General features: G+C 38.8%; 1 protein-coding gene across 3 annotated transcripts; it reads left to right on the forward strand.

The window, feature by feature from the left end:
• Positions 1–286: 286 nt before the first annotated feature.
• LOC139739851 (uncharacterized) lies at positions 287–80,055 on the forward strand. 3 transcript variants are annotated; one of them, XM_071650449.1, is made up of 19 exons: positions 287–390; positions 26,712–26,877; positions 35,734–35,930; positions 44,804–45,087; positions 46,091–46,238; positions 49,426–49,745; positions 50,877–50,924; positions 52,896–52,970; positions 57,449–57,516; positions 62,918–62,996; positions 64,562–64,758; positions 65,250–65,324; positions 68,550–68,630; positions 70,039–70,148; positions 72,813–72,856; positions 74,789–74,949; positions 75,374–75,480; positions 76,390–76,510; positions 77,691–80,055. In XM_071650449.1, exons 2-19 carry the CDS (start codon positions 26,719–26,721, stop codon positions 77,760–77,762), a joined length of 2,346 nt encoding a protein of 781 aa, XP_071506550.1. In that variant the 5' UTR covers positions 287–390; positions 26,712–26,718; the 3' UTR covers positions 77,763–80,055. The 3 variants fall into 3 exon arrangements, with proteins under 3 accessions (XP_071506550.1, XP_071506551.1, XP_071506552.1); XM_071650450.1 differs by lacking the exon at positions 52,896–52,970; XM_071650451.1 differs by lacking the exons at positions 287–390; positions 26,712–26,877 and adding an exon at positions 27,461–28,498.
• Positions 80,056–144,179: the final 64,124 nt, after the last annotated feature.

Below are 144,179 nucleotides of genomic sequence, written 5' to 3' on the forward strand. Positions count from 1 at the left end.
TAAGCTCTCTCTCTCTCTCTCTCAAAAAAAAAAACAACAACAACAAAACAACAACCAAAAAACATGTCCCCGAAAGAAGCGAAAGGAAATGATACGAAGAAAAACATTCGTCTTTGATGACTTTCAACAGTTACTTCATGATACAGGAATGGAATTCTTTTGATGACTAATGATTCTGACCAATGACTTGGGCATTCGAACGTATCGGACATATCGACACGAGAATACGATCGACAGAGCTAGCTATATCTGCAGATAGCGCGCATGCGCGGAGGCTTTTCCCAGTTGTAAACTAGAGCAACCGTCATGGATTTCAAATTTGTTCATTCGGGATTTGTCCGGTTCGTGTATTTCAGCGTGTTTTCGTCTCAATTTTATTTCACAAACGAGGTAAGCTATATGCTTCAAAATAGTGTCCTCTTACAAGTGTAATCTTGTGTGTAGAATTATGTAGTGATATTTGACATAGGCGGTGACGTGTTGGTGGTGCAGTGCAGGAAAAATTAATGAGATGTGCACTGGTGACTGTGCAACGATGTCCCATTCTAATCTACGCCATAGGGAATACATGGTAGCGTACTGACGACGCACTGTCCGTGCTTCGCTGCCGCTTTGCCACGCCACCGTAGCCGGTCCGCACCCATCGAGCGGTCGGTCTTCGTGTGCTCGATAGTGGCACACAAGTGTTCGCTTCCGCTGTACAATTATTGTCAATGGAAATAGAGCGAACGTATTTTTGCGAGCTTCTGTTCTAATATTTTATGTTTCAAAGAAATTGATGAATTTCATATTCTCAAATTCTTACGTGGAGAGTCAGACGTTGGCAGAGAAGGGTGTAGATTCTACCCTAGATGCCTTGTTGCTTGTGTGAAGAAGGACGGGGACAACTTTCCTTATTCATTCCACATCCAAGGCCACACACACACACAAATTCCCTCTAACGTTTGTTACACTGCACTGCACTGTGGTCTGTGCTGTGTAAGGACAAGTTTTTTTGTTTTGTTTTTTTAATTTGGAGATTTGAGATGGAAATTTGGAGATTTGGAGACTATGAAAACGTTACTTAATCTTGAAATCTATGTAGAAACAAAGGCCCTATTACTGAATTAAATGTTTACATCAGTATCATTGTTTGATGGTTGCTACTTGTTTTCATGTCTGTTAGTGTGATTTAAAACTGAATAGTGATGCAAACAGAATTAACACGTTCAGTTTTTTTGTCATTTATCATGATCATGTGAACTTGAAGTTGCACAAGATCAAGAAGAGAGATCTGTTGTACTAAAAAACAATCAATCAATCAAACAAACAAACGTTTTTGGGACTAGGGGGTCAACGTCTTTTAACTAGTCTGTAAACAAGTTAGGCCTAGTGACAGTAGTGTAAAAATGTTCTTCAGTTGCTAAACTTATTTTCATTGTGGATCATTGTTTACACACCACTAATGACAATGGTAGGCTGTGCATAGACAGAAAAAGCCGTTTTATCATTTAAAAAATTTTATGACTTTCCTCCGTATAAGGCCCAAGGGAACTCGTGGAGCCAGATGCCTCTGCAAAACGTAGACTACCGGTATGCTTGACCGAAAGATCGATCTGTATCTGGTCGTCAGGGATATGTGTTCCGCAGAGACTGCGTCTGGCTTCACGGAATCCCCTTTTACGGAGGAGAGCTGATAAAGTGAAAAGAAATAAAAGACTTGTACGGACAGACAGATTTTCCTGTCTTGAACCAATCTTTTGATCAAGGCAGTGTACCACTAGGCTCTGCCTGGGCCCCTAGTATAAAAGTATACTAAAATATGTACCGGTACCACCTTGAATTGACTAGACCCACGGACCTATATTAACCCTTTGAGGACGGGCTGATTTTTCTACAACACGCGTTTTCCACGAACACTCGCCCAAGTTTAATACTCGGGACTCGTCCTCAACGGGTTACTGTATACGCCATATATTTCGCGAGTCTAAATTTTCGTGAATCAGGACTTCCTGACAATTTCGCGAGTGGTTACATTCGCGATCGTGGAGGCCTGTATTGAACGGAGAAGTGTACACGCGTACGTCACATTCACATCGCGATCAGAGTCAATATTTTTGCGTGTCTTTAATTTCGCAAATAGCACCTGACTCGCGAAATTCGCGAAAATAAAAACCTCGCGAAATATTCGGCGTATACAGTAATCTGAAAATTTTCCTGCATGTGTGGCCTCTAGTATGAGATACACATGTCAGGTACGCATGAATTGATGCATGATTACGCTTCCTGCAAATTGAGCTGAGTCATTCAGTAGGAGACTACAGGGCTGTTAAGATGACACCATGGTGACAGCATGTCTTTGCCATGTTGACAGCATGTCTTTGCCATGGTAACATTTACTATTTCATCATCATCATACAGGTAGACTAGTACCTACAAGTCAATGTGTAGAAAAAGAGATGACAAGTTTGGCATAGCGCATTGTCTAGTATTCTAGTGCATTCCAGTTCCTAAAAGTCTATTCTACATAGTAATACTTGTTCAATGCACATACAGCTGTACTACTGTCTGTGCAATAAGTTGCAGACTCATTTGGAATTTTGTCTGTCCAATCAGAATTTAATAGGCTTTGCTGTGAAACCATGCTGATTGTCTGTATAATTTTTATGACTTTAAATACTCGCACGAGTCATAGATTACAAGAAGTTTAACGGTATCTTATTCCAGTTTTTACAGTACTCAGTCACTAGGTATTTACGACATTTTCCCACTTTTCAATGCATACAGATCTTCCTATACAAAGCATGGGAAAGGACAGAGATCGATACATTTGTGTGTACACACACATTCCCCCCCCCCCCCCCAGGGAATTGATATAAGCACATACACACATAAAAGGCTTACCCCAGCCAATGACTACGGAGGGAATGGAAATCACTAAATACAGCATAAGAATTTCAAGCTCTGTACTCTTTACAGCACCTTTGAAAGAGTACTAATATCGTAATCACACTCTACAAGGAAAAATATATTCTATTTTTTTTTTTTCCACAGGCCTACAAAGGATTCATACTTTGATATAAGCTGATTGGCTTGAAAATGTATAAGGAATGGTGATTATTTTCAGATTTCCAATCCAGTTCCATTATTGCAAAAGCAGTTAAAGAAAGAATGTTATAGATTTTTGTGGTTTCTTGATATAAATTGTGTTTCTTGTGTTCTTCCTTTCAAGCATCACTTTTGGATATCTTTCTCTCTTTCTCTCATTTGTTGACACAAGACTCAAAGTCATATTACCAATTTCAAGTAAGTTGGAAAAGTGTGCAATTTGTCCTTTGCTTCTCAGCTCTCTAGCTAGTGTGCAGTGCATGTGTACGTGTGTTGGTTAGGATATTTCCTTTAGTAATCAACAACAGTTTTGTGTGTGAAGTGCACTGTAGCTGCTGTAGTTGCATCATCAATCCACCTTACAAAGTGCACCATAGTTTGTGGACAACGATGTGTAGTACGTGCACAAATAGCACAGTGATGAACAATGTGGTCTTGAGCTTCTGATCGGCCAGCGAGGAAGTGCCGCTGATAGCCGCAGTTATAGGGTAATATCCTGTCCTAAGAGAAGCAGGTGAGGATTATGGGAACAAACCTGACTTAAGCCCATGATGGGGAGCTGGGATTTTCGGCGTGCAGGAATTTCATGCCATTGGTTGCTTTCCTTACTATGATTGCTACAGGAAAGGAGGGGAAAAAAATTATTGCTTAATTCAGTCTACCCCCTGCCAAGTGTCCGAGAGCTGTTTATCCGTGTCGTGATAAGTTACGCAGCGAGTCTTCGTTGTACATGTTGAGGATGTGAGTCAGAAGATGTGATCGAATTATTGGCGTGGCGAGCACTGAAAACAGACTCCTCTGCGGTGAATCAGTGGTCGAGACAGATCCGTGAAATGGATGGCAGATGTTCCATTGTCACAGGGGTTCAGAAGGTGGTGTTCCTTCAGTTGCAAGAGGGTTGCAGAAACGTAGTTGACGACTCACTCTTGGCAAGACATTACCCCAAACATGGAACATTGTTGAACAATTCCTGAATCATTAAACACGGCTCTTCGCCATTTTACTTTTTGAAACTTGTTGTTTTGCGACGTAAATGCGGACAGAAAGTGGAACTTTGACGTATTTCTTAAAATATTCTTGTGAAAGCAGTTTTCACTATTTTGTTTTCAAGCAAAAGGCATGACTATAAAAATATTTCACAAGAAATATTTCCCAAGATAATACTGACATATTGCCAAGCATACTGTAAAAGTTGAAATTTTCGCGGTGTTGAAATTTTTTGCGCATTTCGCGCAACCAGAAGCTAGCGCGAAAATAAAAGCACACGAATATTTTTGCGTGCCATATGTACCAGTAGCTGATGTCTTGATTCCGCGGAATTAAAAACACGCGAAACTCTTCTTACCTGGCCAAGCGCGAAAATATCCACTTTTACAGTACAATACCTACAGTAGGTCTTGTAAAACAAATGTAGAGATAAACTATACCCGGACTAGAGTCAGTGCTGAGCAATTTCCATGTGCTGTAGTACACTGACACACTGTATTCTAATCTGCTAGCCGTCTCTCCAACAGGACGTGGATATATCGACTTATCAGACTCCATCCTAAACTTTTGCTTGAATATATGCCGGAAATTCCTGCAAAGACCAATATGTGGTATTGTACATTTGTATGTTTGGTCAGTTACTGCATAGGAAATGAGTTGCAGTCTGTGTCAGGCTGTGTGTTGTGGGTTGAGCACTGATTCCATGGATCCGGTATACCGGAATTGTTCTCGAGAACGTACATTCATTCAGTTTTGAGCCGATTTCCTTCCTATTGCGATTTCCCTGTCAGTGTCAAGCTGTATTTTTTAAGTGACCCCAGTTATACACAATGTTTCGGTATTCTGTGTTGGCTGGGCAGAAAATGGAGATGGGGGTGGGGGGATGACTTCTCAGCATGTAAGAAATGAACAGCATTTTAGCATAGTCAACCTTGCCTGAGTTGAATCTATTTGGACTGAAGAAATAGCTTTGACTTGGAGAAAATTTGTCTTCTGAGGGGTTTAAGTCAATAGAATATAAAGAGGAAAGGACAAGAAAAGATTTGTGACATAGCCAATTATTTGACGTATGCGAGGTCGACAAGCAAAATTGACTGTATTACGACTGATGAATCAGTCGTTGTGGTCATGATTTTTTTTTTTTTCTGCAGTTACAGGAAGAGGCTGTCGTTTAATTAAACGTTTGTTCCCCTCCCCCCCCCCAATTGTGGTGTCTCCCACAGTACCATCCCTCTTTATTTGACCTCTTTGGGTGCCTTGTCATTGTAGATCACTTTCTGCCGCAGAACATGAATGAGTTCTCTTCTGACTGACAAATTGCCCTACATGAACATAAATAAGCACTAAATTGAGCAGTGTTTTAGTAGTAGCCATGATATAAAAATCATGGCCGTACATATACTCAAGCAGGATTCGAACCTATGACCTCCTGATCACCGGACAGGCGTCATCTCCACTAGACCACCGAGCTTTCGCCCGACAGCAAGTGTTGGGTCTATATAGCATGCAGCGGGTACTGTGTAATCATTCAAAATCGTGAAAAAATTGAGATTTTTTCATGAATTTGAATAATTACGGATAAGGATAAGGATAAGAACCAACACTAGCTGTCGGGTGAAAGCTTAGTGGTCTAGTGGAGATGACGCCTGTGCGGTGATCAGGAGGTCGTAGGTTCAAATCCTGCTTGTGTGTACGCCCATGATTTTTTATCATGGCTACTACTAAAACACTGAATTCACTGCTTATTTACGTCGATGTGGGGCAATTTGTCGATCTGTTGCAATGAAAACATTTCGACGAAAGAATTTCTTGAATTTGAATGAATGAGTTCTGATTGCATTCAAAGGCCTGGTAGCATGGGGATATGCCACAAAGTTGGAAGACTGGCCCGGCTCGGATATTTTTGAGAATCCCTGAATAGTATCGTAATACCGGTATGCTTCTGTCATAATTGGCATCCATCTGTTGTACACACCCATCAAAGTTTCACTTTTGGATTGTAATAATTTAGTTTTGTTATACAGTGCACTCCTGTTACAACGAACACGGTTATAACGAAATTTCGTTATTACGAAGTAAATCTTCTGGTCCCAAAATTATCACCATTAAAGTCTATGGTACAAAATTCGCTTATAACGAACACGGTTATAGCGGAATTATGTTATAACGAAGTCTTTTCCTAGCGCCACATACAAAGAAAAACAAAAGAAATGTGTTCTGTTATAACGAAATGCGAATTGCTTTCGAAAGTACGTAGCGGAATAAGCATTTATAGCGTCTCTGCATGGGTGAACGCTTCACACCACTCTGTGTTCGCTCCTTGTGTCACGCACAGTTTCTGAGGGGAACTTGCGTTTATTATTGTAAAACAGTTATCCCATCACATTTCACATAGCTTTCCAGTGTATGATGAGTATTCAGCGAACATGAGATGATATCTGTAAGTGGTTCCTTGTTTTCGTAATACATGTATATTGTATTTGTTCGGTTATAACAAAATTTCGTTATAACGAAAGAAAACTGCCAGTCCCGAGCATTTCGTTATAACGGGAGTGCACTGTATCAAAATTAGTACATTTGATTCATCCCTTGTCTATACTTCTCAAAAGTGGGGAGATTGTGCTCTGTTCTGTTAAAATTTTCTAATGGGGAGAGTTACGTGTACCTTGTCTATCAGGGAGTGGTGGAGATGTTTGCCAATTGCTACAACTTACTGGTATCTGTGCTTTGATATCTGGAGTGAATGGTGATATATCAGTCAAACATTTGTCTCATCTTTTAAATCAGAAAGATTTATGGGTGGCAATGAAATTACTCAGCAGATTCCAGAAGAACCGACAGATTGATAGCTCATTTTTCTTCCAGCGAATCCAACCCGATATGCCAGAACTGAGACTGTTGTAACCCTAGTCTCAGGTTAAGGCTCTGTGAGCCTTAATAAGTGTCTCTTGAGGGGAGTTCTGCAAGTATTTCACAATGAAACTGAAATCTACAACATCGTGCACAAGCGCAGACATTCCTGGCATAGCTGGGATGCCTGTTGGATGGGATGGGGGCTGCTTGTGACAATGGCACAGCCGCACGTTCGTCTGCATTTGCTTGCAGTGCCAGCGGCACCATGTCGGAACAAATGTCTCCTATTAGACGACATGGACCGGCACAGGGGTTCATTACACGTAGTCCTGGCGTGAATGTCATGTGTAGGAAAAGAACATTGGGGTCACGCGAAGTCATGTGGCCTGTGCCCAACATGAACAGAGATGGATATGAGTGAAGCCTTTTACCATCTGAACTCCATTGACGATGATGTGCAGTAAATCATGTGACAGGAAATGCATTGCCCATGTTTCCTATACCAATACTATGGCACAGTAGCTCCTGTGTACCGTACTGACTGCGCATGGACTTGAATGCAGTTTACATTGTACTTAGTACTGAAACTGCAGGTGGAGATTAAGTGCATCAGGTCATACACGTTGAGCAAGTCATTCAAGTTGTGTGCAAGCCAATGCAGACAGCAATCGGGCTAAGCTGATAATGCCTATAACTTTTAGTAATGGGATGTGTCTTCTGCATGCTTCCCAAGTTCATCTTTATGTAAAGTGTTTGATTCTGTATGCTTTAGAAGAAGAAAAAGAGAGAGAGAAATATTGCTGCAGTAAGGATTCTGTGACTCTGGTCATCACCAGCCACGGCTATAATAGCCCATCATGCATGTCGTTTTACGTCTTCCTTGTGACACCAATAGGGTCCATAACAGGAAGTTGTCCACAATGAGGTCATAGTATGATAACTGTGCAAACGGAATAATTAGAGTAGAGTAGAGTAGGACCTTGCTGTGATTTTATGAGATTCAGTGAACTTCAGACCATTATAGATCTACACACTGTATATCAAATATTTGGGAATATTCTGAGGTGGGTAAAAAGGAGCAAAAAAGAAATAAATGAAAAAAAAAATCAGTACAACTTTGACCCCTACAGAGTTATTGATATCAAGTACAACATGTATTACAGACAGGCTACATTCAAATGATTTGAGAAGCCAAAAAAAAAAAAAAAAAATTAGTAAGTGTACAATATAAAAAAAAAAAAAAAAAAAAATCAGCACTTCAACCAAATCAAATTGCGTAATTAAACCAAGGTGACACCCGGTGATATATTGAAAATACGTCGGCATCCCTTTGGAATGTTTTATTTCTTTTATGAGTAATATCGCTGTGGATTGATGCTGTTTGCGAAACCAGGATGTTATTAAACCCCCCTAAATGGTAGACATTGCATGGTAATTTCCCCTTCACAACACACAACTGAGCCATCGCTCTAGAGTCCTACATGAAATTTGCCTGTACAGTACATGTAGTTTGTAGGTTTGGCATTCTCAATAGCCAGTGATCCACCTGGCTATAGCCAGTTGCCAAAATTTTCTGCACGAATTTGAAAACAACAAGCGACAATGTTGTGTCACTGTTGTGGTATCTATTAAACCGCAGCACATAGTGCATGCCTGTGGACTTTTAATCTGGATAGCTTCAGAAGTACAGCTAGTTTGTTGTGTTGTCAAATTTGTAAAGGTTTCTCACCGTACTCACTATTTATCAATACCGGTACACATTTGAATCACATGACATACCTGTAGTTTCCAGGTTGACATGCGTAGGACAGTTTAAAATGCTCAGATCAAATGATTGTTGGTTCATGCAGGTACAGTTGTGTATACATACATTGTATGAACATCAAGTAATGCTTGAGAGGGAAAATTTTATTCTGTAATAGATCTATATATGTGTCAAGATAGTCAGTAATCAAGTAATATGTTTCTTCTGTTGCAACATACAAAGTGTACTGTATCAGTAGCTTTTGAAATCATTGTTCAAATGGCATATTTATGCAGTCAGAGTTTTGAGAATTTTTATAGTAGCAGTCTCTTGAGTGTAGGGATAGAATGTTGAGTGCAGCACTGAATAGCAAGCAGCATTGTCTACAGCATGTATGTGCTGAACGATGTCAGATGAGGAAAGCATTACAAAGTTTAATAGCTGAATGGCCTTTAGCATTAAACTAATGAAAGAGTGACTAATACGTTTGCCGCATTTGAAGGTTGCGACAATGTCGCCTACAGTACCATCTCATATTGTGTGCCCCATGTTTCCTTTGATGGGTTCCTGATTGAAACGCCCGACAAATTTCATACATTCACAGGCCTAGATAGTTCTTTTATACAGGGCTGTGTGTTTACCTGCATTGCTTGTGTATTTATTGCCTGGGGTTGCAGTGTGGAGAGAAGTTGACAGTGTCTTGAGGGGAAGATGGGTAATAATGTAAATTAGTCTGTATGGGGCTTCGGAGAAGATGCTGTGTTCATGGGCCATTGAGGGTTGAAAGCGAGCATTGCAAAGGATGTTGAGCTTTCATTCTCAAGACTGTAAATTGCACGCAGACTACCGGTAAAACATACCGTGATGTACGTTGTACCATGATCATGCTGTGCGCATAATCATCTTGTTCGTAATATTGTCTGGAGCAGACCCAATCCAGAGCTTGAAAAAAGAAGAAGAAGAAGAAAGAAATGAATGAATGTATGTTCAACTCTCAAATGCACATTAATTTCACTTTCCCCATAAGAAGATTTGGTTGTCCTTAGCAAGGCAGCATCGTAGTCTTTAGCACCCTGCATAGTCAAGTGCAAAACTTCTCAGCTATTATTGAATATTAGTGCTTAACATTATAATGGAATATGTAGACTTTTCTTGAGCATTATATTGTTGACATGTCCCACACACTGTACCAATGTATGAATGATGTCCAGATCTTGTCATTCATGATTATTGGGGTAGAACTGGCTGACAGGTCTTTGGGGTGGGGGGGTGGGGGGGTGGGGGGGGGGGGGGGGAGGTATCCCTGCGCACAAACACTTTTACATGTATATATTTCTTATCTTGTCGTGAAACAAGTCATTTGATTCCTGAGATTGATGGTTTTCATCTACATGTAGATGTAGGATCAAAGCAATGAGGACTCCAAGATCATTTCCTCCGCCCACTCCCAATGTATAATGATGTGGAATGATGGATTGCAGTGTCGTTGATGCCAGAGTGCATGTCAGAGAGTGAGAGGGCTGAGCAAGCAGAATAGCATGGATGTAACCATCGAAGAATCACAGATTGTGTGTTAGGAGTGCCAAGTTAAACACAGGGATGGCAGGTGCCCCCCTCCCCACCCACCCACCCCCCCCCCCCCATGCCGCTCTTGTGTCCATGAAAGGGATTATATCATGTTAAATGTCAAACATCAAGCGTGCATTTGTCAATGGGAGTAGTATGTTGAAGCAGAGGGTGGTAGTTTCTTTGAATGGCCAAATGACTAGTTTTCAGCACAGTTCCCACTTACGTAGTCTCAATGTGTATTTTATAGGAAATGATAACAGCAGAAGGTGGATTAATCTGTTGGGGGTACCAAACTTTCCTTTTATTGTGAAAGTACAACCTGTGTGGTGCATATTTGTAGATTATGATTTTCATGTTTGTAACTTCAAGGAGGATCATATATTTTATAATAAAAGTGTAAATATGGGAAAGTTAAAGTCAGACTAATTACACACATTGTAGATGACTGATCATTTCAAGACCTAAAAAGAAAGTTTGCATTTTACTACAATAGTGATGTAAACAGAGATATCCTTTCTTCTCTGTTTATGGCATATTTTGTTGTAAAATGCAAACTTTCTTGAAGTGTTAGGCCTATTGATAAATCATCTAATTAGTCTGACTTTAACTTTTCCATAATCTATTGCCTCGAGCAATCCAAAATTAGTATCAAACAATGGAATCCAAGGCAATAAAAAGTAGATGAAGTGAAAATATTGTGGCCTGATTAGGAAACCATAAATTTTATTGTGCCACGTGTATGTAAATAAACAAAATTCTTGTTCTCATTGTCATTCACACTGTAAAATTCCAAGTATGCACAATTACAGACTATACATGTATATAGTGTAACCACACATTCACCATTGCATAACAAATTAACTGTAAGTCATGCGTGGCTACATTGATTCAGAACAAATAAGAGCTGCCACTTTTTTTCTTTCATTCTTTTGGAGCAGTAGCCGAAGAATTTGGTTTTACATTTAGCTTAGCCAAAATTTGGAAAGTGGAGACTTAAGTCACTTGATTTGGCAAAAGTCCCTTAATATGCAAGATGAAAAACATATCTAGAGTCTGAATATCGGATGGACTTTGTCCCCCCCCCAAAAAAAAAAAAACCAAAACAAAACAAAACAAAACAAAACAAAAATCAAGTAGAGAGCTTGTGCTTATCAAAATTTAACATTTCCTTATTTATTTATTTTTTTTTTGTATAAGCTCTCTAAATCTTCCATAATATGGCAATGTCAAGATCCCCTCAATGGGGAAAAAATGGATAATGTATCTCAACAATATGGTATGTTCCAAAGATCAATTGAGTGGATCTTGTATCCTGGTGGTTAAAGGGATGGTATAGTTATGGTTGTGGTGGGGCATCAGATTTTTAGCTCTTTTTTTTTGTTGTTGATAGATTATGAAAAAGCACTTACGACGAAACAGCATACAATTCTGAGAGAAATTCAAAGTTATCCAATGAAAATCAGTTTTGAATGGCCGAGATATAAAAAAACACAGTGGTCCCAATAAAAGTTAAGCCCCAACTTTGATTATAATTTGTTTTTTTTTGTTTTTTTTTTTTGGGGGGGGGGTATCTCAGCCATTTCAGAACCGATTTTTATCAAACAAGCTTGAGTTCCTCTCCGAATTATATGCTCTTTTACATTTGATATTCAAAGTGGTTTCTCATCATCTCACAAAAAGTTAAAATCTGGAGCCCTGTCTCAACCAAAACTATACCATCCCTATAATGCAAGATGAGAATGGTTGGTATTGGTGTAAAATGACTCTGTTAGACAAGGCTGCGGTATGTATGCCATCTCATCTCGTCTCCAGTGCATCCGCTTCCTTTTATGGAAGAAACTAAACTTGGTGGTGAAGACAGGAGATGGGGGGGGGGGGGATGGAACTGATGCTACACACTCTGTCTGAGGGAACTGCACTGTTGGAGTATGGAGATGATGACCTCAATTTCTCCCTCGTAATGTAGCATACTGCGCTAAGAAACTTGTGTAAACTCATGGGGGAAACAACAACGACAGCAAATTAGAACATCTTAACACCACTGCTACTAACCCTTCATCTGCTTTTCCAATGCAATGGACGATTAAAAAATCAAAGTTGGGGATGTAGTTTAAACGGAATTGTTTTGGCAGCTGACCCCCTGCTTGATGACCGCTTGCTCATAGGGGAGAGAGAGGGGGAGAGGCCTGACCCAGGCCCCAATATTGATGACACATCCACAGCACTCACAGAAAGTGATCTCTGTTTACAGGATGATACAACAGTGGGAGTCTATTCAATCTGTGAGCTGCGACATATGCCGGGGATAGTAGTCTTTCTAACAGCAGTTTTGAGGAATTAAGTTTGTAAGATGTAGATGTTACGATTGGGTAATGGATGACATGTAAGCTTAGTTTATACAGGAGTTTAAAAATCTGTGCTACTGTACCTTGTCCATGAACTGTGGATTAAAGGGACTGTTCTTGATGTGCAGTCTCTTAAAGATTTATGGAAAAGAGATATGTTTCTTTTTCAAATACTGTAAAAGAGGAAATTTTTTGCAGAATTGAAATTTTTGTGCAACCCGAAGCTAGTGTAAAAATAAAAGCATGCAACCATATGTTCCAGTAGTTGATGTCTTCATTCCACAGAATTTTAAAAACAAGCCGGCCAAGTGCGAAAAATGAGTCCTGTGTTAATATCCACTTTTACATTGATTGATTGATCAATAGACTTCTCCTTGCAGTTCACTTAATTTAAAATGACCTTGTACAGTGTACATGGAATAAATCCCTCCTCCCCCCTCCAAAAGAAAGAAATACCACAGCCACCCCCCCCCCCCCCCCCCCCCATGAGACCATAGCCATATGCACCCCAGGAAACAAGCAACTATTAATATAGAACTGTATGTTGTCTTGAAGAATTTAAGACCCCGTTTACAGTGCGGGGCTGGCCGAGCCGCGGCCGAGCCACGGCCAAGTCCTGCAATTTTGTCCGTTTACACTGCTGGGCTCGGCTGCGCTTTTAATTCAAACCTTTCGATATTTTTGTCGTAGTGGCGCTCTGCTTGTAAACAAACGCAATTTGGTATAGTCTGGTTTTCAGACCCTTTGCCAACTGGATTCCGTGGCGACAAAGTCGCCGTTGGGGCAAAGGCCTTTGCCGAAAGAAAAATCCTTTGCAGGACAAAACCACCTTGAACTATACTAGTTTTCGACGTTGAGGGGGTTAATATCCTGAATAGCAAAATAGGACTGGCAGAGGGTTTGGAAGCCAGACTAAAATTGGCCGAGCTCGGCTGCGGCTAGGCCGTGGCCGAGACCACCTCCAGAGTGTGGCCAAATGCGAGGCCAATTTTGGCCCCGCATTTGGCCTTTTGCGCGTTTACACTGAAATGAAGGCGGGCTCGGCCGCGGCCGAGCCTTGCACTGTAAACGGGGTCTAAGGCCCATTCTTATGTCTTCCCTTGAGATCAACACGAGTGTATTTCAAAACCACACTCAAAACGTCATTAAACTCACGTCACATTGCATCTCTCAGGTATCCAGCCCGAAAGTAAAGACTAGAATGTCTCCAAGTCCTCTCCCAAACAGGATAAAGAGACATCTGCCGTCTTGCTAATAATACTCGTATCATCACAAGGGGAGACTGAGTCTTGACAAGACCAGAATTCTCCTCGGACCCTTTTATCAGCCATCAATGTCAGCGTATCTTGTCACAGAATCTTGTCACGGCAAATTCCTTCCTTGTTTCTCTCATTCAAAGAGATTTTTCTCCTCCCCACCACTAGAGGGCGGACTCCACAATGGTGTCAGTGATTTCATGGGGGCTGCCATTGTACACACTTAGTAATGGCGGACTTTGCGTACTAAATAACATTTCTACAGCGCGTATTACTCAAACTTCTGAACTTTTACGCGAGTACGCCCTTCCTGATTTGGCTGCTCCTCGGTTGCTCGTTTGCTAGCGTGTTAGCACGAGGGGTGAGCCCACCGCCTCGTTGTCATCCCGTGCTCCCCGTGCGCTCACAAAACAATAGTACAGGGCGTATGAAGACTCTGCACTCTAGCAGTCACTGGGGAAAATCTCTTTGCTCTCATTACTGCTCACAACATGAAACCAAACCAACCCCACCTTGCTCTTCTTACTCATGGTATTACTCACAATTGGCATCTTGAGGTAAGAATGATGTTTTAAAGTTCAGGATGAGGATGCTATTCTTTAACTTTGACATTAGATACAATTTAAAAAAAAAAATCTTTTGTGTAACAGAGAATTGTGGCAGAGTTCTTGTGGTCGCTTTACTTTCTTTTTCTGTGCCTTCAGGAGATTTGAGGATATTTTCATTACTGTACAAGGAAATTTACATCCAATAGTAACTCAGAGTTTTATACACTTGACAACCAGACTTGATGAGAAAGCTGGTGAAAGTGGCCTAAGGTTTGCCCAACATAGCAACATTTAACTTGTACAATCTAAACCCCAGGTGTTGAAATGTATTTATCAGGAATTATGTTGATTGAGTTACCTTATTCTCCATAAATTTGAAAACATTCACGAATAGATAAGTTAATTTATGAGTACCATTTGGTGGATTAATTTGATTGTAAGTCACCTACATGTATCTATTTCTGGAGATCCTCAGCTTACTCAATAAGCATATAATTCAAAGGATTTACCCTGTAAGTGTGCACCTGGATCTGCCTAGCTTATAGCAAATAAAGAATTGCACCTTCCCATTCAAGTATGAATGAAATTTCCCCAAGTTTAATGACAATCAGTAACTCCCCAGGGGGTAGCTTGTTCAGTGAACCAACTCAACCTCAAAGTGAGCCAATGGCTGTAAGATTGTAATTTTGAACTCAATCTGCTACAAATGTGTTCTGTTTGTACAAGACTAGCATCTCAGTGTTTGGCCTATTGTTCGATATAGATACAATTGTAGTTGAATTTGGCATTCATGTTTACTGTGCACTGTATTGTTGAAACTATTTTTGTAAATTTGTGTGTGTGTGTCTTTCTTGAAGGCACCACACTGGTCAATAATGTAGAATTGTCATGCTAATTCATTGTTAGATACAATTCCTGGACACTTACATGTATATCAACAACATGAATTATGTGTCACAACACTTTAAAATACTAACTATTTTGTTGTTTCATATCTTGTAAAGTGAAACATATTTATGGGGTCTGTGCAACCGATCAGCAGATATGAATGGTTCAGTCATAGTAAATTTATGAACTGCTGCGTGGAATGTCAGTTGTTTTCCTCTCTGACCTTTTGAGTGTGTGTGTGTGTGTATTTGGGTATGTGTACAGTGTTGTATGTGTGTAAGAAAAAAAGAAAGACAAGAGAATCGGGCTGCATCACCGGTCATAAATATTTCCGTGGTTCTTTCATAGAGAGGTAAGACTGATTCATCAGGGCAAGTAAGGGTTGAGTAATTGAAATGATGCGAGACTGCATGGGGAGAGAAGCCGCCCCAACTTATGACAGGGTCATTCAAACGCAAGCTTCATCTCTGTGATTTGGCGCTCCGGAGATGATAGCCCTGGGGCCTTGAGTTCTGTTTCTATGATCAATGTCTCTTCCACCCCCCCCCCCCCCACCCCCCCTCCCCAACTTGTCCTGACCTCCTGTACATTTACTCCCTCTCATTGACTCAGTTTTATCATGGAGGTCTTTCTTTGTACCTCCATGGTTTTATCATGGAGCTACTAGTAGCTCCATGGTTTTATTAAGAGCTATTATAGTTCTTTGGTTTTATTGAGCGCATCGACTCGGTTCTATTAACCTTTTGTGTGCTGTGAGTGGTGATTAGCACAGAAAACCCCATACCATAGCTTTGCATATACACTGTCTAAAGTCCCTGGTTCAGAAAGGGTTGAGGGCATTTCTCTATTCCAGGCTATCCTTCCATGAAGTGGCTCTTTTGTCCCAAAAATGCTGAAGTTCACATCATACACTGTAATTCAGAGAGTGAGTTAAAGTGTTGTCCATTCTGTATTTTCTCCCGTTTTTTGATAATTCCCTATACCGGTCACCAGATGTAAGGGGACCTACAATGTAGTGTGTTGTCTATTTTGGTTCGGCAGATTTCTTGTTGTGTTTTCTGTATGGGACATTTGCTTTGGTATAATTGTTTTGCATAGAAAAGTGTTCAGACTTCGTCATCAAGGCCTTAAAAAAAAATGGATCCATAAATTTAAATGATCTCACTGTAATATTCACGTTTTATCAAAACCAGCAGTCAACTGGTCAGAAAGAAATAGTTTACCTCATGTTATGGTGTGTGTGTGTGTGAAACATTAGAGTACTAGTAAATCATACTTCTGCAGAAGTGTCTGACATAACATTGTAACAGGAGAAAATAAAGGACTTCTTGAATGAGGATGAGGTCAGAGGTTACCTCAGAATGCTGTTTGGTTTTCTTCAAATCTGAACACATTCCCTTTCAGTCATGAATGAGACAAAATACAGCCGTACAAATTGCATTTCATCACAGCACTATTTCTAGTCAACAGTGTTTTTATTTCCCCGCGGTGGACTTTCTTACTTGCCCGGAGCAACCTGGCACTGTCTCATACTGTGCAGTTCTGCATATATTTCATTTTCCCGTTTATCCGTGATTCTCATCGCTGGCAAGCTGATCCTACTTCTGCTGGCGGATTATATTTCTCGCAGCTGAAAATTGAACTGCGCTTGTGTCTGACTCAGGATCTCCCCCCAATTTTGCAATGAGGATATCATGCCCAATGGCAAATATGCTCGCGCAAATATTCTTTGCTCTTCCATCGGGGACGGGATGCCATGCTGTTGAGTTTGTCTAGTGCACGGCATAGGTGGCCAAGCATTTTTCCGTGGTGCCATGCTGAGCGAGGCGTTAGGTGTTGGGGGAATTCATGCACGTCTGTCGGAATTTCACCCGCTGTTGAGTGCGTTGGAGCGTCTGAGCGGAATGCTGATGAAGTTTTGGTGGTAGAGCTATTATGGCGTGCATTGTTTTCCCCCATCATGCAGGAGGAATGGGAGGATCTATATTAGTAATATGATGATTACACTGTGAGGTAATGGCTTGCTGTAATCAGTGTCATCTGGTGCCTTGAAGCCGGTGCATATTGGATAGGACTTGCACAGAGTGATGAGAGATTCCTGTTGATATTGAGTACCAACTCCATGCCAGAACTGCAAATGCTGTACCATGCAAATGCTGTACCATGCAATGCAGTGCGATGATGTGTTCATTGGAATCTTACTGTATAGATTGAGTAGGAGAGTACAAAGATGATTAATACTGGGGTTTACCAAACTACTGTATTACAATTACATGACGATTTCTCTATACAGAAATGCGTATATACAGTGTATGTAGCAGAATGGTACAGTTGTAGGTGGGCAGAATAAATCACTAATGTGTATACTAGCAATCAATGCCCATTTAGTAATATTAAATCCAGCCCCTCCCTCCCCCCTTTATAGGTCAATCTATGTATTTTCATTTTTTCCCTTTGGCATGGCTCTACAGAATATGTACTTATTTCTATAAAAGGAAAATAGCATACATGTATGATATCAAAATAGCTAGGTCGATGACTTTTAGGGGCACAGTTTTATAATAACAAAGCTGTTGGCAGTTTGTAAACAATGGCAAACTTTCTGCACAAGCCTATTGACAGTTAAAAAAAAGTACAATTGTGTGTGCAATGTCTTAATCCATGCAGAAATACATAACACCAGAGTAATAATTGTTTACATTATAAAGCAACATTTGTATGTAATGGGCTATCCTTTGATTTGCACATATACAATTTTACGTCACACAAAAGGAGCCCTATGACATTCAATATTAAAAAAGGCACAACTGTCATTGTATAATGTCAGCATTGATAACAGTTTTGATGGATTGACCCATACTCAGTAACTATGACATAAAGTTTAATGTCATGTGATTAAACATATGTCAATATTTGTGTGTCATTCCATCATCTCCATCACCCTCCCCAATGTGTATGAAGCACAAAGCAAACCTAGCTCTGCCCCAGCCAGCAGCTCGCTGTATTAAAATCCACATGATTTAGGAAGGAGAAGGGCAGATTAGGGATGGGGAGGGGAGGGGGCAGGGGAGAGGAAGAATAGGAGGGGGATAAGAGAGGTGGTTCATGATGGGGAGGGGGACATGGATAGTCAGGCCTGATTTAGAAAGGATTTACATGCCCAGTTTGGAGCATTCCTAGTAGGATACTATGATCCAGGGATGGGCAATCAAATTAGACCCAAGTGCACGACTGTAATCACGGTGACAGCAGCTATGCAAGGCAGAATGTCATTGTTTATGATCTGGTAGAAACAAAAAAGGTAAATATTTTAGTGAGAACAAAAATTGAAAGTGATTGCATCTGCCATTGCGGCTCAAGTTTCATTATCTGGATTAGACGAAAGCCAGAATATAGCTTTGGGAATGTATTGATACCATAAAAGTGGCAAATTTGTTTGTTTTTCTTTCTTGTTTTTCATCTTAAAGAGAACATTATCTAGCACAGGTATCAAAGTAACGTCCAAACCACCAAATAGCTCCAAATGCAATTTGAAGACTTTGTCAGTTTGATTTCATTATGTACAATGTGTGCTGTAACAGGGTTTTACTTAAAACTGTGAAATTTGTATCAAGTCATTTTGATTGCTCATTGTACGCTGCATGAATCTCTTCAGATAGAATTCTATGTGCAGACAATTTGCTTTTCCAGCAGTGCATGCAGTAATGTTAATATTATTTTTTTCACATTTTTGCTATGACTCATCGGACTTCAGTGAGCCATGTGAGATGCCTTTCGACATTGGATACAATCAATGGTTGCCATGGTAACACTCGATTACATACCAGCCATTACCGTGTGTGCTAAGTATAATGTATGTTGCACAGCATTTGTGCCATTGAGAATGGTAGCGTGGTTTTTTAACAGCTCTCAACAACCATTCAACCATCACCTATGTACAGTACGTGTATGTGATGCAGGAATAGCCCTTTCTCTGTCATTTCGTGGATTGAATTATTCTTTCTTCATGTATGCTCAAAAATTTGTTATGTAATCATAGTATGCTGTTTACAAAGCAGCTGCAATTTCAGAGCAAATGATTTTTGTTTTTCTGAATAGCTATTATGCGAAAAGTCCCATAATGACTGAAAATTCAACTGTTTGTTATGGTTGATAAGGCCTATCTGGTGCCCTGGTAGTTGTATTACTCATTAATTGTCCCCGCCGAACGAGTTCGAGCAGGGGACTATGAAACGGGCTCCGTACGTGTGTGTGTCCGTGCGTCCGTCCGTCCGTCCGTCCGTCCGTCCGTGCGTCCGTGTGTGCGTCCGTGTGTGATCAGAATGTTCAATTTGCTACTTCTCTGTCATTTATGAGCCAATTTTGATTCTGTTTGCTTTATATGATAGCACTACATGGGAGCTTTAAAACTTGTACACAGAATTTCAGTTGTGACCTTTGACCTTGACCTTTGACCTATATTGTGCATTTTGCTACAAAATGCTACTCCTTCGCCATTTCTAACCCGATTTCGATTCCGTTTGCTTTAAGTGATGGCACTAGGTGAGGGCTTCAAAACTTCTACACAGAATTTCGACCTTTGACTTCTTTGACCTTTGACCTTGATTTTTGACCTATATTGTACATTTTGCTACAAAATGCTACTCCTTCGCCATTTCTAACCCGATTTCGATTCCGTTTGCTTTAAGTGATGGCACTAGGTGAGGGCTTCAAAACTTCTACACAGAATTTTGACCTTTGACTTCTTTGACCTTTGACCTTGATTTTTAACCTATATTGTACATTTTGCTACAAAATGCTACTCCTTCGCCATTTCTAACCCGATTTCGATTCCGTTTGCTTTATATGATGGCACTAGTTGAGGGCTTCAAAACTTCTACACAGAATTTTGACCTTTGACTTCTTTGACCTTTGACCTTGATTTTTGACCTATATTGTGCATTTTGCTACAAAATGCTACTCCTTCGCCATTTCTAACCCGATTTCGATTCCGTTTGCTTTATGTGATGGCACTAGGTGAGGGCTTCAAAACTGCTACACAGAATTTTGACCTTTGACTTCTTTGACCTTTGACCTTGATTTTTGACCTATATTGTACATTTTGCTACAAAATGCTACTCCTTCGCCATTTCTAACCCGATTTCGATTCCGTTTGCTTTATGTGATGGCACTAGGTGAGGGCTTCAAAACGTCTACACAGAATTTTGACCTTTGACTTCTTTGACCTTTGACCTTGATTTTTGACCTATATTGTACATTTTGCTACAAAATGCTACTCCTTCGCCATTTCTAACCCGATTTCGATTCCGTTTGCTTTATATGATGGCACTAGTTGAGGGCTTCAAAACTTCTACACAGAATTTTGACCTTTGACTTCTTTGACCTTTGACCTTGATTTTTTACCTATATTGTGCATTTTGCTACAAAATGCTACTCCTTCGCCATTTCTAACCCGATTTCGATTCCGTTTGCTTTATGTGATGGCACTAGGTGAGGGCTTCAAAACTGCTACACAGAATTTTGACCTTTGACTTCTTTGACCTTTGACCTTGATTTTTGACCTATATTGTACATTTTGCTACAAAATGCTACTCCTTCGCCATTTCTAACCCGATTTCGATTCTGTTTGCTTTATGTGATGGCACTAGGTGAGGGCTTCAAAACTTCTACACAGAATTTTGACCTTTGACTTCTTTGACCTTTGACCTTGATTTTTGACCTATATTGTACATTTTGCTACAAAATGCTACTCCTTCGCCATTTCTAACCCGATTTCGATTCCGTTTGCTTTATGTGATGGCACTAGGTGAGGGCTTCAAAACTTCTACACAGAATTTTGACCTTTGACTTCTTTGACCTTTGACCTTGATTTTTGACCTGTATTGTACATTTTGCTACAAAATGCTACTCCTTCGCCATTTCTAACCCGATTTCGATTCCGTTTGCTTTATATGATGGCACTAGTTGAGGGCTTCAAAACTTCTACACAGAATTTTGACCTTTGACTTCTTTGACCTTTGACCTTGATTTTTGACCTATATTGTGCATTTTGCTACAAAATGCTACTCCTTCGCCATTTCTAACCCGATTTCGATTCCGTTTGCTTTATGTGATAGCACTAGGTGAGGGCTTCAAAACTTCTACACAGAATTTTGACCTTTGTCTTCTTTGACCTTTGACCTTGATTTTTGACCTATATTGTACATTGGCTACAAAATGCTACTCCTTCGCCATTTCTAACCCAATTTTGATTCCATTTGCTTTATGTGATGGCACTAGGTGAGGGCTTCAAAACTTCTACACAGAATTTTGACCTTTGACTTCTTTGACCTTTGACCTTGATTTTTTACCTATATTGCACATTTTGTTACAAAATGCTACTTCCGGCGGGGACATATATTACGCACGGCGTAATTTCTACTTTTCCTTGTTTTTATTATTAAAAAAAATGATAATGCTTTCAGTTCTTAGCTATTTTGCAGTGACTTTGGTATCATATGAATCAATTTAAACTGTATTATGTTTTGAATTGAAGGTCACACCAAGCATGTGAGTTTTATGGTTACACATAAAAAAAAAAAAAAATGACCCCAGCCTATAGTGATGCAAACTGCCAACACGGGCTTGTGCAAAAGTATTACTATCCCTGCTTTATCAGAAGCTTTATCAGAAGGAGTGTATTGCATTTTATATTAATCCATTTCCTGGCTAGATATCCTCCACAAGTGTGTAAAATCACTCTTACCCACAGGATGTAAAGTTGTGCAATGCCTGTTTTCTAAAGACATTGAATCCTGTGATATAAAGCCTAAAGGTTCCCTTCATCAGCTGTATGTGAATTTATGCACAGCACTGAATGGAAATGCAAACTTTTGGGCTCAAACTCTTAATGGACTCTAGTGATTTTGAGTGCTCTCGAGTACGAAAGCACCCATGCCGCCACAGGGCTTACCGCAGTGGGAGGTTAACGAAGCATGCATGTTCCCGTACTTGGGTGTTGTGATGAATGGATACATACACAACAAATCTAATATTCGAGCAGCTCCTCGCAATCCGTCAGTAGGAAATATCGGCGGCAGCTGCTGACATGGGGATTAATGTCGCATTTGCCCTGATTAATTGTCAAGTGTGGCGAGATCGATCGGGAAAGGTTGGTGCTGAAAACGAGCCGATAGCAACGTAGCAGAAATGCCGTCTGATGGAGTAATCTATAAACATAAACATACATTGTGTATACATGTACATTGTATGTGCTTTTCATCTACCTGACGTATACCAAATTACTAAAATTTGTACCAAATTTGTACCATGATTACTCTTGTGTTCAGAACTTGTTGACTGTGATTGTACCAGATATGTCTTTTTTTTTAAGGTATTTCCCCCAGTGGGTAACAGTAATTTTTTCTTTTATTTCAAAGACAACTGAATGACAATAGTTATTTCATGTTACAATATAGAAAGGTAGCCTTCCTTCAACTTTGCAGTAAATCTGAGTATGATTGGAAGGGAATATAGGGAAGCACTTTGTGATAGTTTGATAATGTAGGTATACTGGCCAGTTATGTCAATAATTACATGGATGGAAGGATATTTTACATAAATGGCAAACTATTACTATTTAACATATAAAGAGGGAACATTGATTTGATTTTGTATGCTGTGAAGACATCCCATCATTTTCTTTAGATAGATTATGACAAAAGAAGAAAGTATAAGAAATTGCATATTGCCAAGTCTTTAGCTAAAACCAACTTCAGGGATCTCAAAATAGCTGCCAGCATCAAGCGGCCTTGATTGTTGCATGCATAAAACACATGTTTACATTTTGTCCATGAAAAAGATGATGAAATCATGAGTGAAATATCAAATTTCAAAAGGGAAAAATCACAATTTGTTGAAGATATGCATGTAGAAAAACATTATCTATGGTGCACTTCCACGAAACTGCACAACATTTAGTATCAACATTTCATGCACTGAACAAAAGAGGGCTCTTTCACCAGTGGCACCATGGTCATGTTACCAGAGACGAATGTTTGTAGATGGTCATAAATCGCAGCACAAGTTGACTTAAGGACACAATACAAGTTCAAGTGGACGCGATTGTCTTCTCACATTTGTTTGTTTTTATCATTTGCTTACACCTATGCTAATCTGATTGCTTTGTCAAGTTGTTTTGCTGAAATTGAACTCTTTACATGCCAGCCATATTGCTGCTCTACGGGATCTGTATATGGTCCAGTGAAGGATTGTGGTTTTGGTCCTGTATTTTAGGTACTGTACATTGTAAATGATAAAGAATTGTGAAACAGTTTTGTAAATGTGTGTTTGTTTGTTTTTTCATGAATACTGTACAGTGAATTGAATGTGCTGCTGTGAAGTATGATGAAATCCAAAGTCCAGTGTACAACCAGGCACTGGGATAAGAGTCTTGGATGACCCCATCGCAATGATCACACTGATGGTGTAGCAAATCAACTGACATTGGACAGACATTTTGATGATATTTTTGCAAGCGTGCTATCTCATAAAAAAACCAGCAGTGTTGGCTCTAACCATGGAGGTACAAAGAAAGACCTCCATGCTCTAACTATCATACAATTGTAGTGCAGGCTATGGCTGGACGTGGCCATATTCAAACTTTGGACATGAGGTGTGCTTTAGAACACATTAGCATTCCAGTACCACCTTTTTAAAAGTATAGCAGCCTACTGAATCCTCGCCACTCTTGGATTGTGGTACACCGTATGACAAAAAGATCAAGATGGTGTCTACCGAAAAGGTGTATTTTATGCAGATCAGGGGCCCGTTTCTTAAACTTGTTATCAGTGACAAGTGCCACATTTCTATGACAAATTTTCTCTCAGCCAATCAGATGCAAGGATTTCAGTAGCTTGTCACAGCAACCGAACAAGTGGAGAAATTTTACAGTTGGTTGGGGCTAGATTCTTGTTACTTTATAGGTGCCTTGATGGGGGGACTACAGTTGATTTACTGTCTTTTGACAAAGGTTGCATACCACAAGATGGAAGATGAAAGGAATGAAAGAGAGTTAGCCCGAAGGTGCTCATTATCATCTTGGGATGGCGCCTGACGCAGGGAAGTGAACAGATAGTGTGTAATGGTAGGAAGCTTTTACATGCAAGGCTGTCTATAGGGCAAGGGGGTGGGTGGATGGGGGAGGGGTTAAAAGAGGACATCATTGTTATGGTAGAATATATGACCTGCATTTGACATTTTGCTGTTCAGTGCAAATGATTTGACCTCAGCAACAGTGATAAACAACCCATTATCCAGTTGAATGTGCTCACTCTATAAAGGTGTATTTTGTGAACTGTTAAATTGAGTAGCATTCCAATATGCTTTTCAAGGAAAATACAAATTGATCTTAGCTGTAATTTAAGCTTTTGGCATACATTGTAGTCTCTTAAAAATACATTTCACTCTTTATTCTGTCTTACACTTTTAGTTGAAAAAACAAAGAAACTTATTTTTTAAATAGTGTAGTCTACATGCAGACTGTCAATGTATGTGGAGTGCTTTAGTGAATTATCCATTTGACATACTCAAACATTTACATAAGGTTAAACTTCTTCCCCTCTAATACTTTTTTGGTGATGCGAGGATGAAATATGAAATGAAATGGAGTCACATTTATGTACAAGACCAACTGATATTACATTTTATCACATTTTAAAAAATCTTTATTACAAAATCTTTTATGAAATAAGTGGTTGATGTAGAACTGCTACAGGCTAAGAACAATGGTTAGGTATTTGCAGATGTTATTGATGCCTTATGGTGCGTTTACACCAAGCACGGTACTACAGGCAACAGGCCGGGTGTTTGCTTTGGTACGCCAAAAGGAACCATGTCTGGTTCTGTTAAAAAAGAATCAGTAATTTGGTACAAAATCACCCAAAATGTTATTTTTATGTCAAAATCAAGAGCAACAAAATCAACAGTAGAAGATTAATTTTGTAAGAAAATTATTAGCGGGGAAGTGATATTGTAACAGAACCAGATACTGTAAAAGTGGAAATTTTCGCGGTGTTGAAATTTTCGCGCATTTTGCGCAACCTGAAACTAGCGCGAAAATGACAGCACGCGAATATTTTTGCTTGCCGTATGTTCCAGTAGTTGATGTCTTGATTGCGCGTAATTAAAAACACTCAAAACTCTTCTTACCCTGCCGAGCGTGAAAAATTAGTCGCGCGAAAATAACCACTTTTACATTATGGTTCCTTTTGGCGCACCGTAGCAAAAACCCCGCTCCGTGACCCACGCCGGATTTGGTGTAAATGCAGCTTAACTCAGTTCTCTGAAAGTTTCACTTGAAGACCAAGCCAACATTCCTGAGTCAGACAACTTGTCAACGCCTGTCCATGAGTTGACAGCGATGTTGACTCAAGAGTCGCTGGTTGCTTCGTATTGTGATGCATTGGATGGCACTGCAGTTGAAAGGCCATAGAAATCTCTGTATTGTTGATCTCTAAATGCAACCACCGTCCATTGGCAATGAGGAAGGTTTTCCTTTTCAAAAGACTCAGTACTAACGAGTTCTATTGTGAATTGAGAAAAATATTATTGCATGAGAGCAAAGACCTTGGAACATGTGGAGACCCTCCATATACACATTTTGTGTTGGCAGGTATACAAAATATCCGTTCATTCATACAAACTGTACATGTACATGTTAGCCAGAATCAGATACAAGTGTGCGCTGTGTACATACAGCTGTAGATATTTTTGTCAGCACATACCTGGAGATGAAGCTTGTAAACTGTGTTTGGGGATGTAGTGTAAATGATAACCTTTCAAATAGGCCTACATTATAGGTCACCAAACTACAGGTCAGCATGCACTGATGTTTTCAAGCATGCTATCAGTAAAATGTTTGCAAGATAAAGAGTGAATGCAATAGATGTACTCCTGTACATTGTAGATGTCACTCTATGAATTTCACATGAGATAGCTTACAACTGTACGTTGTACAGTGTATGTCTTGTGAATGTCTCCAGCATGTAGTTTATGAGTACTTATTCTATTTTGATTTTTTGAGAATGGAAATAAAGTTGCATTATCGTTCCTTCCATATTATTTCTATTGAAAAGAAATGACCCTTTATCTGCAGATGTACAATTGTACATACTGTAAAACAAAGAATGTTCACGTGCACTTTAATTTTGCGAATTTCCCGAGAGCCAAGATTTGTGAAATTAAAAAGCGCACATAGGTTATTGTCTACACTGTATGCATTGAATGCCATTGGCAATTTGCAAAAATTTCATGCGGGGGAAAAGGCCGTCGGCTCCAATTCGCGAAAATTTCATGCCGCAAAAATATCTTGTTTTACAGTACTCTCTGATTTTCTATATAATTATCATTCTTTCAATCTGTAATTTTGTGTATCTCTCTGTTTTTGTCCACCCAGCTGAACAATGAGTGGGTGCCCGTTCTCACCAGTCTGTGATAAGGAGAATCAAGCCAGCCTCCAGGGTGATCCGTTCACATCACCTTCCAGCCAGCCTCATTCCATTCTCAAGCCCTTGAACATCATCAACATTCTCACCCCAGCACCCGTCAATAAGAGTTTGAAGGTAGGATAAACAACTCTTAAAGCCACTCCCAACCATCTTTTGACTCAATACGTTAGATTTCATAGCACTCTCCCGTCTTTGAATCTCTTATTAAAGTACCTCCGGGCTTTATAGTCCCAGTCTTTGCTTGAATCTTATTCTTCCCACACACTTCTCTGGTCTTGCAAATCATTGTTGTGTAACAGCTACTTTACCTTTAGTTCCATGATTTATCACATGTTAACTCTTCAGTCGTCATGTCAACTTTTTCACCGTGAACTAAATAGAAACGAAGCATTTGTTATCACAAACAACAATTTCAGTACTTCCTGTGTTTGATACATACATTTTGTACTCACTCAGCTTTGCTTTCTCTCAATTCAACAGAGTCAACTCACAAGGCCAATCATATGATTCACTAGCTACAGTTTTGTTCCCTTGAATGTATACTCTCTTTATATTGCTATTCTTTTTTTCCTCAAAGATATATTGCCTGTTCTTTCTCCATTGGTCCGTCACCTTCGTGTTGTGAGTCTCTATCTTGCTTGGTTGTCGTGTTATAGCGTAGACAGCGTTGCTAGCACCCGCTACTCCTATGTCCGTAATGGGTGACACAAACTCTCACATGAGCGACTTGTCATCCGACGGCAGTATTTCCTCATCGTCCCAGCAGTACTCTAGGAGTTTCACCCCCGTGCAGCGGCTGCCCTACACCACTGAAGTCAGTATTGATTTCAATCACTTGAGCAGCTCCACACAGGCACGGGACGGCATAGCTCGCAAGCCTGCCCAGAGATCAAATTCTATGCCTGCCATTCGCAGTGAAAGCCAGCGGCCTCGTGCACACACCAGCACTGGTGGTGTAGACAGGGACTCGGTGATGCGCTCATCCTCCCCGCTGGGCAACCCCAACGGCTCCAGGACTCTTGACCAGTGTAATCGGGGGGAAAGCGCCCGAAAGTCGGCCACGCGCGAGCGGGGACACCACCGCGGCAGCTCACGGCGCAGGTTGATGAGTGCGAATCCGGACCTGGACATGGGGAGCGCGCAGTCGGACAACCCCAGCGTGGGGGACAGCAGTGGCAACACCAGTGCCATCATGACTCCCGTGCGGGACTTTGCTCCGGGACCAAATGTTGGGCAGCTTCCCGTGGCAGACCAGAATGCCGCGGCAGATGAGATAGGGACAGTGGATTTGGATCCAGGCATATCAGACGACGAACTAATGGCGCGTTTGAGGCAGCAAGATGTGAAGAAAGTCTTGGAAGCTCTCGGGGTACCGGACGACTCCATAGCGGATGACTATAAGGATGTATCATCAGGAAGCGACTCTCTCTTCACCGATGCAGAACTCAGCCATCTGGACAACGACAACGAGCTTCGGTCCATTGAGGACGAACTAGGGGCCGAACTGGACGATGACATCCGCAATGAGGACACATTACCCTTAGACAATATCCCGCCATGCTCAGGGACCAACTTGGTCAACGGGCTTGACAATGACTTCTCAGAAGGCGTATCACCCGCCCCACGGGAGACTCTGCGGTCGCCCAGCCACAGTTCGAGCGACTCGGCCGTTGGCATGACATCGGAGAGCCTGGTCAGTGCCTCGCCGCCCAGCGTCGACTCGCCTCTGGGGCAGGTAGTGTTGGTTGTGTGTGCATGGGACTGACTTTTCTTGCCGTGTGCCGTTCACTGAGCATGTGGTGGAGAGTCTTTGAACTTGCCAACTGACTGCATGGGTCCGTTCAGAGTCTCCTCTGTCCCTTTTCACCGAGCCAACCTTCCCCACCCCTTTACCTTGATGCCGATGGCTTCTTATCATCACGCACTGAAAAGAGAGAACGAACTAGCATGATACCCGGCGAAACATCTCTGTAGACCTGATCGTAGTGCAGCCACCATTTCAACGCCTGATTCTTTCTTGCATCGTTGTTACGTTTCACACCACATCATGTATGCCTCATATTGTGCATTTAACTCTCTTTTTTTTCTTTTTTTTTTCTTTTTTTGTAGTGAACGTTTATTATTCTAGCTCAGAGATTAACAAACTGTTGTTCATGTCACTTGAATTACTTAACCCCACTGAATGACTATCATTAACGTGTGTAGACATTGCTCTTTTACACTTACTACTAATTGGGTACTCTGTATTTTGTTTGTATTGTATTATAATGTTGTGTATACATGCAGTCGAGTTCACAGCATACCCAGATGCACAGAGAAGATATTCGGTAATTTCATCCATCACTTGAAATATTCCAGCAAACAGTCCACACAATTTTGCATTTTCAGTAATAAATAACATACAACAAGGCTGCACACTGGCACTGGTCCGACGGTCCCTGACCAGTAAAAATCACTGTCAGACTAGTCAGGTTTTTTTTTTTGTCAGGAATTTACAAGTAAAAAATGGAGTAAAACACTGCCTCTAAGAAATTTGTTTTTTCATCTTCAATGCTGCTTGTAACCAGCAATCAAATTCATTTATGTTTTCACAATCCTTTGTGAACAAGAAGAAGCATCTCTTGCACATGTTGGAAAAATGCCAGTTTGGCGGAAGTTTCCATGTTCTTAAAACAAAATATGATCGTAAACATTACTGGTTCACCTTCTTTATGTTTAAAAGCAATTGAATGATTTGATTTCTACATTCAGTACCAGCATTTTTCACATACACAACATCTGTTCATAACACCATTCTCCAATTACAAGGTAAATATAGCATAATCCTTGAGATTCAGATCATACTGAATTCTAAAAAGCTGCTTTTTTGTTTGTCTTTTGTTTGTCAACTGATAAAAATAAGGACTTCTGTTTCATAGTAAACCCTGCTGTGTATTGTGGCAGCAAGCTGGTAGGTTGCATCCAGTGAGTGGGGGCTAGGAGAAACACATCATATGTTTACGTTATTTGCTCTTCATACACGTATAGATTATTTCTCTGTCAGTACTGCTTCTGTAACATGGGCGATTGCCTGTCTCACAACTCCAGTCAGCTAGACGCGGTAAGAGCAACACCTCACATCATTATCTTACCTTGCTGTATTGCATGTTGCCACAACATATTAAATGATACACATGCCAGAGAGTCACCTTTTCGTTTTGTCACCATTATACCAAACTTTGACAGATCATTTTCATTTTGTATTTATCTATCTTCAAGTACAAAAGTAGATAGTCATCTTCATTCAGATAAGGTGCGATTTTACTCTCATCGATAGTAGTAATTTGATGTAGAGTTGTTTGAGTTATCACTTCAAAATACCTGTGCGTAATATGATTAGAGATTATGGAACATTATATTTTAAGATGGAATGCATCTTGGATTGAGATGCACAAAATTCTGGCCATAAGTTATCAAACTTTAGATGAAGCTTACTCAGCAGTTTATGAGAAACTGATGTACTTCAGATTAAAAGCTTGAGACACTTTTCCGTTATTGACTGCAAAGTAAGGACAAACCTGTGCAATTCAGTTCTATTGGATCGGAATGACACAGGCTGTGATACAGCATGCGCAGTGCTGTAGACATTTTCATCTTCTCCTTTTGAAGTTCTAATAGTGTCGATGATACATCTTTTTTAAAGGCAGTGAACATGATTTCTTCTTTCAGAATTAAAATAATTCCCCTAAGGGGAAAAAAAATAAATATTTTGCTTCTGCTTTCTGCTTGTGATTAAGAAAAATTCTTCTCCATTTGTTTTCATTTATTTATTTGTTTTTTTTTACTATTCAGTCTTATTATGCTGCCATTTTTGTTAGAGAAATCACTTTTGTTGATGGTGCAGGTAACAAGGATGCCAAATTTTTGTTGTAGAATTATTATATATTCAACATGATAACAATAACTGTATCTGAGGCTACAGTGTGTGCCAGTAGGTTGGAATTTGCCCTTTTGATCTACATTAGACTGCCACATGGTACTGTAAAACGAGAGATGTTCGCGTGCATTTTAATTTCGCGAATTTTGCGAGCGCGAAGATTCGCGAAATTAAAATGCACGCGAAAGTTCTTTTCTACACTATATGCACTGAATACCAGTTCCAGTTCGCGAAAATTTCATGCCACTAAAAAGGCCGTTGGCTCCAATTCGCGAAAAATTCATGCCACGAATATATCATGTTTTACAGTACTTCATTTGTAGTACTTAAATTATAGTACGGTACTGTAAAACACGATATTTTCGCGGAATGAAATTTTCGTGAATTGGAGCTGACAGCCTTTTTCGCGGCATGAAATTTTTGCGAGTTGCTTTTAACATTCAGTGCGTATAGTGTAGACAAGAACTTTCACAACTTTGCATTTTATTTTCGCAAATCTTGGCTCTCACGAAATATGCAAAATTAAAATGCACGCGAACAATCCTAGTTTTACAGTATATACAAGAGTTACAAGGTACAGATTAATTGGTAAAATTTGTTTTCAATATATTTCTCTGCCAGAGGTGAAATATTGAAAACTTTATATATCAAAGTGCATAGTTTAAGTCAAAGTCAAGCATTCATTTAAATTTGTGTCATACAGCGTATGTTCTGTAGATTTTGAATGAAATACACTCAACTGACCTTCACAAATCATTGAACTGGTTGTCGAAGTGGTGATTGAACTTATTGCACTAGAACCAGTGCTCATTGTGGGAAAACATCAATGGAATACACAGAGCTACTACAATGCCATTGACGATTATCCAGAGTTTACATGTATGCATATATGCTACATGTACTTGTGTACATGTATACCCAATTGTATTGTCAGCTTGTAGCAGTGGTAAATAAAACACAAGTACTAGACATTAGACATTTTTTGCAGCCAAGCAACCGAAAGTTACGCTTCATCCTCTGCTAGTCTGAAAATAATTAACCACATTTCGGGGAAAGGTCTTGTCCAATAATCTACAAGCAGTAATGATAGTCACTGTAAGTGTTATACAAGATTATTTTGGGAGTCCAGCGGTTGCTTAATTTTGTTGGGGGAAGAATTTTTTTTTTTCAAAAAAAAAATGATCTAAATACCCTGCAACAAATGGCACTTTGGATTATTGGGGGCTCTTGTCTTGTGGACACTCTTCATTACACGTATGAAACTCTATCTGGAGGAAACGTAGTGTGGTGTCCAAGAAAGCACAGAGCACAGATATTGTACTGTATGTGTGCAATAAATAATTTATGAAATATTAATCTGCACATCAAATGAATGTACAACTATTGGCCTATAGAGTGCTTGGGAAACTTGTTAAATGCAACGAAGTCAATAGATGTCAAACTGTATTCAGGGAGTTTGTAACGTGTAGTGCCAGGGAATCCAGCACTTGTGCCGAGTGAGTTGTGCGTGCCGCGGCTTGACATTTCGCCATTATTTTGTCTCCACTGGAAGGATGATACATCCATGTATACATGTGTAGGTGTAGCACAAACAAGAACACACACACATACATACACACACACACACACACACACACACACACACATACACACACACATCTGTCTACCGCCCTCGGGGAGACAGACAGGCGTTTATTTGTCATGCCCGGAGGTCCAATTCAAGGGGAAGTTGGGGTGGGAGGGATGGGTAAGGTGGGGGCTGGGGGGGGGGGGGGGGGGGTGAGGGGGATGGGATAGTGAAGGACTCCCTGTCCAAAGCAATCTATCGCCTTGTCAAGAACTGTTTGACAGCTGGGATACACACACACTATGAAGAGACAAGTCACCATCAAACTGTGTAGAATAGTGCCTCGATGTGTGTAACTTAGTTGATAAACTACGTACTGTATGTATGCATGCTGCAGCATCCAAATTTGTTTATCAGGATTTGTCTCACCAAAATATCTAACTGCGACATCAAAATTTTGACACAGATCAATGGTTTTTGACACATAAAATATCTACATTCTCATTATGAACATCGAATGTTGTCAACCTCATATACTAAAACTTTCAGCTTTCGTAGAGTATTGCGTTTATGCCCAAGATTACGCTCAGTTGCCCCGTGGGTAAAGATATCAATAAGTACCCTTGGCTCGAATGGAATATCTCATGGATGTCTACTCAGAATGAGCAGTTTTTGGCTGCCCAAATATAGGGTCATACATTTATACACGGTGCAATATTTTAGACATTGTTACGTTGTATCTATTGTATCTCTGTTTCATTTTAAAGCACAGAAGAGCAGCTGACGTAGATGTTAATTCTGTTTTGTTTTCTTTTGTCATTGCATTTATGATGTTTGTGTATGCTTCAATGTATAGAGAAGCTACTAACAAATCCTTAATAACTTCATTGATTCTCAGTTTGACAGGAAACATGCAAGCAATGCATTCTTCACCTGCATCATTTCTACCTGTAGCTCACCCTCATTACTCTTAATCAACTTTTGTTTAATGCATACTAATGAGTTGATTTTTCATTGCAGCATTAGGTTTTTCTACTAATCCCAGATTTCAAGCACTCACAGTTATTCAAGTTTATTAATGGTGATAATTCAGTGGATCCACAACTTGCCAGTGTCTTGCCAGCCACAAGCCACAAGAAACCAAATTATGTCCTTTTTGAGGTTGAATTATCTGGATGCAAACTATTTATAATCCACTAAATGTTTGGTCACAGAAATTCATTTTACCGTACATGTATATTCAGTCCATTAGTGAAGTCCATGATTGTAGTGCTCTCAGTAACCTGGCCACTAGTTTTGAGAAATTATTCCTGTTACCCACTTCTATTTTGTTTCTTTTAAAATTTTCAAATTGTTTTCTCATCTACACTTGTACATGTACGGTGTATACACGGTGTATTCTTTGATGTCACTTTTTGTGTTCTTATTGACCATACACTGTGATACTGACATGCGCAAAATGCAATGTACGACTACCATGGGTATTACATGCACCTCTTTACTGTATGGATTTTCATGATACACCTTGATATTACAAGTGTGTCAAAATGAAGCAGAGTACAGCCACTCCTGCTTGCAGTATGTAGACCCAAGTTGTGAATCCAACCAAATTTTACCACTTATGTACCTGTAGGTTGATGATGCAATAATGCAATGGTGCAATCTTATGTATGCAAATTGGCGAGTAAAAGTTTCTTAGGAGATTAGATAAGCAGAGTTGGAGGTTATTTCCCGCTTTCCTATTACTTCTTGCATTATGCATGATTTGCAAAATAAAAAGGAATGTATAAAACATTTCTTCCCATGACATTGAGCATAATATGAATGGGAAAGGACTTCATATTTTGATTGTGCAATCTGTGTTATTTTAGCCGATTGTATGATTTGTGCACAAAGTTTATCTCCATTGACAATATGACTCCGTTGTCCCTGTTTTCCTTTTGAAAAAGTTAAATATGTTCAATGAGCCAAGAAGCAGAACAACCCTGATCAGACTTTTCTGTCTGTGCACGAAGAGTTCGAAAGCAGCGCTTCATTTGACTTCCAAGCACGTTTTAAGTCGTCATATGGCAATTTACAATCTAATAGGCCTACTATTAGAAGTGTTCGCATTATCAATTGTTCTTACACAATGAAGTCTTTTTTATTTGCAAAAAAAAAAATGTGTAATTTCTACAATTTTATTCCATCATTCCATCAGGTGTTGATATCTTTTTAGGCTATGATTGAGATGCCATGCTGGAGAAACACATTGTATAAGTTGTACACAGATCATTAATGTTGCTAGATGCTTTAGACAGCTTCCAAATTTGAATTACTTTTCTCCTTTTCTATCTGAACTATCACCAAGTGGATGGTGCACTTTCGTTCTTAAGGCATTTCAGTAGCTCTAGAAATGCACTGCCTTTAAACTTTGCATATATTTTGTGTCAAATAGTATTCACTTAGTAAATCAATTAGTGCAACAATAGCCCCCTTTAAGTACTGAGTACTTCTCACTGCATAGGCCCTATTTTGTACATACATTGTATAATAGAAATGAAACATACATGTACATGTAGCAAGTCTATAGTGTGCAATACATCACACAGTAATATCACAGATGGCATGTCTAATCAAATTCTATGAGCATATAAAATATATGCATGATAATAACATACCTGTTGATGAACATACAATTTACAGTTCAGAAAAAGAGAAAGGAAAAAACTACAACAATACTGCAATTCCAATTGTTTGGTGAGGGGGTGTGTGAGGGTCTTTAAGCAGCTGCAGTCGACTTCAATTTGTCGGCGAGAGTTGCCAAAATTCTCTCCCAGTTTTCCAACTTGCCGATCACCTCCATACATTGGGAGTAGAACATTAACGGCGCATGTGTCATAAACTAGGCAGTGGCTGTCGGTAGGCAACATTGTGCTACCCTGGTGAGTCACGTTCGACACATGTTCCCATTACCATGTGTTAATGCTCAAGTAAACAGGGGAGAGGGTTGCGTGTGCTTTCCCGTCCAAACACTCTTCGAGAAGCGAGAGGATCCATACCTACCTAGGCGATTTTTCAGTGATTTATACGCAATTTCCTCCAGTCGCATGTATTTCTTGGATGGTCTTTACCACACAAGCAGAGGAAAGATGAGCTGTTTTCTAGACTATGTTATCTCCACTCCGGTTAGACTTTTTTTTTGTCTTTGTCCTTTACTTTTTTTATGGTCTTCAAATAAGTTGTATCTGAAGGACATATGAACTTTTTCTACAGTAATATCTATTCTCATTGTCAATGTCTATATGATGAGTTTTGTTTGCTTTGCATTTTTTTTTTTGCTGACCAGATGATAAAAGATTTGAGACTCCATACTTGAATTTGCCTATCTTTTGCCAGCTTTCGGTAACAAGGGCATAGGAAACGCATTATCACATGCTGATGTTCGGGAGTATGCATTGTTTGTCTTTTGACCAGTTGTTTGTGATTGTTTGTCTGTGCGTAAAAGGTAACCTTCCAGACGCCGGCCCGGGCAGCGCACCTGCAACCGCACACGGGCGACTCTCCCTACAGCGCCGTGCGGGAGCTGGACGAGAAGGAGCGCTGGGTGGAGCGCGCCACCATCGTCACCAAACAAGACCATGAGGAGTATGTGACCATCGCTGCCGACATCATCAACGAGATCATTTCCAGTCTGCCGATCGGGTATGTGATCAATTACTGCAGGTGGGAGTGTCATGATGCGGTGGTGTGTGCACTGGACAGTTAGTACTACCAGTAGGTTACAGGTTCAATCCCATTAGCAGTGCTAGTAGTGCCCGTATATGGGGAGGCATTCATCAGCATTGCTGCATCACGTTTTCATGGCATCCATAGTTCCTGGTACTTCATGGAATATTACATTCCGCTAGTCCTCCCACCTTGTGTCAGCCTAATAAAGTAAAGAGAGAATGTTGCCTAGAAAAAGAAGATGCTGCACAAAGTGTATATGGTCTTGTTTCAGATCAATGGTGTAACTGATGGACAAAATGGCTAAAATTTAGAATTGCTTTTCATGCTTTGAAATGTTGCTGGACATTTCACTTAGGGTTGGTATTTAATGGGAAAAAATGTTTCAGAGCTCCCATATCAATGAAAAGGAAATTACGGGGAGGCATAGTGAAGCATGGGGCTAATTTTAAGAAAAATTAACTTTTCCATTTTTTTGACAAAGAAGCATAGAAATGTCCAACTTCTCTTTCCATCATTATCAATATTTCATGCTTCCGATATACACTCCAAATTTTAGTCAACATTTTTTGATAAGGAGATGTAATTTTTTCATATTTGAGGAGGAAAACTCAAAATATGGCATTTTTTACAAAATGACTGTTTCTTTTTTTAATTTCTTTATTAAAAATGAGAGAAAATGAATCACTAATGGTGTATATAAAACATGCTTAGGAAGTAACACAATGATATAGGTATCACCAGATTTCGGTCATTTTAACTTGTGGTGATATTTTTCTGACTCAGGTGTTTCGGACGTGACTGTTAACAAAAGGCTATTGTTTTGGACGTGACACAGTAGTTAACATACAATTTAACTCATTTTAAGGTGAATAACAAAATCAATTTCATTAGAATTCAAATCTTAATGGTGGCCAAGCCACAATGTATGCATAATTACTCTGTTAAAATGCATTTAACATATTAATAGTATACATGCAGGACATTCGTTTCGGACGTGACGCACAATGTTTACACAAATTTGTGTCTCTAATGTTTGATACAAAGCCTGTCACAAAGCCTTAACTATTGTCTTGGCAAAGCAACGCACTGTATCCCTTAAGCTTGCCTGCCACATTAAAGTGGTGAGGAAAAGCAAATTTATTACCAAATGTCCTATTAACTTGTTGGAAAAAGCTGTAATAGCCAATTCATGCAAAGTACTGTATTTAGTTATCAAGAAACCTGCCATTACACAAGTCGGATACAGGCAATATTGAGATACAGAAGGATTTAGTGATTCATGTCACCTACACACATTTGAAAAAGGTCAGTTTTACAAGTCAGGAATAATGATTGAAGACCACTATAAAGCTTTATAGATCAGTAAAATCCATAATGTTGTTTCGGACGTGACTCTTAAAAGTTTACATGACACAGAGTGAAATAAAGAGCTTGTAGATGCATACATACATGTGCATTCTATGCTGCCAAAAACTCAATCAACCCAGATTGTTTAGTACAAGTTTTCAAGAGTCATGAAGAATACAGGATGTTCAGATGGTTTTATATCCTAGTGAGTGACCTGTGCTTTGTACATAACAACCAAGTCATGGCATCACTAGGATTTATAATCTCATATTTATGATTTCTTACACAAATATTCAAGAATCAGTGCATAAATGATATATGCATTTGATAAATAGCAACAACATTCTCCTGGTGAATTCAAACATATCCTTCAATTGAAGTAGCGCTCACTTGTCTGCTGAAATATGTTACTAGCTAGATAGATTACTACAGTAGTTACCTTTAGAACATCTGTCCAGTTAACTCCTGCACATGCAAACATGCTCAATTGTTTCTGTGCATTTACATGTATGCATATTCAAAGTGAGGAATGCTGTTATTTGTATTTTTGATACCTGTGACAAAGATCGAATCATGGCCTCGAAATTTTGTAGAACTGTACTGGAATCAATTGGTCCTGCACTGTACCATAAGTAACAAGTAAAAAAAAAAATGTTATTTGTAATAAAATGCTAAATATCCTGACTACCATGGTATTTGTGACTGTAGGAACACAAGTTAAATAATGTTATGCATACACATATATATGCCATCAAGATTAAATATATCTAAAGGGTACTTTAGCAGGCAAGATCATATTTACATCCCCTTATACCACTTTTAGTTGCCAGTTTGTTTGTTTGTTTTTTGTACATGTGTCTATATAATCATTAAATTCAAGTTTCGTTTTACATTTTCATTTATTTAAATTTATCTATTTACAAGTGCATTGCTTGTTCAAATATATTGCACTACCCTGTCTGTCTATGATGCAATGCCCTTTACTGTATACAAAATATGTTGGGACATCTTATGTACATGTATCTAGCTCACTTGGGGATGTACAAGTACAGTTCTTACAATGTGTATACATGTCCTTTAAACATTCATTTTTATCAGCTATTCTAACGCTAAATCAGCTTCTGGTTGGGAGTGGATGGTATATGATGTGATTTCAAGTTTACATCTCTTTAATTCAATTTGGAGTTTGATTGTTCTCAAAATATATTACAGTATATGTCCATATGCACAACCTGTAAAACTTGACTTGTCATATTTTGGTAGAGCAGATTGAGATGCACGAAAGAATGACCCTTATAGAATTGAGAAGGGGAGTTGTAAAAGTATCTTACTGCTCATAGCCCTCTCCCAGTTATTAGTACTCACACTCTAGTTTCATACATCTTTAATAATATCCCAGTTCAACTGCGCAGTGCACTAAGGTGGAACTTCATGGGGGGGGGGGGGGGGGGGGATAGTTGACTAAGGGTAACTTGCCTGGATAGTTACATTTCCAGATCAAGTGATTATTCCTTACAAAAATGTTTATTAATGGGGTGCAGTTTATCTGAAATCAGGATTGACCCTACTCATACACTGTACAAGTAGGGAGAGAAGTCTGACATTTTGATTTTCACAGTATTCTCAGTACTACAGTTTGTGTGTTTACAGAAGTTGATGTAACAAATATCAATGAATTATTAATGAAACTGATTCAATATTCACTGCACTTTAGCATGACACTAATTTAATAACATACAGTGTACATGCACTGCTGCAGCATGCTTATGAGTCGCTGTGCAATATATTGTACAGAAATATAACATGTGAATGTCCAATCAGAACATTATGCAATATCCATGTCCATACATGAATCTAATATTCTTGACAAATAAAGGTGAAAAAGAAAGAAAAATAAGTAATGGTAAGTTAATTTTTTTCCAAATAGTTTGCCATGCATTGGTATTTCAATGAAACTGACTTAAAACACAAATGGATGTGAGCAAAATTGTATAGAATTCACGTAAAAAGTAATGTTAACACTAATGTGTCACGTCCGAAACAGTGTTTACTATAATACAAACATCTGTTGCTTTTCAAACTACCAAGAATTTGAATAAACTGCAGAGAGACTATGTAAGAGATATCAAATATGAGTTACATACTGAAGATATTACACATATTTTGAAACCCTACTCCCCATTTTCCCTCTGTGGATGAGAAAATGAAAGACACTCAGTTATCCCAATCCTAGGTTAAAATTAGGCATACTTGTGTCTCTGGGCAAGTAGGTGCCATTAAATAATGTTAGTTGTAGTTCATTCTACATCTTGTACCGTGTAAATGATAATGATACAAGAAGAATGAGTGAACAAATGTATATTGCTGTGTCTGGTCCATTTGTCTAGAGATAAAATAGGTTGTTAAAACGTCACGTCCGAAACACCCTTTGTTTACATTACTCCAAAATGTACAAATGAACCTGAGCTGACATAATTCATGCATACATTTAACCAGTGTGTTGTTATGAAAGTCAGACAAGCAACTATTTACCTGGTAAGTCTGTTAGTGGAGAACCTGACTTGAAAGTTATCATGTGTATGTTTCGGATGTGACATGGTGTTTCGGACGCGACATGTGTTAACGGAAAACATAAAATTCCCAGAAAATTTTTATTAAAAAACGAATACTTTTCTAATATTCACAGACTCTTATGAGAGTAGCAGTGGTGATTTAGAAATTGTGAAAACTGCTTAGTTATGTTTTTTTGTATTGATTATCTCAATTTGAAATTTGTTTCGGACGTGACAAAAAGTTAACGGAAAATTGTTAACAAAAATGTATTTTTGAATGTTTTCTATTCAAGCATGGGTGATGCCTTCATACTGCTATATGTAAATCTACACATCATTGGCCATGCCTTGAATAATGATTTGATGCTCTCTTTTTGAATAACTTATTCCAAGCACTAATTCTCCTAGACCCTAATTTGTTAACGGAAAATGTCACGTCCGAAACACCCCTTTAAAGGTAGTGTCACATACACATATGAGATGTTGTAGTGTTCCAATGGTGATAGGTATTTAGTATGACTCCTCTTCTTCTACAACAGCAATAATAAGATTTGAATTTTGGAAAGCTTCATAGCATAATATTGATTACCCTAAAACCTTGTAAAATTTGTCCCTGAAGAATGGCACTCTTGGACCACGTATGCCTCCCTGGCAAGGAGATGAATTGACCACATAAGTTTGTTATGCTACGGGAGGTAGCACTTTTAGTGCCCTTTCAAACCACCAAAGGAAAAGGGAACACGACTTTGTACTTATTTTTTAGAGTTCATAAAGTAGTCATTTTCAAAGTTACACCATTGATCTGAAACAAGACCATATGTCTTTGCCAATTTGCTTAGAATTAAAAGGCACCACTAGACAAGGACTTTGTTTTTGGTACATGTATACAATGTATCACTGAACTATTGTAATACCAGGTCCATTAAAAGGGACAACTTTTACGTGTGTAATCTGTGGCCGGGTTGACGCTCTGACACTGCATCACTTCTTGGAATACATTGTAGGTAAAGCGATATATGGCTGGCCCCTGCATATGCCCAGTGGCAATCACCTTGGTGCATACATACACTGTAGGGCCGATGCTTTACTATTATCGAAACAGTGGACCCAATAATTCATAAACAGTAAGCATTGAATATATGCGTACCTTTAAAACACATAACCAGACAAGTCATAAAAAAATTGTTACACTCCATCAATCCCATGTTTGTTATTTATCATTTGTTGTATTTGTCTTCACACAAATCACAGCCATGCTGTAGATATTTCAGTGGCATGCATTTTTGAGACAAAAAGAAAAAAATACATCAGATAAACAAAAGTTTCAGTTGGCCTAGAGGTCTCCTTTAAGTGACTTTCTGGAACCACATACAAACCAAAGCCTTCCTCAACCTAGACTGTGGTAATGACTTACACGTGTCTCACAGTGAATGTATTGGGAGAAAGACTACATGCAGAGATGCTGTCAGTCAGAAACACACAGCAGCAGCATTGGAAAAATGTGTGCAGACCCAATTTTGTGTGTTACCACCCAATTTTGTGTGTTACCGTGGTAACTCCATGTGTCATGGAAGTGAAGGGAAGAATTCTGTCATATTGCTCTAATTAACCCACTCTATGCCAATGAATCAAATATGCACAAATTTCACAGACACACACCTATGGACATTCAATTCTGGTACACAGAAGGTTAAGGGATAGTGAAGGTAGCCAGTGTCTATACTGTAAAAGTGGATATTTTCGCGTGACTAATTTTTTTGCGCTCGGCCGGGTAAGAAGAGATTTGCGGGTTTTTGATTCAGCGGAATCAAGACATCAACCACTGGAACATATAGCATCCAAAAATATTTGTGTGCTTTTATTTTCACGCTAGTATCTGGTTGCGCGAGATGCGCGACAATTTCAACACAGCGAAAATCTCCACTTTTACAGTAGGCCTACCCCTTTATCATTTTCAGAACATGTATCAGCAAGTAAAAAACCGAATGTTACGTCCAATATTCCATCAAATATTTACCAGCACAATTATTCTACATGTATTTCTTTATCATTTCGTTCCTGTCTTCTTCCTGCTGTGAAGGTTAAAGGGATCTTATAGTATTGGTTGAGACCTAATTTCAGGTTTCTAACATTTTTTGTTGAGATAATGAGAAACCTCTTATGAAATATGAAAGAGCGTGTAATTCTATGAGGAATTCAACGTTTATTTGATGAAAATTGGTTTTGAAATGGCTGAGATATCCAAAAAAGGGCGATTCTAATAAAGTGTGGGACCCACACTTCATTATGATCGCTTTGTTTTACTTTGTTTTTGGATGTTTCAGTCATTCCAAACCCGATTTCCATCAAATAAACTTTGAATTCCTCTTAAAATGGTATGCTCTGTACTATATCATAAGTGTTTTCTTGGTATTTCGCAAAAAGTTAGAAGCCCAATTCTCATCTCCACCAATACTGTACCATCCCTTTAAACTTCTGGTTGTTTATGCCAAGTAGAGTAGTATAAAACAATCTGCCATTGGGATAAGAACATGGTCAGAGGAAATCATTCATTGATGATGTTGTTTGTCGGTTATCATTCGTTTTCTTCCTGTGACCCTGTCTTTCTGCAAGCATCAAAGGTCGTTTGGTACTCAGAGAACTCACCTGCCTGTTTGGCTGGGTTTGCTGACCTTACCACACCAGTTGAAAGAAGTCACTCTCTCCCACAGTCCAATGTCTACTCTCTTAGTAGGACTTAAGACTTCTATCTCAGTTTCAATGTATCATTTGAGTGTGGCCCACAGTTTTCAAACTCATAACTTGTAACTCGTAAGGGAAACTTTGCTCCTCCCCCCCCCCCCCCCCGAAAATAAAAACAAAAACAAAAACAAAACAACTAAACTTAATTGAGATTAGGTAGTGCAAGCAGTGAGCATTGGACATTTGAAAGTGTTAGCACCATTAGTCAAGTAGTGACAGGAATGTGATCATATTAATACCAGCGAATTAGTCAATATTACTTCAAAATAAATTTCTAAGGCATTTACATAGTTTCCAATGCTTCTTTAACCATGATATTATGGAGTTTACTTGTAGTATGAGAGCCTCAATGAGAGACAGTACAACAATTGTTTCAGTTGGATTTTTTTTTTTCATGGTGGTATTATGGAATAGTGATAGGTGAGTTTGTTTTGTAAATGACTGAATTAAAGGGATGGTACAGTATTGGTGGGGATGAAAATTGGACTTTAACATTTTTGTGAGATACCAAGAAAACACATGATATAATACAGAGCATACCATTTTAAGAGAAATTCAAAGTTTATTTGATGAAAATCAGGTTTGGAATGACTGAAACATCAAAAAAACAAAGTAAAACAAAGCGATCGTAATAAAGTGTGGGTCCCACACTCTATTAGAATTGCTCTTTTTTGGATAACTCAGTCATTTCAAAACCAATTTTCATTAAATAAACGTTGAATTCCTCATAGAATTACATGCTCTTCCATATTTCATAAGAGGTTTCTCATTATCTCACAAAAAGAAACCTGAAATAAGGTCTCAACCAAAACTGTACGATCCTTTAAGCATGACTTTGGTATCATTGTCTGTCTTGAACTTCAGTGTAAGCTATTTGCATATCAGATAAATCTTTAAAGGGATTGTACAGTTTTGGTTGAGACCTAATTTCAGGTTTCTAACACTTTTTGGTGAGATAATGAGAAACCTCTTATGAAATATGAAAGAGCATGTAATTCTATGAGGAATTCAATGTTTATTTGATGAAAATTGGTTTTGAAATGGCTGAGATATCCAAAAAAGAGTGATTCTAATAAAGTGTGGGACCCACAGTTTATTATGATCGCTTTGTTTTACTTTGTTTTTGGATGTTTCAGTCATTCCAAACCGGATTTTCATCAAATAAACTTTGAATTCCACTTAAAATAGTATGCTCTGTAATATATCATAAGTGTTTTCTTGATATCTCACAAAAAGTTAAAAGCCCAATTCTCATCTCCACCAATACTGTATCATCCCTTTAATAGTAAATCTTATTTTGAGTGGTTAAAGAATGATGAACATCATCCCCTCTTCTTCACACCTCATGTAGCTTTTTACAAGAGACAGGCCTACATCATACAATATACAGTTCCTCATATTAAAGGACAAGTTCACCTTCATAAACATAAGGATTGAGAGAATGTAGCATTATTAGTAGAACACATCAGTGAAAGTTTGAGGAAAATTGGACAATCGATGCAAAAGTTATGAATTTTTAAAATTTTTGTGTTGGAACCGCTGGATGAGGAGACTACTACAGCTTGTGAGTCATATGCGTACAACAGTATAAAGAAAATGTAAAGAAAATTCAACATATTTTCACTTTTTTCGCATAATAAAAGAGCACTTGACTTGACTCTTTCTAAAGGCAGGGGGAATAATATTACCCATAACATTCGTCGGTAACGAGTCGAGGGAATGTGTACTTTTTGCAAAAGATGAAATTTTGTGAAATTCTCTTTATATTTTCCTTATATTGTTGTACGCATGTGACATCTAAGTTATTCACACACTGCAGTAGTCTTCTCATCCAGCGGTTACTGAACAAAAACTTCAAAAATTCATAACTTTTGAACGGATTGTCCAATTTTCCTCAAACTTTCAATGATGTGTTCTACTAATATTGCTACATTCTCTCAATCCTTATGTTTATGAAGGTGAACTTGTCCTTTAAGGTTCACATCATTTCGTAGTCACAACTTTATTCTTGTGACTGCAAGTTTTCTAAAGCTACAAAAGTCTAGAGATTAATCATGTGATTATAATGCTGCAAGGGAAATGAGTTGGAATCTCTTTTCTGAGTGTATAATATAGAGCACATAGAAACGATGTGTGTCTGGTGCAGTAGACTAATTCTGTGTCTTTTTTATCTTTATTTTTTTCATTTCCTGTCTTTTCCAAAAGCGGTAATACTACTTCTGCTGAATCGTGTTCACCAAACCCTCTCAAAGTGGAGGGTATTCTCGAAGTTCCCAAGGAGTTCGCCGACCCGGTGCCCGCGCAGGGCCTTGGCCAGGGGTCAGATAGGGACCAAACCTCCGCCCCTACCCCCGAGGGCGGGGACTCGCCGCAGCCCCCCGTCGCCATGGACGACAGCGTGTCGCCCTCGCCTCCGCCACCGGAGCCAGTCCGCAAGAACATCTACGAGCTTAGCGACGAGGACATGGCAAACATGAATCCATTTCAATGTGAGCATTAACTATGTCATTGCGTATGAGATTGTAGAGCCTTCATAAGACGACAGAGAAGAGAATAGCTTGTTTACGCTGTATTACAATTTAAAGGCACAGTTTAAGGGTAAAACATAGTTTCCAAATGCATGCAGAAACTGCCAATTTTTGCTCTAGAATAGACACATGAGCATAAGAATTTGTGTGAAATAATGCTATGAGAACATAATTTCAATTGGGTAACAACAGAAATGCAAAATATCAGCCAAAAAGTTACGCCGGAAGTATTGCAGTCTCAGAACATGTCATATCGTGGATTGCTATGTAATTTTTACGACATGATGGTACATAGAGTTATGGTTTGGACATGGTACAGGAATTTGTAATAATTGTGCAGCAAAGTTTCCAGTTTAAAATAATGTAATTTGTCACATGAAATGAAATGAAATGTAAATTAAGCAATAATGCTATTAAATGTAAGTATCTCCTTGTTTGATTTGGAGAGGACATCTTTTGAATTGGTACTGCATGTTTGACCATTTGGATTTGCTTAGTTATCATTCACTTTGATGTCAAGATTTGAAGTGGGGTGAGGTAAACAGGTATTAATGTTTTAGGCCATGGTGAATACACAGAAATAGAGTTCTCCAAAGTACTGCATTTTTTTTATGCCAATCATTTCTTGATAAGACCAGGGATTTCACTGAATGCTTTTTGAGCATGTGATGCATATTATAAAACATGATATATTCGCGGCATGAAAATTTCGCGAATTGGAGCCGACGGCCTTTCTCCCAGCATGAAATTTTCGCGAATTGTCACTGGCATCCAATGTAAATTGTGTAGGCGAGAACTTTCACGTGCATTTCAATTTCGTGAATGTTGGCGCTCGCAAAATTTGTGAAATTGAAATGCACGCGAACATTCCTCGTTTTACAGTACTCAAGATGCATAGCTACACTTCCTAGGAGGCAAATACCTTTATGTGTCTTTATTTTCCTTGTTCCCCGTCCCATTACAGCAAAGAAGGGCATGCAGAACTCCCCACCCATCAGGAGGAGGTCGCCAGCACGAACCAATCAGAACGAGAACAGAGACGACTTCAACTACGAGGAAATCAAGGACCCGTTCGGCACCTCCGCCAAGATGGCCAACTCCCCCAAGGCAAAGTGAGTCTCTGCTTCCAAAACACCAGTATGTGCAGCAGTGTGCGTTATAGAATGGGTAGCGAGAATCCTGCTATCTCATATTGGTCGAGAGCTATGTGTTGATGTTTTACTGGCCGCATGCTGAGTAACAGTGGTAAACATATCATCGCGCACTTGTAGCAAGGGTACGTGCTCTTGTAGCAAGGATTTGTACCCTAAGCAAGCGTTTGCGCTCTTAGTGTGAGACGCCTACTGACTAAAAATCATGCATCCAGTAAGTACTGGATGCATGGTTTTGAAGCACTGGATGCATGATTTTGGGGCTCTCGTCTATGGCAAGCCAAACGGAAATGCATCCAGTAAGTTTGCCATTGGGTAACATGACAGAAAAAATGGATTTTTGGCAAGAAAATTACCCACTCTATAACACAGATGATGCACATATCTTTTCGTGCGTCAGTCAGTGTATGCAGTAACTATACAGGGATGCCAGTTTTCCGGCAATAGCCAGAATTCTGGCTTTTTCATATTTTGGTGTCCAATTTCCGGCTTCGTGATATTTCCGTCTGTGTGGGAAAGCCGGAAAACACGAGAAAGAAAGAAAGAAAGAAAAACGAAAAAATATGATCATCTAAACTTATGGGACATTCACTTTCACGATTTCCGTAGTATGTTTGGCATATACTTGGGCATGAGAATATCACAAAATGACTGTCATGCAAAACTAGCGCGATGTTGCTGCTGCTAGCCGGGACTTGCAACACGTGCGATGATAGCGATCAAACAGTGTGTGGTGTTTCGATGCGATGTACTATGTGCGGTTGTGGCCGCGGTGCATGAATCATACTGCGCTCTCGCTATAGCTACAGCGCTGAGACGGTGTGGTGAGTCGATTGAGTCAGCTGAACGAAGCAAAACTACGGTTTTACGGCACTAGGACTTTTTTATTTTTGTTACAAATTCCTTTTTTTTTCTAGAATACGACCACATTATTGTCTGGAAAGCGTTTTATATCAGCACGTGCGATCGCGATCGAACAACGTGTGGTGTTTCTAGGCGATGTACGTACTATATGTGCGGTGCATGGATCATGCTGCGCTCTCGCTATAGCTACAGCGCTGAGAGAGTATGGTGAGTTGATCGAGTCAGCTGAACGAAGCAAAACTACAGAGTTTACGGCACTAGGACTTCTTTATTTTTGCTATAAATTCGTTTCTCTGGATTAGATTTGAGGGAAGAAGAGCCCTCAGAAATGCTCAGATTGCACCAGAGAGCATCTAAGAACCCCAGAGCTTCCAGGGCCCTTGAGCGTGCCCTGGATCCCGGCCGAAGGGACTTCGCGCTCGTGATGTGCGCTTTGCGCACATCAATTTCGTTCACAAAAAAAATTTCTGGCCCAAGAGCAATTTGCCACTGGCATCCCTGAACTATAGAATTTAGCCTAAATCCAGTTGTCTTCGCCTCGTGGTTTATGCATTCCATAGTTACCTCATGCACACAATTCCAACTGATGCACTCAGACCTGTGCGTCATTTGTATACTGTCTCTGAACTGTGATGGGTCTTTGTGCATGAGCTAGTGGTGTTTGTGTGGTCCTTCAAGTGCTCCAGTTAATGTGCCTTGAGATCAGGCATGATATTCTGCAGAGTTAAAGGCAGCCGATCGTCATCCCTAATGGTACATAAACTCCGAACGACCGAAGTTTGTGCATGCAATTGCGCAATACCAGACTCGGTGCTATATCCATGTGCTGCCACGGAGACACGTGTGTGTATGTGCGTGTGTGTGTGTACGCATCATACACAAACATTGTGACCGCGAGCTGCGGTGATTGGAGGAGAGAGGCCAGAAGACGCGTGGCTGTTTTGGCCTCTCTTCATGTGCATGGCCATGGGCACTGAGAGTGTGTGTCCATTCGGAAGCTCTCGTGGCTCGCTCGGACAGCCATTTTGGGTCAGGAGATTTGTAGCACAGAACTCTTGTAGTCTGGAGTGTTGTTTGCTGATCCATTGAGCCTGCGCTATTCTCATTCAGGGTCACTACATTTGATACAGAATGGGGGAGGCAGCGTGTTGCGTTCGTCTCCGTGCCGCACAAATCACTCGCCACGATTGAGTGCCTTTAAATCCAATTTCAAACTTGTTTTCTCTCCAGTCTATACCCATTTTGCTTTTTCCATGTATCAAAATCACCTGAAAATGTGGATTTCCCATTTTTTTCAACACATCTCAATATCATCCCTGCTTGAGATCCTGATAAAGTCACCATGTTCAAACTGGTTTTGTTTTCTGGCTGATGCATTGATCTCAAAATGTAGGCCGGGGTACTGTTTGGGGATTGCCAACAAATATGCCTCAATTCCTGTGAATTTGTGGGAAAAAAAAGAAAATAGGCTTCCTTTGAACTGATACACAGATTTATATTTTTGTGATACAGATACAATATTGCTTTTTTTCATAAGGACATTTTTATATCTTGTTTAAGGAGTACTTAACTAACACTGAATAGGTAAAATTCGATTGAATTTGGAAAGAAACCCTGCCCCCCCCCCATAAAAAAAAGAAAAAGAGAGAGAGAGAGAGAGAGGAAATGATCATCTCAACTGCTAATCTTCTTGCTTGGGCAGAAGGTTATGTTGAATTAATTGAATATGTTTTTTTATGTCTCTATACAAATATAATGTCTCTACACAAATATAAAGCATATATCTGATGTTGGGAATTTTGATTGTCTGTAGAGATGCATGTAACACACTGGTAGCTTCATGATATGTCGTGAAGATCTCCTACATTTTCATTGCAACTGTTACAGGGGAACCTCCTAACAAGGACCCCAAAACCTTGGCAATTACCTTGTATCAGATTTCTCACTATATCAGGGTACAAAACAGAGAAATATAATGACTTTGGACCTGCAAAATCAACTTTTTATAAGAGGGTTTTGTTCTATATCCAGAGCTCCCAACCATTCTAAATTTGGAGGAAAGAATCTGAATTTTGGCAATTCCCAACTCAGGTATTTCAGTAGGATTTTCCTATTTTCCTTGATGATTTTACCACACACTCCTATGGAAACTTTCTTTCTTTCCTACTTTTGAGCCAAATCACCCCTATTTTTAGTTTTAAAGGTTAGCAGGTCTGTATATCCAACATCCATATGATGAGGTTCCACTTTATATTCATTGTCTTTGCTCTCTCCGGTGTCACAGATCACGCTCGCCGAGGAAGCGGTCTCCCAAGAAGGCCACACCCACCAAGAAGCCGGCCGAGGATACGGCCCCGGCAGAAGAGAAGTTGGACGGAGAGAAACTGAACGGAGAGATCTCCCTTCCGTCTCCCGAGGACGTGGTGCTGCGGCCGGAGACGAACGGAGCCCACGAGGATGGGGAGGGCCCCAAGGAGGATGAGGGAGGTGTGCATTTGCTGTCGACGGGAGATGGAGACAGCGGCGTCGCCAGCGCCGAAGAGAGGCAGCCGGACGACGTCCTCGCCGTCAACGGAGAACCCACCCAAGCCTTTGATGCTCAAGGTATACAGTCCACCTCTCACTTCCCTTCTATGCTGAACCCCCCATTCATCACCTCCTGGAAGTTTGACCTGCCCCAACCATATCATGATGTTCTGTTTCAAATGAAAGAGAATTTTACAAACATATCTTTCACTTACAACATGAACAAAATTAATGGTATGTGGTATTGCTTGCTTGCTTGAGTTGATATAAAAAAAAAAAAATCACATACGTTCTTTTCTTTCAATTATACTATTTGCATGAAGTCTCATTTTGTACAATTTATGGAGATGACTGGTATGGGAACAGAATAGACTGTTTAGATTGTTATCTTTGCAAGTGCAAAAATGTGTTTGTGAAATCCTCTTTCATTTCATACAGAACATTATTCTTGTTCTTCAGGTAATGGAGATTTGATGTCCATTCGCTTCATGTTGCTATACTGTAAAAGTGGTTATTTTCGCGCGACTAATTTTTTGCACTTGGCCGGGTAAGAGGAGTTTCGCGTGTTTTTATTTCCGCGGAATCAAGACACCAAGTACAGGTACATATGGCAAGCAAAAACATTCGCACGCTTTTATTTTCGCGCTAGTGTCTGGACACCGCGAAAATTTCCACTTGTACAGTATTCAGTTCACTCTCTGCATTTGATCATTCTGCATGCTTTCTGTGATATTTTGAGTACCAGTTATATGGTTAAATGAGAGCAATGGTACTGGAGCAGCACTCTGTGTAACTGTAAACTTACTTTTAGATGTTCACTGTTTCATAGAGCTAATGCTCAGCAATAGCCCAAGATTCAAGATTCATCACAGATGTCTTTGTATAGAAAAAAAGTAGCTTATTAATTTAATTGCATGAGTGACTGTCATTATAACAAGGTCCTCAGGACTGGCACATTTCATCATACCCAAACACATGAAGTTTTTAAAGATATATACACGGAGATGATAATTTTGGACCTGAATCTTCACTTTTTGTAAATAAATTTCATTATAACTGTGTGCGCTTTCATTAGAGCACACTGTATCTGATTAGAGGTTTCAGTTATAATAGATTTAAACATTGATTACTGCTTGCAAATATATGACGTATATTCAGAGTGCACATTAAAAATTTTACTTCTCTCATCCTCATCCTCTCATCTTACAGGAGGTGTTCCCGCCGTCATTGATGATGATGAGTTCACACCAGGTGAAGGTGAGTTTCTTGCAACTGATTCTTTTTCATTGTGCATGACAGTGCCACTAGGGGGCGCTTGTGTGGTTCCTCATCATTGACAATGTTGACATGGTTTGCTCTGTGTGTGTTCTTGCAAGTAAACCTGGAGAAGGTTATGGGACTGCCAATGTTTGATGAAGTGTTTATTTTTAGTTGGTTGATATTGGGTTATTTGATTTGGTAAACTGAGCAGTATTTACTCACGATGTAAAGAAGTGAAATTCGGTGTTGCATTGTTCCTGAAAGGTATGTCATCTTGTGTGTGACTGATACTCACAATCCATTTTGGTTTAACGAGATGGAATTCAAGAGCATTCTGCCCCATTCTACCCTACATCATAACAAGTTATGATAGGGTTGTCCTGCATTCAAGGAAAAGTTGGTCATAAAATGGGACAATTTTTTTTTCGGTCATTATTTTGAGTGGAAAAATATAGAGGAATCTATATTAGAATTTTGTTCCAGAATGTCTTCCGTCATGGATTTGTCATGACAGAATGTCTATTCCATTGGTATTTTGTCATTCTTTTCATGTGTGACTACATTCTCTATCTCTCGTGTTACTTAATTGAAAAGAAATCACAGAACTTTTATTTGATTTCCTTCAATATTAATGACCATTCTTTGACTGAAAAAAGGAAGAAAAGTGGTAAATAAACTTTTGATGTTAAACCATCCCCAAAATCAAGCATTTCATGCTGTCTACCTGTGGAAATATGCTTTATATGTAGACCTAGTAATCTATTCAAAGATGACTAAAGATTCTTTAGTTCTTAAAAACAGATAATACTGTTTGCTGGCTTTTTTTTTTTCAGCTGTATTCCTGTTACCTATTAAATCAACACAAATTCATTTTGTGTGTGAATTGCTATTCACACCTGCACAGATTTAAAGACTTATTACACAGAGGGTAAAGTTTCTCTGCATAAAAGATCAATCTGAAAGATTCGGTCAAGCCCGCTCCTGTTATGTAGGCCTTTTTACAAAGCATGACATTGATCGCTCTCACAGTAGACATTGCAGTGCAATGGAACAGTATTGCAAGACTGTAAATCATGCAGCCTGGTATGAGGCGAGACACATTTTAAGTCCTGTCTGTACTAAGTCATTTCCCAAGTGGATTTCTCACTAAACCTTAAGGATTTTGTAGGCTGATCTGTTGATCCCATGAGAACCATTGTCTCAGTTACAGGAAAGTCTATTGTGCTTGAAATAAGAACAAAAAAGATAAGGTATTGCGTTGCATTCTCATTCACACTTACTTCATCCACACTGATCCATCTTAAGTACGTAAGATTCATGATTCCATTGTTTTTTCTCCACATTTTTCTTTCTCCTTATCATGCTTCTGCGATCACTAACTCTTCCCTTCCTTTCATCTCTACCACAAACAATGTGTTAAATTGTGTCTTTAACTGCATGGATTATTTCTCCATCCTTTTTCACTTTTCTGCGTTTGACCTTTCCTACCTTTGACCTTTCACCCATGTCCATATTGATTGTCCACATAATCTATTGCTTGTGATGTTCTGTGGTAACCATTTGTGTTGTACATCCTTTTTTTCCTCCTATTTTTTCTAAACTATTGTTCCATTCTTTGCTCTCCATTTTCTTCACTGTCTTCCCATACATTTTTGAAATATTCGCATTGTTACCTCCTTGATCAATGTAATGACTGATGCTACACGCAACAACACCATCTACACACATCCATTATCATCCCAAATATCTATTAACCGTTATGACACAATCACTGTGAATCAATCAACGTTGATCCTAAAACTATGCTTGTGCAAACTCCCCCCATCATCACTGTTTGACTCCTCCTCCCTACCCTGTTCCAACCCGTGATCCGTGACTTTATGTTTCACCCATTGTATTTTTTATTTCCAACACCCTTTTAACACCTTACGTGTTTACCCCCAAAAACATACCGCCTCCGCTGCATAGAAATGGGCGGTAGCCACGGCGGTCTCACACGAGACATAAGCTTTGAGGAAATGGAATTCCGCTTGGCCGAAGAAGGTACGAAGGAGCTATCGTTGTTTGAAAATCGTGATACAAGCATAATTTGTGATGCTGTTATACCATTCAAGATTTTTCCGTGTAATTCTCGGTCACAATTTGCTGTGTAATCTCCTGCACGGATGTCCACATAGCATGTTGCCATGGAAACTTGACGTTGAGCGGAATGACTCACTGTGCTCTGTGTAAATCACAGCACTCAACTTCACTCATTACTTTTTGTTTTTGTCTGCTGTGAGTTTGAGAAGAAACTGTAACCTATAATTCAGCCCAGCTCTCCTGTATAGCAAAAGATCTTGAATAAATGTAGACTTTTCTTGATATCTTTTTTCCAAATATCAGTTAGTTTGTGGATCCTTTTGCTGACTGTCTGTAAAAGTGCAGGTTTTGCATGAAATTGATGCCTGTTAGTGAGGACATGAATGAACCTCAATAAGTATGTAAAAAAGTAGATCATGTGCAGATTTTGCTGTTGGTTCCATTTAGGTTGATGTGCATGGCTTTATAATGGCTCCCAAGTCCTGTATAAGCCTTATACATGTACTTTGCATGAATGATATTTTCTGAATTGGAACTTGAAAAACGAATTCTATGAATGGTTGAATTTGTGATGGAGAACTGAATTTGCGATGGTGAACGGAATGAGAAATCAGGATTACCTCTGTTCAAGAGAAAACTTGGCAATTTCAACATCGTATGGAGATAATATTGCATTTCTATTTTGTGAGCCAAATCAGTTACTTTCAGGAATATCAGCCAAGATCTGAATTTCACCAAAAAAAAAAAAAGGAAACACCCCAGTATATGGCATGTGCAGCTAATGGAATGAAAGTTTATTTCCCACCTTGTCCTGATTAACTGGGGTCTACTGTATTGCATAATTTGCAAACCTAATTGGAGCTTTCCCCATTGCCTGCTATGAAATCCTCAATTGATATGATTTTTAATGTGGTAGGATCGGGATTTCACTTTTCATTTCTCCTTTACCCTTCCTAAATGATTGTTTGTTATGCCGTAAAAGCCGTTAATCAGGAATACAGAAGGTTCCTCGAAGTTCCAAATATGAGGGTGATGTTTGCACGTCGAGGTATCACCATATCTTCATTCCTGCATGCGTTGAAATGTCTGTTGGTGTCCATTAAATAACACTCTCTTACACAAATCCCCCACAGTGCTTTTGTTACTCTTGTGACCTACATGTATTGCATGAAAGAAACCAGTCGTCAACTCTGTTATAGTCATTTACAATGTTTGTATGTATTAATGCCAGTAGAGCGTTCACCTATTGGTCTTAGGGGGATTACATACTAGGTAGATAGTTAGTTTTGTAAATCATCCGGATTTGCTTGGAATTATCTGAATTTGAGTACCAAACTAGTATGTTTGAGATTTGCTTCAATTGCATGCTCAATTGTCATTTGTAAAGTTGAATGAATTCAATAATATTGGATTTCTCAATGTTTTGAAGGGACTGTACAGTACTGGTTGAGGTAGGAACTCATGTTTTGAACATTCCTAAGTGAAATAATGAAAAGCCTCTTATGAAATATGAAAGAGCATGTAATTTTAAGAAGGATTTAACGTTTATTTGATGAAAATTGGTTTTCAAATGGCTGAGTTATCCAAAAAAGTGCTAATAATAAAAGGCGACATGCCACAACTTTATTAGGATCTCTTTGTTTCACCTTGTTTTTTGATATCTCAGCCATTTCAAAACCGATTTTTATCAAATAAACTTTTGATACCCCTTAGAACTGCATGCTCTTTGACATCTCATAGAGTGGTTTCTGAATATCTCGCCAAACGTTAAAAGCTAAATCTTGACCTCGACCGGAACTGTACACACCCTTTAAGTAAACAGTCAGTTACTTTAGAAAGAATTTATTTTCTGGGTAAACAGACGAAAAAGCCAAACTTGTGTTAAGTGTCTGGATATGTCTGCCATATAAGCCTTTCGTTCTGTGTGTTGTTAACAGCCCATTATCTTCCCAAGATGTTTTCTCAAATGAGGGTCTTTTATGCTGAAAAGAAGTTAAATTGGTATGATAATGGTCTTTGTTAGTTTGCCATGCCCATTGACATGGAACAGAGTGTTGAAAATCAGTTTTCCTTGGATTTCATGAAATACTGGGAGTAAAAATCCTATTCGCCTATATATCAATCTTTACCAAATTGACCTGTTTAACATAAAATTAGTAGGAATGGGTTATATCTTTCGCATTACATCTTAGTCTTCATACAACATGGCAGTGATAACTTTATGGAATAGGGGTCACAGATGCCAAATTATCATACAAAATGTTTTATAATATTGTATGCAAACCTATGAGAGTTGCATTTTAATGCTGTGTTCTGAGAGCGTGCACTCGCGTACACATACTAACTCCACTGACATTTGTATTTAATTTTCTTATGGCGAAAAAAAAAAATCCCCTCAGAAATGAAATCCTCTAAAAAGTTAAACAAAACAAACAAAACAAAACAAAACAAAACAAAACAAACCGAAGAGTCAATAGCACTCAGTCACTTCTTATCTACATTTAAAAATAATTTTAGATAAGTTCCTGGATCATTCATTGCAATGTGTGATGTACCATTCAAATCTCATTTCTCAGTGGTAAGAAAGATCCACAAACTACAGACATCTACTAAGAACTCACAATTTTATGTGTGTAGTAGGTGCTTGTACCATCTGGCATAGGGAACCACAAATCATTAAGCTCCAAGTGTAAATATTATCATGGAATGTAGTGATGTCATAAAAGGTTTGTGCATGAGACAGTGGCTGGGTAGATTACCATTTTGAAAAAGCCATGTTTGCCCATAATAAACAGAGCTCCCTGTTGACTGCCATGAATGTCCAAAGTCCTACAAACAAGAACAGCTCCCTCTAGTGTTCACTTCTTACATATTACCATCTGTTGATAGGGTGGCACCAGCATAGTGTGCGTCTGCTATCAATTGGTTGCCTCATTCTAAGAGAGCTATGGGCAGGTGTTAAATTAGGCGGAGGCAATCTGTCAGTTTTCCCTCGCTTTCAAGGACGTTATTGATGTCTGCTGCGGAGCTGCGCTGTTTTATACTACAACCATCAGGTTTTAGGCGTTCCCACACGCAGAAAAATGTCGTTAGCGCTGACAATTGTTGCGTCTACGTGGACGACACATGTACTGGCTCTGTCAGTGATAGTTGTGTGCGTTGTTTTGATAAGACACTGCAGCAAATGTAAGTTTTCATTGATATTACAACTGTACGTAGTGAACTTTAAACGGTGCAGTACAATTTTGCATGAGGGTTGTGCATGGTACGGTGTACGTGAGCTGGTGCTATGGTCGTATTGATTGCAATGTTGAACGGAGGCTGGTATTAAAGAGATCATAATGTTATATGAGCTTCTTACAGTGTTAACAAATTGGAGTTGTTCTTTTTCTCCATGTTATGTGATATCACTCCCAGTGTAGCAACAGTGTGACATTTCACTCTCATTCACAACAGTGTCATGTGATTGTGATTTATCTATTCATCTGTGCCTAACTCACATTCCTATTACATATATCCATGTCGTTCCATTCACGCAGTCAATATCCTTGAGCCCAGATTCCCAAGGAGGATTTCTTTCTGTAGTCCGAGAGAAAGAAAAGAATTATGGTGGCACTGTATAGAATTTCTGTTGCTGGAATTTCCTCTCTAGATTGTGACTACAAGAGAAGTTTCATGTAGCATACAAAGAAAACACATTTTGTCCTTGAAAAGAGGCCATACAAGGCAGCAATGAATGCATACTTAACAATGTGTAGGTTTTCTACTGGCATGTTTCAAGACATTTTTTTTTTTATTTTTTTTTTTAATGAATGAATGTGTGTACAAAGTACCTTGTCCCCTGGTCAGTGTATGTATGTATGGCTCTCCAAGTAAATACTTCGTGTTGATTATTGCAATACTAGTAGACAGAAATGACATATTTAACATCCCCCACCCCCATACAATATATGTCTCTGTGCCATACTTTTGTGAATTCCTTCAGTAAATCTGGTATTGTGCCATTTGTTAAAGAATACTGTGTGATATAACCAATAGATAGTAAATGATAAAAAAATAGAAGAAGCGCAAATAAACAAGTACTGAGACTGCTGTAGAGCTGTTGGCTGTTGTAGTAGAAGTCTGAGGAATAGTATCAATTTGCTCAAACCAGGAAGTATCTTGAGGTATTACTGTGTGAGCAGGATGTTTAATCCTAGACACACTAGCTGTTTTCAGGAGTACACACACTAAATGATATGTATATATGCACACATATACATTGGGAAAAAGACAGACAGATGGACAGACAGACAGATGGAGAGAGAGTTAGACAGAGAAAGAGAGAATAAAGCCTGAAAAAAAAAAACAACTCTCCCTGCTAGGCTAGTACCTTTACCATATCACATGACCTTATTTATTGTTAATGTTGTTATTGTTGTTGTTTTTTCCCCCTCTAGTCTTTGCGTCCAGCGATCCTTCGGCCTTTGACGTGGACTACCTGGCCCAGGCGGGAGGGTCAAGCGATGTAAGTGAAAGTGAAACTCGGCCGAGAGTCTTAGAGTTTGTTGCCAACATTTGAAGAGCTTATTTGCAAAAGGGGCTAGATCCACTTTTGATGAAAATCTAGTTATTAGCATCACAACACAGAATTCCATTTGAGTTAGTTATACTGAACATTTCAACTCCAGACAACCATTTGAATAGAAATTATCGCAAAATTAGATTTAGATTTCCCATATACTTGTGTACAAATTCTCACAAACAAACTGATTTTTCTCCAAAGTACTAAAAGTGGATCTAGCCCCTTTTGCAAATAAATTCTTCATTTGTAAAGCGTTGTGGGTTTCTCAAAGATGAGCAAATTCGTTGTAGCCTGATAAGCAACCTTGCTTGATCAATTTGTCACAGCGTATCAGGCGTTTGCATTTATCACAAGTTTGTTTTAAGAGTTGTTTCATGCACACATGAATATGCCCATGATGGAAAAAAAATCTCAAATGGAAGTACTGAATTAAAGCTGAATGAAGAAAAAAAAGTGAAATGAATGTGATAGGAAATTCCCTAGACATCTCACATAGTTGCTACTATGTCAGGAAGTATTTTTATCTGGAATATTTTGTGAAAGACATCCTGATCGCTGGCTTCCCTGGAGGATTTTGTTTGTTTGTTTGTTTGTATTTCTGTTTCAGTTTCGTTCGTTTGTTTTTGTGCCTCTACCCGGAACTGTGCCTGAGGAGTTATGTATTCAGGTTTTCCGTTCACCCATTCAGTTGTCCATTTCGACTTTTGCTATCGTAACTTCAGAAAACCATGCGATTAATTTTTTTGGTGCCTAGCCCAGGTATACCACATCAGATATGTTCACTGAATAGATGAGACAATAAATCCACCTAGCGAGCAAAGGTCTCTGAACTTTGGTTAAAAATGACATTTTTCTGCTGTAACTTGTCAGTTTGTATGCACTGAGGTAATAATATTTTCTAGGGTGAACAGAAATCAATATACATTCATTTCCATGTTATGATAATAATGATAGGTCAATGGTCATCTAACTTCAAGTGGTTGAAAATGTCATTCTCCAGCCATAGCTTCAGATTGGACCGACTGGTTGTAATATCTAGCAAGAATGATTGAGCATTTAGTTGCTTAAAATGAGGTACAAGATAGATAGATAGATAGACTTCTGCAGCGATTGCATAGGAAGTGGAGGCATTCTATTCTGCAGTCAAATAATTTGAGTTTCGTTTTTGTGTCCCTTGTTGTGTTTTGTTATATGTCCCTTTTCTTTTTGTTTCCCTGTTGCTTTCATTTTGATTTTAAATTGGCAGGGCTTTCCTTTAAGAAATATTCACTGATATTGAAGTAAAAGGTAGAGTTTAAGAGTGTGGAAATGCCCAAGGTTTATATTTGATGCAGATAGCATGTAAAAACACTGATTTTTCATTAATATGTTTCCCCTTTGATAAAAGTTGGTAGAAATTTTATGTCTGTGTCACTGTGTCAGAGACCAAGACAGAGAAAAGAAGAGAAAGTTTGCCTAGGTGTCGTGTCATCAGTAATGAGTCAGGTGCTGAATAAGTTTGCAAGTCTCCATTTCCTGTTCATTGACTTCCATTTATCACACTTAATCTCATATTTTTCAGTCCAGATCAACTCTTTGTAAGAAAAATATGTACTGCCTGCTAAATGAGATTACTAACAGAAAATTAGTGGAAGGGTGCCATATTCAAGCATGCCATGATTTTCAAGTTTCTTTTGTGTATATATTTTATCCAAGTTAGTGAGGCTATTGAACATAATTCTGACCTTTCAGACAGTGAAAATAAGAATTGATGAAGAATGTTTAGTGTATTACTTGCATTCAAAGAAATTGACAGGACAAGATATACCTGGTATGTCCACAGTTACTTGGACATTTGTGTAATGCCAGTATGGGGAACGTTTTCCAGGGTGATGCTTTAGATTACCTTTAAAATCAAGTGGCATGCAACCCTCATATTTGAAACTAATCACCGAGAGCTGGGGCTAGGTAGATATCCATACAGTGGTTTTTATGAAGCCCAGAAAGTCAGGGTAGAATATCTCCGCACATGCGAGTCACGGTTTTGAGGTAGAATATTTCTGCAGGCATCCGCCCACCGCACCAATTAAAGGGGCAGCTCCCCTGTCTTACTATGGCCAGCATGTGTGAAACATGTTTTCTCTCATGTATGTCTAGACAATTTTTCTGCAACTTTTAATCTTCAAAATCCCATGGAAGAGTGACTGTTGTTGTTGTTGTTGTTGTTGTTGTTGTTGTTGTTGTTGTTGTTGTTGTTGTTGTTGTTGTTGTTGTTGGTGTTTTTTTTTTTGGGGGGGGGGTTGGAACAGAAAGTATTAAAATGCGTGAACAATAATCATCTTAATCATAAATTTAAAACCCTTGGGTCACAGAACAGAGTGGAAGTGTGAAGTTCCCTGTGTTGATTTTCTGGTATTTGATTTCTGAGAAAATTGTCTCTCTTTTTTTTTTTAAGTTTCTTCATTGAATGCAAAACTTCAAATTAAATGCATGGTAAATCTCCATTGTATCAGAATAATATTTCCATTTATTCCAATCACTAATCAGCACCTCTTGTGTATGGGTACTCTGCAATGTAATAAATTCAGTATATTTACAAGAGTCATACATATACCATACACGAAGTATATGATATTAAATTAAAAAAGAAGAACTTGCAACATCTTGAAAATGGTGACCTACCGATACACTGTACGTACTATGTAGGTTATGTTAGGTTGTCAGTTCTCCCCCATACAGAGTATAGAGCATCCATTGAAAACCACAGGAATGTGTTTACATGAGAGCATGTATGCTAGCCATCCACTTTCTAGGAAAATTATCAGAGAAGCCTTTCTCAAGAGCTTGCTGTAGGAGCTCGACGCTATTAAAGCCTAGACGTCTGTCACCACCGATGTAGAGATAATATTATGTACACTCATTATTGTCAAGATGGAGCCAGAGTATCACATTTCATCAGTGCAGTCCGCAGATGGTTTGCTGGACTTGGAGTCATTCCAGACTCTCATCGCAGCTCCAATGCAGTAAACATGAACAGTCACTTTCACTTGCAATTCATAGTGCATGTACTGTGGAGTCTGCTGGACTATATGTTAAAGGTCACATGTGAAGTTTTGGTAATGAAGTGGAATTATAACAGAAATTGGCTCAGTGCCACTCAATGTGAATGATAATGCAATTCGAAAAGAAAAGAAAAAATCCTACCCTTTGTACTAGTGGAGAGGTTAACTTGACCAATGCAGAAGTTATTCTACACAAAATGTATGCCAATAGAATGACGTAAATATCAGCATATGGAGCTTGACAGAGAAATCTTACTGTTTGTCAAAATGTATAGTGTATGTGTGTGTGAGTGAGTTTCAGATCTAAACCCATCTTGTACAAAGATAGCTTGGTGTTTGTTTCCAATTGAGCACAACAGTAGACACTTAACTTTTTCTTGTTTTTCTTACCTACTTGGACATGTAAGCAGTCATAAATCTGCCCAGTGGTGATGTTCTCTCATCTTCCTCCTTTTGTTATCAATCACATGTATTTGAAAGTTACGTGCAGAAGCAAGTGCAACTTGTGCTTATTTGTACACCCTATGTATGTTTACATTGAATAACAAAATACAACAAAACAGCTCTACAATAAAACACCACAGGGGAAAAGGTTGAAGTGATACAAATTTCCCCCAAGTGTGAAGCACATATGTTGGACCCCCCCCCCCCCATCAACTAGCGATGTCTCCTTTCAAGGCAATCTTGAAATATAAACATGGTGGGTCGTCACTTTTCTGTTGCTTTTTTTTTTCCATTCCCATTTGACTTGCTGTCTACTTTAACCAAGGAGGTACTAGGCAAGCTTGCCTAGTACCTCCTTGCTTTAACAAGGAGACATTTCACAGGAATGTGTAGATTTCAGAGAAGAATGCTAGAATTCCATGCTAATGCCCACCACCTCAAATGTTGACTTTGCCAAATTCCTGTGTATCCCAGTAGGTGGTACGGTGGTCCTCCCGTCTTTCATCTCCTCCAGATGTTTGCTGAATTTTTATCAGAAAAAGTTTGGCGCTGGGTGTCCGGAATCCCTGGTGCCAGTTTTCTGATTAACCTGCACCCCCTGTCTAGGTTGCAAGGAATGAGAGAGCTCTTATTTTGTCAATTTAGGATCCTCCTCAGCTTTACTGTGATAAATGATAAAAGGGCTACTGCACTTCACTTTATGTTCAAGTTGACTTTTGTTTTTGAAAGAGGGCTAGAGAGAAAAAGAGGGAGAGTAGAATCGAATCAGCAAGATAGAGAAAATCTGATTAAAATTGGAGGAAAAAAGAAAAACAGTTTACCAGAGTTTCATGCCGCAAAAAAGGTCATCTGCTGCAGTTCACAAAAATTTCATGCCGCGAGTGTTTGTGGTTTACAGTATGTACCAAGATTTGGACCTAGGATTTTCTGTCATATGAGCTCTTAGCTGGAATGGAGACTACAGTGTTCCCTCTTATTTATTCTGCAGTGCCAAGATAGTTTGCATTCAATTCGATGACCAAACAAAGCTTTTGTGACTCATCGGATAATAAGAAAAAAATAATATTGATAATGGTACCCGGTAACGATAACGATGGTGAAAATGATGATTATAATGATGATGGTTGTAATGATAATATCACTGCCACTACCACTACTACTACTACTACTACTACTAGTAATAGTAATGATTATAATGATAACAACAACAATGGTAATAATAATAATAATAATAATTATTATTATTATTATTATAATAATAATAATGATAATAATAATGATAATATTAGTAATAATAGTAGTAGTAATAGTAATAATAATAATAATAGTGATAATAATAATAATAATGATAATGATAATAATGATAATGATAATAATAATGATAATAATAATAATAATAATAATAATAATAATGATAATAATAATAATGATAATGATAATAATTATAGTGATAATAGTAATGATAATAATAGAAGATTTTAGGTGCAAATCAAGGAAGTAGAGAATTGACACAATTACTTTAGAAGTAAACAGATTTGTTAAAAGGTAATTCTTAAATGTTTAAGACCACTACCAATCATAAGGTCTCTGGTTCAAATCCCCTGGTGCAGTGGTTGTACCCGAGGCAAGGCACTTTATCCCCATTGCCTAGTCCTGTGGAGGGGACTTGAAACAGTCGGTCTTGTAGTTGCTTGTGTGCAAGCATTCATGGCTTCCTTAGCAACCATGTAATACAGATAGAATCAAATCAAAATGATTTTTACCTCGTGGCTATATATTTCAAAATCTTGTTAGATATTAAACCTTTATAGATGGATATCACTGCAACTAATGGTCTTTGTTTTCCCTGTTTTATACAGTTCAAGGAATCAGCCTTAGCGAGGCAGTCACTATACGTCAAATTTGACCCACTGGTGAAAGGATGTGTAACTCCACAAGGTAAGTTATCTTTCTAGTCACTTATCATTGTGACAGAAAATGAGTATGAAGTCTGCGAAATATTTGTTATATTCTGGGAAAGCAGGAATAATTAAGAGTTAGAATTGCAGTAATGATGTTGTATCACATACAGATTTTTTTTTTAAAGAAAACTTATGAATAAGCACATTTTTTTTCTCTCTCTCTCTGTACAAGACCTAAGTGAATGGAGAGATGAAATTTATCAATCCATTTCATCTGAGAATCTCAGGAACTTTGTTGGAAGTAACCTGAACAGTTAAGAGAGTAAAAAGAGGACCAATTTAGACTTCCATCTTATAAGCCACACAAGCATGACATGACATTATATTTCCTCTATTATGATGTCAATCCTGTATGAGCATACATTCCTGTAAGTAACCTCTTTCTTCTGTTCCCACATTCCTGTAGTGTTGCATTTCTCTAGTGACCCAGTAAACATATGTTTACAAAATAATAAGCAAAATAGTTCAAAGCCTGATTTCTGTCTGACATACCAGTGAGTCCTCATAAGCGGCTGGCATTGTTACTTTTATTACTCTCTGGCAAACAAGAAAAAGGGGGACAAAAGTGTAGCTGTGCTTTCTGTTAGTGAATGCATCATGTTTGTTTCCCTATTATGCCTACATGTTATTGGTGCTGACATTTGGTTTAAAATCCACTGTATGGTTTTGACGTCAACATACGGTTTGATGCCATCTGTTTTTGGTGTCAGTGTGACAAACCTGCCACTGCTACACTAATGTGGAGAATTTTCCGCTCAAACATTTGTACGATAATTTCTCACCGATTCTTCGGATGGATTGTGCCAGAATTGATTCGCTGCCGTCACATGCATGCAGGTCGTTAGTGATGCTCTCTCACTTTTTCCCTCCATGTAATGGTTGCCATGGAGACACAGAGAGAGCTTAGTAGCAGGTGATATTTGTGTTGTAATACAGGGAGGTGGGGGGGGGGGGGGGGGGCAAACATGATAGGTAATGAAAGAAGAAGAGATGTAGGAGGATAGAGTGCACCAGAAAATTATAGCAAATTTTCGGAGGTGGTTGCTTTTTGCATTTGAAATTGTCAAGACCTCAATTACAAAAGTAATGTTCCATAATCTTTTATCTATTTGCATCATCACACAGTATTTATTTGTCGATTGATTCATTCAATCATCTATTTTTCATGCAGTCTGGTCATTCATTGTTTCATTCATTCATTCATCCATCCATCTATCCCTCCATACATGTATCTATACCCATCCATCCATCCTCTCCATCCATCTATCCATCTATCCATCCATCTATTCATCCATCCGTCCATCTATCCATCCAACCATCTATTCATCCATCTGTTCATCTATCCATCCATCTCTTCATCCATCCCTCCATCCATCTATTCATTCATCCATTCATCTATTCATCTATCCGTCCATCCATTCATCCATTCTGAGGTAAAATTTGTCGTGCCATGTAATGTTTTAGTGGTACCTTTGGACATGTCAGCTTGCTCCATTACTTTATGTCAAGTTCTATTCTTATTCCCCCTTTTATGTGCACCAGCTCCCGCACCCATCCTGGAGCCGGAAGGTGAGGACCTGCTCCAGATGAAGACGCCCTCGCCTGGCCAGATCTTGGAGAGGCGGGGTCAGCGCAGGGCAGAGGTCAACGCCCAGGCCAACACCAGCCCAAATGCCACCGATGACGTCAAAAATGTGGATCGCCTCCTTTCGTACAGCCCCGCTACAGAGGAGGGTCAGGTCAGTGTCAAGAGAAGAGCATTGACACTTTCTGTGCCAGGGATTTTGGACAATGTGTATTTTGATGTGAAATAAGGAATTTAGTTTTGAAATGAAAATGATTGAAATCTTTGTGCTCTGTTTTATACGCATTATCATCATTAGTAGTATCAATGTTAAGTCAATTTTATGCTAGATTACCGTAATGTTTTGACCTCCAAAAAAGAAGAAAAAAGAAGAAGTAGTCCTATTTGAAAAGGAAGTAAAATGAAATTGCCTTTTGTAGATGCTGGAATAAGTCATAAAACCAAAGAGAACATTAGGTTCCCTTTCATCTGGAAATACTCGGAAGGTAGTTCTAAGTCTGGAGGGTAGATATAAAAGTTCACAGTCACAATATCTTTGAATTGCACTCAACTTTGCCTGTAGAGTCATTTACTTTCACAATTTCTGCTGGCTTGTTAACATCTTTGATTAAGAGAATCATTATTCTGATCTTACAATGAATGCAGGATTCCACTGACAGTGCTAACGCATCAGAAGCCATTCCTCCCCCCATTGCTGGCAGTGATGAAGGAATAGTGCAGGTAACATGGCATGGAATGTGCATGATGCGTTTGAATCTGAGCCTTCTGATCAGTTCCTTGCCGTTTCCTGTGCTGAACATGATGATGAGTGAGAGTTAAAGGTGCATGGTCGTGGTGTTTTAGTCAAATGCGTACGTGCGCGCACGGCACAAGTTTCCTATAGAGACCTATGCTATCGACTCCTCTCTAGCGCTTACGCTTTGACCCACTTCCCCGAGTCCGAAGAAGTCCGATTCACTGTAGTCAGTGGTCGGATCACATTTCGGCTCATGATTCGGGTGAAGGGGAAGACAGCTTTAGCAAAGTTCTTTTGTGATGTCATAATATCAAGCACATATGCACGCACCATGGCATTACTACAGACTGCACGATGCGCAGAGAAGACAACGCAGGCAACGTTACTTAGCAACAACTACGCACTTTACTCCTGATGACAGCTCAACTTCGTAATCTTCGTATCAATGCTAACTTTGATCGGCAGTATCATCAACAGCGCCCTCTACACCACCAGGACTATGCCCCTTTAAATGCTCCAAATTCACAAGTTTTACAATGTGTAACAATCTTCTTAAGTTCTTACTGCAGATAAGATGCCATGAAAAAAAGTGCTGATTCTGCTTTCAGTGTTGGCTAGGTAGCATGTGAGCATGTGTCATGTACTTGTGTAGGTGTTCATGTTTTTTTGTGGGTGGCATTTTGATGGAATGTGATAAGGCTTTGACTGTCATCTCAGTATTTCATGGATGACATTCGATTTAGAGATGGTAGGAACCCCTCATCGCTAAGCACCACAGGCCATCCCATACAGAGGAAAACCCCACTTAGGGTTGAAAATGAAGACTCACAAAGAATCACGGCTCAAACATTCACTTGACGACCATCGGAAAAATGCTAGTTGCCATGGTAACCAAAACATACTTGAGGTTGCAGAGGAAACTGAAGGGAAGGTCAAGGAAATTTGCAATTTCTCTCTCCAAACTAGAAGCAGTTGTGACCTGAAAATTTGTCACATTCCATTCTAGTACCAATCAGTAAACTGATGTGATGAAAGTCTCGCACAAAAATTGGGAGGGGATCTCAGAGCGGTTTTTCCCTCTCAATATGCGAATAAAATTTTGCATTTTGTTCAAAACATTTTTCATTGAATTGCATTTAGCAAGACTAAACTAGGCATTTCACGAAAAGGACTGAATTTGAAAGCAGCAATAGACCGTTTCAGTAATGTTTTCAAATTCTATGCCTACTTTGTTCACACAAATTGCATTTAACAACCACAAGCCTTTGCCATGAGCTTGCCCTAATTAGCAACTTATGTGAATTTGTACCTGTAGAAATGAATTGGATGGAGTAGGTGAATTAAGTGGGTTATCACTAGGATGTAAGAAAAGAAACATCCATGAAGTGTAATACATTATAGAAATGGTCTATTCCACAGTTTACTGTAAGAGATAGTTTGATACCAAATAAGCAGCATAGTACTCAGCAGAGGTTTTATCAAAATAGGACTTTTGAGTTAGAAAGTTTTGGAATTTCAAAATTGTGCATGTTTTCACATGCCAGTGATGTCAGTATCTAGCACATATATTAAGCAAATTAGATTACAGAGTTATGTCAAGGTTTTGCAAGACTTCCTCCAACCTACACACAAATCTGTACATACTTTCCTAATTTGACATGAATTCAAGGAGAACAGCTTTCATCCGCCACCACATATTTTGTTGTGTTGCAAAAAAAACCTGGCTGTGGTGATGGATGGAGGGGGGGGGGGGGGGGAGGGGCGAAGAGCATCAATTGCAAAATTACCGATCAAATACTGTAAAACACGATATATTCGCGGCATGAAGATTTCGCGAATTGGAGCCGACGGCCTTTCTTGCATCCAATGCATATTGTGGAGGCAAGAACTTTTGCGTGCCTTTTAATTTCGCGAATGTTGACGCTCGCAAAATTAAAATGCACGCAAACATTCCTCGTATTCAGATTCAGATTCAGATTCAGATTTATTCAACACTTTCAGTAAAAAACAGGAGAATACAGGAAATTGACAACACCATACTATAACAAGAGAAGAAGGATCACAATAAGCATCAGTACGAATATACAATACATTTGAAAGTGTTCGGAGACAGACAGAAAGGCTATGCCTTATATAAAAGTCCTGTCCCCATACTATTTCATTCATAAAATATCAAAATATTGAATGAATACATTTCTTTATGAATTAATACACACATACATACACACACAGACACACACACTGACATATTTTATAAGAGAAAAGTTTATCACACCATTTCGGCATACTGATTTAAAACATGAAATCTCAATTTTCTGTTAAACACATTCAGCGATGGATGTGTTTAAAAGTGTTCAGTGATGACTATGTTAAGTGATGACTGTGTTTACAGTACACGATTGATATGAATCTTCTTTGTTCACAAACCAATGGGAAAGTTGCGAGCTATGGCATCTTTACATCATTTAATTTGCATATATGTTGTTGCACCCAGTAATCATTTAATTTGCATATATGTTGTTGCACCCAGTATCCCTGTCCAGTGAAGTCATGTGAAATTTGAAATTCTGTAACTTTCTTATTTTATTCCCGGTTTTGGTTTAACATCTGCTATTCTGTTTGTGTAATTGTGACTTCTTTTTGGGAATTTAAAGGGTTTGTACAGTTCTGGTCGAGGTGAGGATTTAGGTTTTAACGTTTTGCGAGACATTCAGAAACCACTCCATGAGATGTCAAAGAGCATGCAATTCTAAGGGGTATCAAAAGTTTATTTGATGAAAATTGGTTTTGAAGTGGCTGAGATATCCAAAAACGAGGTGAAACAAAGATTCCTAATAAAAGGCGTGGCCTGTCGCCTTTTATTATTATCACCTTTTTGGATATCTCAGCCATTTGAAAACTAATTTTCATCAAATAAACGTTGAATCCCTCTTAGAATTACATGCTCTATCTTATTTCATAAGAGGTTTCTCATTATCTCACTTAGGAATGTTCAAAACATGAATCCCCACCTCAACCAGTACTGTACAGTCCCTTTAAGTCCACACAATATGGAATGGCAACAAGCTCTCTTCCCCCTCGTCTTCCAACTTCATATGTTATTTTTTTTTTTAAAGATGGGGGGAGGGGGAGACAAATATTAAAGAGTTCTGAGTTTGAATGATAATTTCTAGACCTGTTATTAAACTATTGTTTGATTTTTCCAACAGCTCCTAAGATATTCCCAAACCGACATGGACGCAGCAGTACTGGAGGCAGCAAGGACTGCGACAATTCGGACGCAGAAAGCCGTAAGTACTCCGGGCTGATGTTTCGCTTGAGGCAGGTCCATAGTATCTCCTTTAAGAGCCTCTGGGAGGTAGTGGTAAATTATGATGCACTGTGTGGCCCTGACATTCATCAGAGGTTTACATGGGCCATCTGAGGCAACCTTGCACATCAGTCAATAGAGGAAGCAGGCTCCGAATTTGAAGCCGAGATAATTTTTTTCTTGATTGATAGAGTTGTCCAAGTCAGTAATCAGGATTGACGAGACAATTTATGTGATTGTAGACCATTTATTGACAGGTGTGCAGCCTTGACCCATGCACAGTTTTATAATTCATCAAGAAAAATTGTCTTTGCTCTTTTCTGAATAAGTGTTGCACATTTTTTTTTTGGGGGGGGGGGAGGCTTTGCTTTGAGGGTTTTGACAGGCTTTTGGTCTGAGATCAGTGTTTGCTGACTTGCATCATTCCACTTGTAATGACAATAAAACTTGATGATTTCAAGTCATGATTAAATTGTCTGGGGGTTAAAGACTAGACATCTTTCAGCACCTGTACTTCATGCAGTTGTCTTGTGTGTGTATTCGGAGATGATGAAACATGATTAGTTTGCTGTGGGAGAGGCAGAGGTGATATGATTCACACACCACATTGTGACTCCACTGGGGTTTGTGTAGTCAAGAAATCTTTACAGACTCCACTGGGGTTTGTGTAGTCAAGAAATCTTTACAGACTCCACGGTTTGTGTGTGATTAGTCACAATACTGTCGGGACAGATGCCAACAGTTGTCTTGTAATGTATTTAGATGTTAAGTTTGTGTGATTGTAGATGTTAAAACTGTGTGTCTTGTCACATGTTACAATCACTTCAATCATTGCATAACTTGAGAAAAAAAGTAATGACTCATGCTGTGATTCACACCTGGGCCCCTTTGCATAAATTAAAGTAACTTCACGAGTAATAAAAACTCTGCAAGTAATACACATACCATAGAAACACTATTCCATATCCAATCAAAGCCATGAAATCACCAATGGTTACCATTGATTGCAGAGTTATACCATTAATTGGTAAGTTACCATAGTTTTATGCGAAGGGGCCCTTATCTTGCTATTTGCAACTTTGATCTAGTCATATGCTTACAGTGCATGATAGCCCAGATATGTGGTTAATACAGGAGTGGCACGACAATTGTGATATTAGTTTCTCCATGAACCTCGGGTTAGGGTTTTGATAGGGTCTTAGGTTTAGTTTGATGTGAGGATTGGGATCAGGGTTAGGGTTATGGTTATGTTTGTGGGTAGAGTTTACGTTTGGCTTAGCGTGCAGATATTTCATCGGAGCAATTGTCGCAGGAGTAAATGTTGTGCGTGAATGAAGTTGAAGTCCATGACGTTTGTTTTCATTGTTTTCCCCTTGTTTGATGGACAGGCGGAGGAGAAGTACAGCGAGTATGAGAAGCGGTTAAAGTCCCATGATGAGAAGCTGAAGGAGGTGGTGAAGGCCAAGGAAGTAACGGAGAAATCAAATTCAGATATGAGGTGCGTTGACCCTGCAGCTGTTCATTATGATAATAGAAGTAATAATCATAAGGTCTTCTTTATGCGGGGTACCCTCTTCAGTATTGACACTGTTCTATCAAAGGGCCCTGCCATTATTACTACCCCAGCGTTGCCGGGTACCCATTTATACACCTGGGTGGAGGGGGACATGGTGGGTAAAAACATCTTGTCCAAGGACTTATAGGCACTTCATGGGATTCAAACTTTGGGCGTCCGATCGAAAGCCAGGAGTCTTATCCATTTGTGTCGCAGTGCCCTCACATGTCTTTTTCAACATAGCACTCGGGTATCTCCGTCATTGCACTTTTAAGAGTCCATGATTTAAATGTGTGAATGTTAGTAGTACTGTTGATATTCACTGCAATCTGCAGTCAAGTTTCTGTCTGTAGCAGCCACCCAGGGGAGACTTAACCCGGAGGCCGGGCTATTTCGGTAGATGATAGAGCCGGGGGGAGGGGGGGGGGGGGCTGGGTCTTGGCCATCACCCGCGCGATCACGACGAAAATTAGCACACACATTGCCTGTGATGTAATCTAAAAAACTGTAAAGTTGATTTATCAAAAATTTATCATTTATGCGTAATGATACATGAATATCACACTTTTTGCTATAAATCACTAAATAAAGCGCAAAACAGGCACATTTTTTTTTTTTTTTTGGTAAATATTCTTTCTAGTGTCAGCAGATGCAGATGAAAAAAATTGGGCCATCAGAAAAATTTCTTAATTGTTTTATTGTTTTTTGAATTTCTTACGTATTTCTTGTTTTTTCAACTTTTTTGTTTTCCATTGTTTTTTCGCTGAAATTTGTCGGCAACATGAAAATATGCCATTAATTGATTTCAATCAATAAAACCCCAAAATAATCATGCTTTTATGAAATTTGACTGTAAGCACAGTTTGCATTGAAATTGTACAAGAATTCATGCTTTTGAGCAATTTTTAGTCTGACATGCATGTACATATTTATGCGTAACTTTGGAACCGCTTGCCCGGGTGTCGCTAATTTGGTGTCAAAAGATGCAGGAGACTCGAAAGAAAAAGTTGTGAAACATCGTGGCGATAGCTTTTTGCGATGGTGATACATCGCGCGGAATGTTGAGGGGGGTCCGAGGCCTCCCCCCCCCAGGCCTAGTTAGGGTTAAAAAGTGGCCTTTACAGACAAATGACCGCCAAGGCGGGTTTGACTGTATTTCTGTTTGTATCGCATTGTGAGGATGGGGCTGTGTATGACCCTGCAGTGACACCCCCAAAAAGTTAATATTGCTTGAGGGTGGTAACACTTGATGCTATGGTGCGCTTCTAGAAACGACAACTGAGTTCACTATGGCTTTGTTCTTATTGTCCCCGCCGAACGAGTTCGAGCAGGGGACTATGAAACGGGCTCCGTACGTGTGTGTGTCCGTGTGTCTGTCCGTCCGTCCGTCTGTCTGTCTGTCTGTGCGTCCGTGTGTGATCAAAATGTTCAATTTGCTACTTCTCTGTCATTTATGAGCCAATTTTGATTCTGTTTGCTTTATATGATAGCACTACATGGGAGCTTTGAAACTTCTACACAGAATTTCAGTTGTGACCTTTGACCTTGACCTTTGACCTATATTGTACATTTTGCTTCAAAATGCTACTCCTTCGCCATTTCTAACCCGATTTCGATTCCGTTTGCTTTATGTGATGGCACTAGGTGAGGGCTTCAAAACTTCTACACAGAATTTTGACCTTTGACTTCTTTGACCTTTGACCTTGATTTTTGACCTTTATTGTACATTGGCTACAAAATGCTACTCCTTCGCCATTTCTAACCCGATTTCGATTCCGTTTGCTTCATGTGAAGGCACTAGGTGAGGGCTTCAAAACTTCTACACAGAATTTTGACCTTTGACTTCTTTGACCTTTGACCTTGATTTTTGACCTGCATTGTACATTTTGCTACAAAATGCGAGTAAACACTCCTTTGCCATTTCTAACCCAATTTCATTTCCATTTGCTTTATGTGATGGCACTACAGTCTAGGTGAGGGCTTCAAAACTTCTACACAGAATTTTGACCCTTGACTTCTTTGACCTTTGACCTTGATTTTTGACCTATGTTGTACATTGGCTACAAAATGCTCCTCCTTTGCCATTTCTAACCCGATTTCGATTCCGTTTTCTTTATGTGATGGCACTAGATGAGGGCTTCAAAACTTCTACACAGAATTTTGACCTTTGACTTCTTTGACCTTTGACCTTGATTTTTGACCTATATTGTACATTGGCTACAAAATGCTACTCCTTCGCCATTTCTAACCCGATTTCGATTCCGTTTGCTTTTTGTGATGGCACTAGGTGAGGGCTTCAAAACTTCTACACAGAATTTTGACCGTTGACTTCTTTGACCTTTGACCTTGATTTTTGACCTATATTATACATTGGCTACAAAATGCTACTCCTTTGCCATTTCTAACCCGATTTCGATTCCGTTTGCTTTTTGTGATGGCACTAGGTGAGGGCTTCAAAACTTCTACACAGAATTTTGACCTTTGACTCTTTGACCTTTGACCTTGATTTTTTACCGATATTGTACATTTTGCTACTAAATGCTACTTCCGGCGGGGACATATTTTACGCACCGCGTAATTTCTACTTTTCCTTGTTTCATTTTGCAGAGCTCTTGTTATGGAGTATGAGAAGTCCATTCAGCAACTTATGAGTGAGTATAAATTGACTACCACATGTGCTCAGTAGCATGTGGATTGAATTGATTTTCATTCGCTGCCCACCAGGGTACATTGGAAATCATGAATAGTAACTGCCGGCGAATATGTGAATTGAAGTGTACGCTCGTCGGTAGTAGTCGACTCCAGTCGAATAAAGTTTGAATGTGTGTGTACATTATACATAGGGATCAGTGATAAGCTGTACACAATTTGTTAAAGGACAAGTTCACCTTCATGTACATTAGGATTGAGAGAATGCAGCAATATTAGCAGAACACATCAGTGAATGTTTGAGAAAAATTGGACAATCCGTTAAAAAGTTACGAATATTTTAAGTATCTGCGCAGTCACTGCTGGATGAGAAGACTACTACAGTGTATGATGTCACATGCGTACAACGATATAACGAAAATAAAAAGAGAATTTCACAAAACTTTACTTTTTGAATAAAGTGCACATTTCTTCGACTTGCTACTGACGTGTGTTAAGGGTAATATTATTCCCCCTGCCTTCTGAAAGAGAGAAGTCGAGTGTTCTTTTGTTATGCGAGAAAAATGGAAATATGTTGAATTTTCTTTATTCTTTCTTTATATCGTTGTACTCATGTGACATCACAAGCTTACTTAGTCTTTTCATCCAGCCGTGACCGAGCAGAAACTTCAAAAATTCATAACTTTTGAACGGATTGTCCGATTTTCCTCAAACTCTCACTGATGTGTTCTACTAATATTGCTGCATTCACTCAACCCACATGTCTATGAAGGTGAACTTGTCCTTTAACGAGGATTCTCGAATATATCCAAGCCGGGCCAGCCTTCCCATTCCATGGTATCCCCACGCTACAGGTTCTTCAACGACATTCATTGTGTCTCTAATTCTTATTAGTCTGGTTATAGTTGGTTCTAAATGAAAATGGATTTACAGGGGATTCATGTACAATTTATTCTGAGTGGTTGGTTGTGGTAGATACAAAACATTAATTGTGTTCACCAACATCAACTGAAACACACTTGCGGAATTCACAAAATAATGATACAAATACAAATTAACGCTGTCTTCTCAGATGCCATTGTTTGGGCAAGGTACTTTTTTTTTTTTTTTTAAGTTTGGGCAAGGTACTTGTATTTATTATACTTACAAAGTCTGAATGTGCAGGTAACCCTCAACACAACTATAGCAGTGGCCAGCATGGGCTAGTATAGTGCAGTGCCATTGACCCATGTTTCATTTTAGTGGCTGCAGGCCAACAGGCAGATGATTATGTAGTGCCTTGCGGGAAGATTGAAATGTTCACCGTAATCATTGGCCATGTCTGTACTTAGTCTTGAATCCAACCTGAAGTACACTGCAGCACATCTGAAAGACTCCATTATGTCAATGATAGACACTGAAAAAAAGCAAATAAAGCAAAGGCATGCCTGGTGAAAGAGTGTATAGTTTTGATGATCCAGACGAGGATAACGTAATACCCCATAGAACAGTTTGTGTACCCACTGTAAAAAGGTAAACTGACTAACAACATCTCTGGTGAACGGATGTATAGATAGTCTAAAGCCCACCGCATACTACACAACGCGATTGGTCGCACAACTCTAGAGGCAAGCTGGGTCAGACAATCAATTGTGTGACTCGACCTCGCACACTATGCGACCAGACCACATAGCTAGGCTTACAACTGTACTGGCGTCAGTACGTATACTGTACTAGCATGATTGGCCGACAATATCACAGCTGGCATTGCAACCAGTGGCACTATTGGAAACTGGCAAGGCTGGTGACCTCACACTTCTGGTTGCTTGGTCACATCACTGGTGTATCTCTTTAGAGTCGAGTAGTGTATGTGCGGAAGCTTTAAGGCACGCAGGTGTCTCATGAGACTACATGTATGAACAATTTGTTTTGTGTGCAATCATTTCGCGTCCCAGGTGATGTGTCCGACGCACGGTCAGCCTCGGACGACACGGCGGCCCAGCTCCAGAAGGAGAAAGACCAAGCACTGGAGGACCTGGCCTCAGTGGAGAGTGCTTTCAGTGATCTACACAGGAGATACGAGAAGTTAAAACAGACTCTGGATGGGTACAAGAAGGTGAGTGCTCATCAAAAAGCATTAAGGGTGTGTTAATTTTTTTTGTTTTCATTTCTCATTGAATGACATAACAAAAACAGAGTGTCATTGTGTATAGCAAACATTTTTTCTTTCCAATTTTCGTTAAGCTTTGTTACTCATTGTATTTAGAACACTAAACCTAATTTTAAATGTGATTGTTTTATCTATTGTATGATTAAAGACAAAAAGAATGATTTTTTTTTTCTTGCACACAATATTGTACCATTTTCAAAAGGTACAATATCTTTGTATCACCAGTAGATAAGGTAAGTTGACAAAGCGTAAACGAAGCCCACCACCACAGATTGTGCTGATGAAAGTAGCTATGAATGCATTTAAATATTGTCTGCAGATATGTACCTTAAAAGGTGTCTTTTTGTTTGCATTTGTTTCTCTTGTCCAGAATGAGGAGACACTGAAGAAGCATGTAACTGAGTACCAGGGGAAGGTGAAGAAACAGGAGCAAAGATATCAGACCCTCAAGTCACATGCAGAAGAAAAGATTGAGGCGTGAGTACACCTCAGCTTTGTTTATTACCTTCACTCATTGGAAATGTGAACGTGAAATGTGACAATGCACGGTCACGCTATGTGGTATTACACGTTCTGAAACATTGTCCTTGTGGTATTTCACTTTCTTTTGGCCCAAATGTATGAGAACAGTTGGAGTAAGGCTTTTATAACAACATTTACTACACTGGTGGCATGTTGGTTGTGTGCATGGCACCCATCTTTCCCAAGGGCAGTGGGACTGTTTGTAGTATGAGATGGCGTTATCCATACATGTTTTAGAAAAACATCTGCATCTTATTCAGCTCTGTGAAAAATGGTACTTGCCAAAGACTCTTAAAATGTGATTACTTCTACAGATAATCGGCAGTGGTGGAAGATCTTTCATTGTCTGTTTAAAAGCAAGGAAAACTGAGAGCTTGCTTGTATAGCATCAAAGAGATTTTCCTCTTTTTTTTTCTCCAATTTCCAACACTCTTGTTGCATTACAACTGGTAAATATTCAATTGGAGCCCATTTTCCTGAAATACCGGGTACTAAACTGGCAAAGTCGCATGACTGTAGGGCTACTATTACCAAGGAGAGTAAATGTCAGAGTAAGATACCGTAGTCCTAATTTGAAATATATGAAGATATGGATCTTGAACTAAGACTAGTCAAAAAACCTGACGTGGTTACAGCGATCACAGCATGTGTTGTGTATGTAATTTTGATTTGCTGTTTGAATTACTGTTTGCTGTGTGGTAGAAGATAGCAGCTCTTATTTCTACTCAGCTTCAATGATCATGAATGCGTTTCTGATATCGATAGTGTGTCTTTGCGCTCGCCAAGTCGCGTGAGTTTGCAGTTTTACGATGCATCACGATTGATGAGAAAGTGACGTTTTGGTGTCAATCTTTGCTGCCACAGCGCCAACGAACAAATCAACAAGGTGACCAAGAGCTACCAGTCTGAGAACGCCGGTCTGCAGGCAGCCATCAAGAGGGAACAAATGAAGACGGAGAGCTTGGAGAAGACTATCCAACAAAAGGTTCGTTCCTTCACAGGATTATTCTCCAATTATGGTAGAGTTCCAAAAATGTGAAATGTAGCTATCATATGCTGGCAAAAATTGGTTGATTTATTACTGTCAAATGGATACCTATGCATAAGAAATATGTGAAATAATGCTGTGGTACACAATTTCAGTTTCTTTTGAGTAACAGTCAAAATGTGAAATATTAGCCAAAGAGGTACAGTCTGCAGTCTTGTAGTTGTAGTTGTGGATGTTGTCATCCTTGTTTGTTCAAAATATTATTTTATTAGCCTGAATTCACAAACATAATTTCAAGTTTAATTGAAAAGTCAAAGGTGTAGATATACTGAGTAGTCCATGGATTAAAACAAGTGTGCAGTTGGTGCACCTTTTACATGCTCCTATCAGTACACATTCGTTATTGGATGTGTTTTGCCGTACGTGATCTGTCACGCACATTTACACGGATGAAATTTGCACTATCGTTTGACAATATTTAATCTACCTCTGTGAATTCAGGCCATTGTGCCTCATGCATGTACCTGACTTGATGTCCAGTCTTGAGAAATTAATGGCTTGAGATGGCATCAACAATGCAATATCATCCACACATGAAGGTACAGTTGTACTACCACTCCTGTAGTAGTTATCATGAATTGTATAACACCTAGATAGATCGTTGTCATTTTTGATTGGTTGTTTGATATTGGTCATTTTATCTAATTTTACTATTACATCATTGTTCGTGCAATTGTGTCTCCATTTACTGTGCAATCTTGTGCGATCCATGTGATTTGCTCCACTTGCACGTATACTTGCCACACTACGTACATAAAACGCTAGTGTTTGCAGTTGGTATGCGATCAAGCATATTGATGGACAAGCATGCTAGCATGTAGCACTCAGCACTCTCTCAATCACAGATCTCACACATTCTCTTATTTCTAAATTCATAAAACATCAAATGACAAGGATCTATTTTAGGTGTTATATAAAACAAATGATTAATGTTTTCCATTTCTGCAATGGACAGAATATTTATTCGGTAAAAGATGAAATGTTCAATCCATTCAACTCGGCTGTGCCTCATTGAATGGATCACTTCATCTTTCACCTCATGAAATGTTCTGTCCATCGCACTCATAAACAGACATTATTTGCATAATGTTGTTCCTGTGTCTGTTTCACTCTGCAGTCAAAGGAAAATGCGGAGCTGACGAGTCTATGTGACGAACTCATCTCAAAAATGGGAGGAGCCAGCCAGTGATGTGTCCCTACTATGACTGAGGGGAAAGACGTCAAAGTCTGTGGAACAATTGCCAGTGATTGCAAGCAGAATAATATACTGTGTAAAGCTCGTTTGCTGTAAGGTCCGTTCATCGTGAAACTAAAGTACTTGTGTGGATGCAACCCATGGAGGATACATTTTTTTTTCTTTCCTTTTTTTTTTTGTTCTCCCCAGGGACTTTGTACAGACTTTCGGAGGCAGAGAAAAAACAGAAAAGCTTCAGGATGGATTTATATATAATGAACGGGTTGTACATATATCTATTATTGTGTTGTGTGGATACGATGTAAATGGATACACATTCTGTGAGTATGATACAGGGATGCCATCAATGGCAGAGTGCACATCGTTGTTTTTAGGAGTGTAGGCCTGCAAACGCTTCTGGCACTGGCGGAAGAAAGTGATGTGTGTGCCTCGGACAGTGGTCATTGTCCATTGATGGCCGGACCCTTGACCCAGAGCTTGTGAGAAAATTGCATCATATTTGAGAAAGTCGTGTTAGAATTTGTCATTGACATTTTGTGCAGAAATGCATTTTCTTTTACTTTGGACAGATTCGCAGTCTGGAAGGAATGAGCAATTGCAATGTAGAATTTCCATTGATGTGCATGCGAGATTTAAAATATTGCTTGAAAATGTGTGCCCTTTTTTTCAGTGAAGGATTTTCAGAAACTAAAAACTAAAAATGTAATAAATACACAAAACACCCCAGATACTTAAACTGCGTTTTGCAATAACCTGATGAAATGATATAGCGTGGTAATCATAGTTTCCGATAAACCTTCTGGCGAAAAACAAAAATGAAACAGTGTGGCATAGTCAGGTTCATCACGGCTTTGGAGTATACAGCTCTGTGATGAAATATGATAAAGAGTTATCATCACTGCAATAAACATACCACTAATAGCAAAATGATTTCTTTTGCCAAAAATGCAAAGACTTTTCTTAAGCATGGCAGAAGTTGTGAGCTATTAAGAGAGTACTTGACATACAATGTGATTGCTACAACTTTCACAATATTCAACATGTTTTCATCATACAAAATGCTATGAAATTGTTTTTCTAGTAATCTTACACCATCTGTAGAAGGCTTGACTTGTGAATGAAAATGTTTCATTTTATATGAAAGAAGCAACAAAATTCAGTGTACCAATAAACAATGCAAATGCGACTATCACAAGGAAAGAATTGAAAAAAACAACTAAGCATCACATCTCTGAAATGATAACATTGTAATGTAATTGTGTGGTAACTTACAAATTAGCTTAGGATTTGCTGCTCTTGTAAAATAATTGATTTATTGGCATCCAATGGCGACAATGTGTATAATATGTATGACTACACACGAAGGCCATCATTATTTAACATGATATATGCATTCTTTGCCAGTATCACTAATCTACTATCTTTTGCACCATTTGTTGCCAAATTATTTATCCTCACCAAATGGACTGAGTTTTGTTTGTATTATTTCTTCCCCATCTTCAGTCCTGTGTACAGTTGTTGCAAATTTACGAAAGTGGCTGCAAATCGATAGAACAAGACGCCAATGCTGAATGTGAATATGATATTTGATATTACATTTCTACAACGTGGTATCTATTGACGGGATTTGTAGCCTGTAGACAAAGGAATGGATACAGTCGGGTTTTTTGTGTGTGTGCTTACTGGAGTTATTTAATGATGTGGTTTTTAGCATTGTCTGATGTATCAGGATGCAATGTTTTCTGGTGATCTTGGACAATAGAAATCACTCCAGAGACAATTTTTGTGCTTTACTCAAGGATGATACTCTAAAGTAACTTCAGTCGTTGCACTGATTGAACGCAATAGTCCAAAAATATCAGGAGTGCGGGGGCGAACAAGATTCTTTAGGAATTTCCTTTCAATCTCTATATTTGATTTGCCTTCAGCCAATCCCCAACTGATCCAGGAATGTGAAGTTCAAAATTCAAACTTCAATAAGATACTCATCACAAGCATGCTGTTTATATTCTTGATATCACATAACCCTTTCCACTGTTCATCACGTGTTTACTTCTTTGCCTAACCACACTTTCGCAAATAACGTCTATCTCTCTCTCAATCTCTACATTTCAAGGCAAACCTTGATCCTGTCGTCTCTCTCTTCTGTTTCCACGTATCATGCAGGAATTGTTGAGATGGGCGAAGCTTCTAATTGCTCGATTTGTCTATTCCATCAGTATGACAAAACATATCGAATTCAAAATTAATATCACTTGACTCGTAGCGGACCAACTGACTGATTGATTCCGACCTGGAAAATATCTTTCCAAAAAAACAAAAGGATGAAGACCCAGCAGTATGCTGGCAGTGAATTCAATTGCTGTTGTTATATAACTGGATTGTTCATCATGGATTAATTTGGAGAATGTAATGGAAAAACAAAACAGCTATGTATAGAACCATAGATAATGAGAAGATAATGACCATGAACCATATATAGGAAGTGGAATTTGGCAATACATCGATGTTGCCTCGATTGTGGGAAGCTGTAGGATTTCACAAGCTTGCTTTATACGAGAATGCCCACTTCTGATTGTGTATAGGCTTTTTTTTTTTTTTTTTTTTTTTTTTTCCTTCTTTCAGAACAGAGCATGTGCCTACAACTATTAGTGTACTTGTAGACCTATGTGGTATGATGTTTTGACACGCCATGTTATAATCTACTGTGGTCTAACATCTTGTGACATTACTAGTTAGAGATGAAATACTTGTGCAAGATTGAATAATTTATTTGTGCCCTACCTCTGCTCGATGAAACACTCTTGTACATGTAAGTTTGATTGATGTGGACTGTTTAAAATATTGCTCATTGAATTTTGCTTTGCAATCATCAAATGCTTCAATGTCAGTCACAGAAGCAGTATAAAATTGTCAGTTTTTATGTCAGATGCTGTTAACCATACTCTGCAGAAGTCTGTTCTGATTCACTTGTAGCAGCTATAGAAGCATTTGAAAGACACTAGCTGGTGCAGGATAGGGTAATGCCCAATGCAAGGTATGGAGCTAGTGGTATACTCGTACTATAAACATAGTTAGTTCGTGATTAAGTTTTCATGCTAAGCCGCTCAAAAACACATTTACAGGTTCTTCATTTCCCGCCCTGCAATTGCCTTCCAGGATGTTTGCTACCAGTTCAAAAAAACAATTCAAAAACAATTTGTTTCGATAGTTCTATGCATGAAAATCGATGCACATTTACTCCTTCACTGTGGCCCATGTATACTGATACACCCACATCTTGCCCCACTCTAAACAACTGCACATTACACAAGTACACACATTTGATTACAGTGCACACACAAGTGATCCATTAAAATACGGCCTGCGCAAGAGCTTCTAGCATCCACACATGCGTATTTAAGTATATCGGCTGACAAAACGCACAATTCACCCCATTCAAAACATGCATAGGAAATTGTGAAAATATTTTTGCAGGTTTTTAGAATTCAGGTTTACTAGCAAAAAGTAGCTCATAATCCTCGAAAAATAATGTACCACAAATATTTCTGCATTTACAGTACGTGTTGCAGGAGATTTCGTGAGATCTACACAGAGTTTGACTCCGTACAGGGTTGTGGTTGTGTGAGTGTAGGTTCGTTAGTATGCATCGTTTGTTCTGCTTTCATAGGCCCTTCAATCTCATTGTTCGTACACACAGACTTTGCTCGCTCTGAGAAACGACAAAGTATTCTGAGCTTGTCAGGTCACCAGCTGATGGCTCGATACTTTACCACCTCCTCCTACTGTGATGATTTTAACTGACAACAATTGATTATGACAATAATTGTGACAATGCAAGAATTAATTTATTTTTTTCATATTACTTGATTGTATTAACTGTGCAAAGTTGTTTGGCATATTACTGTCATTTTCATATTTTGATGCCGAGTACAATACCGCTCGTTAGTGTATGCAACCAAGAAAACAAAAGGTAAGGTGACATTAGAAAAGCTGTCCAATGTGAGAGGAATCGATAGTATTACAGTGGTAATTTGCTATAATCTCCTTCCATATCTTTGGACCACACAAGTGTAGTACTCTTTGCTTTAAAAGATTTAAAAGTTCTTGTATCAACTGTAACTATAGATACCTATAACGTAGTATTGAAGGAGGATATCAACATTATTTTCTTTTTCTTCAAGATGAGCATGTGTTGTTGGATGGCTCAAATTGTATTGGATAGCTGATAAAAGGAAGCTCTGTATTTATGATTTAAGCTATTTCTAACAATTTGTGGCAAACTGTGTGATAACATCACAGTACGTGTCTTACTGTGAAATGCTGTTCATATATCTAATCCATACTGTCACAATTGTGAGACATGTTTGTTCAGTTACAAAATGTTTGCACTTGTAAAGCCTTATTTCTCTGTTGGCATCTTCATTTTGTCAATGCCTGTAAATAGAGCTTGTACATTGGATTATTTTGACAGATTTATAATTAAGCTGATCTACGAGAAAGATTCCAGCAGTGTGAATATATAACTGGAATATATTCAGCTTATTTTGTGTTCTTACAATGGTTTGCTTCAAACTCTACCCGAAAATCCCCATCCTTTTCTAATAATTTTTTCCCCCCTGTGTCTCCCATGTCTCTTTGTTCTAAAGGGCGCCCTCTATCCCTCTTTCCTCCTTCTGTTTCTCATTTGTTTCTGCTTTTCCAATCGGGATGAGTTTATATGAGCTTCCTTAGTTTGTTTTCTTTGAAATTCACAGAGTTCACCTCAAATAAATAAATTGTAAGACATGAACTAACCGACTTTGAGTCCATACCTGCTTATTCTGTCAAGTTCATCCAGTGTTAAGAGTACCGAAGTGATGATGTCACGGTCTTTTGTTTGAGCCTGGTTAGGAACCACTATGTTCACAGATATTTGAGCTGCATGAGGTTGTCTAGAACCAGTTTTCATGGCAGTGAAAGGCTATAACATCACACTTCAGTACCCTTTATTCTGCTCTTCTTTACAATCAATGGTTGTTTTATCAGTGATCTAAGAGGCAGGGAAAATAGACCAGTTTACAAGACATTTTCACATTTTTGCATGCCAGTACCTTTTTTTTTTTTTTTTTTTTTTACAATGAGACTTTGCCCTACAATCACAAAGCTTGTCCAAGGTTTGCCCAAGGCTTGCCCGATATAGCAACAACTAATGCATGCAAAGTACCTTCCAGGTATTAAAGGGTGTGTACAGTTCTGGTTGAGGTGAGGATTTAGCTTTTAATGTTTTGCAAGATATTCAGAAATCACTCTGTCAAAGAGCATACAATTCTAAGGGGAAGCAAAAGTTTATTTGATGAAAATCGGTTCTGAAATGACCGAGATATCCTAAAATAAGGTAAAACAAAGAGATCGTAATAAAAGACGTGGCCTGTCGCTTTTTGTTATTATCGCTTTTTTGGATATCTCAGCCATTTGAAAACCAATTTTCATCAAATAAAAGTTGATTCTTCTTAAAATTACATGCTCTTTTATATTTCATAAGAGGTTTCTCATTATCTCACGTAGGAATGTTATAAACCTGAATCCTCACCTCAACCAGTACTGTACAGTCCCTTTAATGTAAAGAGAGTCAAATTTCTTGAGAAAATCTTATTTGAAGTTTAAGTCACAGCAACATCAATATATCTCAGTGCCAATGAAAATACATGATGGGCATTTGTCAGATATACATTGTACTTATGCTGTTCATATTTTATTTATCAAAGACAAAACAACAAAAGACAACAATACAGGTAGGCCCTACTAGATTCTGCTGCATATATAGGTAGACCAGTGACATACTGTATACACCATATATTTTGCGACTCCGAGGTTTTTATATTCACAAATTTAAAGACACAAAATAATGACTCTGATCCTGATATGAATGTGATGCACATGTATACATTCTTCGTGCAGTAGTTCTCCACAACCATGAATGTAACCACTCGCGAAATTGTCAGGAAGTCCCAATTCGTGAAAATTTAGACTCGCTGAATATATGGTGTATACAGTATCCTGCCAAATGAAATGAAGAAATAGGTTGGATGGAAGGTTGTTTTTTATCTTTCTTCATGACAGAAATAAAACCCATCGTGAATTAGTCTGCCTACGAAATTACACAACCAAGTATGCTTACATGTACAAAGGAACAGAAAAAAAAAAACAATTTCAATATGATGCTGTGGAATAAATTTGACCATTAAACAGATTTAAATTTCCCATTTTCTATGCAATGGTTTCTCTACACATTTAATCATCCATGATTGTACACATCAAATTTGTTTACCAAAATTGATTCAACTCATTGAGAAAATGAGAGACAAAAAAAAGATCTATAAATACTACCATGGTACCAAAGCGACACAAATGTTCAAAAGGGAATAAATGACAAAATAGGGAGTCTCCTAGTCTAAACCACATTTTGAATGCTTTGATGACATATTCTGGGTCATGATATCATGGTAATAAATTATTGACATATCTAGACATATATCGAGAGCAAAATAAAGTCACTGATACAACTGATGCCACAATTATACGACAAGGACAATATGCGTTAGGTGGCCCCGGCCATGAACGCCGAATTCTCTATGGTCCTAGAATTTTCCAAAGATTTGACTCGGTTGAAACGATATCGCGATTTCACCACATAAAGCAGTAAGTGAATCACAACCACCGACCACAATCTAGAACGATACCTTTTTCTCGGACCCTCGACGGTCGCATGCTACAGTGGGCCGCGGTGGCGCTGCTGCTAGATCACATACCCAATACCATCCGCATCACTGCACACACGGCACGACACACTGACACTGTGCGCGACACTAGCAGCCGACTCCACTCGATACAGCGCACTCGAGATCGACTACTGTAGTAGTTCTCCGGCGCCGTTGCCGAGCGATCCGATCCGAACGATTCGTACAAACGACGAGTACACTACCGAGCCCTAAATGCTGCGCTGTGGAAAGATAGACCCTAACGATTAATTGGTAAGAATGAGAGTTTGACATCTTGAGTTATTTATAGTCGTATTTTTCTTGTAATTTTGTGTTTCTATTGTGATGGTATGAATGGTTTAGGCCTACTGCGGATAGTCAGTGCCAGTGGTAAAGCTCAGCACATGCACAGGGCTGGGAACATGCAGGTCGGACTTCTTGTTGATGGGGCATTGGCGGCTGATCATGCAGCCGTTCCGTCGGCCGAGCCGATGTCACGTTGAGGGAGAGTAGCAAAGCAGGGCATCGGCAAAGCGATGCTTGTATACGGTCCGGTCCGTTCTTCGAAGCGCGTGGGGCTGTGAAGCTTGGAAGGCCGTTGGATAACGTTAACCGCCGCATTTTATTCACAATCGTATGGTTTCATCAATTCATCATTCTTGGAGGCTTGAAGTTGAGAGCCTACTTTGCACAGCTCCTGTTTTCAGAGGGTGGGGTTTGGGAAGGGAGAGGGAATTATCCAAATTTCCATCTGTTGTTGTATTGCCCCCTTTTACGTCTTGCATTTTGCATGGTAGAATTCTATGATCACTATTTTTTCCTTGCCAACTCAACAAAAAGTGCTGATACATAAGGAAAAACAGATGTAAACCCTATGGCTATGGCAATGTTATTCTGAAAGAGTGTTACTGGTAATATGTTATTATTAGTTTCATTATTGTAAAACATAATCTGGAAGCTAGACAAAGTTAATAAGATTAGACATCTCATATTATCACATTGATTATTGTAAAGTTAGGAGAATTCTACCTGTTCCAACCAAGGGCAAAGAAGGAAAAAGAGAACATAAGATTTGCATGTCTGTCAATATAGCCTTCTTAACCTTTTGGACTAAGGACTACAGTGCACTCCCGTTACAACGAACACTGTTATAACGAAATTTCGTTATAACGAAGTAAATCTTCTGGTCCCAAAATTATCACCATTAAAGTGTATGGTACAAAATTCGCTTATAACGAACACGGTTATAGCGAAATTTCCGTTATAACGAAGTCTTTTCCGAGCGCCACAGACAAAGAAAAACAAAAGAAATGTGCTTCGTTATAACGAAATGCGAATTGCTTTCGAAAATACGTAGCGGAACAAGCATTTATAGCGTCTCTGCATGGGTGAACGCTTCACACCACTGTGTGTTCGCTCCTTGTGTCACGCACAGTTTCTGAGGGGAACTTGCGTTTATTATTGTAATGCAGTTATCCCATCACATTTCACATAGCTTTCCAGTGTATGACAAGTATTCAGCAAACATAATATGATATATATACGTGGTTCCTTGTGTTCGTTATATATTGTATTTGTTCGGTTATAACGAAATTTCGTTATAACGAAAGAAAACTGCCGGTCCCGAGCATTTCGTTATAACGGGAGTGCACTGTATAGGAATAATGCATTCCGCGGAGTTGTTTAGCGAGTATGCAGTGCACAAGAGGTTTCTTCTGAGCATGCGCACTTCACACGAGCCAGAGTGGAGTGTGCATGCGAAGAAGAAACCTCGAGTGCACTGCATATTGCTGAACAACAACGGGAAAATGCGTTATTCCTTTTATAAGATGGCTAATTAATTTCAAACGCGAGGTGAATATACCTTGTATGAGAAAGAAATAATGAAATAAATCAAATATCAAAGATTTTGAAATTGTACTTACCGTTGGAAAATGGTCCAGAGTAGGCTTTCTCCGAGATTATCCCAGCTTGTGCTGAATATAGTAACCATGCATTAGACAATTTGGGTGCGCGAAAATCCCACGGGCGTGCAGGGATAGATACTTTTCGCGTATCATCACGTGGTACGCTTTGACCAATCAGCAAGCTGGAAATTACTTAGCCATCTTATAAAAGCTGATTTGCCATAACATGCATTTCCCATAGACACGTGCCCAGTATTCTCGAGCGGTCGAGACTAGTCTTCAACTGGTTTACGGTACTAAAAGAGGGTAACCGTCATCCTGCCTTTTTTTTTTCATATCTGTGTATCAATCTACTTTTAGTGGGTTTATGAAGTAGAAGTTAATGGTAGAATTATATAACTAATAGAACTTGCATGATAGTGATGCTATAGTCTTAGAGCACTGTACTGATTGGAGAAGGAAGTACTGGTATAGTCTACCTCCAAGGTGAAAGATGCATTGAATAAGATCTGTGAAATTAAGGCAACTAATCAGTAAGCTATGTGAGCTGGCTTAAACATACTACAACTCTATACAATGTATTGTATAAGACAAGTACAATTAGTGCTGTGTACCCCCTCCCCCTATCATAGTTGTATTGAAAGCCTTTGGCTTTTAATATCTTTATCGTCAAAAACATGATGATAAATTGAGGGAGAAAGCTGCTAGCTACCCTAGTACTCCATATACTAAATGTCAAAAGGTCTGTGTCTCAGTGACAGGGGAATGCATGTTTTTAACGCCTAAAATTGTATTCACATCCAGCCAGCGCTCCTTTTGTTGGCTAGCCCAGCGTGGAAAGCGGGGATTTGCTCCGGAATGTATGGCCCTATGAGTAAATCTCCCGAGCAACCTGTAAATCTTCCAGTGATTCTGTTTACCCAGCTCTCTTTTACAGTTACTTCTCTGTGGGTTGGTCATTTCTCATTCTGTGTTCAGCAACTGGAAAAATGTGTGGGCAGACCAAAAAAAAAAAGAAAAAAAGAAAAAAAGTGGCCTGAAGAGGTGTTTTTTGAACCTCAGTTCAGTTTCCTTTTGTGTGACAGGGTAGAGGTGGCATAAAAGGGCAGAGTAAACAGTTTTGATGAGCCGCCTATCAGGCCCTGGAACACCCATGTGTCGACTGTATGTGATCCTGGGAACAAGGCGATAAATGAGGGAAGCAAACATTCCAGTTTCAGATCGCAATCTATTACAAGACCATCTCAGACAGGAACAAACTCCTAGACAGGAACAAACTCGTACAGAACTAGTGTACTGACTATGAGTGATTTTAACACAGAATGTGACACATTATATAATACACCATTTTGTAAGCTTTTATAGTATAGATGTTCACCTTTTTTATGGTTTTGATTCTTGTTCCATGAATGGATCCCAAATAGAGTATGATATGTCTGTGTATAGGAATTGTGTCTTTTTTCTCTTTTTTTTTTTGAGGTCAGTGCTTAGGAGCTTGAATATACAGGGAAGACATGCACTCAGCACAGTATTAGTAGAGAGAGAATAGAGATCCAATGGTGGTATTGATTTGTTGTAATCATCTTACATTCTTCCTTTGTACTGCTATAGGCAGGGCATAGTGCACTTAAACTGGGACAGATTTTTTTTTCCTGTGTGTTTTGTGTGTGAGTGGAGATTTATTGATTTCTCTGTACTTGTTCTGTGTGTACGCTCCACTGGAGAATGGTGAATAGATAGACAGGGCGTATTATACGTACTGCATTATCCAGTCGGCCCTGTGTTTGTGAATGCGTGACAGGTAATATGTCATTCACAGATGGAAAGAAATGAAAGTCATGTATTATAACATGCAGTGAAATCACTTTGCTTTCATGCAAAGCTCCTTTTGAAGACTTGGATGGAGGTAATTCCATGTAAGTTTATAGGACTTCTCGACTTTGTCCAGTGTCTCAAGGGAAATGCTTTGGTCTGGGTTTAAATGATTACATTGCTGAGTAATTAAACTTCAGTGTTTTCAGCATAACCATGGGAATGCGTGGCAGCTTCAAGCTACAATTTGACTTTTCCCTTAGCTATAGACCTGTTCAATTTCAGTGTGTTTTGTTGTTGTTGTTCTATTTTAGCCATAAGTGGGGGTTTTAGTATGATTTAAAAACAAACAAAGCAGTGCACCTTAATCATTGCATAACTCATTGAATCATCTTTTCTTCGTATTTTGGAAACCCCCAGTTATGGCCCACATTATAAGCTGCAGTGTTTCAAAACTGAATTGGTCTATGTACCTTGTTCCAGTTACCAGGGCTCATGCACTCAAAGCCAGACAGTGGGTCCAGTGGCTAGATAAAAGATAGAGAACAAACAGAAGAAGATTTCGGGTTCGCTCTATAAATGGCATTCAAGTACCACACAAAAGGGACTCACTTTGCAATTCCACAGTGCAACAGTGTCTGCCAAGCATGGGATTTCTGTAGTGTCTCTTTGTCTCCTATAAATACAATTTTATTCACACAGAGTTTGATACTGTGTTTATCTGTCAGGGTTTGTTTGTTTTTGTTTGTTTGTTTGTTTTGTACAACTGTAAGAGATGTTATATCAGTAATTATGATTGAAATGAATCGTACCTATGGGTACATTTTGAGTTTTCTGTAATACTGACTCAGTAAGTTAGTTGTGAAATGAGAAGCTGTTGCATCCATAGGTGAAATATTTTGAAATGACAACTGCTGCTTATAAATGCATAATGAAATCCTTCCTGCAGATTGATCATGTTTAACAAAGTTTTGATACAGCATTATGGTGTGGAGATGATATTTACAGAATGCTTTTAATATTTTTTGGCAAGATACAGTAATTTTGTTCTTCCCCCTAACCCCCCCCCCCAAAAAAAAAATAATAATAATAAAAAATAAAAAAAATTATCTTGGTTTCTAGATTCTTTCTTCTGTAGATCTAGATGCCTAACCAGGTTCAAGAAGTAGTGTGAGTTTTAAATATATACAGCTGTATCACACCACTTGTATTGTGTTGTGACCACATTCTCTCTATCTTTTCCAAAATGTCTTCACAGTGTGCATATTGTTACTGTGGCAAGTGAATGTAAATCAGATCACCACCTCACATTACTGCTCTCCTTGTACAATGCGTGACATAGATTCTAAATATAGGCTGTTCAGAGAGGGTACATGTATGTATGTTGCCCGTCATTACGCTAAGTGCTTTTCCATGTGGCGGGTGCGAAGATGAAGGAAAGTGTCTGGGCAAGAATAAGAAGGAAGAAGTAGAACAAACCTGCCCTCCAGGTCAAGACTGAGCAAATAATGCAGGTCTTTTAAGCAGGGTTTAGCATCTGTTTAGGCGCATTCTGACAACAGAAGGAGGGGTATTTGGATTAGGATCCAAATCTCACTTTTCAGATCACTGTTTAAACAAGGTAAAAATTCTACCGAATAATTGTGATCGAAACATTGATATTCAAATCATGGTTCATATGGGACACAGCGCAGAGCGTTCATACCGATTATTCGGGGGAAAATTGCACAAATAATATGAGATTTGGATTGCAATCTGAATCGGGACTTTTTATCTTGCAAGATGTTCTCACAACAAATTAGTGAGATTGGATCATGATCCAAACATCGATGTTTGGATCACGATCGAAATCTCAGAGACTCCAACTCTCCCGTTTTCGACGGGAGATCTCCCGCCGAAAACCCATTTTTGCAAAATCTCCCGTTCTCCCGTTTGAGATTTAATTTCTCCCGCCCTGGCTCTGTGTCTCCCGTTGGAAAGGATTTCTTACTTATTTCTATTGTATGTTGAAAAAATAAGCCTTAGATAGCACCAGAGAGCATCTACAACCCTAGGAATTTCGCGCTTCGCACACATCAACTTGGAGTCTCCCGTTTGCTAGGGGTTTCAGGCGGGAGAATCTCCAGATCAGAAGGTGCATTGGGATGGAGTCTCTAAAATCTCACTCCCAAATGCTCGTGTGAACCCCCTTTTGAAATCTCCAGATAGGGAAGGATACCTCAGCTTATCATTGTGATTTCAACTGAATCAAGTCATAACAAATTTCAGAAGCACTTTACCCTGATTTTAGATCAGACCACTACCTGTTTGTCAGTAAAGAAGGAAACCAAAGTTTCTTCCGATATCCTTAATTCAATGTCCATGTGCATAGAGTTTTATTATATCCTTTGGGGTGAACTGTGTAGGTCCTGCCCTAAAGACTCAAGTTAGCATAAGAGATATTTTGTCATTGGTCCTTTATGATAAATGCTTTTCAGTTGATATCTAATGATATGTCCATTAAACTGCTAACATTGAAATACTTTATGGGCCTACCAGTAATATAATATTTCATTGAGATGACAAAACTGTCATGGTTACTTTTATCTGGTTTGCCTTTATAGGCCAGTGCACTAAGATACTGGTATTCAAAGTTTTGAATGTTGTAGTATCTAGTTACAAGCTTTCAAAATCATTTACTCTTTGTCTTAAAATGGAAATTTTTTCGTGAGTAATTTTTGCGCTCAGCTGGGTCAGGCGAAGTTCAGGTTTTTTTGATTCTGCGGAATCAAGATATACATGAACTATGAATACATACAGCAAGCAGAAATTTTCGCTTGCTTTTATTTTCGCGCAAGTTGCATGTTGCACGAAGTTCCAAGAAAATTTTCATTCTGCGAAAGCTTCCACCTTTACAGTATTCTGCAGATCGATACATTTCAGTATTTAGATACAACTTCAAGTGTCATACATGACTTGTTGCTATGTCTTGCCAGCCGTGGACAAGCCTGTTGTTTTGGGGAAAGGCATTTGATGTATAGATGTCTGCCCAATATTTGAATATGTTCTGTGAATTAGCTTCTTCTTCTTCTTTTGTGAGGTAGTGCCTGGCTCACATGTGATCAATACTGCGACACTGACTGGGAAAACGGGCACTGACGACTCAGTTCTCATAAAGAATGCTAGCTGTGTATCTTACCCACTGTTTAACTTGACATTGGACCAGAGATACATGTACACCAGCAGGGAGCTGTTGGGGTGCATTGTTGTGGTCGGGAGGGAGGGGGAAAAGGAGGGATGGGAGGAGGAGAGGAGAGGAAGTGACTGGAAGCAAAGGAATATTGATTCTAGAGGGAGCGTAATCAATGTTGAATTAGGTGGACGGCAGCTGCTGTGTGATGGAAATGTGAAAGCTTGGCCTTAAATGTGGCACCAGTGGCTATACTGTTTTTCTTTGAACCGTAGTATCGATCGACTGACGCCCAAAACCCAATCTTTCAAGAATAGCTTTTGTCACTTGACCTCTCTTTTTGTGTCATAAATTGTAGAGTGCAAGCTGTCCTTCTGCATGTACCAATTAATCGCTTGTATATCATTCTCTTTCAACCATTAATGACAATTTTGATGATTTTTTAGTTCTGTTGTAGTTTTGGTGAGTCTGAGTGTGAAGACCATTCTTTAAATGTACTACAAATTGAATAATGTAATCATTGATTTAAGACAAGAGTGGTGCTTTGCCTGTTATCAGTTGAAACAAGATTTGGCAGGACATATTGAACTGGTTTAGATATTCTTATCATGAAGACACGGACAGTTATCGTTTTGTATGCATACTTCGGTTCAGCTGCAATTACTGTAAAGCGAGGAATGTTCGCGTGCATTTTGATTTCGTGAATTTTGCGAGCGGCAACATTCACAAAATTAAAATGCACGCGAAAGTTCTTGCTTACACAATATGCATTGGATGTCAGTGGCAAGTCACAAAAATTTCATGCTGCGAGAAAGACCATCGGTTCCGATTCACGAAATTTTCATGCCGCGAATATATTGTGTTTTACAGTAGATGTTCAAGAGCTAAATCTGATATTTTGCTTGCGGGGAAAGTCTGGGAAGTAAAGGCTAGCGCTGTGTATTATCCCGATGGAGCCTGCTGCTAATGGGTGTTAGTGACGAGGGCAGAAATTTGGGATGAGGTCAAATCCAAAGGGGGCAGACGAGGAGGAGAGGGGTGAGAGAGGTTAGTAGGAACAGCAAATGGTAGGTCAAAGGTCACATGGGTGCATTTTGATGAAATGATTACAAGTTGAAGGGGAAAAAGTATGTGGAAATATGGGAACGATTCTTCGACATATTCTAATTGCCATACATCTAGTTTGACCTTTTCTTTCTTTCTTTTTAGCCTGAATGCATTTTCCTCTGAGTGAGATTTTGTATAGAACTGTGATGGCTCAATTTGTGAATGTTCATGGGTTTATCTTTCAGAAAATGGTCTGTGTGCGTATAGTGTAGGCGTGATTATTGCCTTTGAGCATACATTATTTACAGCTCACATAATTTAAAAAGCCGTTTTGTCAGAGGTCAAGGGTAACACTTCAAGGCGAATGATAGATTTAGTCATCAATTAGCACGGATCTACAATGTAGGTCCATGTCAATTAGTCGGGCTTATAGGGGAAAAAATGAGAACACTTAATATATTGAGAATTAGTTTGATCTCATGACAGGGTAGACAAAATGTTTAGTGACAGTGGGGTACAGGAAATATTAATATATATAGTAAAGAAATGTGGGAAAATGTGATGAAGAAGGGATGAAACAGAAAAGATGGATTTAAGCAAGCTTATTAAAGGTATTGTTTACCATTAGGAGCAGTGATTTAGAAAATGCTCGAGTTATCACATTTAATGGTATACACTATGTAGGGCAATTGTATCACAAAACATGCTACGGTACCAGATTAAAATTTTGCAATAAAGCCTAGAATATTATAAGGAGATATTGATATTTTTCTGATCAATGATAAACCATTAAAATGTATAAGGATTAGTCTAGAAAAAATTCTATCATAACTATTATTCACGTTTTGTAAATATCAACAATACTTAATATTGATTATACTGATAAACATTTTTTACAGTAGTTGTTTCTATCCCTAATTCTCATTTTAGAACTATTTTGAAGCACTAAAGCTGTGTTTTTGTTTCATCTGCAAATGGTAAATGACACCTTGAATGTCTACAGCCAATTTATGGCAAGTCACTTGTAGGTATTAAAGGCAATAATTGCCATGTGATGTAGCAACCTTGGTCTATCACTTATTGGTGGAAACACCCTTCTGACAATGAACCAAAGTTAAAGGGCATTACAGAGATGCCAACTAGTACTCTTTTTTTTTTGCAGCATTTTGTCTTGTTTTTGTCAAAAATACTGAAGGTTTCATGGAAGATACTGATGTTCCAATATTGTATTACTGCACTTACTGTCTATAGCAGGAAGAAGAAAAATACTCCCCCTGCCACCCCCCTCTCCCCATCTCCCTGATTGCTGTGTGGAATATCCCTGATTTGGATGTTGGAATGTTGGCAGACCTGTAAGACACACATTTTAATGTAGCTAAGGTTGCATCTAGTCAGATTGTCCTTTGCAGGGAAATGCTCTTCTTCTAGCTATCCAGTGATCCCTGTCAAGTTTATAATGCAATCCTGTGTGAAAAGCCAGTTGCATTCTTTCTACGAGAAAGCATTTGTTGCATGGAGGCAGAAAGGATAAGAGTTCCTGGTGATTGTTGCGTGTGAAGTTTTGACTCTGCTCTTCAAAGTGTTAATCTAACAATAGGACAGTGTCCCTATGATGTCACCACTATTGATTTCCACTTGAAAAGTTTACACAGTCTTTACCCCATGCTAAACTGCTACACAGTTAACGGTTAATGGCAGAAGTGCTAATCAATAACCGCCACAATAGTCTGACAGTTGTGACCAGGATGTCATGTCGACTGTGCAGTTCTAATGGTCAGCTCTGGTTAGATATTCCAAGGCTATCCGCTTGAACCATTTCTTTCTTTGCCTCCTTTGTCTGAATTTGCATTCCACTTGGGATGAACTTTGTCAATATTGATGCAATCAATTAAGTGGGCTTCTAATGATCTGATAAAAACCTCTTGCCTTGGACACATCAGTGATTACTTGAATAGAACGGCGTGTACCCACATATTCGTATTGTCCATGTGCTTAGTGATTTCTATCAGTATCCCCAGAAGGCTCTCCCAAGGTGAAAGAACCTTGTACAATTATCATAAAATGAGAGCAAGCAGCTGAAAATGTCAAGATTTGTTATCATAACTGCAAGTTAAAATTGAATTTGTTGACCACCCTGGTTCTATAAATCCTGTTTTGTTTTGTTTTGTTTGAAATAATCAACATGGTCTTCATGTCATTAACCACAATCTGGCCCCTTCTTCATATGATATGGACCCTACTTTTTGTTGAGACAAACAGGGCGTTCAGATGCAAAAAAAAATTATACTAGAATGGTATAGCTATACGATGAATTTATATGTCTGAACGCTGACTAACGAAACGACGTATAGCGAAACAACGGTCAAAGCATTTTGAACTAGAACTCGATAACGAATAAGCATTCCATGTGCATCTGAACGTATGGCAACCATAGAACGGTATAACTGGGCGGGGCTTCATGGGAGCGCGCACGCAAGGTGACCCCACAGCTGTCACTCATGACTATAACAGCATGAGCAGTGGGAAACTACACATCTATACGACGTTTCCCAGAACGGGCGAAATTAGTGTCCAAATGGTCGAAATTATTGTCTGAACGGTCTGTTGACTATACGATGATTCTTTATACGTCGTTTCGTTATCGAGTTTTGGTATAAAATGGCATGTGTCTGAATAGGGGGTCTGACATAAGAGTGATAAGTCTAAGATCAGCAGTATCATTGTGTCAACTAAAAATGCCATTTGGCTCTGCAGTCAGACTCCATGTCTAGCCTTCTAGCCTACAGGATATCACAAAGTACTTCTCTGTATTTACGTTGTAGCAAGAATATGAACTGATGAACTGAAGAGAAGACTGTTATATCTGCAGTTGATAATCGGACTAAAGAAGGTACTGTATGAATATTTGGGAACAAATAAATGCAGGCCAGCTGATTATCAAACAGTGCCATCCAGATACTTGTAGATGGAAATAGAAAATTAATTTTCAGTAGAATTAGTTGTGTAAGATGTTTGGCATTCTAGTTCAGTATACAACTTGTAGAATGAATATCACAGTAAATGGTGTTATCATTTACTCAATACCTCTCATGAGATGTATTGGAGATTTTATTAGTACAATGGTTGTGAAAATTCTGTATCAAGACCTCCGTTATTACAATCATACTGCTTGGAACAGATGGTATTTTAAAAAAAAAAAAACTTTTTTCTAAAAGATATCTATTATACAAAACAAGATTTGCTATTTTTGTGAGTGAACCTAGTATTTCCATATGATATGACTTGAGATGGGCGTGGTAGCATCCAATGCATAATTTACAACCCCTCCCTCAAAAATACATAGCCCTTTAAGAAGGAGATTTAAAAAAAGGAAGAAAAAAAAAAAGATGGAAGGAATGGGTAATCGAGGGTATCGAAACCTTTCAAGTGAACTGGCTGAGATAAGTGTAGGTTAGATTTTGAAGAGATTTGAAATAAGGTGAAAAGTCTAAGGGTTTTTATGCATACAGGTCTGTTTGTTTTGCGTGTCTCCCCTCTCCCCCCCCCCCCCCCCCCCCCTTCGACTGACTGCCGTTTACAGAAAGTGCCATTCGTTGCATGCCAAAGTTGACAGGGGTCCGTGAGCTCTGTCTATAACAATGGCTGCAACTATTTCTGGGCCTGAATGACCACTAATTGCTGGAAGTCGGTTGAAAGTGATCCTCGTGGAGTGGGAAGACATTGTAATTAGATACCAAAGGATGAGACAAGAGGGAAGTGTGTGATATGTGCTGGTGGAATGCAGCAGTGGTTAGCTGTCTGACGTCTCAGTTTACATGGCAGGAGCAATTAATAGATCATAGGAGTATTGGATTATTCACACTAGTTTAAACAAAAGAGAATATCTACCCATTGCTGTTGTCTCCTTGTCTGGATATTACACTGTGCATTCATGTGAATAATTCAAATCACAGGAAGAAACATAAAAGATTATCAAAATATGCATCATGTAGATTTGAAATTCAGCAGACTGGGTGAAGGATAACCTTGGACTTCACTGATATAGGCCGTACTGGTTATTCAGTTCGAACTTTGAAAACTTAGAGCAAAAATTGCTGAACTTAACGGGTGCTGCTTTGGTGTCATTTGTCAAATTTGTAACTGATTTTAGTTGAAGATGCTGAAAAGCATTATGTTTAGTTAGAAGTCCTACCACAGTATCAGGTTCAGGTAATGCCTGAAGACCAGCCCTGAGTATACTCTGGCAGACGTGTATGGGAAACATGTGTTATAGCAAAGTAAGCTCATCAGCAATGGGTTAATCCGCTCCAATCCCTGCCCTAAGTAAAGATACATTTGCTACCATTATCTTTCAGATAACTGATTTTCCCAGGGAAATGATTTCCGGATATTGAATGCTATGCAGTTCTTTAGGTCCTATCCCTGTCAGTAAAATATGGTTCATCATTTTTATCCTCAGCATGCATGTGACAGTTATTACCTAATGCATTAAAAAAAAAAAAAAAAATGATTTACCACCAATGTAGTGAATATTCACAGATTAATGAGGTATCCTATCTGATTATCCTCCTTTACAATTAAAAGTGATCATATAATGCTACTAATATATATTTTACCTACTATCCTTTGCATTCTCTTTGCTAGGCCACTTTTCACTATATTTACAGGTTGGATGGCTGTGACAGTATGCTTAAAATACGACAGGCATTCCTTTTTCTGGCGAGTACAGTTACGAAAGGGAGAATAGCTTGCCGCGAAAATCTGTTTATGAAAAAGTATGCGACTGCTAGTGTGACTTTCTGGATACGCCTGTGTGCAGTAATCAAAGCTCACTTTGTGTGTGTGGCTCACAGAATGGGGGCTTGAAGGGTTCCAGAATTGTGCTGTCAAGTGACTCTTTCAAGCTGTGCCAAAGAGAGGGAATTAACAGGGCATTCAAGAGTTCTATTGTCACGCATTGAGATGGTAAAGGTAGCTTTTGGAGAAGTATGGCATTCTCTCCCCCACAAACAGCGAGTGATGATTCTCTCAAGCACAGGGTTTGCTTTTGACACCTCAGCAGTCGACGAAATCCAGCAACCGTGAATATCAGTGCAAATAGCCACATGTGTAACTCTAACAAAATGCAGGGTACTGCATGGCACAGAAAGATGGTCAAAATTTTGTACTGTTTCAGCTTTTAAGAGAAATTAATGCTATGTGGAGATAGGAGTACATCCATCACTTTCAATTAAACTGCCCCACATATATTTCCATTAAAAGCTAGACTCTAGTGTCCTAAACTGTGGATACTTGGGACCACTGGCCATTTATTGAAAGTGTCTCATAATAATCAAATATCTGATTTCTCTCTTCAAATCCTACATGGTAACTGAGTGACATTTGATCGTGTTTGCCACATTTTAGTCATTGCTTGAAGCTGCAATAGTTTGTTTCATTAACCCGTTGAGGACGAGTCGCGAGTATACTCGGGCAAGCATCTATGGGGAAATGTATGCTGTAGCGAAATCAAACTGTCCTCAACTGGTTAAAGACATTGAGTAACGGATAGTTACAAATAGGTCTTCTTAGCATTGGGAGAAATGCACATTCCATTTAATATTTGTTGCATTTGAGAATGGGTATAAAGAGAAGGTAGTCCTATTGATTGAACACATATTTTTGTTTAAAATTTTGTGCAATTTGTGAAGTTGAAGGGTAAAAAGTTACATGATTGATGAATGAAATTGATAAACTGAAATTCCACAAAATATGTAAATATTGCTATATGTACATGAGAATTATGTGATGCTCATTTATCGTTAGTATTTTATATGTAGGGCCTATATTCTTATGCACGATATAAGCAAAATGTTCATGACTTTTGCAGCTTTTATAGCAAGTTTTTTTTTTCTTTCTTTTTTTAAATTGTGGTAAATGGCAAATGGCCCCCAAAGCCTGGACTTTGATTCCTGTCCAATTGAACTGTATCAAATCTGTTACCAAAAAAAAAAAGATAATAAAGTAAATAAATGAAATAAAAAAGAGAGAAAGAAAATGATGTCATCCAGGTCCTTATTCATGCCAAATGTAGTTTGGTCTATTTGGTCTGATAACTCGATTTAGAGAAAAATTCCACACAGTGTGTGGTCATACTGCAGCTATTTGTCTATCAGTTCATCTGTTCTTTTCCTCCTTTCTCTCTCTCCGCCCCTCCTCTTTCCTTAGACCTCCTCCAATTTATTCTCTCACTCTGTCTCTAGATGTGTCATTCCTTTCCACCTCTGTGTGATTGTATTTCTTTCTTTTGTCTCCTTTTCATTAATGACAGTAATGTCAATATGGAATGGTAAAGAGGATGAGGAGCATTAGGGGGGAAAGAATGTGCCTGGTATGGACCCGCAGCCGATGGCTCTAATTTGCCTTGCTGATGGATTCCCCTGTTAGGGTCTCTCCGGAGTAATTGGGATCAGCGATTAGACTCCTACGCGCCAGCCAGCCTCCCTCCATCACGATTGATCCCGAAAATGTGGAAGATGGGATGACTAGAGGGCCGGCGGTATCAATCCTCACTGAGAAAATTGAGGGCAGCAGACCCACACTGTGTAGATATAGCTTCAGTGTTTGATGAGTTGCTGATGGCCCGTTCATACGCATGCCCGAACTGAACGCTTTTCAAAAATTGATTTTTGCAGCACTATGGGAAAAACCATATTAATTCATTTGTGTGGACACCCCTGAAAAAAATTCTGACTATTGCGGTCCACATCGCAATGCAAAAATCAGTCCATTTTGATTTTGTTGCAAACCCTTGCTATTGGAAATTTGCCTCACGCAGTACAAGTGAATGGCACATAAAACATACTCACACAAGAAAAGATGACTTTGGCATCATGTTGCTAAAGTCAGTCGATTCCAAAACCATTATTTTTGAGTGAGTGTGAATGGGGCTAATGTCTGAGATCAACTTGACCCGTCCAGAGCTGCTCATTCTGTTTCCACCTCTTGGTCAAGGACATGTGAAGATAGAGTGATTATATAGGAAATTTATGAGGATGACCACTGCTAGAGAGAGTGATAGATTGCTGAAACTTAATTTGAGATGGCAGTAGAGTGACTCATCTATCATCTTATTCAAGGCTGATGCATTACTGGCTTATATTTGTATTTTGACCCAGTTTAATACCATTTATACCAGAAGAGGATTGTTTTAGCTCTCAATTTTGAAGACCCGGTAGCATGGAGGTTCATTCCCTGTCCACTGGGTTACATTCTAAAAACACAAATAGCACTGGTCAGCAAATGATATGTGCATCCAAGTGTACACTCATCTGTAGCGGTCGACTCCAGTTGAGATTATTCGGCTGTGTGGGTGCACTTTCATAGAGATCAGTGATAAAGCTACACACAATTCACTACACAAATTCTTGAATATATTTGAGTCAGGCCAGCCTTCCCATTCCAATGTATACACTACAGCCACAGGGTCTTTAATGAACCAGATTTTCCAGTGTACTCGGAACTGGTCCTTCCGTGTTACTAATGTGTTACAAATATATCTCATGAATTTATGTTGTTAGTAATATTACCAATACTTAGATAAAGATGATCTCACCTTAAAGGGTGTGTGCAGTTCTGGTCGAGGTGTAGATTTAGCTTTTAACGTTTTGTGAGATATTCAGAAACCACCCTATGAGATGTCAAAGAGCATGCAATTCTAAGGGATATCAAAAGTTTACTTGATGAAAATCGGTTTTGAAATGGCAGAGATATCCAAAAACAAGGTAAAACAAAGAGATCCTAATAAAAGGCGTGGCCTATCGCCTTTTATTATTATCACTTTTTTGGATATCTCAGCCATTTGAAAAACCAATTTTCATCAAATAAATGTTACATGCTCTTTCATATTTCATAAGAGGTTTCTTATTATCTCACTTAGGAATGTTCAAAACATGAATCCCCACCTCAACCAGTACTATACAGTCCCTTTAACAACCCATACCAACAAGCCCTCCCATTTCTTGGTGATATCTGATATCTGAAAGACCTCAATTAACTGTACTCAATCTGTTGCTGAGATGTATTGAGGTGTTGAAAGTTACATAAATCATCATACCTTCCCAGAGTGCCCTCCCAAATTCACTGCAGAAAGTGAACGATCTTGCAGAAGAAATCTCCTAAAATTCTCCAATAGGCAATAAATTTTTACCTAGATAGATTACAATCCAGAATGTTTATATGATGAGGTCCCTTTTGGTCTGAACTAAATCATGTCGCTCTTGAGATTGTAGGTGTACATTGTACCATGTGTTACACATTTCTGTTCTTTTTTGTGTGTGTGTGTGTGTGTACGTGTGTAATATGTAATATGTATCACAACAGCTCTGAATTATATCGCATATGGGTTCAGACACAATTACTAAACATGTCTGTACGTGTACTGAAATCTGTGTAGGAAGTTATTACAGAGTGAAATGTAGATGCTCTCTTGCATTCTGTAGACCTGACACAAAAGTTTGAATGAAGAACAATAAAAACTGTCCAAAGCCTGCAAAATGCTCCTGCAGCTAGTCAAACACAACAACTCCCGCAGCCATCAAAATGCTTTAGAGGTTCCGTTGCAAAGTGAAAGAGTAAAGGGATACTCACACAAAGCACAACCATTTGAAGCACAACAAAGCTTTAGGGTTTTTTTTTTCCGTTTTGAAGTGTGGGCGGGTAGCGATCCCCAGATCACAACAAATAAACCGTGACACCAGTTCCAGTGGTATTCAGAATTCCCGCCTTTTTCTATCATTAGTCTCTAGAGTTGAACACATTTATTGACTTGTCACACACAGTTTTCCCACCTTGGGATTTCATGTTGTGCTGTACTGGTAGTGAGCTGATGTGAGGACACGTACCATTGGTAGCATTGTACACAAGAAAATGAATGCTGGGAAAAGGCTGTTATGGCAAGTTCATTAAGTATGATTCGAAAGTACACTGACAGTAACTTCTTCATCAGCTGTAAAAGGAACCCTCTATCAGATCCTCAGTGACTGGTTTGCTGAAGATATATTTCAAGTTGTTGCAAAAAGTCCATCATATCCATGTAAATACTGCATACAGTGTACATGGTACATTTCTCAAAGTGTTTATTGTCGTGAATTCCACAAGTGAACTGATATATTTGCAAAATTTAAAAACTTAGAGAAATATTGCTTCTGTTCCATAACACATAGACCTACATGCACTTTATATCATTTCCAATATGAGATAATACTAATTGTTCTTGTGAAGTGGGATGGTACACTGTGCATTTCTAATTCTGTCTCTTTGGTTCCTGGTCACAAATTCGATCACTTGTGAAATTGTGTTACAAGTCCCATTTTGCAACACATGGTTGCAAAATGTATGACATGTACGTGTATACAGTAGGCCTACATTTTCTCATGTAAACCTTATTACGTTCGGTGTAGGTGTCTGTTTTCAAGCTTCCTTATACATATGTGACCCGCTACAACAAAATAGTCCTAAAGTCGAGCACGGTCGAAGCCGTGAAAATCGAGTTTGAAGTTAGAGCATCAAAATTGGTCAAAACTTATGATTTTCTGAATTTGACATATTATTAGAGTCTGACATGTCTTCTATCATCTGTCGAAATTTTGAGGCAAAATGATGAAAGGAAAGACCAAAAAATAGCGTTTTTCTGGGCCATTTTTTTGGCGTTTCAACAAAGCGGAAACTGGTTCAAACAGTTGGATTGAGCGCCACACGTAGGCTCCGCCCCTAACAACGACCAGAGTGATCTCATTGGTCAGTTTGCTGCTTGCCACTAACCGAAGCGTGAAGCTCGCACACTGCCCAGTCGACTGGTGCGTGCGTGCGGGTTGCGCTATGCCTAGCCGCTTCTCCTGACATCCTGGTCACTGATTGGTCGGTGAGGAGACCGCCGATGCTGTGTTTGAATGAGCATTTCGGGGGTTGCTAGGGCTTAACTTCTATTGTCCGGAGGTGAATACTGATGGCGTGTCTCTTGATTGTGATTGCGTCGCAAGGAGAACTTTTAGGGCGCTTTTCTCGAAACAGTGATTTCCCAGACGTCTTGACATGCTCTCTTTTAAACATCGATATCTCCGCAGCCGATTATTTCTATAAGACGTGTTATATATCAATTTAAAGCAGAAAGATTAGGGAATTGTGTCATGCAATTTTCAAATAATCGACCTCGCCCGACTTTAGGATCATTTTGTTGTAGCGGGTCACATATACTTTGCTGCAAGATTTCATGCAGTTGCAGTTCATGATACCTCAAATGTCTGACATACATGAACATGTAGAGGCAGAAGATTCACAAATAGTGAACAAGGGAGCCAAGTATGGAATGTTAGATCTTTTCCAGACTTGATAGTGGAATATGAAATACTGGTAGTGTGGTTCTCTGAATGGGCAAAGGGCTGTGTGACTGTGAGATGGATTTTGTTAATCATAATGCACACAAAAATTGGTTCTTTTCATTTTAAATCTGTCGATGTGCTCTCTTCCACATCACTTACCTGCATTCAATCATTTTTAAAAAATGTTTAGAAGCAAATTATGTAGACCTAGTGTATGTTGTAGATGATTAAATTGAAAGAGGGAAAAGAAAATAGCGATATATTCTGGGCTGTAACTCTTCTTTGTGGTTTGAGATGTATATTTTAGTGAATTATATTCCCGAAAGTGTTTTGATTTTTCGGGTTTCATTGTGAATTGTATTATGCTGGTGCATGGTGTTTACTCTTTGAGCCCTTAAGAGTGAAAGACAGTGATTTGTATAACGGTTCACATCAAATGAATGAATGATGTCTTTAAATAATTTAGATTTTCATGAACTACAGGGTCCCCCACCCTCCCTCTACCCCCCCCCCCCCTTTCTTTCTCTCTTTCTCTAGCTGTCTTTCTATCTTTTTAAGTTTGAAAGTAGATGGCCGGGCAAGAAAAGGCTTACCAAAAGGTGAAATATGAAGGCGCACAGATAGTCAGAAACATGTGAAAATTGACTGGTTTTCTGCCACTGTACACCAACAAACGTCATTGTGTGTGCGCAATTTTCTGATTTCTCAAAGACAATGAATCAAAAGCAATAGCAAAAGCAAAAAAAAAAAAATCTCTTATTTCAACTTCTTGTTTCATGCGTGAAAAACTTTAGAAATGAACTTGCATCGGTGCCTGCTTTGAAATCATGTGATCAATTGAATTAGTCAATGTGTGCATTGTTAGAATGTTCTTGAAACAGACATAAAAAGATTGTACAATTGTGAGAAACTCATTCTGCAGAAAGATGTTGGTGCTGATGAAGTACAAAGAACCTTTATACTGAGTCTAATGATTTATAGCAGCAAATATGAGGTACATGTATTTATCACTGCCGTGTGAATGTTAGGACCATCACCTGGGTCACAGTACAAAGTGTATGAATGGACACCTGTCACGATTCACACTCAAATCTTACATGGGTAGGCCTATATTTCATACCAAGTTTTAATTACCACCCTAAATACCAAGGGATTTCGTGATTCTTGGTTTTTTTTTCAGTGTATTAACATTCACATTGCAAAATACCATGGTGTTTCATTATCTCCACCAAGGCAGGAGGTTATGTTTTCATCGGTGTTGGTTTGTTTGTTTGTCTGTGTGCAAAATAACCCCAGAAGTTGCAAATGCATTTGAATGAAACTTGCAGGAAAAGTTGACAATGACACAAAGAATAGATGATTAACTTTTTGTAGTGATCCAGAAATTGTTATGGATTTTTGAAGGATTTTTTATCTTTTTGCAGACAGGGTAAATGAACTTTGGAGTTCAGGCTGTGCATATTTGAGGTTTGCATACGTATATATGCGCTCTATGTTCATGCTCTGCTGGGGGCGAGGCGACAGGGCCAGGTAGCTGGAAGCTGATGACGTAGACAAAAGGCTTCTGTGATTTGGAAATTTGGTGATTATGAATGCAAATGAGTTGCTTGGCAGAGGTTTGTGCCCTCTATGTGCTTTTCTAGTTGTCTATGTGAATGTACCTTTTATCTGATGTTAGCATCAAATGGGATATTCACTGCCATACGAATGTTAGGACCATCACCTGGGTCATAGTATGAATGGACACCTGTCATATGGTTGATAGGCAAGAGCAATGATGAGAGACGGGTTAATGGATGTCGCTTGTTGTATGATACAAGGAACAGTAACTTGAGGTGGCTGGCGCGACATGTGTACATATGCATTTGTTGTTCGTGTGTGTCTATATGTCTGTGTCCGTGTCTCTTGTGTATCTGTTTGTGTGCATTTGTTGTTCATGTGTGTCTATGTCTATGTCTGTGTCCGTGTCTCTTGTGTATCTGTTTGTGTGATAAGACTAGATGCTTTCTAGAATATCCTGCCAGAGGTATTATACACATTGATAGACATTACGAGAATGGAACTGGGATTGGGAATTTGCCAACCTAGTCCAACATGAGCTTTCATTATGATGATGATGTCAGAGTTCAACAATAAAGCATATCAGGTGAAAAGTACATTAATTTTGCATATTTAGTGTAACCACTGAAAAATTCATTGTACATGTAGTTTTCGTATGTACAGTAGAAACTATATCACGTTGCTACAGCTGTATTTAGGGGTTGTACATTGGTTTGGGACACATTTGTTTCCGGGGGGGGGGGGGGGGGGGGGGGGGGGGGGGGGGGAAGAATGACTAGCACGTTCAAACATGACTTGGGAGAACAACTCTCCAAACTCAAACTGGGGCAGTGCAAGCCTTTTTTTCTTCCCCTTCACCTTACCCATGAACTCTCGCCTACCCATGTATGAAAGCTCCTTTTTATCACCTCTCTATACCACATGACTCTAGAGGTCACGGGAGGTCATCCAGCTCCAGCATACCCAAGCACTGGGCTAATGACAAACATGTGTCTGCCGAACAGGGAAAGACCAACAGTAGACAGCCATGTCTGTGGCAAAAGGGAGTATGTAACTTCTACAATAATCTCAAATTACCAGAACAACTCTCTACCAAAAAATCAGTTTCTGCATTATATCTCCATCTCCGAAGTACAAGTGTTTGACAGGTAGAATTACATATTGTACGATTGATCGTGAAGGTGGAAAAAGAAGCATTCTGTTCTAGAATCAAAAGGAAAGGCGCAGTCGAATATTGTTTCCCAAATTTTCATTTTTGCTGCTTGTTTTTCCTAAACAGGGCAAAAGTGTTGTGTGTACTTCCCTTTAGAATGTTCGACCATGCACCACTACTTGAATGCCGGCAAACGTGTAATATGCTGATAACTTCTTGTGCGACAAATTTCTTTTGAGATGGCAATTAAACTTGCCACATGGTGACCAAAGTGTGATAATTAGCCATGACGGACTGCTGACTGGTTTTAAGGTACTCCTTTGTCTGGCATTGGCGTTGACCTATGATCGCAGGTTAATTGGTTATGCATGTCACTTGCAGTCTGGAATTCCAATTGGACGTTGATTAAATCCAGATTTTTCAGTAAGTTGATTCTGTTAAAAGACTAAAACAGTTGATTTGTAGATGAATATTTATAGACCTAGCTGTTTCTTTTATTTCAAGTTTGTTGAAAATTGAATGTGTAAGATTTACCCCCATTTTCTTTTTGAATTATGTTTCTTTCTTTTTTTCTTGAATTTGCTGCGTAAGCCTTCAGAAAGAACAGAATTTGAAGATATCACTGTGCCAAATACTGTGGTGTACTGAGTCATGAGGCGCATGTTGACAATTTAGTGTTTGTATGAGTTTATGCTTTGGGTTTTGCTTCGTTTTGTTTTGTTTTTAATGGGGGGGGGATGGAGGAAGTTAGAGGGTGCCAAATTTGAGGTATGAATTTTTTTCATCTGTGTTCCATACACTTTACTAATTAACTACTTCTCAGTTTTCTCACGGCAGAAGGGGAAGTTATCATTGAAAGACACTTGTGATATAGCCGTGGGCAAAAACTCCAAATCGTTATCATGCAAGATAGTATAGGTGATAGATAGTAATGTTTGTAAGCAATTGTATGGTTTTTGTTTTATTTTTTCTTCAGTGTTGATTGAAAACATACAGTAGGTTATAATAGTTATTTGATAGTTTAGCAATTCACAAGATAATAGCCTCTGGAATGACTGGCAGTTTCATTTCACCTGTCACTTGTACTCAAATAAGGCTCGATAGTTTCATGCAGCTAGATATAGAGATTATTTCCTCGAGACAAAGTTTTTTAACTGCATTTGCTACAATGTACACATCTTTTCCACAAGTCAAAACTAAGGCCATCGTGTTATGCAACGCTATTGCCGTTGTTGGCTATAAACAGTTTGTTTCGTTCTCAGAGCTGTCTAGACAGGAAAAAATGAGAATCCCTCGAAAAGTTGCATCGCTCCCCAAGTTTTCGCCAGTGTCATGCCAGTGATTCGAAATAGTAGTGGACCCCCAGTGATGAGTTTTATCTGCATCTCTCGATCACAGTGACTAGGCTGATCTGAATTTGGTGAAAGCTAGTCAATGTTTTGATTTTGAATTTCTCTTTGTTTGTTTTTTTTATTCACCAGAGAAAAGAGTCACAAAGTTTTGCCTTTGTGTAGAATTTAGTAGAGGAGACATAGCAAGTTCAAAGGTAATGTTTACAATAGTATGAAAATGAGGGACAGAAGAAAACTGGGTGTCGTGAACATGGAACAATGAGCTACAATTTTAGTGACGTGTGATTTAATTCTCCCTATCGCATATAGCCGATATCAAGCGATATCACCTTGCGATACCGATATCTGATCGATCGCTCTTGGGACGTACACTTCCGGTTTTGCGGTTTACCCATGTCACGTCCTTCATCTATGGATATTTTCCATAATTTCGTTGTTTTGCATCATCGGCCCAGCATTCATGAGCGGCTTTGCAGAAGAATCCCATTCATCAAAAAGTTACAGATTAGAAAATAACTCTATTATTCGACAGATTATAAGACAGAATTTAATATGAACTGTGAATACTAGTACTTTGCGTTCAATGTGCATAAAAGCGTACATTTACACATCGCGCTTTCATAACCGGAAGTTTATATCCCAAGAATTAAAAGTAAAAAAATTAGAGCGCCACACGCGTTCAGATTCTGAGAGCTATATATGCGATAGGGAGAATTAGGACATTATATTAAAGGACAAGTTCACCTTCATAAACATAAGGATTGAGAGAATGCAGCAATATTAGTAGAACACATCAGTGAAAGTTTGAGGAAAATTGGACAATCGATGCAAAAGTTATGACTTTTCTAAATTTTTGTGTTGGAACTGCTGGACGAGGAGACTACTACAGCTTGTCATGTCATATGCGTACAACGGTATAAAGAAAATGTAAAGAAAATTTAACATATTTTCATTTTTTTCACATAACAAAAGAGCATTTTACTTGCCTCTGTCAAAAGGCAGGGGGAATAATATTACCCATAACATATGTCAGTAACGAGTCAAGGGAATGAGTACTTTTTCAAAAGATTAAATTTTGTGAAATTCTCTTTATATTTTCTTTATATTATTGTACGCATATGACATTGTACACTGCAGTAGTCTTCTCATCCAGCGGTTACTGCACAAAAACTTCAAAAAATCATAACTTTTAAACGGGTTGTCCGATTTTCCTCAAACTTTCAATGATATGTTCTACTAATATTGCTACATTTTCTCAATCCTTATGTTTATGAAGGTGAACTTGTCCTTTAAAAACTGTCCACTCATTGTTATTCAGTGGTTTATGCAAAACATTATATGACAACCCCAGTAAGACAAATTACATATTGCAAATGTCTCCACTGCTAAAAAATGAAAGATTAAATAAAATGATGCATTTAATTCTGAAATACATTTCAACACAGTATCATCTCAAAAACAATGTTTATACATTACAAAATTCAGTCACGTAAATATGCATTTCATGCCTGCATAGTGTACCAGCAAATGAAATATTGTTAATTGATAATCACTGTGTACATGGTTAATGTGTACAGAAAACTCTGGTTTCAAAATAGTGTATTGATACTGTAAGACTAGGGAGGTGGTCCCACCTCCCTGGTAAGACTTTGTGTAATAAGATCAATGAAACTGAAAGATCAGCAAGGAATGCCATCATTATGTATGCCTAAATTCATAATTTTAGGACAAATTTGACTTGTACATACACTGTTCTGACCTTGTGTATTACCCTATGATGAGCTTTGATACTGATAGAAATGAATGTGCCTGAGATGATAATATCTTACGGACTAATGCCTGTTTTTTGACAAACATCTACTGTAAAAGTAGATATTTTTGCGCGACTACTTTTTTGCGCTTGGCAGGGTGAGAAGAGTTTCATGTGTTTTTAATTACGTGGAACCAAGACACCAAGTACAGGGACATACGGCAAGCAAAAATATTCGCATGCTTTTGTTTTAGCGCTAGTTTGTGGTTGTACGAAATGTGCGAAAATTTCAACACCACGAAAATTTCCACTTTTACAGTATATTATAATGGCTAGTATATTGTTTTACAAGCATGTATCCCATATAGTTTTGATTAGTTTTGTGTATCACATTTAAAATAAGTTTGTGTTTTTTGTTTTTTTTCTTTCAAGATATTATTGTCAAGGATATCGCAGTGGGGTAATCACCATACAAAAATTACAAATTGTCAGTTTATTTCAGGGCTTTGTCACATTGATTTGAAAAGCGTTTTCTTTTGGTTTTATTGTCAGGCATTCATCATAATCTGTTGCATTACAACAGAAATAAAGACCCATTCTTGGAGTGCTGAATGTTTGATGGGAAATCATGGGCATTTACCCTTATGAAAGCTTATATTACCCTTAACCTTGCCCTTAACCTGAAAGATGTTGCACCTCCAATGCTCAAGGCTGAAGATCTATTTCTGTAATATCTCTTGCATGCAAGTGAGAACAGGAGTACTAGTGAGCAGAACATTTTGTTTGAATGGACATCAAAATTATCCAGCGACATGTGTAGTAGTGGGGGGGGGGGGGGCTATATCTGTAGATACTTGGACTCGATTATCTCTTCTTGCCTATTTATGGACCCCACCTGTCAGTGGTGCAGACAGAATTCAAGTTTTTTCAACTGTTTCTGTGACACCAAAGTTTCCCCCATCAATGCTTTCTACGCCCCCTTCCAACTCTGATTGCTAGACAGGTGGTCTCACATGTAAGCAGACCCCCTTTTTTTGCCTTGTCATGTTTATTTCTCAAACTCGGCGGATGTAGATTACAGCGCTGTGTTTTGAGTGGGGCTCAACTACAAACTGTTTTGATGCAAAGAAGGTACCATTTAGTGGGTCGATGACATGAAATTGTTCAGTTTTTAAAGCCCAAGTAGAGCTATGCAAAGAAATTTTGTTTCTATAGAATGAACTCCGCTTTGTTTAGAATGGTTAATTACCAAAACAAAATTGTTCCTTGAAAGTAAAATTCAATTTTGCAAAGAAAATAATGAAAACAAGTGTATGAAAATATAAACATAATCGTGTGTGTGTGTGTGCGCTTGTGTGTGTGTGTGTGTTTGTGTTGAACAAAGATTACTTTGAATTAAAATTTTTATACTTGAAATTCACTAACGAAATTTCTACTTGATAGCACTTTTCAATAAAAAAGTGTGTGCCTTTTCTATGGTTGTAAGACATATTCTTTTTGAGCATGTATCTTATAGTTTTTCAAAGCTTTGCTTTATTATACAGCTGTTTATTTGAGTGATGTATTCATATGTGTGTGTGCATATGTAATCTTGTATTCTTTGTGTTCTTATCAATATGATATCACCAATGTACTATTTATTTTATCTACCCATTGTTATATATATATATTTCAGGGGAAGGATTATGAGAGAGCATGTGTGTGAATATACTCAAAGTGTTCACTTTGATTTTAGAAACATGTTCATGCCATCTTCAGGAAAATTAATTCCCTTGAAATTATACATTTTTCAGCAACCAAAAGTTAATGATGTAAGCACTTGTTATATTCCAACACTCAATTTCATTTCCTGGTACTGACTGAATTGACTATTGTGTAGGTGTTCACTGCAAATATCTCAGATGAATTAATTATTTATTGAATGAGGTAAAAAAAGGCAGCCAGCTGATAGTAGAGAACTCAGTTTATGTATCTGTCTGTGTGTGTTTGTGTGTTTATGTATGTGTGCGTGTGTGTGTGCAAGAGAAAAAGAGAGGGTTATTATGGAAGATCTTTAAAATGCGAGATATTCAGAAACCACTCTATGAGATGTCAAAGAGCATGCGGTTCTAAGGGGTATTAAAAGTTTATTCAATGAAAATCGGTTTGAAATGGCTGAGATATCCAAAAACAAGGTGAAACAAAGAGATCCTAATCTAGTTGTGGCATGTTGCCTTTTATCATTAACACTTTTTTGGATATCTCAGCCATTTGAAAACCAATTTTCATCAAATAAACGTTGAATCCTTCTTAAAATTACATGCTCTTTCATATTTCGTATAAGAGGCTTTTCATTATCTCACTTAGGAATGTTCAAAACATGAATCCCTACCTCAACCAGTACTGTACAGTCCCTTTAATACCAGTTAATATCAACAGTATACTTCTGAATAATGAGAAAATTTGTAGGTTGTATATAATTAATTGTAACCTTTCAAGAGCTAACTTTGCATGACATATTTATGGTAATGTGTAGGAATTACAGTAGAATATTTTATCATCTAGTCATTACTTTTTCCCATGATTGATATGTTGTGATGGGCATAGATGAGGAGGCACATAATGTATCCATCATTATAACAAATATGCTGCATGCAATAGTGAGTAGTTCATTCTCTTCACAGATTGATATACATTGTATCTCACCCTTCTTGCTCAATAATAATATTCCCTTCCCTCTGTGATATATTTCTCTGTGATTGCTAACCCTCAGTGCAAGACAGCTTGTATACATCTTGCTTCTTTTGCCACGGCATTCTTGCTGTCAACCCTCAGCCCCTGAGATGTAAAGTTACACTATGCAGAGTAATATTGTATGTCGGCTGTGTCCAAGCCATTCCATTTCTAGCCTGGCAGGTAGGCGTCGGCAAGTATAACTTGTACCACGTAGTACCAAGATTTCTTTCAACCTTACCTAGTTATGTCAGTTTGTGGTCCAAGACAATCCCCACTTGACCTGAGGAAGGGGGGAGGGGTCACTACCATGGAGTTCCACAGCAGTAATTGACTGTTGCTTCTTACCTTTCCATGCTAGCTTGTACGTTCAAATCTCTTCATACTGATTTGTGTGACGCTTTTAAGATTTGCAACCATATGAAGACAATGTTGATATTTACATGCAAAAACAAATGTGCTTCAGCCTGGGAATGAGGCTAGTGGGTCTGTGCCATGCTGACACCTTTCCCACAAACCACATGACACCGAGCGCACTCAACCGGTGGCATTGTTGCGGGACAGACGTGTGCTTGTTTGACTGATACAAGGGGCTTGCTTGGCCGGATGGATAGAGTCTGTGGAAGGTTTACTTTGGAACTTAACTCCTCTCCCTCTCTTTTTGTGACACTTCAGTTACCATAACTGACCAGGCAGACTCCAACTCGCGCTTTTCTTTTAAAGAGAGAGAGAGCGAGTGAGCTAAAGAAACCCTGCGCTTCACTCACATTCCACTCCTGGAAGAAGTGCCTCGTCTGATTGAATGGCGTAAGTGATGGAGAATAGGATTTGAGGCCATTCCTCTCTCTGATTGGTTTTACATTGCCACAGGCTGGCTGTAATTAATTCCTGCACTTTTCTATTCATTCACAATACCACCCCCACTTTGCCCTGAATTGCTGGCTGAAGGCACTGTTTGACTGGGAAGGGAGTTCCACGGGGTGAGGTGCAGATCCCTGGCCCTGCGACTCAACACATACAGCTCGAGCCTGATGTTGAGACACAGTCCAACCTCATGTCTTGTTGTGTTTTTGTTGTGTTTGTCAATGTGCAGATATGAACTCCAGTGGACAGAGGTAACCAAGCAAGGGTCATCGGTCACCCAGCCCATCATTTAGGAGGTCACCTGTCCAGTGAGGTGTAAGGCAAAACTTCAAACCCAGTGCTGAGGATTGGTCAAGCTTTTTTATCACAAGGAATAATTTCAAGATCTCTTCCCAAACACATCACGCCTCCTGAGCAATTACAAGTTGAGGTAAGAAGCTGCAGTACAGTAGTTGGAATGTATTATTTCTTTAAAGTAGTGCAGACCATTGTGATTATAAATTTCAAATCCCTCCTGAACTGTTTCCAACATTTGGGCCTTACAACTGTAAATGTGACAGGTAAAAGTTAAAGATCTTAAATTATTATTATGTTAAAAGTATAGTTAAGATATCATATTAAAAGTTCACAGTTATGTGATTTAGATAAGCTACTCCAGTATTTTTTGGTTAAAGAATATTAACTATGCATGTTCTGTGTTCATTCTTGTCTGATTTTTTTTTTGTCCTTCCCTTTTCCACTTTTTTTTCTTCCTTTTTCTCTCTTTCCCTTTTTTTTCTCCCTCTTTGTCTCCTTCTTTGTGTTCGTTCTCCTCTTATTCACTTTATTTTTTTTTATTCTTATTCTGTAGAAGCTTTTGCCAAGTATGTTTTGTTTTTATTGTTAACGAGTTCGTGGTCATTATTTGTTTGTTATCCAGGGAACATAAGTATTTTTGGCTGTAGAATGTGACATTGAATTTACTAAACAGGGATTATGACTATTTTTGCTTGTTTAGAATGTGACATTGAAATTTACTAGGTCTGTGCAAGGAATTATCTCCCTCCCTGGTATAGGTTTCCTGTTTGTTTCAGTAATACCAGTGCTTCTCTCAAATTGTTTTTAAACAAAACAGCAACATTTTGATAATCCCATGGGGAGAAAAATACTCTCCATGGTTTCAAAATTAGTCATTTCTAGAGTTACATTTGTGTCCTTGTGTGTGTGTGTGTGTGTATGTATGTTTATTGTCTTAGGGCAAGTTGCCATGCAGAGCATCATGCTTTATGTAATGTTGCTTTAAGGTCTATTCAGAGACCTGCATTTGACCCATACCACCCAATGCATTAAACTTTATTTTATGATTATCCATAATTAGTTGTAAGGAGTTAGTTTCCGTTTTGTCAATCTATTTGTTTCCCTCAATATTATGTTTGCAATAGCACACATTTGAAATTACCCAGTATAATGTGTTTGGGCGTACACTTGATCCCAGGCAAGTAAAGTCTATCATCCATGATGCTGGTCTGCCCAGCAATGTATGCCTGTCTCACTTGGCGGTCGTCATTTTTTTATGAAACAGAATAATTCCATCCGTGCCATTTAGATTCACCTGTCACAGGGGAGACAAACTACTCTTCCCATGTACATGTACCTTCTGCCTATTTTGATGTACAAGTGTACCATGTCTTTTGCTGACCACTTGCAAAGAATTGATGTGAAAAATTGACCAAATCAGGGACAGTTATCAGTAGAGCCTATATCTTGCTCAGTTTTCAGGAGCAAGTTATCTGTAGAAGAAAGTTATGAGTGAAAGCTGAAATAAAGCCTCATTGTAATCATCGGTATTGATATTAGAGGGTTGCAGTATTTGAGCATCTGTTTATTTCATAAATTCAGAGGAGGATCCATGAATCCCAGTAGCTGTTTTGGTCATGTTACCACTATATCTCTTTATTATACTCACATATGGTCTATTTACTTTTACATGTGACCAGGAAAAAAAACAACCTCAAGATATCAGATAAACAACATTTTATCTATACTACTCATAGAGTCATAGTAAAGAAAAAAAGTGAACAATTGTGTGGAAACATGCAGTTAAGATGAAATGGCAATTAACTTGCCATGCTGCTTCTACATTTGTATGCTGATGCTCCTGGCATTTTAAATGTTTTATTTCAGTATTACATGTACTTTCTTCAGGGTCAGCATATTAAACTTGAATGAATGAAAGGTGCACTGGTAGCATGGGAAGAAAAGAAGATGTGAACAACTATAAAAAAACACCAGAGTTTTTTTTTTTTTTTTGTTCTTCTTCTTGTATAATGTAAACTTTCTTTCTGTTTAGCAATGTGCACCACTCTTACAATTCATGAGTTGCTTAGTTGATTCTGCCATATACATGAAGTTGGCCTTCAACGCTTGACTGCAGGTGTCCTCACCTAATCCACATGTATCAAGTGTTAGCAGGTGTTTCCTATTAGTAATAAACAGTGATCTAATGTCTCAGTCACCTGGCTGCATTATCATGTCAGCTACGACTTGTGTTCATCAATCTTGATTTTTCCCATAAAATCTTAGTTAATCCAACGGTGCAATAACATTAACAATGTCTGTAGTCTCTCTCCCTCCCCCTTCCTTTTTCTCTCCATATTTCTGTCTTTTTGAGGGGATAGGGATAGGGAAAATTGTAGATTATCAATATTTCTATTTAATTTTTTAATGGGATGTTCAATTTTCCTGCCAGATTTGTAGATTTTTGCCATTGTTTAGCTTTTTTCTTTTGATTTGTAGGCCTGTATTTTTTTTTTTAATATATATACAACTTGTATATACCCATTTTATGACTTCTTTTTAGTTAGTGTGTGGCGTATATGTGTGTTCTACACACACACACACACACACACACACATAGGCCCTACTCTCTCTGAATATCGTTTGCATTCTCTCTCCTTTCTTTCTGTATGTATCGTCTCGTGCACACACATACACATCTGTACAGACACACACACAGACACACATTTAGCGGACACACAGTCATCTCACAGAAATCTGGTACACAGGCAGAGCTTTGTTCCATGATATTACTTACCCACCTATTATGTTATGATGTCCTGAGGGGGTTAAATCGTTTGAATAGATAGATGATTTGATTTGGCAGGTGTGTTCCCCCAACCAGATAGGCCTGCGTGTGAAGAGATTTGATTATACTGATTGGTTTCCGCCATGGAAGCGGGGCGGACCTGCCTCCCTAAGAAGGCCGAACAAAAGTGCAGAGGGCACAATCTTCTCTCTTCCCTAACTCTCATTTTTTCTCTCCAGGGGAGGCTGCAGGCATCTGCAGCTTTGAGTAATTTGAGGTTTTCCGTGGCTGGCCCTTGGAGCGTGGAGCATTTAATGAGGCGCAAATACGCATTTCTCCAAGTCGCATGAGCGATCCAGACAGTTCGTCCAAAGGAGTCACAAAGACAATGCTATGGAGTTTTCGTGAAACTCCAATAACCACTAATAAGCAATTTCTCCCATTGAAGAGAAAATTTCAAGTGGTATCCGTGATTTCATGTTGCAGAACTATGCTGGGGAGAGTGGGCAACAGGGCATATTTGTTCCCATTTCGCGTGATGAACTAACAGTTGCATTGTCGAGTTTTGAATTTGATAAATCAAATTTTGCGCACATTTTCACTGCTGTGTTACCATATGGCCACTGGGCCCAGGAATGTGAGTTGGGTATTCTACTCCTTTAGCATGCTGTAAATCTATACTTTTCTTGTGATATTGAAATCTTCATACTTTTGACAGAGCTTATCTAAATAAAGCAAATAATGATCCACCTTGTAAGGACTATATTGATATGTGCAAGAAGCACCATGCATGGATTATGCAGGATTTAGCTGTGATGTCATGGGTTCTAGGTCAAACGAGGTCACACATCCATGGTGACAAATTTAAGTTCCTCAAAAGTCCACTTCCCCATATTCAAATGAGCAGAGCTTTTTTAGCACATCTAAAGATTTCACTTAACATCGTCTATGGAGCTGACAGGCTTGATTTCCCCCTGGGACTTTTTTTTTTTCATTTTTACAACAAGATGTGAAGAAAGGTACACCATGAGTTCATAATGCTATGTTTGGACTGGGAAAATGGTCAAAACTTGCCCCTTGGAGCCATTACAACATAGAAAATATCCCTTGTTTATGCACCAGATGGGGTCAGAGATAAACTCCCTTTCTGCCCTATAAGGATAACCAACAGAAATCTTGAGGCAGATAGTTGAATGCCTCCAAGGTCAAAGGTCAGAGGTTGTTGAAGGAGTCAAGTAGCTTGTGTTTATCCTAGGAAATAGACTTTTACTGCTGACATTTTTGTGGGTTGACACAAAACCCCCACTTTTTTCCCTTTTTCACAGCCAGAATCTGACACCTTCTTTCAGCAGGCTCCAGTGAGAATGAGATGTGACCAGTTTTCTTTCTTTTCCTTTCTTTTCAACTCGGTATATGGAGTGGAGCACTTCCCAAATCATTGGCACAGTAGCTTCTGTTGTTGGTTTGTAATGCATTTCTTTCTGTAGATCAAGTACAGTACCTGACATAAATAGTGCTTGATGTATTCCACAATTTTCAAAATGACATGTCAACAGTGCCCTTGTGTTATACTCGTATTTCAGGTCATGTCTGCAAGATAAAACTGGCAGTTGTGCAAGAAAGTGCCATAGTAAACAGACAAACATAAAAACAAATGATAATTAATAAACCCTTTGTGACTTTAATCTATGAAATTGCTAAATTATTTGAAAGGATTCCCAGGTTAAAAGTTGAGGGTAAAATTAGGCTATGTATTGCAATAATATCATTGTGTTGCTTTATATATGATAGTGTGTTGTCTTCCCATTGGTAGTGGTGTGCACTGCATAAGGATGGCAGGTACACAACATGTTGATGCATTGTATTGTTATCTACTTGATTGTTTACCCCTCCTTTCTCTCTGTGCTTGTTTGTAGTCTAGCAATAATAGCAAGTGACATGTGGAAAGTAGCACTCCCATGTGCTGATTAACTTGTTAGCAGCTGAAAAACCAATTTACTTGCACTGATGTGTTCTGTTTTTTCCCTTCCCACACTGACTGGCGTGTGGTACTGTGTGGTTTAGAAATCTCGGAAAACTCTTCAGCATTATCTCATCATCCTGTGAAAAGGGATGGGTGCATTTAACTGTTTTATTTTGTTGTATACAATTTGGATCTTCCTTCCTTCCCTGTGGCACTTTCACAGAGAGGGCCAATTCAAACAAGGTTGTTATTTTTCGCTTTATCTGATGAATCAATGGGAGTGCATTCTATGCTTGAGGGAGATGTCCAAGCAAACATTGTGGATTCTATGAGAGAAAATGGTTGCTGTTGTTTTCAGGAGGTATACTGTGGACTGTGATCAGAGCTTTCCATTGTTGGGAAGTCCTCTGGTCAGCCAAGGGTCATTCACTCTTGTTTTGGTCGTTCACCTCTCTCTATATTGGTCTTTTCACCGAAAGCGATTGGAGTATTAATGCCAAACGGAGAGAAGATAGGAATTGCAATGGAGCCATATTCCGTAATCTTTGTTCAGTGACAGTTTAGTGCCTCCCTCTCTTTCCTGCGCAGTATGATGGGATTTGTATATAATCCTATCAAATCCAATGCTTCTGCCCTTCTTTTTTTCCTTCCAAGGTGTTTCTTACTTTGCTGAGTGGAATATACATACAGAGGAATTTGATACGATTTATTTGATAAAACAGCTCTAAAAGGGATGGGTAAATTTGTCATGATTATCTCTTTATTCAACTTTGTCACAGTCCCTGGTTTTGATGCGTAGCATCATTTTCATATTGTGTGATTCATTCTTGCAAATCATGACGGGGGGGGGGGGGGGGGGGGGGGGGGGGTGAAGACAGTCTGAAGAACAATCTTCCACTCCAGACATCTACAACAACAAAAATACAACATTGGATATCACACTGCCCTCCTTATCTGCTTGTTCTGCTCTTTACTCACAGTTCATATTTGCCTTGTATAAGAAACCCTTTTTACACTTGTGTTTCTTAACCCCGTACTTTCTCTGACCCAGGACTATCGTTAGTCCCGTACCAATTTTTTCAGCTTTTTACACTAGCTGATAAATCCCATACTAAGCTCTTGTCCTGGGCTAAGGAGAAAACTGACCTTTTTACACTCGTATTTCTTAGCCCCGTACTTTCCAAACCACATGAATATTCATGATTACGCTGTGCACTGTACAAGTACACGCACGCACCGGCAGCACTTGATTACCTCGTTTCTGATTGGTCAGTGGGGGGGTCAGACTTCGTCTCCGTCGCTTAGCCCCGGATTATTTTTTCGTTCTGTTTACACTCGCTTGCTTGGCACCGCAATTGCGATGCTACCCCTGCTATTTTGCAGGGCCAGATAGTACGGGATTATCAGTGGGGCTAGCCCACTTTGGCAAAAACAAGTGTAAACAGAAAGTGGGCTAAGAAAAGTCTGGTACCAACGGTGGGGCGAAGGCCCCCCCTTAGCCCCACCGTTGGTACGGGACTAAGCAAAAATTTGCAAGTGTAAAAAGCCCTATAAGAGCCAGCCAAGATTTACTCACCTCAGTTCTGTTTCTCTCTATTAACTGGAAGATAATGATATTGACAAGTTCATTGTTGCTCACAACCCTTCCCCATAGTTGACCTTACAGTTTTTCTCAGGGTTTCTATGTATGCACGCTGAGATAAGGAGCACTAACAAGCAGACCCCTGTACTAGACTTGACTGCTTGTCACTTAGTCATCAAACACCTCAGTTTACTTCTTTTTTTTTTCACCCTAGGACAGTGCTTACTCACTGGCTTAATTATAAGAGTTTAAAAGGGTGGGGGACTTCACTGCACTGTTAACAGATTTTCAGAGTAAGCATGCTCTTAACCCGTGAAAGACTAGTCCCTGTATACTTGGGCAGGTGTCTGTGGAAAATGCCTGTTAACGCAAAATCAGCTTGTCCTCAACAGGTTAAAGATAATAAAAAGTCTTGGTACCTCAAAAGCTTCCCTGAATTTCCTTGTCTTGGTTTGTGTTTCAGGTTAAAGTACGTTGTCTGTGAGAATTACTCGCCCCAAAGTGCTCTCATGTCTTAGTAATCATGCAATAATGGTTTCGTACCAGAGCCGACGCTGTACAGCGTCGATAAATATTGTACGAAACCACTGACTGCGACCAGCAGTGTGCAGCCCATTGTACGCATAGCTAACTGCGACCAGCAGCCCCATACGCATAGCGTAATGGGGCTTCGCATTGTAGCATTCAGGATCATGACAGAATTAGTATCGCGGGTAAATGTCAACTTAAAATCCAAAAATTTCTTCGATTTGAAGACTTACCAATTAAGTTGAAGTATTGAAAACAGGCTTCGAACAACGTTTGGTTCTGCCAATAGTCCCTTTCTGTTCGAATTGATGACTGAATGTGACTCGGTCGAGAGGACCTTGGGAGAGCTACATACACTGGATACCATGGCCAGCGCATGCGCACACAAACATCTTATCCGTTCATGGATTTGAAATTTGTGTGCATGTTGTGTTCGCATGCACTGGCTGTAGTATTCAGTGTACTGTATGTAGCTCTCCTAAGGTCCTGTCGACCGAGTCACATTCAGTCATCAATTCGAACAGAAAGGGACTATAGGCAGAACCAAACGTTGCCCGAAGCCTGTTTTCAATACTTCAACTTAATTGGTAAGTCTTCAAATTGAAGAATTTATGGGATCTTAAGTTGACATTTACCCTGCGATACTAAATCTGTCATGATCCTGAATGCTACAATGCGAAGCCCGATTACGCTATGCGTATGGGACTGCTGGTCGCTATGCGTATGGGGCTGCTGATCGCAGTTAATTGCATGATTACTAAGACATGAGAGCACTTTGGGGCGAGTAAGTCTCACAGTGTTAGTTATATGAAAGGTACTTTAACCTGAAACACAAACTAAGACAAGGAAATTCAAGGACACTTTTGAGGTACCAAAACTTTTTATTATCTTTAAAGATGTATTGAATGGCATTCGAGTTATATGAGGGCATTGAGCCACAAGACTCGGCTGATTGGATTCTTTACGAATCAGTGTCACAGCAACAATGTAATGTCCAATAGATGCAATTTTCCTTTGAGAACCACCGAGAGTGGCAACAGTGTGAGATTATTTACCCCAGTAGGATTTGTGCAGAAGTGAAAGAAGAAAGAGAAACAAGAGGAAGAGGAGGAGAAGAAAAAGAAGAAAGTCATTTGATTTAATCATTTGTACTCTAGTGGAAATTCTGAATTTGTAACTTCGTGCAATTCTGGAAGAATTTGTGTCACACAGCATTTTTCTGGTAAAGCATGAAAAATTTGTAGTTAAAGGACAAGTTCACCTTCATAAACATGTGGGTTGAGAGAATGCAGCAATATTAGTAGAACACACCAGTGAGAGTTTGAGGAAAATCGGACAATCCGTTCAAAAGTTATGAATTTTTGAAGTTTCTGCCCAGTCACGGCTGGATGAGAAGACTACTATAGCTTGTGATGTCACATGTGTACAATGATATAAAGAAAGAATAAAGAAAATTCAACATATCTTCACTTTTCTCGCATAACAAAAGAATACTCAACTTTTCTCTTTCAGAAGGCGTGGGAAATAATATTACCCTTAACATACGTCAGTAACAAGTCAAAGAAATGTGCACTTTATTCAAAAAGTGAAGTTTTGTGAAATTATCTTTTTATTTTCTTTATATCGTTGTGCGCACGTGACATCATGCACTGTAGTAGTCTTCTCATCCAGCAGTTACTGCGTAGATACTTTAAAAATTCATAACTTTTGAACGGATTGTCCGATTTTCCCCACACTTTCACTGAGGTGTTCTACTAATATTGTTGCATTCACTCAAACCACATGTATGTGAAGGTGGACTTGTCCTTAAATCATGAGGAGACAAATTGTATTGTTATGATATGTAAAACATGCAACAAGAGTAATCATTTAAAGTGTGACCAGACATTTTGCCCTATGCATTACTTCCAGAAAAATCTGTCATTGGCACAGGTGAAGTTGGTTGTTCATGTACCCATCAATGCTGTAGGTGCCTACATGGTACTCATTACCTCTGGAATGTGCTCTTTGACACAATATGACGCTTAGAATATAGGTCCTAATATTGATAAATTGGCATTGATGCACAACTCTTGTGTAGAGCAGTTCACAGTTCCCTACAGTTTTAGTTCCGTTGATCTTTTATCAGCTGTGAAATATAAATATCAATCTCACTTTCATTAGCAACAGAGAATGTACACACTTGCCACATAATAGCTCTACTGAGATGATCATTGTTTTTTGGTGTTGATATGAAATTGCCACTTCAGGTGCTGCCATTTTCTTGATTCTTTGAATTGAGTGTAAGGAGTGATATTATGTTCGTTACTAGTATAAAAAAGCTGGATTATTGCACCAGCATTTCTCTGTTCATCCTCGCCAAAATATCACCTTGAGATCCACAAAGTAATCACAGTCATGCACGCTGGACTTATCCAATGGAAAACTGAGCCCCCACCCCCCCCCCCCCCCCAAATCCATTTTTAACATGCTAGAAATTTGTCACACTATCTCTGCTGGACTATCACTCCAATATTCATCCTTCGGGAGAATGCAAAACCATGCCCTGCAATGCCCCAAACAAATTTTAGCTTGACTGGTTCTTTGCTCAAAGGATTGCCCTTTTCTTCGTATTGGTAGTCACCTTCAACTGAGAAGTAAACTCAAGAAGTTAATCATGCGCTAAAAGAATCCTAAATCCCTTCCCTCTCTTGCTTGGGGTCTTTTCTTTTCCGGCCGAGAGATTTCCTGATTACAGCCCGCTTTTGTGCAAGTATTCTCCAAATTCTTTCATGCCTCGTGCAAGGTTAAAGATATTAGCCTTAATCTTAATCATTGGTGTTACATAGTTTTCTCTTTGAAATGGAGACACAGTTCATGTAGCTGTTATTTTACACGCCCATTTATGAAAAATGCAGGTGAAGTTAATCTTTAGTTCAGCTACTGATTTCTGACAGCACGTCTCTGTGGTGTTCATTAGTTGTTGTTTGGTATTTTTGTTGTTCCTCAGTGAGAATATGAAATAGCTCTTCATACAATTTGTCCTTTCTTGCCAACATGTAAGATAAAAGATGGGTCACACCTTTTATTATGATTGTTTTGTTTTACTCAGCCATTTCAAAATCTATTTTCTTCAATAAACTTTTAGGTCCTAATCCTTCTAAGAGATGTATGCCCTTTTATATGTTATATGAGTAGTTTCTAATTATTTCACAAGAAGTTGAAACCTGAATCCCTATCTCAACCAAAGCTATGCTATCCCTTTAAAGAATTAGTCTGTAAATTAGTGACTGGGTACAGATACTTGGTGTGTAAGAATGTAAACATATCACTGTACAGACAGTGTGAAGCCATTTCACAGATCACTTCATATGTACATTTGTTCATTTGTATGCTTTACGTTAAACACCTGAGTGATTTGGCATACCACCATTTGACTCAGTGTGTTAGGATCCTGTATCATGCTAACAAGACACAAAAATTGACAGAACTTTCCCACGTCTTAATAAAGCAAACCGCCCATAATTTGACCATTACACAGTCCAAAATTTGCATGTGGTCAAATTTTGGCATGGAAGGTCGAACCTTCATGGTTTTTTACTTTACTCATTCTCATCTTCTTGGTTTAAATGTCCTGAACTTTGAACATTATGGTATGTTGTGGTGTACTGTAAATCCCACTCTAGAAAGCACACACCTTTTTCAGCGAAAGCTCAGATTCTCGAGTACTGTGTACAGTGGTTTGTTGTGATTTAATTGACATGGCTCAAACCGCTCATGTGCATCACTGGTTTCAACTCATTAGAATGGAAGACCGGGCAGATCACTACCGCTGCACACCAACCAGTGACAAAAACATCCACTAGATCAATAGCAATGAACTCACCTCAACAAGAGAGGTGGGGGGTGGGGGGGCGAGGTTGGTGAGAGAAAACAGAGTTGGGTTCGGATGCTCAAAACCGCACAGTTATGCTGCTGCCATTGTTCTGAAACTGAAGGAGCTATCACAGCTCCCCTTGTTCGGCCAGCTAAACAAGCCAATGAGTCACCTGGACTATTATAATGCCCATCAGGCCTAAAATGGGCTTACCTTTTTTTTTTTGAGCACACCACAATTGAGTATTACGCGGCAGGGTCAATTTGTTCAGATTCACACCGAGCTAAGAAGTGCCTTTAAATAAAGAAATCTCGGCCAGAAACAGAGGAGAGATGGGTCCAGCCCACAGGCAAAGTGACGAGGAACTGCATGGAGTTTTTTTGACTGAGGGACTTCATGGCAGTGGTGTTGTGAGACTGGTAGAGCAGTTCCTTACTTGGTGTTTGCTCAGTGTATTTGGCTGGTGGGGAACACAACTAGGGACCCTGAAACTCTTTATTTCACCCTCCGTCCTTTCTCCCCACTTCTGGTCCTAACTCGATTCATTCATTCATTCCCTCGCTTTGCTCAGTCGGTTTTTGCATGTATGGGTTCTGTGTCCACACACAAGTGGGGGCCCTGTAGCCTCCTTGTTACCAGCCACCTTCACAAAATAATACGGTGGTGATGACGCAGGAGCTCAGCCAGAGGAACAAGAGTGAGCTAGTGGGGAGGAACAGAGGACAATCCAGTTAGCACGGCCTTTGGGACTGGTCTTGGCAACGACAAGATGTGGAATAACTTCCATGGTACACATGGTTGTGTTTGCTGTACAGCATACATGTGGTCTTCTTTCATCACTTGTGCAACTGTTAAGGACATTTCTGACATCTGCAATTGTAAGTTTGCTTTGTCGTGCTTGTTTCTCAAGTGATGTGCTTGAATAGTTTTTAGATGTCCAATACTTAATGCTTCACTAAAGTTCTTTTCGTTCAAACTCGTTTGCACACCCTAAATGCTACCCTTCTCATAGGGTCTAATGTAGACACTTTATATATTCCATGTCAGAAGAGAAACATACAAAATTGTATCGTATGGTCTGTGACTGGTGGTAGTGTTCTCATTTTGAGAGCAAGAGAGGGGGGGAATGTTATGCTCTGAGAAGATGCTACTGGAGTGTGTTTTTCATCACGAATGATTGAGAATTGCGCATCATTTTTATGACTGTCGTACCTTTGGAAGTACGTGCCTGTCATGCAAAGTATGTTGAAATGTTGTAATGTGCCGCCTTTAGCTGGTGCTAAAAACAAGCATTGCTCCGACTACATACTCAAGACGAGTCATCTGATGCAGCCACGAGTCATAATGTCATTTATATTTACCTTTATTGGCATTTACTATCATTCTTTATGGAGAGGAGTTCAAAAGGGTTTTGAATGCTGAAAGAGGATTTTTTTTTTTCAAAGTTATTTCAGTCAGCTCACATATCCTGTGGCAGGAAAAAAGGGTCGTCCATTAATTTTATTTTGGAAGCTTCTTCTACAGTGGTAATGTACTGCTTTGTTCACATATTACATGAAATGAAAGAACTCTTGCAGCACAATTTATATTAACAAAACTTATGATTTATGGCATTTTCTCAAATATATGAGGTAGACATTGTATGAAATTGAGCTTTGTTGATTTTGCATTTGTACGTGCTTGAAATACGAAATATTCACTTTTGACTTGAAGAATTATGGTCATCATATTTTTGTATTTCTTTTTATAAAAATCCCAACATAAAATTTGTTTGACTGTTATCTGCTACAAAATTCACTTGATTTGATTTAATTTTGTGAAAGGAGTAGCTACATGTAACTGAATAATTGCCTTGTGCTTTGCTTAGTGAGGTTTAAAGGAGAGGTCTGTGGAGACATTTGTATAAAAGTGCCAAAAATTTCAAACTGGTTATTCATCTTGACTTCCATAAAATGTCACTCCTTTTCATCGGGTCAGGCACTTTGCACCAGTTGATAGAAATGTGGATTCTGTGATTCAACACCATCAAAACTTGCTGCTCTCATCAGGTGCCACTAAAATGTTGCTGAATCATTTTTTTAAATAGATTGTATCATAGAACTGCATTGTAACATCTTAATTCAGGGAATAATTTTCCTGGTATCGCATCGCAATTTGCTATGCATTTTTACACCACTGCTACACAAACTAACTTTTGTGTAGCAGTTTTCTTAGTTATATAGAAGTGTACAGGATATCATTGAAGATATTTTCATCGGCTGAAATTGCTAATCAAATTTGAGTTCAAAAATTATTCCCTGTGATTGTACCTCCCAGAGCAAAACATGTCCATGTAAAGTGGCCATCTAAGTGTAGGCCCTATATCTTATGTTGAAAATTGTGTAAAAATCATTGCAGTTTTATGCATTGCACACGTTTCCAAAACTAAGGTGTGGCTTTAATGGAACAGGGGCTGTCATGGTATTAAGGTCTACCAGGTGACAGAAATGTTGTTGATATGCCACACAGAAACTCTCCCCCTCTTTGATGAGCTATAGTAATAGATGGTGTAGTATTATGGAAATGATAATGATGGCGGTGATGGTGATCGTGGTGATGATGGTGATTTCAGTGATAATTTGGCTGCTGATAATGATAATGCCTGATCGTAAGGGTAAATGATATAAGCAGTGGTTATCATTGTCATAACAATGTAATTTACTCCCATTTTCACCATGCTTTTAGCCACAATTTTTGTTATGCCAGTGGGATACTAGAGTACTTGATCAAAAGTAGGCATTGAGTGGATACTGTTTTAGCATAGTTATAGCAGTCTGCAAGTGTGGTGCACCAGAACAGCAACACATCTTGAGTGAGTGCCCTGATCTCCGACCACTTGACAACATGGACCTAACACACGCTACCCCTGAGACTGTAACTTGGCTAGAACAACTGATACCCCTTTCAGGTAATCGCGGTTCAATTATCCGCGTCCAAATAATGCGGATGAAGTATTCAAAATCGCGTTCATATATCCCATGAAGTGCGCACTACTTTTACGAGCGCCCGTTCATATAACGGTGCGAAAGACGGGAGTATTTGTCATGGTTACTGCGCACGCCTCTATAATGACGTAATGTTTCCGGTGCCCTATACTCACGTGTATGCACAGCTCTCGCTCAAGCTCAGCAATCAGCAGTTTTGCAGGAAATTGAGTGACCTTTGACTGAACTGTGGAATGTTAGTGCACATAAGTCGTAAAACGCGTTCATGTATTCTCGATCTACTCCTCATGCTGCAATAATGCGGATAATAGCAGCATCAAAATAATGCGCACTTTTTTACTCCTCTCCCGTTCATGTAATCAAAATTTTACTACTTATTGCTCCTATTATCCGTATCCACGATTACCTGAAAGGGGTATGAGAGACGTCACTTAGCTGCCCCTACCTCATACACAAGAAGAAGAAGAAGAAGAAGCACAGTTTTCTCTGAGAAAGGCCCTGAAGTGCAGCTTGCATCACCAATGTTGTGTCACATGGCTGACAAATGCAGCTTTCAGTCTGAAATAAAGGCCATTGTATAAAAATCCATCATTCAAGAAATATCAGAGAAATATCTCACACACCCACTTCCTTGACCTCAGCTTTACACTGACGGTTTTCGGTTTCCAATTGTGAGTTGGGAACAACCTGAAAAACAGGTCGTAATCTTGGTGATTTATGGCTTGAAATATTTTTTTGGTGTTGCCCTGATATTTTCCACTGATATTTTGGGCTTGTAGTTTAAAAAGTGAACAGCAGTCCCTTCTCAATTGTTGAAATAAAATAAGTGTTTACCGCTGAACATGAGACAGTTACAGCTCCTGAGAGGACAAGAACTATTTGAACAAGTTTGATGATTGCATCAATCTTCTGACATTTATTTGTTGAACAAATCCTTTTAAATGTAGAACCCACCCCCTCTAAATGTAGAACCCACCTCCTTTCTGTCTTTTCACATGATTTTGCATGAAGTATGCATTTATAAACCTGAATGCAGTAAAGAATTTGAATAGTGGATAGAATTGACTGAAGACAAAATTTTGATTTCTCGATCATGTGTACTCCCAAGGTATGATCTCATCGATGTGGATGAATTATGGGTTAAGCATGGTAATTCATTTTACATACAAACTACTGTAGTGAAAATGGCCTGCACAAGTGTATTTTTTATTGCTTGCATATTTGCTGGCTTCACTTTGTTTTGGAAAATTATTAATTTTGTTAAGACTTGCTCCAATCAGCTATGTAATATTCAAATGGGGGGGGGGGGGGTTGTTGATTTAAAATGTTGACAGTTTTCCAATCAATTTTCTGAGCATTTCGAAAATTACTCTTCAAAAAAAAAAAGTTTGCTACACTACATAGTCAGTTGCAATTGAACAGTTTCAATCTTCGTTATGTCAATTTCACTTGAAACTGTATCACTTCGGTTCCATGCAGATTTAAAGAAACAAACAAACAAACAAACTTTGGGAGGTTATGAGCCTCAGACTGAATCTGAATCTCGCACAGTGTATCAGCCTATTTAACTTTTCTTCTTCCTAATCTTACATCGGACAAATGGAATGCACAAAGTGATCTAAGAGCCTTATCCCTCCATATATGATAATCCTATTTACCTCATCCTTGAAAGCTAAATTCGCCTGCATGTATCATTCTTAATGTCCCTCAGAAATAGACTCCCTAGACAAATTGAGATGCCATGTACATGGTGCAACATCTTGCCAAGTACATACATGTAGGTCAATCTAGAAAGAGGTCGCAGTGGCTACAGGAAATAAAAGAGAGAATAGTCATGTCAGCTCACAATATAGCTACTTCAGTTTTATGCTCCATTTTTGGTAATGATCCTATTGCCCTAATTGTTAGATGTATTCACATTATCTCTTTTAAGTCACAAATGCCATTGAAGTAATCCCATCCAATATTTGATATTTATACTTTTGATGAATTCTCATAGGGTGAGAATTGTAATTGGCTCTAAGCCCCCTCCCCCCCCCCCCTCCCCTCCTTTTTTTTTTAAAATTTCATTGAGGAGACTGCTCCACAGGGTGGCTATTTATGTGATGATGGAATTACTGTAGCATGTCCTGGGCACAATACCGGGGTAGCTGCCTACTTTGAGCTTTCTCCCCAATTTCTTCCACATTGTATACATTGCATGTTGGTCACAGCTGGCCTCCTTGCCTCATTTCATTAGTGCAAGGATTTGTGAGCAGGAAGATTTTGAGTGTGCTTTTGAATCCTCTTTTTTATCCCCCCCCCCCCACCTCGAAATAAAGATGAGATTTACAAGCCAGAGTTCTTCTGTATCAGTCAGTCCGCAGCGTGTGCGATAATGAGGCACGAACGACAATTTTATTCAGAATCACGTTTACGCAGTTTGTGCCCTTGAGACTGACGAGATTTCGCGATACTTTGCGAGAGTTTTTGCAGAGGTCGCAACAACAGCTTTCATAGCTTTCGCAGTGCATTGTTTGACCCAGGATGGTTAGTTAAGTTATAGAGCTGATTATGCTCATTAATTTGATACCTAATTTCCCTATTTTTGATGTCAACATAGTAGTCCATTTTAGCATCAAAGTAAACGATTATTTTGCCAATGTTCAAGAAGCTTTTAGATCATAGTTTGATGTTTTGCTAGTTCCTGACTGGTATTGAAAATAGATCTCCGTAATTTCTTCGATTTCACAATCGTGAAACTTGAGCGAGTATGATCAATTAAAAAACGAAGAGGGGCACCATTTTTAAGGTTGTGAATTTTCCTGTTGAAAACAAGGCAAATTATGTTTTATTACTGGAAGTGGGGCAGTGAACACTGGTGAATGAACGCACGTGGAATGTGTTGTTGATACCCAGACAGTGGTCGTGGACAATGGCCAGGATTGGAATGTTTCATGAGGAATTCCACTATCGCAGCTAGTCTTTGTTCATTCTGAAATGTGGTGTGTGCAAGCACATGAAAACATGTGCTTACTTCTTTCACGTGCATGCATTTCACCTTGTGTCAAGAATTCAGACTAGCAGTGCTCGGGGCAATCCACATGAATAATTGATTAAGCATTCATGTGCCTTGTAGCAGAGCTCGGGACAGGTGACAGCCAGGTCCATTGTTCAGGGTCATTGTAAGTGCACACTCACATACACATCATTGGTTCCTGTGTAAAGTTCAAGTTTTGTATAGAGAGTGAAAATTCGATCACAATCTGGAACCTAACATTTAAAAACTCACAGCACTGAGTCAGCAGCCAATGGATACTACGCAATGCGACACGCCGCGTCTTGCGACAGATTTCGACCAATCACAGACCCGGAATTCCGGTGCGAATGCGAGGATAATCTTTTTAAACTCGACGCTAGACATGTCTCTGAATTTTGCTAGTTCCTGACCCGTATTGAAATGAAGATGGGAAAACGTGCCCTTATTGTGATACTATATACTTTAGCGGACATAGTCTTCACCATATTTTAGAGGGGCATGAAAGATTTCAGGTTATTTTTTTGGCGTCAAACGTGAAGGAATATTTTTGAATACAATACCGAACTTAGAGAGGGATTTTGATATTTTATATTCTTCTTTTCCGTTTATTTTGATCATGAGCATATTTGCTTATGTTTTCTCTTTCAGTCGATACTAAAAGTGTCGAAAACTGACGAGAAATACTCGTTCTACACGGATTTACTCATAACCATGTATCTGCTAATTACGTATGCAAGCACTGCTTAGCCGTGCATACGACTTGAATAAATACGTGCGTTTTCGCTCGCGCTGCGGACTGACTGGTATAGGATATTTTAGCAACCCACATTTCAGACACTTCATTGAGCACAGTTCTCCTCTTATTTGTAAACACTGATTTTCCACTCCAGATATCAGGCCAAATTCAGAATCTGTCATGGGGAATATTTGACCTTTTGTGAAGACTATCTTGACTGAGTATAATATTTGCATGTGCTGCATGTATTGAGTTGTTGTTGTTGGGGGGGGGGGGGTTATCTGTGAGTCCTCTTTCTACCTCTGTTTCTCTCTCCGTCTCTTTCCCTTTCTTTCCATCACTCTCCATCTCTTTGATATCAGCGAGCCATAGCTTCTTCTTTCCCACAGAAGGTTTTAATTTTTTCATACATTTTTACAACTGTGCAAATGAAGTCTAATTGCATCAATTCTCCTTATCAGTATTGATAGGAAAATATCCATTGTGCAAGACATCATAGGTATGATTGATATTTCTGTGCTGTCTGGGTCAAAGTAAGAGCAGGATGGTATCACTAAAGATTGTCAATGCTCTGAAATGTATGGTCGCGTTATCATAAGTCTAGTTTTGACATTGTCATGTTACATCTAATGCTGACAAGCACCAATATTATTTGCAGCGTAGACCAGCTTTTGTGTCTTGCCTTGCCTGTTTCCAGACTTGATGCTGTGTTTTCTAATAATTCAGTCAAATTTAAAAAGTATTTGAGCCGTATCTATGTCTTTAGTGAAGTTAATATCAATAACACAGACAAATAACAAATCCTACAAACTGTGTCATTTGATTTTCCATAGTATCAATGTCCATAATATATCTTTGGCATCTTGCTCCACTCTTGAGTGTTATGATTTGTAGTCCATTTCAGAGTTCAGAAATGGAGCTAAAATATGGGTTAAAATCAGTATGTGCATGCAGTTACGGTCTTAGAAATACAACGCCAGACTACTCAGGCCTAATAAAAGCTCTGTTGTGTGTGAAATATTGGCTTGGTACTGCCCTTGTAGTGGGCTAGATCTGCAGGACTATGAAACAGGCTTGGCCACTCTCGTGCATCTTTCTATCTGCAAGGTAGTGAGCAGACAGAGTGAACACAGCACTCTTTCTTTTCCTACCTAACGTTGTGGCCTTCGGTGGTCATTGTCATTGCAGTGGGTAAATAGACGTCTATTCTCTCTGGATTTACTTTGAATATTGGATTCAGGCTGTAGTTTGCCTTCATTTCTTGCTGAGAAGCCTAAAAGGGTCATTTACTGCACCGTAGTCTTCCTATACAGCTGTAAAGATGTACTTTTTTTTATCAGATGTGTGTTTGCGAGAAATGTGTATCTAAAAGGAAGAACATCTGACGTTTTCCTTTTGATTTGTCCCGCAGTCTCTATCATTTCATTAGGTTGCTTTGTTCAGCTTTGGCATCAGAGATTTTGATAAGAAAGAGAAAAGAACAGAAGAGATTTTCCCTTGTAATGATGATGTACAATAGTCGTATCATATGCCATTATACACACAGATTCACACTCCATTATCCAATATCATGTTCAGTAAAGCATGTCAAAAGAATTTGTTTGCATGGAATTGTGATGTTCCTAGATATGGCTTGCATGACAAGTCATGTCTTGTTTCCTTTTTTTCTTATATTTTCTGGTCTATGTTTTGCCCTTGAAAGTCTGTCTGTGGGAAAATTAGACAGGAAACTGAATGAAAGGTACAGTGTAGTAGTGTGAGAATGTAAACATAGGTTTTTGTTGTAAATTCTTTTAAACTGCCCCCCAAAAAGCTGCTGGAATATTATATTAATTTTCTGCTTGGTGATTTGAAACAGTATTTGTATGTGACCTCGGTACATCTAACTTCAAATTCTGCTTGGTTGTCCCATACAGCACATAGTATATTAAGCGGCCTTATATTGAAAGTCTTTTGAAAGTTCTTAAAATTCTCTTCTGTTCACTTGTTTTAATGGAACTGACGGAAGCTTGTTGACAATCTGTAATGGCAAGTTAAACTCTTGTGTTAGATGGTCAAAATGGAAATAGTTGTACAGAAACATATGATTGGGTCATTAAACACTGTAGTCTTTTTAGCAAACAAATATGTGGAGCAGAAATATTTTTACATAAGTATTTGCATCCAGAGGTTCTCCTCAGACTGGTATAAATACTGTGAAGCGAGAATTTTTTGCGGCATGAAATTTTTACAAATTGAGCCAGGGGCCTTTTTCGCAACATGAAATTTTCACAAATTGCCACTGGCATTCAGTGCAGATAGTATAGACAAGCACTTTCACATGCATTTTAATTTCCTGAATCGTGGCTCTCGCCAAATTTGCAAAATTAAAATGCACTTTAAAAGAAATCTGGTTTTACAATAAATCACATAGCAAGACAATAGATGCATTTATTCTCTTCCACTTGATAGCATTATTCCTATAATTTCTCAACGAACTCGGCATTTGTACTATACCAAAGTTCTGACTATAAAAAAAAAAAAAAATGGTGAAAAAAGAGGTGTGTGGCCTTACACTTGAATACTGAGTAAAGCTGGATAGGAACAGACTTAAATATTTGTCACTGATTGTGATAGTAAAGTCTACTTGTAATGGTGTGATAGTCACCACCTGTTTACTGCACTAATAGCAATACTTTAAATAGTAAACTGCATTTAAGCTGATAAAGAATATGTACAGTCTTCTGTGCAACTGGCAAAACATAGGCCTACATCATAGGAAGACGATAAGCTACTCATTATCATGGCATACTTTACATTAGTGCCTATAGGTCCTTACTGAAGGGTTGAAGGTAACTGTAAGTCTAAGGAACATTTCACATTAATGTTCGGATCAGGGCATTTTGCCTGCCAAGGGGCACCTCGAGCACTTCCCTTTCTGGGCTAGCAGAGGAAATCTGCCCACATCTCAAGTCATTTGAACCCACTTAATGTATAGGAACATTGGAACATGTGCTTTTAACCCATTGAGTCCTGAGTATACTCGGGCAAGTTTTTATGGGAAATGCGTGTTGTAGCAAAATCAGCCCATCCTCAACGGTGTAAAGACCAGAATTTTATCACGGTGTCTTTGTGCAATCCGGTTTAAATACATTGTGTCTCATTTCAGTGCTCAGTATTCAATATTCAACAAATACAATGGTGTGTGTGTGTGTGTGTGTGTGTGTCATGAAAAGACTGAATATACAGAGTTGACCATTAAAGCTAAAATATAGTTCTCAGAAGGGTTCAAATTCATCTTCCACCACTTGGAATTTGCTTGCAATATATCAAAAGGTTCTACCCCCTTCAATAAATCAAAACTCTGTATGTAGGTTCTTGCAGGCAGAATTCAGTTGTTACTACAATGGCATAAATGGTATGGACACTGGACATGATGAGGTGCAGGTCAAATGGACAACCTCCTTGACCCTAATTGCTCTATTTATGGATTTTAATTTGAGTAGTGTCCTGCCAGTTTTATGCTATGGGAGAACAGCAACGCACTGGGAATGCCCCTTGGCCAATTACTTCAGGCGCACGTCATGACCCACAACCATCAGGGAAAGTCCTATTAATGCCCCCGGGGTGATTAATTACTGCCTGTCTTTCCCGGGGCCGCTGCTAATTAGGAGCACCTTCGTTCAAACCTTCTGTAAAGAGCCACCCAATGGTCAGTGCCTAGGCTACCCCTATCAGCTACTGGCAAATACTTTTGCAACCATCTACATAAATCTAGGAGAAATATTCACACCTATGTGTTCAAAGAATGTGATGCCTTTTCTGTAGTGAACAAAAAGACACAATTCTTAGCACTAACTCTACTCTCAGTCTTTGCTACACTTTGTATATTTTAGATTTTCTTCATTTGGTCAGCAAAAGTAAAAATACATTAACTGTTCAGTATTCCCACCTCCCTGGTTATACATGTATATATTGTATGTCAACTGCCCATTCTGTGACTCTTCAACACAATACACTGCTAGAGTCGAGTGACAGATAACTGACTATTAAATGAGTCTCATTTTCCTGCAAAAGTTATTTCTACTTCTGAGATTACAATGTAATACAATGCAATGTATTGAATTATTTCTCTTTCTGGAGAAATAAGGATATACATGTATTTAAATGATGCAAGGACATATCATATAGTATTTGTCATTCTTCTTTTTTGACATTCTGAAATCCATTCAGGTGGTCCTGTAAGGGTCCAGATAGTAACAAAGTAGTAACTACCTTTGCCTGACAAAAGATGACACACGTTGAAGTCTCCAATGCACATGTACACCACAACCAAAGTCTTTGAGAAAGACTACTTGTAGCTCCCTACTTAGTGCAAATTGAATATTTACTTCTTTATCCAACATGCACACAATGCACATATTTCACACTCCTGTTTTAATCCTTCTGATTGAGTGTTTCTTTTGTTCTCATTTTTAGAATAATTTAATCCAGAAGTTATATTGTTGTTTGTGTTTACTCATCTGGACAAATAAAACCTACCTTCTTATCAAGTGTGAATTAAAGTGGCAAGAATGCTTATCAATTGAATGCTCTGGATACTTGCCAAATTGCCTGATTAAACAATGAGATACATGATTACTGACCACTGGAGAATTTTGTGACACATTTGCTCCCGCAACAATTGCTTCAGTCTTGTTTTCTGCAAGGACATAGGGTTAGGGAATTGATAGGGTTTTAAGCTTAGCTTGATGTAAGGATTAGGCAACAGGATTAGGGTTAGGGTTATCTTTGTAGATACATTTTATGTTGGCTTAGCATGTAGATATTTCTTAATCCTCAGCAATTATTGCTGGAGCAAATGTTATGGAATCAACAATTTCACCCTTTTGCTTCATGGCTATTTCATTTTCAAGCAAAATCACAGAGATAACACAAATTATATTGGCTAATTCCTTTTTCAGTAGAAATATATGTAATCAAATATTTGGTGGTACAAATTGAATATAATCTTACCTTAAATGCGAGTAAATGTTATGTAAGCAATGACAAATCACAGGTTTGTTGTAGTCTCATTACAAACACACCTAAACATTCAACTAATAGGTTTGAACTGTATTTCTCTTTTTCTTTTCTTTTTCTGATAACATTCCCAAAATTGCCTTTTCTTTTCCAGAAGAATTGATATACAATGAAGTGAAAAAGGTTTTTGCGTCCCTTTTGACAAAAAAAAGAAAGAAAAAAGATACCCTTAATCTACGGAATGCATGTTTTGATACTTCTTCAATACTGTCAAGATTGTATCATGTAACAAATGCATCTCAGATCTCCCTTCAATGTATACAGGCCCCTCCTCTCCACTTTGCCTGTGGTGTCACGACGTTATCGTGCTCATATAACTGTTTATTGCACGGGCTGCGATGCCTGATAATATATTGATAGGATAGTCTGAATCCAAGGCTAAACTCATATCTGCTGGAGATTAACCAGTAATTTCCAGAGCCAGATGAATGAGAAGCAATATAGGAGGATAATGATCCGACGCCTCATGTGTTATGTGGTAGTCGCTCTCGCATCAAATTACACGACCTATATTCGCCGCAGCACGATACAATCTTCGCTTTGTTCCTCTCCTCTCTTTCCCCTCCAAAATCAATCACATTTCATCAAAGTTGCAGTGACATTCGTTGGTCTCCGTTATGGGACATTTACTTTTGTGAAAAGGTAACGGCAGTTTATGCAAAATTGATGAAATCAAGGCATCTGATCACTGAAAATTTGAGCCAAACTGAACAGGTACCTGGAAAGTTTTGAATGTCAGAGAGTCATCCAATATGACATTTGTTAGGAAACTCTAAATATGTTGCTTCAACAGACTTTGTTATTTGTTGAACATATAAAGAGGGAAATTTATATAGTTTTTCTTTCTCCAAAATATATATTTGATGCATCAAACCAATGTCCTGGTATAATAACACTACATCCCTGATGCATCTTGAGCAGAACCAAGAAGAAAAAAATATTTGCTCAAAACTGCAGATTAACAGTTTAATGCTTTTTTGTATTTTTTTTTCATTTTACCTGCATTGCAAATGATTACTGATATGTGTCAAATGAATTCTGCCATAAGAACTGCCTGTTGTTCTAAACTGTGTGCACCATTTATATCAGATGCACAACAGCTGGAAATGTATGAATTTTTCATTCCAGTCTGACAGACAAGTAGGCATTGATTGAAAGCTGTCTAGCAGATATCTGATGATTCTGCCAACATTTTTGTTCTCTTTTCTTTCTCTAGTTTGCCTCTGTTTTCAACTAGCCCTGGCTAATTTACCACTGGCAGCTAATTCCAATGCCTGCGCCAGTGAAGGATATTCAGTCTATCCATTAATTTTCTTCTGTTTCTTTTCTTCCTCGCACACTAGACTTCATTAGTTATCCACAAGGGAACGCTGAGCTGAACAATTGAGAGTCAATATGAATTTCACAATGATTGACACTTCACGTTAGTGTGAACAGAGCATAGTGAGATTACAATGTACTCAATTTGCTGCCTGTTTTTGCACTGCTGTAGGAGATAACCGAGACATGATTGCATGTGTTATGATGTCATAATATTCTGTCTTAAAAGTTATTGAGAAGATATCTGGTAAATTTACTCGGCAGATGGGAATCGGAAGTGTTCAAGTGTAATATTTGTTTGTTTGTTTGTTTGTTTGTTTTTCTAATTCTGAGAGCAGTGGGTCATAATCTTAGCAGCAAGTATATTACCCGTGCAGTTGAAGAAAATATAAAGGGAATTCCACACAAGAAAAACTTTTCTAGCATAATGAAAGAGCACTTGATTACTGCTTTCAGAAAGCAGGGGGAATAATTGCTACCCTTAACATATGTCAGTATCAAGTTGATGGAATGTGTAATTTTCATGAAAAAAAAAAGAATTTTTGTGGAATTCCCTTTATGTTTTCTTTATATTGTTGTCCACTCATACGTCATAACCTTTAGTAGTCTCCACATCCAGCAGTTCCAACATCAAAACTTTTAAAATTCATAACTTTTGTATCGATTGTCCAATTATCCTCAAATTTTCACAGATGTGTTCTTCTAATGTTGCTGCTTTCACTCAATCCAAATTACTCTTTGGGTTTGGGTTCCCTTTAAGTGCATTTGCTCCTACATCGTGAATTGTCATCATACCAGACCATGTTATAGCACGAGATAATCTGAGTGATACGGTTGTGAAGTCATGTCACACACAACACCAGCTACACCCTCTATGCAAACACTCATCTATACCACCATACAAGTCAACGACACTCTGTCTAAATCCATCTCATACATCATGGGATTTTTCATATCAAATCGTTTATCTAGATGCCAATATGTGATTTTAGAAGAAGTCATAATTCATTTCATGCATTTATCTTAATAGTGAATCTCAAGTGTTTAAATGATTTCCACATTCCGTGGTTTGTCTTCAAGGAAAAACTTTCATAATGTTTATCCGCCAAACAGCAGCTAGCAGTGCACCAGGTAAATGTCATCTATGTGATTTCTTCCTATATATCACAAGCTCTTTTGAGATTATTTTGCCGAGTAACTGAAATTTTTGTCGGTACTCACAATAAAGATTGGAAGAGCATAGCTCATCAATGAAACATGCTACTAGAGTAGTTGGCATATTGTATCAAGATTGACTAGTGTTATGTAATCAAAATTTCCTTTCATTTTACGCGGGGCATTGCATTTTCAATTTCAGAATCGCGTGATGGAAATTTCCACCTCTTATATATGACCCATGGATTTAACAAACCATTCTTTTTCCCACCAAGTGAATTGTCAAGTAGCACTGGTGATTGCTGAGTTTATTCAGTTTGTCTGTGCATATTCCTTCCCCCGCAGTGTTGATTAACTTTCATCACTCTGTGTAGTGCGCTGCACTGTTGAGCAAAGATGATGACACCCACGGGAAGATGATAGCTAATCAATTCCCATGCTTGTGGATTAATGCAGACGGTATATTTCTGCAATATGATTGTACGTATTAAACTCTAAGGCAGTAATATTGGTATGTCTTCATACCTGCTGTTTACTGTATACGCCGAATATTTCGCGAGGTTTTTATTTTCGCGAATTTCGCGAGTCAGGTGCTATTCGCGAAATTAAAGACACGCGAAAATATTGACTCTGATCCCGATGTGAATGTGACGTACGCATTTACACTTCTCCGTTCAGTACAGACTCCACGATTGCGAATTTAACCACTCGCGAAATCGTCGGAAATTCCCGATTCGCGAAAATTTAGACTCGCAAAATATATGGCGTATACAGTGTTTAGTAGACTGCATGTCCACAGGACTGTCCAGTTATTCTGTAATGTTATCAAATTGACATGTTCGAGTATAATGTTGCAGGCATGTATTGAGTGAGTTATGTGAGCAATCACTTCGGGGGGGGGGGGGGGGGGGGCTTTTTAATTGTTATTGGGATTTCAATGTAATTCAGTTGATAATGAAAGGCTGACAAGTTTCCAAAGGAAGAAAACAAAGGAAGAAAACCACATGAATGCGTAGGTTTTAAGAGTCTTCATTCATAGTATGAGAGAGAAGTATTATGCATTTTCTCACAATTGTTCACCACAGTTAGTCACAAGAAGACCCATATTTGTCACAGTTGAATGCTTAGGCTTAAAAGGGTATTATTGGCAAAATGATACAGAATCATCATGTGATGTGGCTACAGAGGGTAGTTATGTTAAAGGCATAATTTACCATTTGCAGATAAAACAAAAACCCAGCATCAGTGCTTCAAAATAGTTCTAAAATGTGAGGTGAGGATAGAAACATCCAATGTAAAAATTTGAATCATTATAATTGATTTTAGATATTGTTAGATATACAAAATGTGAACAATAGTTATAATAAAAATGTTTCCAGATAAAACCATCTACAATTATGATTTATTGAGAAAAATACAGATATCTCCTTACATTTTAGGCTTTGTCGCACAAATTTTATAGGATCATGTTTTGTGGTACAACAGACCTACACATATGCATCAAATGTCATATCTTGAAAATTTTGTAAATCACTGTTCCCAAAGGTAAACAAGACCTTTAATACAGGTTGGATTGCAACATCCTCCCATGTCTTGCTTGCAAGGATATGTCTAAAACTGATAAAATCTCTAGGTTTACTAGTAGAAATTTGAAATGTCAGGTCAGTTCTCACTGTTGCTGTATTAATGATATTGACGAACAGTTCATGGTTGAAAATTTCACTGAAGACATTTTCCACTGCTGGTAGTTTTAAATGTTGTCTTAGGCAGGGTGGATTATGTTTCTAGGAGTGTTCTTTTTTAAACAGTCGCTTCAGACGCTCAGTGGGCAGTCATGCCATAAATACATTGTTCACCTTAAGGTTACTTTGTAGCCTTGAGTGGGGATATTTCCCTCCGAGATTCTCTTTCTATGAGTCATCACATGTTCTGATTTAAGATGGATGGACCTTCTAATCTATATGTGCTAGCTCTGTTTAGAGCTTTGTCTCTGGCAGAGTATCAAAAGATGGCTAAATTGAGAGGTTTTCATCAACTTTATATTCTACCACTGAGAACGAGCCCTCCCTAAGTCCCTCCCTCAGTCCCTACTCTGTGGACCTGTGATGAAACACATCTCTCGCCCACTCTCCACCTCTTGCTTACCCTCGAGAGTAAACAAGTTCAAGATCTCTTTCGGAGGCCAAACCCAATCAAAATGGCACCATCATGAGTCATAAAGCAAACATGAGTTCTCCCACTTCACACTGGGGGAAAGAAAATCAAGGCTTTACTTTCAAGTACTTTAGGTTTACCTCTCTACTCTGGGTAGTTTGGAGTGTAATTCACACCTACTTTTTCCACTGTTTGTTCTGTTTGATGTAAAGGGTGTTTTTATCTTTTATATTAATGGGGAATTTTTCCTATTGCACAAGAACAAAGTAGCAAAACAAAAGAAACAGTGAACACTATCCGTCCAGTAGACAAAGAGGTACCATTTTGAATGCATGAGGGTTTCATTCGTGGTACATTTATTTGATGCTTCATTCAACGGTGCAGTTTGAAATACGGATACAGTTTGTGCGAATGAAATCGTAAGAGTTCAGTATCATGCAGAATGAGGATATCTCGATTGTGTCATGTAGGCCTACATGAATGTCACTACTTAACAATTCTGGCAGGCAGTATGATTGTTTTAATTCTGCTCAAAATATATTCAGGATGTGTTTGGGCTTTTTCTTCACAGAAAAAAAGTTAAAGCTCCTTAAACCAGGTCTTAAAGAGATTAAGATATCTTCTTTTCAATCTATAAAACTAATTTGAGCACTCTGTATGGTGTGAGGGGCATAAAAACTTGGGATTTTTCACATCATAGGATGAACATTGTAGAGAATACTTTGTTAAAGTGGCTGTAATGTTTCATCCTGTGCCAAATTTTGCTCGACCTAAGCTTTTCAGAGATACATATTCCATGTTTATTATACTGTAAAACATGATATATTCGCGGCATGAATTTTTCGCGAATTGGAGCCGACGGCCTTTTTTGCGGCATGAAACTTTCGCAAACTGCCACTGGCATTCAATGCATATAGTGTAGACAAGAACTTTCGCGTGCATTTTAATTTCGCGAATCTTGGCGCTCGCGAAATTCGCGAAATTAAAATGTACGTGAAAATTCCTCGTTTTACAGTATTATGATGATTAATCGGTGCTCTGATGTGAAAGGATAGGTTCATCCACAATGACCTTGAATACCTACTGTGCTATGATGTTTCACACATGACAGTGAATGTCTGCAAACCACTGTGTTCAATAGACTAGTCTATGTAGGTAGTGGTGATTTATTCTTTCTATTTTTATTCACAGGCCTTGTAGATAGGTGACCTTATAGTTTGTGCTTTCATGATTATGATTGGGCAGTTAATCCATGGATTCCCTATCCAATTATCTGCATTGGTCATTCGGTGATCCTCCCTGTAACACTTGGTATCACCTCATCTTAATGGGCAAAAAGCACATCGAGGTGCTAATTAAACTATCCCTTGATCTTGATCCTTCCTTTAAGTTTCAATGTGGTTAGCTAGTCATAGTCACCGGGATTTATTGGCTTTCGTTCGAGCGTGCTTGGTGGATGAGTAACAGGTGATTGTGCATCCACTAAACTTCTCCGAATTCAGGGTTGTTGTTGTGGTTGTTATTTGATACTTGCTGAGTGACTACCAAGAGGGGTTAGTGTCAAAATCAAGTACTTGTGACATTTATGGTACCACCTGAAATTTCTTTGCGATGCATCTTTTCTTGCAATGGCTCGATTGATGGGCTGAACTGGTTTGGATCCCCAAGGCAAGCTTATGTTTGCACAATGCTATTGGGGAGTGGACATTATCATGCACTACTTTTTCTTGCTATCTAGTATTTGCAAGTAGGCCTTAAGTCAGATGAACAGGATTGAAACAGTTTGGTATTAGGCCTACTTCACAAACTTTTCGGCATCATTGGAAATCCCCTTTCAAAATCATGTCATTCAATTCTGATGTGTAGTTTGAATTATATTTAGTGAAACATGTATTTCTTTTTGTTTGTTTTCATGTTTTTTTAATGGAAAATGTTTGCTTCATGATTTTAGAATAACACTGAAATTTAAGCACTATAGCTATTGTTTGGTGTAAGAATATATTGAGGTACAGAATATGAGCAGAATTAATGCCCTTTTTCTGTCAATGGATTTTTTTATAAAGACTTCTTTCTGTCATTACTTTTAACCATGTATACTCAGGTATTTGTTTCTGACTTGCAGTCAACAATGCAGTTTGAAAGACTGAGACGGGCTTCATTTGTTTGGAGAGATTATGTAGAAAACCCCATTGTTTAGTTTGCATGAGCACACTTACAGAACTGGGCTCTATTTGACCTGCATGTTTCATCAACTGTAAAAATACATTTGCCCATGGCTGCAAACATGTTTGTAAGGTTCTGCCGCCAATTCAGATCACTAATAACAAAAACCAACCGCATTGATGTTCATAGAATGAGGGGAGTCCTTCAATAGGGACTTTATGCAGTTAGTCCCATGGTTATTTGCTCACAAACATTCATTGCTTTCTGAGAAGCGGTGTAAATTGAATTGTCGTGTACAAATTGATTTATCAATGCAATATTATCGTATGTCACACCAGACCTCATAAGAAGTCATATCTCCATAGCCTTCAGTGTGAGTTCTTAAGTTCCCCCATACATTTTGAGAACATTGTTGATGTATTACATCAGCTGTCGACATACAGGAAATCAGATATATGTGGAACTATTTTATCTAGATTTTCATGAATCCAGAGACTCTAACCCAAAGCACCTTCTGATCTGGAGATTCTCCCGCCTGAAACCCCTAGCAAACGGGAGACTCCATTTTGATGTGTACGAAGCGTGAAGTTCCTAGGTTTCTAGATGCTCTCTGGTGCTATCTAAGGCTTATTTTTTCAACATACGATAGCAATAAGTAAGAAATCCTTTCCAACGGGAGACACAGAGCCAGGGCGGGAGAAATCAAATCTCAAGCGGGAGGACGGGAGATTTTGCAAAAAAGTGATTTCGGCGGGAGATCTCCCGTCGAAAACGGGAGAGTTGGAGTCTCTGTGAATCTTTTGTCTTTGGTGACATAGCAGCCATTCAGTTGACCTCTTTTGAATGAACTCTCCACTGATTTTTGTTGTTGTTGTTGTTGTTTTTGTTTTCATACCACTTGATTTACATTGATGTGTCAAACCAGGAGAATGGTATTAAGAGTAGATACATTTATCAGGTATGGTTCATCACTGTAAGAGATTGGTCTGTCAGTTAGACTATGAGCAGTCTTCAATGGGAATCACTTAAAACCATGAGTGGTAGATCAATATATTCAAATGTTGTTTGCATGGATATTAAATCCAATTTGCTGGCATGTTTGTTGGGATTTTCGTTTAAAGTCTGAATTTCTTGTGCATGCATTCTGTAGTGGGAAAAGTGAAGTGTTTACTCCTGGCTGACACTGTGGAATAAAGTGATCAAACAATGAACGTGTAATGATATCAACCTATGGTGCAGGGGTGGTCAGAAATCTTTACCCAGGAGGTACTTGAATAGAGGCTTTGTATGATCAGTTATTGATGAGGGCAGTGCACTTTGAATGATATGTAAGTGGGACAGTCTATTAGTGGGAGGGGCTGGTTTGGGGAGCTGTTTTCCAGAGGGACAGTGGATAAAGATGGAGAGAGTGTGTTGTTGGAGTAATAGAGGAGAATATGTAATAGAGAAGAATGTGTTATTGTTTTATAATGATTCAAAATTAATCCTGTTCGCTATTTGTTTCAATTGCCGTAAATGCAAGCCATGTGATCTGAAATCTAAAAATAATAAATGAAATGGAAATCTTTACTTTGTCCTCTTTCTCTAAGGGGGCTTTAGGGAAAGAATATATGTCTGTGTATTTTTCCCAGGTGTTTAATTCCAGTTCCTATGACATAGTATCATACAATGGTTCGCTTTACAACAGTAAAGCACACATTCGTCCAAGGACTCCAACTTTATGAAAGGGACTTTCTATTAATGTTGTTGTCTAATCATCTTCAAATTGTCTTTTGTGATGTCTAACTTTGGATTTAATAATTGTCATATTCAGAATCTAGAGGTTGTTTTCAACTTGAGATTGTTCTCAAATAATTTGGCTTTCAGAGAATAATGGATTGTCTCATTGATTACAAATGAAGTTTATGATAAAGATTTGATGGCTAGTCAAGGTTTCATCAGATTTTGTATTTGTGCATTTTGGGTTCTTCTTTGTTCAAACATTATCCTCCTTTTACCTTGGATCCTCAATTTCATTAAATGTTCAAGGCAGATTGTTGAAGATATTTAATCTATTGTAGATTTTATATTCTATGCACCCCAGCTTGCCAGTTGATCATTTCTTATTTTCAGCACAGTATATTGGGAAATTTTAAAGGGGGTGTACAGTTCTGGTTGAGGTGAGGATTTAGCATTTAACATTTTGCGATATATTCAGAAACCACTCTATGGGATGTCAAAGAGCATACAATTCTAAGGGGTATCAAAAGTTTATTTGATGAAAATCGGTTTTGGAATGGCTGAAATATCCAAAAACAAGGTGAAACAAAGAGATCCTAATAAAGGCATGGCCTGTCGCCTTTTATTGTTATCACTTTTTTAGATATCCCAGCCATTTGAAAACCGATTTTCATCAAATAAAC

The sequence above is a fragment of the Diadema antillarum genome, unplaced genomic scaffold (genome assembly GCF_040938485.1).
Source record: "Diadema antillarum isolate AM-2024a unplaced genomic scaffold, OU_Dant_1.0 seq00000821_RagTag, whole genome shotgun sequence".
In the NCBI taxonomy this organism is placed as follows: domain Eukaryota; kingdom Metazoa; phylum Echinodermata; class Echinoidea; order Diadematoida; family Diadematidae; genus Diadema; species Diadema antillarum.

Bases quoted from the DNA above. Each gene is read 5' to 3' on its own strand.
- LOC139739851 (XM_071650451.1), top strand. From the start codon at position 27,461: ATGGGTGACACAAACTCTCACATGAGCGACTTGTCATCCGACGGCAGT. The intron at 28,499-35,733 runs GTAGTGTTGGTT...TGTGCGTAAAAG, and splicing joins TCGACTCGCCTCTGGGGCAG to GTAACCTTCCAGACGCCGGC. The intron at 76,511-77,690 runs GTTCGTTCCTTC...TTCACTCTGCAG, and splicing joins AGAAGACTATCCAACAAAAG to TCAAAGGAAAATGCGGAGCT.